Genomic DNA, 142,542 nt, shown 5'->3' with positions numbered 1-142,542 from the left:
GGATGAGTATGTGAAAAGCATTCCTTGATTTTACAATGTCTTTCTCAGGATGCGGATGTATTGTGTGCACATGCATGCCATGTACCATTTGCTTTGAAATTGCTCATACTTTTTCTTCCAGGTCCAGGATTAAAGCTGTTCTTTATGATGGGCGTCTAGACGAGAGAAAGGCATTGAGGGAACAGTTATCAAGAGATGGAAACTTTGATGTGTTGATCACACACTATGATCTAATCATGAGAGATAAAGCATTTTTGAAAAAAATTTACTGGGTTTACATGATTGTTGATGAAGGGCATCGATTAAAGAATCATGAGTGTGCTCTGGCACGAACTCTTCTGTCCGGGTACGTTGCTACATTTACACAAGCTTGTTTTGGCTTGCATTTTAAAATTCGAAGTTGTCATGAAGAGCTCTATTTTTGGCCTTTCAATCTCTTCCTAAGTTCTTTTATTTGCCATGCATAATTGTACAACCTGTCTTTGCTTATTGTAGTTTTTTTTTCCCCTTTAGATGATGGCATGTACTGAACCAGTTAAGTTGTTTCCTCTGTATGTCAATGGTGAAGTTTAATCATGCTACAGGCTGCCCTGCCCTTTTTGGATAGCAAAATGTGTTTGGATTATAACGTGTATTTTGCTAAGAAATTGTGTTGGAGGAGCAATTAAATCTTACTTGCAGACTGCCTGAGGACACACAATCTATTCCAGTTCCACTGTCAGGCATTATTAGGAATATAGGATAGCTGGACTGTTCCCTTTTCTTTTTCTTTTTTATTTCACTTTTTTTTTTTTTTTTTTTTTTTTTTTTGCTTCAACTGCCATTTGTGATCTTTTTTTTTCTTCTCTTGAAAATAAATATAAAAAATATAAATATTCTTGCCTCTCTTTTTTTCCTTTTCACTTGATAACATTCAAATTATGATCTACCTAACATTATGATAATGCTTCCCATTATACTTTGAGATGGTTGTTTTTTTCTTTTACAACTTTAGCTTTAAGATTACTTGTGTCCTTACTTTTTCTCAGGGCCTAATAGTTTTCTGTATTTATTCTTGCACAAATAAGAATAAAGCTTTCTGATTAAATTTTAACTTGTATTCAGCTACCAGATTCAACGTAGACTTCTACTAACTGGAACCCCAATCCAGAATAGCTTACAAGAATTATGGTCTCTGCTTAATTTTCTCCTCCCAAATATTTTTAATTCAGTTCAGAACTTTGAGGAATGGTTCAATGCTCCTTTCGCGGATAGGGGTGATGTTACTCTTACTGATGAGGAGCAGTTGTTGATCATTCGGCGTTTGCATCATGTACGTGTCGCTTGTGTCCTTTTTGAAAGTCTTGTATTCTTTTAGGACATAATTAACCTTATATATCTCCTTGTCTCTCAGGTTATTAGGCCGTTTATACTGAGGAGGAAAAAAGATGAGGTGGAGAAATACCTCCCTGGGAAGTCCCAAGTTATACTGAAATGTGATATGTCAGCATGGCAGAAAGTTTATTACCAACAAGTTACGGAAATGGGCAGAGTTGGCCTACATACTGGTTTGTAGCACATGCGCCTTTTGTCTATTTGTTTTCTTTGTTTTCGCCTTGTTGTATGAAATTAAATTTCACATTTTGTTTGGTTAAAAAAAAGGGGAAAAAAAAAGGGCATGAAGCTTTGCTAATTTATTATTGTCTTAGCACTTGCCAGTTCATGGAACATAACTTGCTATGAAAACAACAATTTACAGGCTCTGGGAAATCAAAAAGTCTACAGAACTTATCCATGCAGCTCAGAAAGTGTTGTAACCACCCATACCTATTTGTTGGAGAATATAATATATGGCGGAGGGAAGAAATCATGAGAGCTTCTGGAAAGTTTGAACTACTTGATCGTTTACTCCCAAAACTTCGAGCAACAGACCATAGAGTGCTGCTTTTCTCACAAATGACCCGTCTTATGGACATTCTTGAAGTTTATTTGCAACTACATGACTATAAGTATCTTAGACTTGATGGGTCAACAAAAACTGAGGAAAGAGGATCTTTACTAAAGCAATTCAATGCTCCAGACTCTCCTTATTTCATGTTTCTCTTAAGCACTCGTGCTGGAGGACTTGGTTTGAATTTACAAACAGCTGATACCGTCATAATATTTGATAGTGATTGGAATCCTCAAATGGACCAACAAGCAGAGGATCGGGCACATCGTATTGGACAAAAGAAGGAAGTTAGGGTCTTTGTGTTGGTTAGTGTTGGATCAATAGAAGAGGTAATCTTGGAGCGTGCAAAACAGAAGATGGGAATCGATGCCAAAGTTATCCAGGCAGGACTTTTTAATACAACATCCACTGGTATGCTAATGTCATTCAATTATATTTATATAGAAATATCCATCATATGTTACATGTTTACGGAATTAATATCTTTCATATGCTAGATGTTGTCAAAACTGTTCTTATCTGTTGCATGCTTGAGATTATAATATCTTACAAAAACTCCCAGCTAGGCTTTTGTCTTTTTCTTTCTTTCTGGGTTAATGGATCACTGGTTCAAGGTGATATGTCATTGCCTGTGCAGCCCAGGACAGAAGAGAGATGTTAGAGGAGATAATGCGAAGAGGAACAAGCTCACTTGGTACAGATGTGCCAAGTGAGAGAGAAATTAACCGCCTTGCAGCTAGATCACCAGAAGAGTTTCGGATCTTTGAGGGTATGGATAAGGAGAGAAGGCAGAAGGAGAATTATAGATCTCGTCTTATGGAAGAGCACGAGGTACCTGAATGGGCATATTCCCACCCTGATAAGGAAGACAAAACCAAAGCATTAGAGCAGAATAATACTGCTGTCTTGGGGAAGCGGAGAAGAAAGGAGGTCACCTATGCTGATACATTAAGCGATTTACAATGGATGAAGGCTGTCGAAAGTGGACAAGACATATCAAAGCTGTCAACTAAAGGAAGGAGACGGGAACATCTTCCAGCCGAAGGCAATGAATCAGCTAGTAATAGTGCTGGAACAGAAAAAAGGGCTTTTGAATTGAGGAATGAAGTCATGACCACGGCAAGTGAGGGAACAAGTGAAGATACTTTTGGTTCAACCCAAAAGAGATTCAAGCCTGATGGAGGAATTCATGAAAATCCTGAATATCAGAGTGTAGAAAAGTCTGAACATCAAGGAGTCAGAGGAAACAATTGGAGTGGGCATGTGTTTACATGGAATGCCCATAAGAAGAAGAGATCTAGCTATATCATTCAGAGTTCATCTTCTGATTCCAGAGGGCAGAATTCCAATGGAAGGGGAAACGGTTGGGCCTGATTTAATCCTACAAAAAAAATTCCAGTGATGGGGGATTCTGAAGGTTCCCTGAGCCTTATTATCTTTTGTTGCTGATGTGTAGCACCCAAGGCTTGAATGGATTGTCAGTTGTCACTGGTGGCCTGTGGAGTAACTGCTTGCCTGTTGATTATGCACAATTAATCTCTGTTTTGGCATCTGCAACTTGGATTGCGCCAACCAGCAAACTAATGTAACATAACCCAAGTTAAGAAATATGACCCCATCTCATCTCCATTGGGACTGCACTAGATTGGATGGGAATGCAAAGCTGTGGCCACTTCTATTTATGGGTACTTGTAATATTACGCATCAGGAAGAACGCTATGCTTCCCTAATTTGTGAAATTTATCTTTTATCTTTATTCTGGCTTTTAAAGAGCCAATTTTTTAAAGTTAGATGCCTATCTGAGACAGCTATGCGTAGTACATTAGACAGGTTTTTGATGGGAATGTTTTATATTTGTGGTCCACAGAGGCTAAATAGGACATGAACATGATAATAAAAGCTTCTGGGTCTGAAATAAATATTCTATGAAGCAAGCTTATGGTCATGACTCGTGATAGCTGTTAAACGCATCTGAGATGAGCCTATTTAATATGGATTAGGATTATACCTACTCTTTTCGGCCGATTCAAACTGAATTTGGAATTTTCACAGCTTAAAATGTCAGGCCTGGTTTTTATTTACAAGACTCAAACAAAAGCTCCTGTTGAACCCTTTATAGTGTGACTGGTCATTAAAGCAAAGTGATAAGAAATTGTGAATTAATTAACCCAAATTTTGACGAGATGAGTTTAAATTTACGCATCTAATGTTTAAAATTTCTGCTTCAAGATTCAAGCGCTTTCTATGGATCCCCAAATTGATTATAATTGACAATCGCTTTGGAGTCGAGGCTGGAAAAATACATAGAACCGTATCAAATCAAATCTTTCATGAACGCATTCAATAGGAGAGGGAGGCATTACAGCAGAAAATGCTCAGCTTTGGAAACCAGGCTTTAGAAGATGATGCAGAAAATGAGATGGAAGTACTCGAAACAGTGACCGCCATTCTAGAAAGTCGGAAGTATGATCATAGCTAACTCTAATTACATCTTTCAGAGTCTCAGATTCTCATTCATCCTTAATCCGTAAGAACAAAGAATCAACATACTACAAGTGATGACTGATGCTCAGTAGAAATGTTTCAAAATCCCGCATTGTCTCTACTGTCAAGCCTCTAACATACCATGAATTTAAAATGTAAAAATCAAGAAACAGTAAATTATATGAAAATATAAATTTTTTTTAAGAAAATGAAGTACTAGCATTATTAAAACCTACTACAGAATCTTGTTGCAGCACTAACCAAAACAAGATAAATGGCTAATGAAAAAAAGATGATGGAAAGATCCTACTAATTTCAATTGCAGCTCACAGCCACTGCTCTGCTCAGCATTCCAAGATTGCACAGAACAGTCGGTCCAAAATTCTGTGAACATGTCCTGCATAATTATCTACCCGGGATTACTACTAGAATAGAACCCCATGAAACTTGTCCAGAATAAGAAAACCTTTAATCCTCTTCATTAACTTCAAGTTTATTCAGTTTGGATTCCAAGTCATGCTGATCACCATCATCCTGATCCTCTCCATATTCTTCTTCATCATCACATCCTTCAGGACTATTCTCATCCAAGGGCCCAAGCATGCCCGGGAATTTCTTAAAAATTTCCTTCACCTCATCAATGCCTTCATCAGAGATGCAATTATCATTTATATTCAGCAATTTAAAGTTGGGCTTCTGCACCACAACTTGTGCCAAGACCAGAGCCCCAACCCTTCCTATGGAGTTGGTGCTCAAATCAACTTCATTCAACTGAAGATGGCCTTCTTCCAAGGCCTTGCTAATCTGGATAGCACCTTCATCCTTCAGCTCATTTTCAGACAAGTTCAACTTTCTCAGATTCTGCTTCACTGCTATGCAAGCAGACACAGTAGGAGCAGCTTCAACTGTTACGTCATTTCCAGCCATTTCCAATACTTCAAGCGCAGGAGCTGTTTCCTTGAGAGAATTTGCTATGGCAACAGCACCCTCATCTTCCAAATTCAGATAACTTAAATAAACCTCAGTCAGACCAGCATGCTTGTAAAGAGCTTTACCCAGAGCAACTCCAGCTTCTGCACCAAACATATTGTCTCGCAGGTCTAGCTTCTTCAAATGAATGCAAGTCTTGAGCGCTTCTGACAAGGCAATTCCTCCTGCTGTGCCTATTCTTGTGGAAGAGCATCGAAAATCTTCCAGTAAGGGAGAACGTTTCAGAACCTCAGAAATGGCAAGAGCCCCTGGATCTCCTGTCATATTATTATGGAAATGAAGGATCCTAAGCTTCTCTGTGGAAGGAATCAATTCACAAACTGCTCGTGCAGCTTCCTCTGAAATGCCATCATTCATTAGATAAAGCTCCTCCAAGCAACTTTGTGATTGAAGTAGTGCCCCAAAGGCCCTCACACCCTTCTCCCCCAAGGCATTGTTTGAGAGGTCTAAGGACTTCAGGATGCTACCTTCCAGAGCAGAAGAAAATATATTCATAACATCAAGAGCTTCTGCTTCTGGTCTTCCAGCAATAAAATCCGACAAATCAACTTCCTTCAATTGATCCTTTATGGAAACTAAAATGGGCTGAGCAACACGGGCAGCTTCTAGACCAAAGCTTCTATTACTGAAGCATATCTTAGTATATGAATTCCCTGGCTCCTTTAATGGCCTAAGTATATCCACAGCCTCTGTTGCATCAATAAAGGCTCTTGCGCCTTTAGATATATCAAAAACTTTATTATGGTATGCAGCAGCTTCTTCAGATACCAGGACTTCTCTGTCCTCCTTTTGCGCAGGACCTCTTTTGAGAACTTCCAAAATTAGCTTACTACACTCCTTTGCATATAGCTGCACAGCAGACCCTCCATCACCATCTGGCTCCATTTCATAATGTTGGTTTGCAGTGACAAAAGCAACATCTTCAATTCTCTTTGCATTCTCCTCAGCCTCCTCTTTATTCAGAGTGCCATACTTCTCGGTGAAAATTGACTTAGTAGTGAGATTTCCTGTAATACGAGTCACAAGCATTTGCCTTGTGTTTTGGCTAGGTGGCCATAATTTAATTGAAAACGGGCGGTGTTGTGACTTCATTGTTGCAGCATCCATTGCAAGATAAACAACCTACAGATTGGGGCTGCAAAACATTAGCACTTGCACTTCAATTAAGTCTTTTTTTTTTTTTTTTTTTAATTTCCAACTAAACCAAGGAAATAGGGAGAACAAGAAAAGGATAAAAACAGCTAGGGAGCCCTAGACAAATAACTCAACTCAACTAAAGTAAGCCTTACTCCTAACCTAATTGGGGTCAGCTTCAGCGATATAGATCCTGGTCCTCAACTGCAGTTATGTGAATCATCAAAGTTAAAAGATTGCCAGAAACACAATAAAGCTCAAAATGGTAGTAAAAGCAACCAGAATAATTCAAAAAGAAGAGTGATGAAAATATTTTAAAAACATAATTAAATGTGCATAAGGGTTGCTGTCGATTGAACTCCACCAACATTAATCCATTTGTCCAAGAAAAAGGAATGCTATATTTTATTTCTTTGATTAAGTGTTTCTTTGAATACAGTTATGTACCACCATTAATTTTATTTCATGGGTAGACCACTGTTTGTCCCTGAGATTAATTCCATCAAAATCTGACGCTCTTAACTAAATCTGCAAACATCAATCTATGCTTAGTGACACATAGAAAGAAAACAATCGAATCTCAACTGCCACAACAAAGTATGGGACATCTCCAGCGTATCAACAGAAAAGTTACCATTGTAAAAAAGTTGCCACCAGAAATACAGCATAAGAAATGAAAGGGAAAACAATAAAAAGCAACAAACCCAAACAAGAGCCAAGAGAGAGAACGCGCACGAAGACCTAATGCACTAAGAAAATACGGAGCTAATATCATGAAAAGATCTCCAAACGAAACAGATCTACAAGTAAAAATTATAAATTTCAAAAAAATTTAATTGTTATCTAAAGGAAACAAGAAGCAAAAGGGAGCTAAACTAACCAAAACCCTAGAGATTTCAGAAATGAAACATTTTAAAATGGGAGAGAGAGTACCTCTGCGAGTCTGTTTGATTTTGAAAACCAAAAAAGTTTACGTATCTGAAATCAGAAAATAGGCGAAACCAGCGATGATAAGCTAAGAAATTTACATAGTGAGACAGAGAGAGGGAGAGAGAGAGAGATTGGAGGTCAAAAGGACTTCACTGAAAATGAAAAGGCAGGAGCAGGGAATAGGATTTTGCCTTTAGGATAATAAAAGCATGCGTCTAGGGGATAGAAACTGTCTCCCTGTTTAAATTTGAATTTGATTAATTCTTATAAAATTTGAATTCCATCTAAAATTTAATTAAAATTTATTTTAAATTTAATTATTATTAATTAATAAATATTTAATTTTATATATTTTAATTAATAATTTAAATAAAAAATTATTTTTATTAATAATTTATATTTTAAAAATTTAATAATTTCTTAAAATATTTTAATTTTATATTATATAAAATAAAATATATAAAAATTTATAAATATTATTATAAAAAATATATATTTTATATTTAATTAAATATTTATAAAAATAAATTAAATAACAAATATTTAATATATAAAATTTAAATTTAATTTAAATTTATTATAAATATTAAATTTTAAATTTAAATTTTCCACCAACTTAATTATATATTACTTAAATTTATATTATCAAAATTTTAACGAATTTAATATCCATAAAAAATTGGACGTCTTTGTCTTATTCCCACAGTCGTAAAACCGACGTTGGGCTTAACTTTTGACACCCATCCGCCCTCCTTTTACTCTGTGGTCTTTCCTAGGCTTAGAGAATATACCATCATTATTATTACTATTTTTTTTTTTTTTGTACTTGAGGATCATGCAAAGTTAGGTAAGCATTGTTAAATAATGATCTTATTATTAGATGTTAGATACCAATTGAATTAGAAAAGGTTGATTACTTTCATCTTCATCATCTAAAATTGTGGGGGAAATGAACAGTTCACACCACCAGACAAGTTAGTCTTAATCAAGTATTCAAAATTTAAACCGACCACGTGAAAAGCTTGTTATCTGCGAGCAGATGTTGGATAACTCTGAAAGTAGGTGGACCACCATCTTTATTCAACCACTAACTATACAAAGCTCTGCCCATGGAACCACCATGTGATATGGTCGTGTCCTGTAATCCGGTAACGTTGGAAATTATGACACAAATTTTTTGTACTCAGTGTCAGTGCTGGTAAAACTACCTATCAATGTTGTGAGACATCGGAACCTGCGGCTTGCTACCAAGATTATGAGCAGCGGAGGCGGTACTGTCAATTTCTCGTGGAAACTATCTCAAGTTCTCAACAACAAATGACACCGTCCAAACAATTTTCAAGGTGAATCGACATGAATAGTGAGCAGTAGTCCTCTCTCCATGGATAAAAGAGAACACCATTTTTCAGAGATTTGGAGGGAAAAAATCAATTTTTAATGATTTTAATTAAAAAAAATATTAAAATTAAATTTAATATATCTTAATTATAAGAATTTTTTTAAAAAAATTATAAATTATTTTTAATATTATTTAAAATAATAATTTTTTCAAAAAATACTTGTAACAACCTGAATTTTTTATTATATAAAAATATAATTTTTAATATTATTCTCATATTATTTTATTATAAGCATATTTTATGAGATTATTATTATTATTATTATTATTATTTTATTTTAAAATTAAATTTAAAAACTTTATTTATTATTATATTAAACTAAATTTTTATTTAATTATTGCTTTGAGCTAAGTATATTAAATAAAACTTATTATATTAGATGTAATATTTTAATTTAATTATTGATTTAATAATTATTATCATTCTTTAAAGTGTATTGAAATTTATTGGCTAGAATAAAAATTTTAATTATGGTGTCATTTATATTGTAAGTATTATATTAATTGAAATTTTTTTATATTTTTTAAGAATAAACTTATAAATGTATTTATTATTATTACCTTATTATATTATATTTTATAATATTTTAATATTAAAATAGATAAGATATTTTAAATTTATATTAATATAATATTCATAGAAATTTAAAAAGAAAAGGACAATGATTTGTCTAGATGGGACGTCTCCAGCAGAGAAGGGAAAGAAAAAACATATTAAAAATTGAAAAACTCAGCAGCTCCGTTCCGCCGGCCCTCCACCATTGGTTTCTCTCTCATCTCTTCCCCCACTCTACTTCTTTCTTTTCTCTGGTGAACTTGGACCATTGCCGACAGCACCCACCAGTGTCCTTCGGCGATATCCAAGGTCTCCCCAATGGCAGTGCACAGCGACAGGAGGCAGGGAGAGAGAGAGGAAAAAGAGAGAAAATTTTCTCCATCCAAAATTCGGCCGTTCTGACCATGGTCCGATAACACCATCAGCCCCAATCAACTCCCCTCCACCTGGTGAAGCTTTTTCAACCAACCTCATCGCCGGCAGCCATCAGATTCATACAAAATGAGAAGAGAGAAAATAAATATTTTTTAAGTTTTTCGATCACTTTTTTAGCGATCCAACCATCTGATTGAAAATCCAAAATGACTGATGAACTCAGCGCGATGAAACATATAAAATGGGACTAACCCCGTTCCAATTAGATATCGTTTGAAAAATGTGATCATCGGACGATCTAGATCGTTTGATAAGATTTTAACTTTTTTATATCCAAAAATTAAATATAATCATATGATAATTATTAATAGTTTTTGAGTTTCATTTAGGTGTGATCGGATCGAAGATAGCTCACAGCACTCTGGATTGAGCTTTCAGTCAGATCTGACTGCCAGACAACCTGTTCCGAAATATAGTCAATATTACAATTGATCCTAGTATTTTCAGACGTTTCGGACGCGTTTTAAGTAGCAAAATTTTCAAAGGTAGTCCTTAGCTTAAGTTGTGTAATTTTTATCTTAGTTAAGCTAGCTGATAAATTTATAAAATATTCATGACTTAGTAAAATTAAATAAAATAATTTTAATAAATACAAAAATGATGTAGAGGAGCTCCAATAATATTTTTATAATTTTTAAAGTGTTAAGAATAATTATTGAACTGTAGAGGAGTTAGGGACTTGAACTAGAGTTTGGAGATTTGAACTAAATTAAGATTCTTGTAGGCTCTGGATGGGCATTATAATTATTGTTGTGGGCTTGAGGCCCTGTATTGTTGTTGTTGGTTAAATTTTCTAACAGAGAGTTAGGTCCAGTTATAAGAAAAACTCTGCCAAAATTTCGACAAGATCTTAGGATTTATTTTGATTTATGGTTTAAATTAATTATTTAATTTTGTTAGTCTTTTGATAGAGGTTAGTGTGTATGTTTAGGTGATCGGTGTTGGCCGTCTTCTCCTTCCAGCTGGATCAGCTGCAATCCAGTCTACCAGTCTGTGAGTTGAATATTGATTATTTTTTTAATTTTAATATTAATTATATATCTAGCATGCTTATGAGTTTTATAAATATTTAATTATGCACGTGTATAGTTAATATATTAGAGGCATTTTGATTGCTGCATATTTAATTATTGTCATTTATTTGTGATTGTCGCCTTGAGGATAATTTGGAGCCGTGTGCGTGTGGTGTGATATTGGGTATGGGGTAAATTTTAATAACTATCCCTTAACTTATATGATTATAACACTACATTCCTTAAACTTTAAAACGTAACATAAAACTCCTTAAACTTTCAAATTTTGCACAGTAAAATCCCTCTAACTTTCAATTACTGATTTTTCAGTTGAAAACTGATGTGAACAGCTCCCACATGACTCTTAGTCAACATTTCTCTCTCCTTTCTTATTCAAATTATAAAATTATTCTCTCTGTACCTTAAAATTATTCTATTTACAGTGAGAAAAAATATTTAATTTACACATAACTTGAGAGAGAAAAGAGAAATATTGATTAAGCTCTACTCTAGAACTGTTCAAGTAAGCGTCTAGCTGAAAAATCGACAATTAGAGGTTAGAGGGATTTTACTGTGCAAAATTTAAAAGTTGAATGGGTTTTATGTTATATTTTTAAGTTAAATGACTATAATGTTATACTAGATAAGTTCAGGGACGGTTGTCAAAATTTATCCACTGGTTATGGATAGGATAGGTAGAGAGGCTAAAGTTTTACTCGTTGTGTAACGCCCTAACATTGGACACTCCTGTATAGTCTACTGTTCCGGCGCCTGATGTCTGCCTGAACAGTCAAGATGTCTGGAGTTATATCTGTGACATCCAGAAAAGTTATAGATAAAAATAAATAGTGATTACCAAAATGTCAAGTATAAATAAGAAAAACAGAGCATAAAAAGTTAAATGAGTCGGGGGTCAAAGCGATGGGTGACCGCACTGGAAAGTGACTGCGAGATTAGTCAAAATCCTAATTTCATACGGGGCATTGTGATACCGCAGTCTTAAAAAATTGCGAAACTAGGGGAAATATGAAAATCACAGAAAAAGGTAGAGAACCAGATCAAATAACTAGGTCAAGGTTCCGAAAGAAATACAGTATTATTGGCAAACCAGATCAGACAGGCGAGGGGCAAATTGGTCAATTCACCCCTAGAGGTGACTCATGACCTAACTGTCCAATAAAATGTGAGAAATTAAAATTGTGAAATATATAATTAAATTGAAGAAGTTATGGAAAAATAAAAGGAAAAGAAAAGAAATTAAAATAAACCTTATGACATCATTCAAGTGACATAAGCAAGATGCAATAAAACTCTAATTTTTATTATTGAAATTTTTGGAGACAATTTAGCCTTATAGGACAAAAGAAAAAAAAATAATAAATGAAAATTTCCTTTCTTCTTCCATTTGCCGTCTCCCACATCTCTCTCTTCTCTCTCACCATTTTCTCTCAACCTCCATTAACACACCCATTCTAAAGCTTTACTAAACCCTAATTTATGCCCAAAACTTCTCATATAAATGATAGAAAGCTTCAAATTGACTCTTAAGAAGAAGATTGAAGGAGGAAGGAGAAGGAAAAATTGAGGAATTAAGGAGCTAGAAAAGCTACACAAAGAGGTTAGTTAAAATCATTAAATTTCTCTTTATATTCATGCATGTACACTTGAACTAACTTAGGAATTGAGGAAAATGAAACAAAAACAACATGTTAGGGACCTAGAGTAAAATTCGGATAGCACGTAAGTAGTTAGGATTTGATGATGTTTATTTAAATTAAACATGGATTCTTGGTGAGTTGAAGTTGTATAGGTGATTTATATGTGTGAATTGCATGAATTGAAGAATTTAGAAAATTAGGGTTCTTGACCCTCCGGGTTTTAGAGGGAAAAAATTTGAGAATTTGGTAAATTGATGTACTTTGACCTAAGTGAGGTTAAAATGGTTAATTGGTGTAATTTAGAATGTGTTTGAATGGTGAGAAGTTAAGTCAAATTCGGATTGGTGAGGGGTCACTACTGGACAGCCTGACCTAGGTCCCTTTCAGGGACCAAAACTGTAATTCTGCCACCCTAATTGGTGTGAGGCCAATTGGATATGAAAGTAGACACATAATTCCACAATTTTTATGCAGAAACCATACTCAGAAAATGATATTAAGATAGTGAACAATTAGGTCAAACCCGGAATTAGCACACTGCCACTGTACAAAAATGACCAATGAATAGTATTTGTTCATTTGGCCATAACTTGGTCTAGGCAAGTCCAAATGACCTGATTTTTAAACTATTAGAAAGTTATGACATAGTACTACAACTTTCATGGAGAACAGCAACCCAAATTCTGCCCATAACCAAGTCATTTTGCTACCCAAATTTGGTTGCCCAAAACTGCTAGAACCAAAAACCTGCCCAGAATTTTAGGTAGATACCAATCCGGCCAGTCTTAGAAAAATAGGCATAACTTGAGCTACAAAACTCCAAATTGAGTGATTCAAAAAGGGAATTAAAGATAAGATATTAAGGAACAATTTTGATGAAGGAAAGTTGGCTAAATTCTCACTGTAGGCAGACCAATGGAATAGTATAACAAATAACCCAAAACTAAAATTTTGAGATTTAACCCTAATAGACTTTGAATTGAATTTGGCAATCAATGCCAACAAAAACATGACTCAAAATGTGGTATGTGAGTGCAATTAGAATTAATAAACCTATTTAGTAGGAAAAAATCAATATTTTGACTTGAATAGTATAATAAATAGTGACCCAAAATGCAAAATTCAAAGGATACCAATTTAAGCAAATTTAAGGCTATAACTAAGTAGGCATGAAATAAATTAATGGATTTATTATGAGATATGGTACTGAAACACTGTAAACTGTGTATTTCAGTTAAAAAAGAGACTAGAAAGGGATCTTCAAGGAAAAATCGAAATTTTGAGTAAACTAGTCAACAAAGAGGTTTATGCACAACTAGTTTTAAATTGCTAATGTTTTGCATATCTTATTAGAGTAAATGATTTTATGTTCTTTATTTATTATGTTATCCAGCATCAAATTTATTTCAATGATTATTGAATATTTTTTATAGTATAAATGAGTTTAGCTTTGGAAAAATGGTTTAGTTATGATTTTATTTTAGATATGGATTGAATGAGTTCAATTTCAGAAATTTGTGATTGAAATGGGATTTGCTTGGAAAAAAATAATTTTATTTTTTAAATTATGATGGGCATAAAAAAAATTATTGAATATTGGAATTGACTTTGAATTGAATTGTGTTGTGATTTATGGTCACAAAAAGGATAAAGAAATTCATGATATTATTTCATATCTCACTATAGATGCTTGACTAGGTTATTACCTATCTCCCTCATTTATTGAGGAGATAATAGAGTTAGCTTTGTTTTGACTACCATGATACGTGCACAAGCTTAGATTTTTCTCTTATTAGAGGTTGGGTCTAAGTTTTTCATTGGCCCTTTCAGAAGTTGCATTATTGTGGTGTGTACTGTGCACGATGATTCGACCTCCTCGACCATAAGGAGTTAGAATCCCGATTTGACCCCCCGACCATAGAGAGTTAGAATCGCCCCGAAGATGGCCCTTACGGATTAGTCTTGTATAATTAGTGAGATAAAGAATGGGTTTTTAATAGTAAGAATTGTTATTTCAAATGGGATTTATGCATAACTGATTTTATTGAAATTAAGATTTGTTTCCATAAATTACTGGAATTACTTTAAATGTTCAGTTATGATTTGATAAATTAAAATTCTTAAGTAGAGTTATTTTAACAAATGATTTTTTTTTTTATTGATAACGAATATTTTGATTTTTGAAATTTTAATTGAATTTCAAGATTTTTAAATTCTTTGCTAAAATTTTGATAAGGTATTGTATATTATGTTTTAAATTATAATTGTGCACCTCTAAACTCACTACTCAGTAATAGTTTTGTATACTATCGCAGGTGAAAGTAAAGATAGAGCAGCCGAGTAAGATTTCCGATAGCTGCGCCTTGAAGACTCATTGGGATGAGCTTCAGGCATATTAGAGGTATACCCTTGTACATTAGATTTTGATGTATGCATGTAATTATATGTATGTAAATTGTTTGAGCAGTTGTACAAGAACTTTTATAATATTATTTTGGATATGAAATTAAAATGTAAATTATTGTAATATTCAAATTTATTTCTGAGTTTTGTAATTAATGTAAATGATTAAATTTTTGTATTTTGTGAATGATAAATTATTTCTTTTTCTGAATTGAGATGTTCAGTGTTGGTTTAAAAATGAGCTGAGTTGATTGCTGCAGATGATTTATTCATTGTTGAGATTGAATTGTGTGGAGAGATGAAATTGAGTTTATTAGAGTTGTGATTGAGAAAACATATTGGAAGTGTTTTAGTTTTTAGGTTTTGAAGAACTGTTTTCTCAAAATACAACCTGCACTCTGCCGAAATTTTGAAAAAAAATTTGTAACACCAGATTTTAATCGAGAATTTGATCCACGAACAAAATTTCAAATAAAGGTTTTTTAATAAATATTTAACATTCCACCACTATAAAAATGATTGAAAATTGTTTGAAAATCTCTTGTAGTATATTTAATAGGTTACCGACAGACGAAGTACGGTAATTCATTAGATGTACTACAGGATCATGTTATACTTTACGAAGGAGTAAGAGGTGTGACATGCTGGGACTCAATTTTTTTTGTGGATAAGTGGGAATGGGTACGATTTTGAGTTCATGTCGCTGACTCCCGCATTTAGATTATTAAGTGAAAGTCTGGCTTGAGTTGACCTCACTGGCTAGTATTGGATTAAGAGAGCTGTATAGAAAGCTCCCATATATATATTGATGTGATACACTAAGTGTGTGAGTAGCTCCAAATTAACTTCTCGTGCGAATATTGGATGAATTACTTATTTTATATGTTGGATGTGCATTTCGTGGTAGGATTACATTAGTCTTAGATAATTATAGAAGCTGCATTTACAATTAATATCTAAACTCTCTGAGTCAAATACTCATTCCTATTCACATGTTTTTCCCAGGTTGCAAGAGGAGCATGTTTATTTCTTCGAGTCTAACCTGCATTTTTCCTTCACAGATTGTGTTTCTTAGTTTAATAATTTCTTGTGTTTGCTTATTTATTTATTGAATTATCTGTTTAATAACTAGAACACTGTTGTGATATTGGGTTATGTACTTATGATATTAATTAATGAAAAATTATTATGATATTAAATAGTTTATATATGATGGGTATTAGATTGAGAGGTTTCTAGTGGTTATCGGGTGAGTTAGTTCGAATAAAAATATAATATTTTATTTTATTTTATTTGCATATTGGGCCTTAATTTTGGCCCTGGTTATGGGTTTGGGAACAATAAGACTTATTAAGGGCCTCGAGAGCTTTATGTTGGCTTAGGTTCTAGTGCCAGTCTAGCCCGTGAAATCAGGTCGTGACAATACTTTTTTAACCCAAAACCTCATTCTATTTAAAAAAAAAAAAAAAAACCTCATGTAAGAAGCTAGTTGATACCATAAAATAAAAGAGCTTCTAAATGAATGACATGTGAATCACACACATAAGAAGTCGGAAGTGTTCCTAGTATGAGAAGAGTGTAAAAGCAAAAGTACCTGTACCTATACAAAGGAGCTCATTTATTGACCCACCTAAACTTTAGAACTAAATATGCAGTATAGGCACCCAAAGTTAGAAAATCCACTAAAGATCTACATTAAACCTGAAAAAAAAATACAATTAGAGACAAATGCAAAATCCATATTTTATTTCTCCGACCCACCAGACCCACCAGTTGGCTAAAAGCCAAATTATCTTCCACTAACAGGTCGACACATACACTTACCTCGAATAAACAGATTGGATAGGCTGTTATGTCAATCCGACAAACCATTCACTGTCACAATTAACTTGTGTATATCAAAACTATCATTACGTTGAGACTCTAAAGCAAATATCATTGATTTAGATGGGTCACTTGTGGGAATTTTACACATGTCAAGTAAACACTGGCCCTCTAACTTTATAAATAGGGGTCCTCTTCAAACTGGGAGGATCAGATTTTACTTAGCTTTCATTAGGTCTCAATAGAGTTCTCACTAAAGAGAGACTACTGTAAAATCATACCGTAGTCGTACTAAGCTAAAGAATACCCATTTGTTCATATTGACCAAAATCTCTTAGCCACGCAATCATCAACCCCTAAATTATCACTAGTTAAATTGTTAAATTAGTGTGTTGCATCCAGGAACAACATACTCCCAAGAACCAATTCTCTTCGCAAGAATACTCATTCATCACATTGCCAAAAAGGGATGCTCAATTAGTAACACATGAACAAGTACCCCAATCCTGAGAAAGATGAACCTTGTCAGACCAAGATTTCATTTTTTTCCCCATAAACCCCACTTCCATAAAACCTCAACGAACAAAATTGTAGAAAATAACATTTCTGTATACCAGGAGTAAAGTGCCAGCTTAACCAGATATACGATTGAAAAGCGATTTATACATCTGTATAATACCAGCAAATGTCTAGTATTGAATTTTTATTAACAAAATTCATAAACAAGAAGAAGATTTATACCAAGTCCAACCCTGAATTCCAGCACTGCTTTACTAGCGCTCAAAGCCAACATATGTGATAGGATCAGCCATCAAAACCAAGCAATAGAAGATCGAGTCAAAAGACATCCGACCAACCAACTGGTGAGATTTTCTGACCGATCAAACAACAAGGCTGTTGAAAGCAGCAAGAAAGGCAGGTGCGGATCTCCAACGCTTCAGTAGGCTGAAATAATGGGGCAATTAAGCATACAACAGGACATTTGGGAAAGTGGCATGATCTGTACCTGATACTTTGCAAAGAAGGATAGGGTACAAGAGGGAAATCACTAGAAAGAAAGGTACACATTCTCATTGCAAGATTCCAATTATTTTATAAAAAGCTCTAAAAAACATGATCGTCAGAGTGGTTGTTGTAAGGCCGCCACACTCACTCTTTTTCATCTTGCAGGATTAATGCACTTAGATCGACCACCGTCTCAAGGACCCGCAGTAGCAACAATATGTTAGAAGCTGGTTGGTTCTGAGCACACACTAGATCCATAGCCAACATAAATGGTCTCTTATTTCTTCTCAAGCGTAAATACTCTTTTTTCCATGCCCAAACCAAGGTATGTCAGCAAAACAACAATTAATGGCAGGCTTTACCTTCGCACAATGGAATTGCTTTGAACCAAACGAAGTCCAATTTGCTTTGAACCCCATAAGTGCTACCTGTGGTTCGCCATGATAAGCGTTATAGATAAGGATACGGAGTACGCTAATATGATAAAGAGACTTAGTTAATACAGTATTTAGGATTATAATTTTCAAAAGAAAATTTTTACCTCAATAGAATTTATCATGAATTCAAAACATAATTTTATAAGACTTATATGTTTAATAAATGAGACTGGCTATATATTTTATTTTTAACGTATTATTTAATTTAATTTTAAATATATGTAAGAAAAATATGTAACTCTAAACGATGAAAAATAAAAAATTCAATAGTTATAATTAACTTTTATAAAGGTAATCACTTTTATTTTCTATATTATTTTTTTCTTTTTTAAATGTTATCTGTTTTTTTATTTATCTTTTATAGAATTCACCGTTTTGGCATGTATATGTATTGCATTTAGGTACGAAGAAAAATGGGAAAGGTAATAGAAGGTGGTAGGTAACACTATCGATGTGATGTGCCTGAAAAACGCCCAAGATTCTTACATTACTCTGCAAGCTCTCAACACTAGCTCCCATAGCTACATTATGAACTACATTGGCACCTCCACTGTCACCCTCCCATGATAAACACTCGATCAAAATCACCATGATCTGAAATCCATGGCTCTAGACCATTTGACGCTGAGTGAGAAGCGACCCATTGAAGAGCGTCCTAGCAATCATCATATGCTGCAGGGAGAGGGTGCTCTGGCAGTAGCCTGTACTCTACAGATGCAGCAAGAACTTGGGATTTAGACAATAAAGATTTGATGTAAAGATGGTGGAAAAAAGAGAAGGCATACTCTATGCAAAAAGCACCGCCATGAAAATAGACTAAAGATCGGTAGGGAGTTTTTGATTGGGTTGTGTTGGTTTTGGGAGATTGAGACTAGCAAAGATATTGAGATTTTGAGAGATGTTTATACGTCATTTGATGCGATCCCAGTCTCTGGGTCAAGGTCGGTTGAACGTGAGGTGAGCCAAGGAGGCGTTCTACTGAGCCATCATTTTTGACACGGAAAAGAGTATGGATGGCTACATCTTTGGCTGTGGAACTGGAAGCCATTATTGAAAAAAAAAAAAAAAAAAAACTTCCAGAAAAATTAAAAATTTCAGAAAGGGAAGAAAATCTGCAAATATTAAATTGGATATCTGTAGTCCATTTGCAATTTTTTTTTAAACAGCAAAGCACGGCAATTTATTTCAAAGGAAAAGTCGATTATTAATTTACAATAAAATATTAAGGATGCGGCAATTTTTGACCTCTCAATTGGAAGCCAGGATCGACCCTTCCATTCCAGGTATTATGGCTTGCTGTTTTGCAGGTAAAGTAAAAAATAAAGAATAATAATATTTAAAGATGCCAAGCAGATTTAAAAAAAAAAAACATGAAGAGGTTTGTACATAAACCTAATCTCATTTTTTTGTGCTTTTTTTTAATATATCTTTCAAAATTACAATCCATTCAGTAATCACAATAAAAAGAGAACATCCTAATTTGATAAGAAAGAAGCTAAGTGTTTGATTAAATTCTCAGAACTGAGTCCCTGAATTCATAATGTGGAAGGCATGATTCTCTCCCTCCACTTCAATCATTTCAATATCTCCTTTCCACCCACTTTTCTTCACTGCTTCATAGTAAGAAACGCCTCTATCCCTTAACATGTCCAAGGAAGCAACAGTCACTAGCAACCTAGAGCACCCAAGTTTAGCCAAGCTTGGAGCTCCTGGAGCAACTGGATTGATCAGTGGACTGTCAATACCACCAATTGCTAATGGATTGACAAAATCCCAACGCATATGGACAATTGTATTCTCACGTTCTACTATAGTCTCCGATCCTATTGGCTTTGAACCCCAAAAATATGGATGTGTAAGAAAAGCTCCTGAGATTTTAACACCACCAGGTAAGCTCTCACTGCCAGCCTGCATCACCATTTTATGCACAATATTGGCTGCTGCACTGTCACCGCCAACAAAAAGACGACCAAAATCACCTTTGTTTGATAGCCATGGCTCTTTGTTAATATCATTATGATCAAAGAGTGATAATGAGGCGACCCACCGGAGGGCATTCCAGCAATCTTCATAGGCAGCAGGAAGAAAGTGTTCAGGGGCTAGCCTGTACTCTATTGATATAGCAACAACTTTGGATTAAGAACCAGGCTGTTGAGGAATTTGGTATGGTCCGAAGAAAAGGCAGACTCGAAGCAAAAGCCCCAAGATGGGAAGTTTTTGTTGGTGGGGTGAAGTGAACATAGGAAGGAATAGTCTTGCTGAGATTGGAGGGTCTTGTGAAATGGTGATGTCTTTGGATGAGACTCCGGTTTCTGGGTCTTGGGGTGATGGGGGCACCAGTGGAGATTCGGCCAGTCTCTGGATTGATCCATCTTGTAAACACGAATGTAAGGGAGAAGCTCCCGGTCTATTTCCTTGCCACTGGAATCCATATGCAGAAGAGGAGATAAGGAAACTAAGAGAGAACAAATTTTAGCTTCAAGCCTATGGTGAAGGTGAACTAAATGCGCATTGCCAATATATATATAGGTTGTAGATGAAATTCTTGGTTGACTCAGTCTATCGTGGGTATTTTTTTTCATAACATAATTTAAACCTTTTAAATAACTTCGCATTATTCATACTTATTGTAAACGGTGTCTTGAATTCTTAACAATTAAGAATTTCTTTTCCTTGGCCTTGAAACGTAAATTCTACGTGTTTTTCAATTTTTATTTTTTTTATGATTTTGTTATCACGCCCATTAGTTTAAATAAATATTTGTTCTGCTGTGACTTATTTTAACATTTATCTATAATTATATAAATAAGAAAAAATAATAAAAAAATTAATTCATTATTTATAAATTATAATGAATTGTTCATTCAAACTGTGTATAATGAAGTCAAAAAAAGGTTTCTGGCGTCTATGAATTTACAAACAAAACTGTTTTGCATAATAAACCAAACAAGTGGGAAATGTTTTACTGTTTCTCCATAAAAAAGTTTTGGACTTATGGAGGCAAGTTCTTGTTCATGTATGTTTTGTGATCAATAACTTGTTGGTTTAGTTGTTGAGAGGAGTTTTGAGAGTTCATAATTGGTCTAGTGGTTTGTTGGTCCTTCTTGGTGGTCTTCCATCCTAAGCACTGCTTCCAGATTAGGCACCAAAATGTCTACATTGTATTTCAACGATTGAACATGAACAATATGCTGTTCAGAGACAGATAGAGATGCATAACAATGCAAAGAGGACTATGGCTATGAAGCCAAAATTGGATCACTATATATGGTCCCAAAACATGAAAACAAATGGATACAGGAGAAGCAAAACACTTAGCCCAGCCATTGACGTTGGGAAAGCGATTGAAAACGAGGCTAAACTCGGATATTATGTTTAAAAAATTAATCAAAAAGAAAAAAGGAATGGAGCTGAAAATGAATTTCAACAAGGATAAAATCAAAGCTTCACATTAACACAACAAAAAAAAATAATTCATTGTTCAAAAATAGGTGACACAAACGTAAGAAAATAGATTTTTCTCTTTCTCTCAACTCTTGGACATGCTTTCTCTCCTCACACAGCACACTCAAGCCTCCAACACCTTAGCTTTTATTTGAGAGGAGATTTTTTTAAAGTAATGAGAGGGTTTTCAAAATTTAAAAATCTTAAATTTGTGTTTAAGATTGTATAAGATTTTAGAAAACCTCCAAAAACTTTCTTTTTTAACCCACCAAATTGGTGAGTTAATAAAATGTTTTCTTTAAAACCTCCAAATACCTTTAAAAAATTTTCCTTCCCTCACTTTAATTTACGCATCTTCAAGTCAACACTTAACACCAAAAAAATTTCCTACATCTTCAAATATGAGAAATCACTTCTTTTCAAGAAATCATATTACATCAAAATTTATGCAGAAAAATACCTCAACTCCAATAAAAAGCATGAACCTTGAACCATCTGTTGGAAACTGCAGCATTCAGCAAGCTGGCACATTTTTTTTTATATAAATTAATAATTAGATCTCATTCTGTCAAGCAGTGGAGAAAGTTGTACTACTTTCAAGGAGATAAAAAAAACTCAAAATGAAAGGAAATGAAAAATCTCGATTCACTTGGGAAGAAAAGAAGCCAAGCGTTTGATCAAGTGCTTGGCATTCTTTGTTTTATAATTGAAAATATGGAAGGTATGATCCTCTCCTTCCACTTCGATCAGCTCCACCGCCCCTTTCCACCCACTTTCCTTCACTGCATTATAATACAAAGTACTCCTCTCCCTCAGTTCATCCTTTTCAGCAACGCTCAACAGCAAACGAGAGCCCCCAAGTCCTGCCAAGCTTGGAGCTCCTTCAACTACAGGATTTATCATTGGATTATCAATTCCACCCGGTGCGGATGGATAAAGAAATGAGCAAACCCTGTATGGAAAATGTTGCTCGCTATCTATGCTAGATTCTGAGCCTACTGGCTTTGAACCCCAGAAGTAAGGATGGGTGAGATAAGTACCCAAAAGCTTAACATCACCGTTCAGGCCTTCACTGCCGACTCGCATTGCCATGTTATGGGAAATATTGGCTCCTGCGCTATCCCCACCAATAAAGAATCGCTTGAAATCTCCATGATTCGATATCAATGGCTCTGCATTGTCCACGCCATTTTTGACAGAGTGCGACGCCACACACTGAAGGGCTAGCCAGCAATCTTCAAAAGCGATAGGGAGAGGATATTCAGGGGCTAACCTGTACTCTACTGAGATAGCAACGACTTTGGCTAGAGAAACCAAGCTGTTCATGTATTTGATTTCGGTTAGGGAGAAGGCTGACTCAATGCAGAAGCCTCCACCATGGAAGTAGACCAAGATGGGAAGTTTCTGGTTGGGTGCAGTGAGCCTGGGGAGACAGTCTAGCTGAGATAGGTGGGTCCTGTGAGATGGTGATTTCTTTCGATGAGACTCCAGTTTCTGGGTCTTCATCCAGTGATGGAGGCACGATTGGAGCTCCCAATAATCGCTCTACTGATCCATCATTGAAGACCCGGAGGAAAGGGAGAAGCTCAGCGGCTACTTCCTTGGCAATGGAACCCATGAAACAGTATCAGAGAAGAAATCGATGAAGCTAAGCAATGGAAGAATTGATGATCTAGATGCACCTCGTTGCCAGGCGTAGCGATATAAATTATAGAGCAGTTTTGAGCAACTAATAGTATACCGTAACCATAAATCTGAAAACTGAGGTGCTTTAATAATCTAATTTTGAAGATTAGATGAAGTCATAAAATCATGGTTAATTGGTTATCCACAATCCGAATTGATTGGCATTGCTAGACAAATTCTTCAATTTATTTAGGTAAATTGAGTTGAATTTGAAAGGTTGTTGAGTCTGTTCTTTTTTTTTTTTTTTTTAATTTTTAATTTGAAAGGATGTTTAATTAAACCCTTAGCAGCATAAGATTGAGCATTTTTATATCATTGTCTGAGACAAAAATTTCAAGGCTCCAGAGGTCTTATTTCCTGGCGCGCCAGAGTTAGCAATACATCAAAGGGTTGAATACTGGATAGTTTTTTTCTTTTGGTACATAGGAAAGAAACATGAGAAGAAGAAAGAAGTACTTGTGTTTCTGAGAGAGAATATTGCACGATTAAAATGAAAAGGAGAATTAAAGATCACAAAGATAAAATGCATCCTAATAACTACCACACTAAATTTCAACCACAATCAGATTCCAAGCAGAAGGAAGGGAATAACAGAAAACAGGCACGTATAATATAAAGAAAACGGGAAATTGTCTAGCGTCTATGCTTATTTGTTGACATACCCTGCCTCCGAATAGCCCAAGAATCTGTTACTTTAGCAGAAAAGAAGCCAAGCGTTTGATCAAATTCTTAGCACTCTCGGTCTCACAATTCAGAATATGGAAAGCATGACCTTCTCCCTCTACATCAATGAGTTCCACTTCTCCTTTCCATCCACTTTCCTTCACTGCTTTATGGTACAAAATACCCCTATCCCTCAACAAATCCTTTTCAGCAACACTGACTAGCAACTGGGAACACCCAAGTCCACCCAAGTTTGGAGCTCCTGAAGCAACCGGATTCATCATTGGATTGTCAATGCCACCGGGAGCCGACGGATATACCATAGCCCAAAGCGTGTATGTTATCTGCTTCTCGCGTTCTACTCTATATTCTGACCCTACTGGTTCTGCGCCCCAGAAGAAAGGGTGGGTGAGATAAGCACCGAAAATCTTGACATCTCCAGGCAAGGCTTCAGTGCTAGCTCGCATGAGTATATTGTGAGCAATATTGGCCCCTGCGCTATCACCACCAATATAAAGTCTCCCAAGATCACCATAATTTGATATCCATGGGTCTTTATTATTGATTCCCTTTTCGATAGAGTGTGATGCAACCCATTGAAGGGCAGCCCAACAGTCTTCATAAGCAATCGGGAGAAGATGTTCGGGGGCTAACCTGTACTCTACTGAGATAGCAACGACTTTGGCTTGAGAAATCAAGCTGTTCATGTATTTGGTTTCGTTTAAGGAGAAGGCAGAATCGATGCAGAAGCCTCCACCATGGAAGTAGACCAAGATAGGGAGTACCTGCTGGGTGGGTTCAGTGAGCTTTGGAAGGTAGAGTCTTGCTGAGATGGGAGGGTTCTGTGAGATGGTGATGTCCTTGGATGAGACACCGGTTTCTGGGTCTTGAGATGACGGAGGCACGATTGGAGCTCCCATTAGTCGTTCCACAGAGCCATCCTTGTAAATTCTGACAAAAGGGGCTATCTCAACCTCTACTTCCTTGTCAATGGAACCCATTAATATGCCTAAGAAAGATCTCAAAGTATAAGGTACAAGAATCGATGATCAATTAGCAAGTGCTGCCGAGAAATTTATAGTCGCTGATCAGCTCGCACTTCTGACCATCTTGAAAATATCAGCGTTTTCAACACCAAGCAAGTCGGTAACCTGTCCGTTAATCAGTTTAACTCGGGTTAAAAATCGATCCAACGAAATTTTAAAAATTAATATTTTTTAAAATAAAAATTAAAATAAAAATTGTAAAAAAATTAAGTAATGAACTAAGCAGAACAAATCAACCCTATTTCTAGACCTAATATAAATATATAATTTATACAATTTTATTATTTATGTTATATTTTAAATTTAATTATTAATTTAGATAAAAAAAATTTTTAATTTAGATGAAAATAAATTTTCATTTTTTCAACTGATTAAATTGAAGATTGAGGAGATTTTATTATTTTACCTTTCATTATTATAGTTTTATTTATTTTATAAAATTTTCTCTAATTCTGTCCAAATATATTCTCAGAAATTAAGAAAATAGTTTATAAAAAATGATTAATTATAACTAGGAGTTAAGAGAAAATTTTGATTAAAATTAATAAAATTATATTATTATTTTTTATTTTTATATTTAATAATTAATTTAATAATTATTTTTATTAAATATTTTCACTTCAAATTATTATATAAATATTTAACTATTAAATGCTAATAAAATAACTAACCACTAGCCTGAGGCGTCACCTTCTTCAATCTCGATCTCCGGTCAAAATAAGGTGCTTTGAGGCAACCACTTTCTTTTTAAAATAAGAGCTTCAGGTGAATGCCCCACCGCCAAACAAATGCAGTTGACATTTCATAATTCATGCCTTAGACAATAATTTAGATGAAACTAAATTTATGATAAACTATAAAAATATTAATACTAGGCAAATTTATATGTTTTGGGTGTTTGTTTTCTGTAGTCGTTAACGGCCCACAAAACGACATGTTAATGAAATTTTCTTACTATCATATATAGGAATAACAAAAACAAATAAGGTATCTAAATTCAAATTAAATTAATAATTATAATATTCAAACCCATATTAAATTTAATTAAAATTCTTTCTAAATTAATCTCAAAAAATACATTCTAAATTTTTTAATACCCATTTCAAATTAATTTTTTATTATCCTAATACATTCTATAATTTTATATATTTTAATTAACAATACATAAAAATATATTTTTATTAACCATCTATATTGTAATTTTTTTTTAATTTTTAAAAATTTTAATTTTATTTATTTAAATATAATATTCAAAAATTTATAATTATTACTATAAATATATATTTTATATTTAATTAATTATTTATATAAATAAATTTAAATAATAAATACTTACTATATAAAATTTAAATTTAATTAAATATTATTTAAAATTCATATAATTATATCTTAAATTTATAATAAATTAAATCAAAATAAAAGTTTTCATTATTTAAATTCAATTCAATTGACTGGTCATCGCGATCCTTAATCGGAGGCAAAGTATTCTCGAGTTGTTGGTTGGATGTAATTTGAAGAGAAATTATTATGTGTATATATTATTTTTTATAATTATATAAAATTTACTTTTTCACGTTATAAGAATAATAAAAAAATGGGCACTGCATCAAAAATATTTTACAGCCTTCCGTGATTTGTGACACGAAATTCGAAGAGTACTACAACGCTTGATCATTGGAGGATATATCCGTTGCCAGGATAATGACTACTATAATTATTCGTAAGATAAGACAATCTGTTCAGACAAAAAAAAAATTACCAATTACCACCCGACACATTCACACAACATATATATATTTTTTTTGAGAACCACTCAATATATTAATTAGTTTTCTTGAAGCAAACGTTCATAGAGATGCGACGTTGCTTGAGTATGACAAGTTTCCCTGCTGTTGTTGAATTTCTCTGAAATGCAAAACTAGCCCACGTTGCCCCCGAGGCAATGGAAACGCATCGGTTTGCAATTCAAAAAAATAAAAAAGCCTACGTTTGGGAATTACGAAAAAAGGAAAGAAAGAAAACTGAGGAAATTTTTGTTTTTATTTGGAAAAATGATGAAAATGAAAGGGAGAAAATGCTGCCATCAGGCTCACTAAAACACCACAAAATTATGCTTTTTCTTTTCTTAACGGAAGAGTTGAATATCATTCTTGAAAAGAAGATCCACACAACCCGTCCTTGATACAAAATTTTGCTTCTGTATTTACGGTAAAGTGTAATGAAAATGATTAACTTTAAACAATTGGTCCTAATTAATTTTCGTATTTAAAGAAATTCTATTGTCCCCCACTCTCAAAGCACCTCTGATTCTTGAAGGACCAAAAACTTCAAACCAAGAAAGAGTGACGGGCGAATAGAAATTAGAAATCCAAGGTCAGATCAGAAAGAATCAACCAGCCAATTTGAAAGAATCTCCAATTTGAAGTACTTAGATGGTGAAGTGAATTGGTAATATTGATGGAACACATTAGCCACGCGTTTCAACAAATCACGTTCGTGTCAAACAAGCATCAACAGAGACGTGAAAAAAATTCATTTGTCTTCATGTCGAACTAATACACATGAACCTTCAATCAACAAGATGGTGCAATAGCATTAAAATATTAATTTCCGGTTCAATCCATGTTTGGAAGTGGGAAGACCTGAAATTCTGCCACAATTTTCCAGAAATCAACTCTTGCTCTCTCTGAACGCCAACTCACTAAAAGAGTTACAGAATACATAACAATACAGGGCAACAATAATGTTGATGGAGAACATACCCCATCAACATCCAAGAAAATGGAAACAATGTTCAATGTATACACATGAAACAGCATTCTGGTATCAGGGAAGATTATGTGCCATATAACCAGCCTATTAGATTTAGAACCTTCAAATGGCTCGACATGAATGAGAAGATCTACTATTTTCTGTACAATGTTATCCAGTTAGACATCAAGAATCCAATACCAGTAATCTACAGCCGCAAGTTGCGTGGGTTAAGTTTGGTAAGTGCTTTGGTAAAGTAATTCCGAATCTCGGGTATGATACGCTGGATCAAATGGGAGTGCCTGCAAATTTCAGCATACAAATAAATTTCCACCACCAAAAACAAATGTTCTTTCTCATTCTACAAAGGGAATAAGATCTCACAGAACTATTGCACTGTTCCATACACAGAGATCTCACAGAAGGATCTTACATAGGGAGGTGAAAGCATATAAAAATTGCGATGTGTAAGGGATGATTGATGATCCTAAATTTTGCCACTTTCCATGTACATATTTGAGGATTGTTTACACTTATCACATGAACCCTAATATGAGGAATACTTATTCACAGACAATGTTCTAAAGAGAATGGGAAAATGGCCTAGTAAGAGGGGCATGTACCTGGGCTTAGCATTCAATTTATCAAACTGCTCCAAGATAAACAAAATGCATGTGTGCCTCAATGAAATAGCATTGAAAGCTTCTGAAAGTTCATACATGCTTGCCACATTTTCTAGTGATATATCCTGAGAGAGAGAGAGAGAGAGAGGAGTAATCAGATTGTCATTTTCAATTTGGAAGCAGAACAAGGATCACATCCACACATGTAAACAAGCCTTCATAGCTCACCTGTGCTATGGTATATTCACAGAGTCGCTTAAGCCCCTCCAAAAGATACTGATCTGCAGCCCTCAGCAGATCTTGTGCAATATCTAATGAAATATCTATTGATCCTGTGTATATGAATCTGCAGCAAACAAAACCTATTAAATAATCAATCTGGAGAGGCTTCTTTAAGAAACTATGAAAATTTGTAATTCATCAAACCTCATCATCAACTCAAAAATCTCCCATCTAATGTTTGGAATTTCAATGTCCCTTGCATCCTTCTCCTGTGGCACATACCAAGAAAAATTAAATAAAATGCACATAGCACATATGATATGAATGTCATCCCAACCATCCTTCTCCTCCTTCCCTACTCTGTACACAAGTACAGCTTAAACTACAAATCCATCAAGACAGACTCTGGATTTCACAACAAATACATGAATGGTAACCCCTGTAATTTTCAGAAGCAAAGGTCAATATGTTATCCCCAGTTGAACAAATTCAGACTCCAGAGTTGGCAGACAAAAAAGCAACCATCTGTTTGACCATTCCTGGGCCTCAATCCACAAAAAAAAAAAAGGCAGGCTCAAGGGGAGTGTTTGATGAATGGCAACTAAACCATGACTGACAAGCATACTCACCAAGTAACCTCCATCAAACATTGCACGAAATGCATCTGAAGAAGCAAGCAAGCAAATTCTATGAGCACAGAACCGTCTACCTGCAGTACACAAAAAATATGAATTTGTAAGAGAGGGTTCAAGCAAACAAATCTTCTATACTAGCAAGAACTGCAAGACAACAATTCTACAAAAGCTAACTATCAGATAATTTTTATTTACAACCTTCGACCAGAAAGGTAACATCAGACAAAGTAGAATTGTTTACATACTGCTCCCCTAGATATACCTGCAGGAAGAAAGGTGTTATCATAAACATGAATTTCTAAATAACATCTAAAAAATTTGAAAGTTTACATCCTTGTCATATTTAAAAGTTAACAAACAACAAGCAAATAATACTAATAAATTGTTAGATGCCAAATCCCCAACTGTTTTTTCTTTCTTAACATTTTCATCCATCTATATCCTAGCCTCGAAACACAAGGACTGGAATGAGTTCAAGGGATGATTATGATCACAAATAATAAATTGGTAAACCAAGGACCTTTTATAATAAATATCTACTATACCGATTGTGACTTCCAAAAACATTAAACTCGAATTTATTATGTCACATCATAAAAAACTGAATAGAATAAGACCTAGCATTTTTAGACAGCAAACTCACCTGTGGTGTTGGAGAAGGGGGAGCTGCATCCACGGGAGAGAGAGACATTGCTTTATTTGCCAACTTGTAGAGAGCTACAGCTCCATCAATTTGTTGCTTTGGGCTTGTAGAGCTGAGAAGGCCAAGAAGTAACTCCAATCCTGCATTAGAAAAATGATGAGGAATCTCTAACCAGCACGATCATTTTAAGTCAATGAACACTATTCCAAACTGATGATTTCTTTTCCCAATTTTAAATATGAAAACGGGCAGAATTAGGGAGAATATGACATGCCATTGTTATCAATGAATATGGTTCTCTGATCATCTGGGGAACAAAGATGTGCAAGAGCCAAAGCAACACGTCGTTGGACAGCCTTCTCTGCTACACGCATTAGATATAACAAATGTTTTAAAACCTACGAAAGAAAAACACTGGTACAGCTTAGCGTTGAACATTACATTTAGAAAAAAAGAAAAACACTAGTACAGTTTCAACAGACTAGATATTGTCAGAGATGATAAAAGGAGGGCGAGAGAGAGAGATCGACAGACTAGATATTGCCAAAGATAATAAAAGGAGAAAGAGAGAGAGCTCACCCGTCCATGAATCTTTTCCTCTAATCTTTTCAAAGTCTTGGATACACAATCTTTTGTTGCCTGCACGTGTAATTATTAATTGTCTATTGATCATGGTAGGCCCAGCAAAAAAGAGCAATGAACTGGTAAACATCTAGGTTCCTAAATGAATTCATTGTTAAGGAGTAGAGCAGTTAGGAGGTTAGTCCAGTAGTTAAATACGAAGATTCTATTGTACTAATATATTGTAATTACTCTCCAGTCAATTGTAATTGTAGAGAGCAGTTATAGGATCCAAAGAAATATAAATAGGAACTTAATTGTAAAGAGGAGACTATCCAAGATCATTAATAATCAAAGATATCTCTAATCTCTTAAATATTCTCTTTCTCTTCTCATCTACTCTCTTCTATTTTCTCATCTACTTCTATTCTTTTCTCATCTATTTCTATCTCTCTCCCTATTCCTCTGTTTTAGTAAGTGTGCAGACTGATATGTAACATTCATGATTTCATGCTACCATGTAGTTAAAGAATATAGAATCGGCAGCATAGGCACATAAAGGAGACTAATCATAACAGCTATGTTAAACAATGAAATGATTAATGAACATACTTGAACAATAAATTCCCCATCTTGCAGCTTCTGGACACCTCCCACCCTAATAAAATCGGACACATTATCCTATAGGAAAAATGAATGAACAATAAGATCGTATCAAGTTAAAAAGTCTCACTCTCAAAAATACTGGGATTTGGGTCCTTGAGTTCATCAGAATTCATAACCTACAGCATACCTCATTATCGGCAAGACCATATAGAGCAAATGCAGCATTATGTTGAAGAGATCCATTTTTTGAATCCAGAAGCTTCAGTAATGGCACCAAACCACCATTATAAGCTATACCAGCTTGATTGTGCGAGTCCTGCAAGCAAAAAAAATAAAAAATAAAAAAATAAAGCCAAAAAGAACCATCCAACAAGAACGCAGCTCAATTGAGCAATTTAGTGAGAAAGTACAGAAATACATGTGTGTTGTGTAAAGACTACATGGTAAGTTAAATTGACAAAAAATATGTTTCTATTTCTTTGCAATGCTAATGACACAAAATATACATTTCTCACATTTTTTACATTTTCAAAAATTAATATCTTTTATAATCATTGCAAAAAATTTAAAGGTAACTCCGCCTAAGTAATTTGTGCTTAGCCGGTCCCAAGCCCGAATAAAGGAGGAGGGTTGCGATAGGTGACAACCAGCGTAAAAATTTTGTCACATCCTATGATATGGATTCAAATGATATAAACGTTGAGGCGTCCTTTACTTACGACGCGCTACATCGGAGCCCGGGTGTAGTGAGAAATATGCAAAGGTGTAGGGCGTTCACCGAAAGCAACGTGCCATGCCGGCGCCCGGGCGTAGTGTTAAATGAGTAAGGGTTCCCACATCATGGACGGGTGTGGGTAAAAAAATTAGTCTATAAGACAAATAGTAGAACAGATAGTGAAACAGAACACAAGATAGGCATAGAAAACAATAGAAGATATCATAGAAAGAGATTAATTAGGAATGAACAAGATAGGAGGAAAATTAAGGTTAGTACTTGAAATGTTAGATCACTTACATAAAAATTAATAGAGCTTATGAATGCCTTGGAAAGAAGAATAGTGAATATTGCTTGCATTCAAAAGACTAAATGGGTAGGAGAGAAAAGCAAGGACTTAAGTAATTCAGAGTACAAACTGTTGTTTATCGGAAAGGAGAGGAACAAGAACAGAGTGGGCATAATCATAGACAGGACATTGAAAGATGTTGTAATAGCTGTGAAAAGAATAGGAGATAGAATTATACTAGTAAAGCTAGTACCAGAAAAAGAAATAATAAATGTAGTTAGGGCTTACGCTTCACAAATAGGACTAGATAGTGAGAGTAAACAAAGATTTTGGGAAGATATGGATGATCTAATACAAAACATACCGAATAAAGAGAATGTTTTCATCGGTGAAGATTTGAATGGACATGTAGGAAGTGATAGGCAAGGTTACGAGAATGTTCATGGAGGTTTTAGTTTTAACAGCCGAAATGAGGAAGGAAAAATCATCCTAAATTTTGCTATAGCATACAACCTAAAACTAGCAAATACCTACTTTATAAAAAGAAAATCACATTTAATGAGTTTTAAAAGTGTGCAACATAAAAGCCAAATTGACTTCCTCTTAATCAGGAAGTCAAATAGAGCTCTATGCAAGGATTGCAAAGTCATTCCAGGACAGACTTTAACAAGTCAACATCAGTTAGTAATCTTGAATGTCAAGTTTAGGAATAATTCAAGTAAGGTTAGAAGAAATAGTGTAGCTCGAACAAAGTAGTGGGAGTTGAAAGGAGTAAAGCAAGTGAAGTTCAAAAATGAGCTTCTCGAGTCCGAAGCATGAAAGCTGGATGTGGAGACCAATGATATGTGGATACAAATGGCATCAAAGATTAGAGAAGTAGCTAGAAAAGTACTTAAAGAGTCTAGAGGACATGGACCACCCTCAAAAGAGAGATGGTGATGGAATGAGAAAGTACAAAAGGCAGTGAAGAAAAAAAGGGAATGATATAAGAAATTACCTAAGTGTAACAATAATGAAACATATGAACAGTACAAGATAGCAAAGAAAGACAAAAAAGGCAGTTAGTCAAGCAAGAGCGCAGGCCTTTGAAAAGTTATATGAGAAACTTGAACTAAAGAAGGGGAGAAAGATATTTATAGATTAGCAAGGAGGAGAAAAGAAATGTCAATATCTCAATCAAATTAGGTGCATTAAGGATAAAGAATGAAAAGTGTTGGTGAAAAATGAGGATATTAAAGAAAGATGGAGAAATTATTTTGATGATCTCTTTAACAATAGTCAAAGTGATAATAGCATGAATATAGACTACAGAGCAATAGAAAAGAATGTGAATTATACTAGAAAGATTGGATCTTTAGAAGTAAAGGAAGCAGATTGGATCTTTAGAAGTAAAGGAAGCACTTAAGAGAATGAAAGTGGGTAAAGCCTGTGGACCCGATGAAATACGAATTGAAGTGTGGAAGTGTTTGGGAGATATGGGAGTGACATGGTTAACTAAATTGTTTAATAAGATTTTAAACTCAAAGAAAATGTTTGATGAATGGAGGAGGAGTATTTTAGTACCTATTTTTAAAAATAAGGGAGACATACAGAGTTGTACAAACTACAGGGGAATTAAACTCATGAGCCATACTATGAAGTTGTGGAAAAAAGTTGTGAAACATCGACTACGTCATGACACTTCTATCTCTCCCAATCAATTAGGCTTCATGCCCGGTCGTTTAACTATGGAAGCGATCTTTCTCATTAGAAGCTTGATGGAGAAATATAGAGATGTGAAGAAAGATCTACACATGATTTTTATCGATTTGGAGAAGGTTTATGATAGTGTTCCAAGAGATGTCTTATGTAGAATATTAGAACAAAAAAGGGTATCTATTAGGTACATATAAGTGTTGAAAGATATGCATGACGGAGCAACTACTATTGTGCGCACAGTGAGAGGGGACACGAGATTTTCCTATCTCAATTGGATTACACCAAAGTTCAGCTGTAAGCCCTTACCTTTTTACATTAGTTTTAGATGAATTAACGAAACATATACAATAGAGTATTACTTGGTGCATGATATTTGCAAATGATATAGTTCTGATAAATGAGATGCGAGAATGAGTCAATAGAAAGTTGAGCTTTTGAGAAGTACTGTAGAGCCAAAGGGTTTTAAGTAAAGTAGAACGAAAACAGAATACATGCATTGCAAGTTCAGTGAAAGCCGAACTGGTGATAGGGAAGGAGTTAGTTTGGATGGAGTGGTACTGCCCCAAAGTAATCATTTTAAATATCTCAGCTCAATCCTTCAAGTAGATGGGGAATGTGAGAAAGATGTTAATCATAAAATTAAAGCTGGATGGTTGAAGTAGATAAGTGCCACGTGAATTTTATGTGATCGCAAAATTTCCAATAAGTTGAAAGAAAAATTTTACCGTACAGCCATACGACCGGCCATATTATATGGTAGTGAGTGTTAGGCACTGAAGGAGTCATATGTGTCTAAGATAAGAGTTGCGGAGATGAGAATGTTAAGGTGGATGAATGGTCATACTAGACTAGATAAAGTCCGTAATGAAAATATTAGAGAAAATGTAGGAGTAGTGCCAAATGAGGACAAGTCGAGAGAAGGAAGATTGAGATGGTTTGGTCATGTGAAGCGTAGACATACAGAGGCTCCAGTTAGACAAATAGAGCACATTAGGTTAGAAGATAGAAAGAAAAGAAGGGATTAACCTAAACTGACTTGGAGAAGAATAGTACAACATGACCTAGAAGCATTACACATTTTCGAGGATTTAACCCAAAATCGTTTAGAATGGAGAAAGAGAATTCATATAGCCGACCGCAAATTCTTGGGATAAACGCTTAGTTGAGTTGAGTTGAGCAAAAAATTTAAAGGTAAATAAATAAATACACCCTGACATGAAAGCAATAGTGATTTCATAATGCCATTAGGATATACTTTGATGTAAATAAAGCATGCATAAGATAGAAAGAATAGTAACCTGTGCCAACCTCCCCAGTGCAAAGGCTGACATTTCCCTCAGCTGTAGATCAGGAGAGTGAAGCATCTCTATCAAAGGTTGAACTGCACCCCTTTGTACAATGTGAACCTAAAAACAAATCATGTTTTTAATCTAAAGTAGGAAAAGGTGGTTGTTTTGTGTGTGTGTGTGTGTGTGTGTGTGTGTTTTGAGGGGCAGGGTGGATTGAGTCTATCTGCTAAAAAAGTCAACTCTTTTGTTTATCTGCTAAATGGACTGCTGGAAACAAAAACTAAGAAACTAGAAAGAGTGGACAGTATTTATTTTCTTGCCTTCCATCTTCTCAACAATTAGCTGTAGAAAGTGGATAATTCTCAAGGAAAGGAAAATGAAGCCAAGCTTGAGTCTACCTTGCAATCCGAGTCGGTTGCAGCAAATTGTCCAAGTAACAAAGCAGCCTCCCTCTGGCTCTCAGAGCAGCAGGAACTGTATCCAAGAAATAAATGATAAGTTGCAAAACTAAATTAAAAAAATCTTCACACGAGGAAAAGAATATAGTGTTAAAAAATAAAATACAATAACAATTAATCCTTAATTCCAAACTAGTTGGGGTCGGCTATATGGATGGACTTATGCATAAACTACCAAAACAAATGGAAAGACATTTCAAGGGTGCCAAAGGATTTAGACAAACCTAAGTAAACCAATAACAGGTTGCAGAGCACCGGCAGCAAGGACTTCTTTCTTTATGTTTGGGGATGAATGCACCAGATTTCCGATCACACCAACCTGTGAGAATGAGAATTTTTTTTTTTCCATGATAAAGCTAATATCAAGTGCAAAAATAAAATTCCACATTAATGAAAAATTCAAAATTGATATCACATGGCATACAGCTTCATAGTGTATAGCAGCATCCTCAGATCGTAGCATTAGAATGAGGGTAGGAAGAGCATTACATTCAACAATCTGCAAAATCAAAGAGTTTGTATCATAATTCATACTATTGTTTACTGATATTAAACTCAAACCTTATACAGTCCAATTTCCAAGTCAAGGTTTATCACCTGCGTTTTATTCTCATCATTCTTAAAAGCCAGTGTTCGTAGTGCCCCAGCAGCAGCTCTTTGCACCTTTGTGTCGACGAATTCAAGCAACTCAACCAGAGGAGGAATTCCACCTTCCATCCTGTAGGACCAATTACAATGAAGATAAGAAGAAAGTAGTGTTCAATTCAGAAATCGAAATAAAATTACCACTAGAATGAGCAAACCTAACGCGAGTCTTAATGCTACTGTTCTCATGAGCTAAATTGGTGATAGCATCAGCTGCCCTTCTAATTACACTATTTACTGCCCGACAACTAGAACCATCCTTGTGCCTCTTCAACAGGTCCACAAGAAGTGACAATGCCCCAGTGTCAACTATGAGTTGCTGATGCTCTGGCTGTTCACAGCAAAGATTTAAAAACAGAAAAAGTGTTTAGGAATGAGGGGAAAGGAAAATTTTAATTCAATCACATTAAGAGCATTTCTCAAAAAAATATGTTTGATCTGCCATCTTTGTTTGCCTTTCTTAGCTTCATTTTTGGAATTACAACGTCATGGTTGTAGGCGTATGTTAATAGTATGATATTCTTGCAAATTTTAAAAACAAGAAATGATCGCATACTCCCGGCAACTAGAACTTTCATGCGATGAAACAAGGGGAAGAATACTAACTGTTTCATTCACTGCAAGGCACATCAGATTTCTTGCCACATCAAAAAAAAAAAAAAAAAGAAAAAGACTTATCCCTAATATATCAATATCATGTCAATATGATAATTTGAAAATTTTCTTTGTAGAAAATTTTCATAACTAACTTCAATTTATAGATAATTAACATCATAACATAAATGTTGAACAGGAGTTAACTTCTTATTATAGTTGAACTTCTCTGGACAGAGAACTGAAACCTCCAAACCAAAGATGCTATAAAAACAAGTATCTAAAACTTAAAAATGAAAAAATAGACACGAAAAGAACATATAACGACCTTCACAGCAAGCAGTCCTAGAGCAAAAGCACTCCCCTTCTCGACCTCGTGCTCAAACGGCTTTGGATTAGGGTCAGCTTCACTTGACTGCGGCGCTTGAAGATGCTTAACCAGAGCTGGAACTGCACCTCCTTCAACAATTACATTCACTAATTCTTCTGAAAACAATGATCACCAAACACAACACTTTCTCAATTTATAAGCAACACATGCAAAAAATCACTTACACATAAAGAGAGATCTTGATTTCTGAAAAAAGCAGAGTCTGTCTATTGAAGAAATGAAAGAGATGGAACGAGAGAGGTGGAGGAATTACCATTTTTGGCTAACTCTGCAAGGACGTGAGTGGCGCGTTTCGCAGCTGCTCGATCGGCCTCGTTCCAAGAGAAGGTCGAGTTAAGGATATTTACCTGGGAAGCCACCTCGTACAAAAGCGCTTGCCGCGCATCGCCGAAAGGGACAGCCGTCGAGATCTCTCGCCGCTCCTCTTCGATCTCTTCCTCCAGTTTCCGCTTATGTCCCTTCCTCTCTGGGAGACCCAGATCTTGGCTGCTCTGCGGCTCCATCAAGTACAGGAACGCACATGGATTGAGACAGAACGACAGAAAGGGAGGCTAAACAGAAATGAAAAAATTTTCGAATAGAAAGAAAGATTGATAGATGAGGGACATTTTGGGGATTTTAGAAAAAAAATTAGCAAGCTTTGTTGTAACTTTAGTGATTTTCCTTCCTTTTCTTTTGTTTTCTCTTCCGGTGGGGAAATTGGATGTGTTGTATTTAAACGGGCCACGTCATTTTCCGGTACGGGAAGGGTGAAAACTACGCCCCTGCTTTTCTTTTTGGGTAAAACGTCTGACTTGCACTCCCGCTGGAGAAACTATGAGATATGCTAACGTGCGCACTCTATAGGTGAGTGGGCGGAATTGGTGGTCCACGCTCAATTTAGGAAGAGCGTATGTACATACGTCTCATCAATATTGTGTATATATATATATATATATATATATATATATATATTTTTTTTTTTTTTCTCAGAGATTATCATATAATATAAAGTTATGGAGAAATAGAATGGAGAAGTAATAATAATAATAATAATTATTATTATTATTATTATTATAATTTTGGGTAATTTGTTCTGGCCATTCTTAAACTCTATGATATTTCATTTTAACTTAATTTTAGTTCATTAAAATAAATTTTTTAAACTTTAATGTTATTTAAAAAAAAAAAGTCACGGTAACTTATAATAATGGATTTTTAAATTGAAAATAAAATTATCCTTTTATTTTTTTTCTTTTATATCTTTATAAAAATTAATTAATAATTATTATAATAAAATTATTTTATGTTAATTAAATTTATAAATAAAATTATTAATTATATATATTAATTTAATTTAATTTAATTTATAACAACTTAGAAAAATAATAATATTATTAATATAAATTTTAAAACAATGTTTTATTAGTATATGATATTTTATTAATATTTTAATTTTATATAAAAATAATAATAATAATAACAATAATAACAAATTTACTTTAATTAAATAATAATTTAATATTTATTAAAAATTAATCGGTTAAAGGAATTTTTTGAAAATAAAATTAAATTTAAGAGATTTTTTAAATAAATTTAAATTAAATAATTAAAATAAAATAATTATTTAAATTAAAAATAATCGGTATAATTTACTCTAATAATATAGTATTGCAGAAAAAAATATATTATTTACTGGTCTAAGTATACAAATAAATATTATTATTTTATTTATGTAAAAGTGCACCTAAACTTTCTAAGGATAATAATCAAGTAATTATTTTTAATTTAATTTAATTAAATAATTTAAAGCATATAACTTTCTATCTCTACTCCCCTTATTTCTTAAAAAAAAAAAACGTTGGGTAATTATGATTTTCACTGAACACAGTAAAAGACTTTAGCTAGATGCCTGAAGGCTTAAGCCGCTTTTGAACCAGGAAATGTCTATGCCAAAATGGCCTCATCGCGTTGCGATTGACGGTTAATATTGTAATTTACTTGTCTTGGTTGGACTTTTTATTTTTTATTTTTTAGTATTTAGTTATATTTTTTATGTGATTATAAAATTCTTAATAAATTGAAATGAAAATTTTAACGTACAACCATACGACCGGCAATGTTATATGGTAGTGAGTGTTGGACACTGAAAGTGTAACACCTCAAAAATTTTAAAATTTATGAGCATTTTTGGTATTTTAATTTTATTTAAATTTTAGGAATTTTTTTTTTAGATTTTTCGGATTTTAAAAATCGGGTTCGATTTTCCGAAAATATAAACTTTGATGATTTTTAAAAATTAATTTAAAGACCACGTGGCAAAACTAAAAATATATTTGGAGTCTACGTATTTTTCTGAGTTTTCTAGATTTTTTTCGAAATTTTTGGACCTCGTTTTCGGTCCCGAGGCAGAGTAAAAATTCAAAATTTTATATCTTGAATCGGACCGGCCGAATCGAACCTGACCGGATCGGACCGGTCGAATCGGACCGGCCTTTTCCTTCTTCTTCTTTCCTTCCCCGCGCGCGTCGACCTCCTCCCCTTCTCTCTCTCTTTTCTCTCTCCTCGCCCCGCCGGCCACCACCTCCCCACTGCCACCCGGTAGGCGGCCGCCACCCAGCCTCCTCAGCTAGCCGGCCGCCGCCTCAAACGGCCAGAAACCGCGCTTGAATTCCCTCCCTCGCGCGCGCGGCGTTTCGGCTTCCCCGGCCAAAATCCGACTGATCCGGCCACCAATTGGACCTGGTCTTGTGTCTAAAATTATCTACTCGGCGAGAGCTTTCCATAGACACCAAGAACGCCGAAATCCATCGAGCGGTTTGTCCAATTTTTGCTCAGGAAGTTTTTAGCCCATTTTGACTTTTAGGCTAGATTTCTCGAAAACCGTGAATCCCACGAGAAAACCGAGGGTACCAGCAAGCTCCACTCGTCGAGAGCTTCGCGGCGACATAAATTTCAAATTTTTCAGACACCGTTTTTCGGTGGGTCCCACGGAACTTCGCAGTATTTTTCCGAGCATTTAATGAGCTTGAAAAATTCTAAAAAATTTATGTACTAACCCCCGTGTTATGGGCTTCGTGTAGGTATCCTCGATTCGCGGAATTCGGCTGATTGGCCAGCGAAATTCGCCGACATGCACTGGAAAAGTCTCCGAATTGCACCGAGGTTTTGGCTAGCCCCCATTGTCAAACGTCCTGAGCGCGTCCCCGAAGTCGGAATCAGCAAAGGTAAACCCGAACCTTGTTTTTTCGTAATTTTCTAGTGCTTAACTAGGATTAAAAATCCATAAAATATTCGTGGTAGCTCAGAAAATTATGATTCTTTTTGCAATAGCCTAGTAATATTGCTAAGGACCGCGGGGCAAAGTTTTAGAATTTTTAGAGCTTTTTTGGGTAGTTTTTGCAAAAATGATTAATTATAAGGACTAAATTGAAATTTTACATATTGTGATGGATGACTGATTTGATGGGCCCAGGAGGGGCTGTGGGATGTGATTGAGTTGTGGATATATGGATTGTGAATATAGAAGTGTGTTTTGAGCCCTTTTTGCAGGTTGGGTAGGTCCTAGGTGTAGGGAGACTCACGGATTTTCTACGACTTAGGACGTATTGGTCTTTTTCTTTGTTTGTATTGAGTCAAATTTATTAAATGATTGTAATAAAATTGTCGGGTGAGATGACCTTCTTCCTCCGCCACCGCCTCAGTGACCATCGTCATGGCGGTGAGTAAAATATTAATTTTAATTGTAATTTCGATATTATTATATGTTCAAGCATGCCCATGCATCACTTATATGCATATATTTATGTAGTTAAACTCTAGGCACGATTTATGTTGCATTCATAACTGTTAGCGTGCCATGGATGTTGTTGTGGTAATTTGGAGCAGTGTGCGTGCGTTGGTGTGCGTGTGATGTGGTGTGGACTATGGATGGGGCCGGGTAGACACGCTTGAGATCTTTCTTTGGGACCGGTCCTTGGGGTAGACACGGCTTGAGTTCTTGGCGGGACCCCGATTTGATTATTAAGTGGAAGTCCGAGCTGAGTTCTTCGCTGGCACCAGGTTGGATTTAAGAGAGCTGTATAGGGGATCAGCTCCCATATATTATGATTGATGTTACAGGGTGCGTGAGTGCTCCAAATTTACCTTTTTGATGTTATGATGTGAAAATGTCATTGATGTTGCATTTCACTCTACAGGGTGCATTAGTTTTAGATAGTTATAGAGATTATGGTTAAAATTGATATTTTACTCTCTGAGTCGAACGCTCACTCCTGTTCAATATTTTTCCAGGCCACAGGAGGATATTTTTGAGGTTAACCTGCTTCCTTTCCTCGCAGGTTGTTTATCAATATTTGTGTAATTTTATTTACTCCTAGAATTTCCGCATGTGTTAGAAATGTTTATTTGATTTGGGTCTGTAAACTAAATTATTATTGTGGACCTGTAAAATTATTATATGCATGTTTGATGGACTGGATGAGGGAGCTGAGCTCCCATTTATCATTATGATGATATGAGTATGTGGAGGGTGAGCTGAGCTCCCCAATGGATTGTTTATTGTGTTTACAGGTCGGGTGAGTCAAAAACTCTCCGTTGGTAGGTCCATTTTATGGCCGGACTCTGTCCGGTTGGTTTCTTGAAATTGGGCCCAAATGGGCCTTAGAGTTGGGTAAATGAATAGTTAAGGCTTACTACGGGCCTCGGGGGCTTTAGGCTGGCCCAGGTCCTAGTGCCGGTCCGGCCCATAGGTTGGGTCGTGACAAATGTGGTATCAGAGCTTAGGCTCCAGATTCTTAGGGAATGTTTGTCTAAAGTGTTGGGAAGAGTCTACTAGGAGTCACATGCGGAAAAATAGGGTCCACATTCGTCTTGCATTGTCGTCTTTGCTTCTAGTTTTTGCTTCATATATTGTGTGTAAATATGAGTCTATAGAGCGGTGTAATGTGCAGTTTTGAATTTTGTGAGCTAATGCTGCTGAATTTCAGGAAAATGCGTAGAAGTAGGAGAGCTACCATGCATTGTGAACCGGATGTGCTCGACGAGGTGTCAAGACAGATGAGGCGCTGCCAGGAGGCGGGTAGGAGGCCTAGAGTCGCTCAAGTAAGAGCACCGCCACGACAGATCGATCTTTTATGGCACAGGGTCCCATGGACCCAATGGCAGCTACTCTAGCTGGGTTGCAGAGAACCATCGACATGATGGCGCAGTATATGGTCCACCCTCCACAGCAGCAGCAGTCCACCGCACCAAGAGGGGAACCTTACAAACAGATAATCAATTTTAAGAAGTTGGTGCCTGGTACTTATGATGTGTCAGACGATGCATATCGGTTTTTGGTTTCCTGCAGACAGGCAGGAACAGAGTTGCAGTTGACTGATAGAAGACTAATAGAGTGTATGCAGCATGTCATGGGGCCTATGCCTAGACAGTGGATGAATGACTACATATTACCTCGGATGGAGGGTTTGTCGTGGACTCAGTTTGTGGAACTGTTCATCAATCGGTTTGTGCCAGAAAGCTTCAGAGATCAGAAACAGTGGGCCTTTGAGGCCTTAAGACAGAATGGCGTGCAGTAGATGAATATGCTCTGCACTCGAATTGAGCAGATATGCCCCTACAGCAGTAGCTATAGAAACTATGAAGGTGAAGAGATTCCTAAAGGGGCTTGACAGGAGGTATGCAAACCTGGCCATGATGTCTGATCAGTCTTTTGATGTGGTAGTTGATCGAGCCAGACAGATAGAGATTAGCTATGCGGTGGATGACAGCGGAAGAGCAAAGAAAAACAAAGCAGAGGGTTCTTCAGGTGTTCCCCACATGGGTACTTCGGATAGTGGGGGCCAGACTAATTACAGAGGAAGAAGCAGGAATAAGAGAAGTGGTTTCAGACACAAATCCCGAGGGTTCAGACCAGGGTACGGATCCAGCAGTGGTCATAGTTCGGGGTACAGCAGTTCTGGGTCTGGATCAGGATCCTCCTTGGCACCTTGTGCATAGTGTGGAAGGGGACATTCAGGACCTTGTTTGATGGGTTCAGGAGTATGCTTCAGGTGTGGCCAACCAGGTCACTTTGCTAGAGAATGCCCCATGTTCAGCGAGCCACAGATGGGGTCACAGGGTTCTGTTGCAAATGTTCCTCGTCAGTTGTATCCGGGTGCTTCGGCATGGCGGTGATCGATGGCCACAGTGGTCGAGGACAAGGGGACATGGATTTGGAGGCGGTCGGGAGGTAGAAGTCGATGTCGTGGTTACGCCACTCAGGGTAGGGGTCAAGCTCGGGTTTTCACCCTGACCCACCAGGATGCTCAGGCTTCAAATGCAGTTGTGGTAGGTATTCTTCTGGTCTGTTCCTATGAGGCTCGTGTTTTGATAGATCCGGGTGTTACGCACTCATTTGTCTCCCCTGTGTTTGTCATGAGGTTGGGTAAAAACCCTACAACTTTAGAATGCCCTTTGTCGGTAACTACCCCACTTAGTGACAACATAGATGTAGATATGGTTTTTCCGGGTAGCCCAGTGGTAGTGGATGGAAAGATCCTCCCAGCAGACTTGGTTCCTCTACCAGTAATGGATTTTGATGTAATCCTGGGGATGGATTGGTTGTCAACTCACTATGCCACTTTAGACTGCAGGAACAAAAAGGTCTATTTCCACATACCTGGTGTGGAAGAGTTTAGCTTTGATGGTAACAGGAGCGTGGCTCCATATAATTTGGTGTCAGCAATTAGTGCTAGAAAAATGTTGAGGCGTGGATGCCAAGGGTATTTGGCATTGGTGAGAGATACATCTGTAGAAGGTGTCAGCATGGAAAATGTTCCTGTTGTCAGAGAATTTATGGATGTCTTCCCAGAGGAGCTTCCAGGGTTGCCACCAGGAAGGGAAATAGAGTTTTGCATTGATATTGTGCCGGGTACAAACCCCATATCCATGCCACCTTACAGGATGGCACCAGCAGAATTGAAAGAGCTGAAGGAGCAACTACAGGAGCTTTTGGACAAGGGTTTCATACGTCCGAGCACTTCACCCTGTGGTGCTCCTGTTCTATTCGTGAGAAAGAAGGATGGGCCATTGAGGTTATGTATTGACTACAGACAGCTGAACAAGGTGACTGTGAAGAACAAGTATCCACTTCCTCGGATCGATGACCTGTTTGATCAGCTCCAAGGGGCTAGATTCTTTTCCAAGATAGACCTGCGATCAGGCTACCATCAGTTGAGAATCAGGGATGAGGACGTGTCCAAAACGGCATTCAAGACAAGATATGGTCATTATGAGTTCTTGGTGATGTCTTTTGGATTCACTAATGCACCAACAGCCTTCATGGACTTGATGGACCGAGTGTTCAAGCCATTTTTGGACCGTTTTGTCATCGTATTCATAGATGACATTATGGTATACTCTCGGACCGAGGAAGAACACGTGTGGCACTTGAGGATGGTGTTGCAGACGTTGAGGGAGCACCAGCTATATGCCAAAATTTCAAAATGTGAATTTTGGCTAGAAAGCATCTCATTCTTGGGACATGTGGTTTCTAGTGACGGTATTCAAGTAGATCCCAAAAAAATTGAAGTCAGAATCGATTGGCTTAGGCCTACAATGATCAACGAGGTGCAGTTTTATGGGTTTAGCCGCTACTATAGGCGTTTTGTACAAGATTTCTCGGGATAGCGGCTTCCTAACTAAGTTGACCAGAAGAATGTTCCATTCATTTGGACAGATGACGTGAGGTGAGTTTCGAAGCTTAAGGAGTGTCTAACCACCGCCTGTGTTGACACTACCTGTGAGTGGTGAAGGATACACCGTGTATTGTGACGCCTCCAGAGTTGGCCTAGGGTGTGTTTTGATGCAGAATGGAAAGGTAGTGGCTTATGCTTCAAGGCAGCTGAAGAAGCATGAGCAGAACTACCCCACCCATGATTTGGAAATGGCAGCTGTAATCTTTGCACTAAAGATCTGGAGACACTATCTGTATGGTGAAGTGTGCGAGATATACACCGACCACAAGAGCTTGAAATACATCTTCCAACAGAGGGATTTAAACTTGAGACAGAGGAGATGGATGGAGCTTCTGAAAGACTATGATTGCACCATCCAATACCACCCTGGAAAGGCCAATGTTGTGGCAGATGCCTTGAGCAGAAAATCTTACAGCGATTTGGCGCACATTTGAGAGAAGAGACCATTGATTCAGGAGGTACATGAGTTGATGGATCAAGGTTTAATCCTAGATCTTTTCAGATGAGGGGGTATTGTTGGCTCACTTTTCAGTGAGGCCAGACTTGAGGGACAGAGTTAGAGTTTCCCAGCATAGAGACCAACAATTGATGAAGATTATAGAAAGAGTACAGCAAGGTGAAGGTGGTGAGTTTGGATTTGCCAATGATGGCGCCCTAGTGCAAGGTTCTAGGATATGTGTGCCCGATGTGGACAATCTCAGGAATGAAATCATGCGAGAGGCACACTACACACTGCATGATGTCCACCTGAGTTCCACCAAGATGTACCATGATGTGAAAGATAGCTATTGGTGGAATGGCATGAAGAGAGACATAGCGGACTTTGTGTCCAAGTGCTTGACTTGTCAAAAGGTGAAGTTTGAACACCGAGAGACCGTCGGGAAGTGCAAGAGCTCCCTATCCCGAGAATGGAAGTCGGAAATGATCACTATGGATTTTGTGGTAGGTTGCCTCGTACCACGCGAGGATATGATTCGATATGGGTAATTGTAGACCGCTTGACCAAATCGGCTCACTTCTTACCTGTAAAGACTACATACTCGTGGCACAATATGCGGCTCTACATTCGAGAAATAGTCGATTGCATGGAGTTCCTGCCCATAATATCCGGCGAGGGCTGATTCACTTCTGGTTTTGGAGAAAGTTGCAGGAGGCACTTGGCACACGATTGAACTTGATGCTTTTCCACCCTCAGATAGACGGACAGTCCGAAAGGACAATCCAAACACTGGAAGACATGCTTCGCATGAGTGTTTTGGATTTTGGAGGTCAATGGGATGAGCAGCTAGCTTTGGTGGAGTTTGCCTATAATAATAGTTACCATTCCAGCATAGGGACGGCACCCTATGAGGCATTATATGGAAGGAAGTGTAGGTCTCCTCTGTGTTGGACGGAAATGGGAGAAGCGAAGGTGCATGATGTAGACCTAGTTCAGTAGACTTCAGAGGTAGTTCCTTTAATCAGGGAACGATTGAAAACAGCTTTCAGTAGGTAGAAGAGTTATGCAGACCCCAGACGGAGGGATGTGGAGTTTGCAGTAGGCGACTATGTATTTTTGAAGGTTTCTCCAATGAAGGGAATCATGAGATTTGGAAAGAAGGGCAAGTTGGCACCTCGGTATATCGGACTTTTTGAGGTTACGGATAGAGTTGGAGCAGTTGCCTACCGGCTAGAGCTACCACCCAACATTTCTCACGTTCATCCCGTGTTTCACATCTCCATGCTCAGGAAATACATTCCAGATCCTTCGCATGTACTACAGCTGGATGTGATAGAGCTAAAAGAGAACTTGACATTTGAGGAGCAGCCTGTAGCCATAGTGGACTACCAAGTGAGGCAGCTGAGATCCAAACAGATCCCTATGGTTAAGGTTTTGTGGAGGAGTCAGTCAGTGGAAGAGTGCACCTGGGAGTCAGAACGGGACATGCGTAGCAAGTACCCTTATTTGTTCAATGTATAATCATGTGCTTTATTCTGCCTTGTGTAAAATTCGAGGACGAATTTTCTGTAAGGGGGGAAGAATGTAACACCTCAAAAATTTTAAATTTTATGAGCATTTTTGGTATTTTAATTTTATTTAAATTTTAGGAATTTTTTTTGAGATTTTTCGGATTTTAAAAATCGGGTTCGATTTTTCGAAAATATAAACTTTGATGATTTTTAAAAATTAATTTAAAGACCACGTGGCAAAACTAAAAATATATTTGGAGTCTACGTATTTTTCTGAGTTTTCTGGAATTTTTTCAGAATTTTTGGACCTCGTTTTCGGTCCCGAGGCAGAGTAAAAATTCAAAATTTTGTATCTTGAATCGGACCGGCCGAATCAAACCGGACCGGATCGGACTGGTCGAATCGGATCGGCCTTTTCCTTCTTCTTCTTTCCTTCCCCGCGCGCGTCGACCTCCTCCCCTTCTCTCTCTCTTTTCTCTCTCCTCCTGCCCCTGCCACGGCCACCACCTCCCCTGCCACCCGGTAGGCCGGCGCAGCCCACCCAGCCTCCCACCAGTCGCCCCAAACGGCCGAAAACCGCGCGCGAATTCCCTCCCTCGCGCGCGCGGCGTTTCGGCTTCCCCGGCCAAAATTCGGCCGATCCGGCCACCAATTGGACCGGGTCTTGTGTCTAAAATCATCTACTCGGCGAGAGCTTTCCATAGACACCAAGAACGCCGAAATCCATCGAGCGGTTTGTCCAATTTTTGCTCGGGAAGTTTTTAGCCCATTTCGACTTTTGGGCTAGATTTCTCGAAAACCGTGAATACCACGAGAAAACCGAAGGTACCAGCACGCTCCACTCGTCTAGAGCTTCACGGCGACATAAATTTCAAATTTTTTCGACACCGTTTTTCGGTGGGTCCCACGAAACTTCGCAGTGTTTTTCCGAGCATTTAATGAGCTTGGAAAATTCTGAAAATTTTATGTACTAACCCCCGTGTTATGGGCTTCGTGTAGGTATCCTCAATTCGCGGAAATTCGACAGTTGACCAGGTCTGCGAAATTCCGGCCAGACAGACCCGTTACCGAAAAAGTCTCCGAATTGCACCGAGGTTTTGGCTAGCCCCCCATTGTCAGATGTCCCGAGCGCGTCCCCGAAGTCAGAATCGGCAAAGGTAAACCCGAACCTTGTTTTTTCGTAATTTTCTAGTGCTTAACTAGGATTAAAAATCCATAAAATATTCGTGGTAGCTCAGAAAATTATGATTCTTTTTGCAATAGCCTAGTAATATTGCTAAGGACCGCGGGGCAAAGTTTTAGAATTTTTAGAGCTTTTTTGGGTAGTTTTTGCAAAAATGATTAATTATAAGGACTAAATTGAAATTTTACATATTGTGATGGATGACTGATTTGATGGGCCCAGGAGGGGCTGTGGGATGTGATTGAGTTGTGGATATATGGATTGTGAATATAGAAGTGTGTTTTGAGCCCTTTTTGCAGGTTGGGTAGGTCCTAGGTGTAGGGGAGACTCTGCCGGATTTTCGGCACGACTTAGGACGTATTGGTCTTTTTCTTTGTTTGTATTGAGTCAAATTTATTAAATGATTGTAATAAAATTGTCAGGTGAGCCGATGACCTTCTTCCTCCATGCCGCCTCAGTGACTATCGTCAAGTCTGTGAGTAAAATATTAATTTTAATTGTAATTTCGATATTATTATATGTTCAAGCATGCCCATGCATCACTTATATGCATATATTTATGTAGTTAAACTCTAGGCACGATTTATGTTGCATTCATAACTGTTAGCGTGCCATGGATGTTGTTGTGGTAATTTGGAGCAGTGTGCGTGCGTTGGCGTGCGTGTGATGTGGTGTGGACTATGGATAGGACGGGTAGACACGGCTTGAGATCTTCGCTGGGACCCGGTCCTTCGGGGTAGACACGGCTTGAGTTCTTCGCTGGGACCCCGATTTGGTTATTAAGTGGAAGTCCGAGCTGAGTTCTTCGCTGGCACCAGGTTGGATTTAAGAGAGCTATATAAGGGATCAGCTCCCATATATTATGATTGATGTTACAGGGTGTGTGAGTGCTCCAAATTTACCTTTTTGATGTTATAATGTGAAAATGTTGTTGATGTTGTATTTCACTCTACAGGGTGCATTAGTTTTAGATAGTTATAGAGATTATGGTTAAAATTGATATTTTACTCTATGAGTCGAACGCTCACTCCTGTTCAATATTTTTCCAGGCCACAGGAGGATATTTTTGAGGTTAACCTGCTTCCTTTCCTCGCAGGTTGTTTATCAATATTTGTGTAATTTTATTTACTCCTAGAATTTCCGCATGTGTTAGAAATGTTTATTTGATTTGGGTCTGTAAACTAAATTATTATTGTGGATCTGTAAAATTATTATATGCATGTTTGATGGACTGGATGAGGGAGCTGAGCTCCCATTTATCATTATGATGATATGAGTATGTGGAGGGTAAGCTGAGCTCCCCAATGGATTGTTTATTGTGTTTTCAGGTCGGTGAGTCAAAAACTCCCCGTTGGTAGGTCCATTTTATGGCCGGACTCTGTCCGGTTGGTTTCTTGAAATTGGGCCCAAATGGGCCTTAGAGTTGGGTAAATGAATAGTTAAGGCTTACTACGGGTCTCGGGGGCTTTAGGCTGGCTCAGGTCCTAGTGCCGGTCAGGCCCATAGGTTGGGTCGTGACAGAAAGAGTCGTATGCATCTAAGATAAGAGTTATAGAGATGAGAATGTTAAGGTGGATGAGTGGCCATACTATATTAGATAAAGTCTATAATGAGAGTATTAAAGAAAAAGTAGGTGTGGTGCCAATTGAAGATAAGTTGAGAGAAGGGAGATTGAAGTGGTTTGGTCATGTGAAGTGTAGACATACGGAGTCTCCAGTTAAATAAGTAGAGCACATTAGGTTAGAGGATGTAAAGAAAAAAAGGGGTAGACCTAAATTGACTTGGAGGAGAGTAGTACAACATGACCTAGAAGCATTATATATTTCTGACCTAGAATCCATATAGCCAACTCCAAATTTTTGGGATAAAGACTTAGTTGAGTTGAGTTGAGTTGTCCTACTGCTAATAGTTTTTTATTTTATTTTATTTTAGTGTGTCCTAAATTTGATAAATTTGAATAAACTTAGCCGGTTGAATCGGGTTAATTAAAAACTAGATCAAAATAAAGTTGGATTTAAGATATTTTTTATATAAAAGGAAAATGTTGCTGAGACAATAATTAAATTTATTTCTATTTTTTATTAAAAAAATTTAAACATAATTTATTTTAAAAAAATAACTTATATATAAAATATTTTTATTAAAATTTATTTTTTAAAAAAATATTTTTCATTAAAATACTTTTTATTATTTAGTTACATTATTAAATTAATGATATGCATTTATATTATGAATATATAATTTTTTATATTTTAATAAAATTATTGTAATTTATAAAATAATTTTCTTTTTTTAAAAATGGCAAGTCATTTTTTTAAAATAACTTAATTATTTCTTTGACTATAAAAATATTTACTGATTTATTCTTTATTTAACCCAAATAATATAAAATGTGAAAAATGTATTTTAAAAAAATATTTTCCTTAAAATAAATAGATACTTAATTAATTTTTAATTATATATATATACATATAAAATAATTTAAAATGTAATTTAATTAAACTAATTTAATAGATATAATTTTTGAGATAAAGGCTTAGTTGAGTTGAGTTGAGTTTTAATATATGTAATTTAATTTTAAAATTATATTTATTTTATTGAATGTATATATAATATTAATTATTTTAATTTTTAGTAATATATAAAAAAATGATTTTTAATTATTTTTATTTAAAATACTTTTCTAATAAAGTCTACCTGTTTAGCATAAGTATTTTTTTATAATTTTTAATAAAATTATAAAATACATGTATTTTTAATATATATTTCATTTTAAAATATTATTTAAAGTTTAATTATTTAAATTCTTTTTCTTAATTTAATTTATAATGTGAAACATAAATCAATTTCGTTTCATTTTATTATGTTATAATATTTTTAATATCTTAAGTTTTATTTCTATTAATAAAGCAAATTTATTATTATGAAATTTTTATTCTAATTACTTTTTCTAGCATAAAATAATTTATTTCAAATCTAAAACATCAATTATTTCGAACTTTTTTAGAAAAAAAATATATTCAATGTTTTAGGTTCATTTTAATCGTTTTATTATAAATATATGTAAGTATTATTTTTAATATAATTTTATGTATTATTATATTAATTTCTAAAATTACTGATTATACATTATTTATTTAACTTCAATTGAATTTTAGACACTTAATTTTTTTAATATAATTTACTTCAAGTGAAATTTGAATTTGAAATCGAGTTAAAATTTATTGATTTAAAACACTTGAACTTTATTCATGTGCTTTAATTTAATTTATTAAAATTATTTTCAGATTATGAATTTTTGAATTTAAATTTTAATTAGAGATAATTTTATTAAAAAAAATAAATCTTCAAAAAAAATTATCATTTTTTTTAACAATCGTACCTCAAACACTTTTTTTAATAAAAATACTATAAACTTTTAACTTGGTTATAATTACCCCCTACCACTTATTTTACCGTTAATTCTAAAGGACTTAATACGTCAGCATAAGAAAATTTAAAAAAAAATCTCAAATTTTGCTTTTTTTTTTATAGTTGTATCTCTAGCCATTATTCTTTTTTAAATAAATATGCTCAAAATTTTTGAACTCCACCACAATTCAACCCAGTAAAAAAGAATCATTTCGGGCAAAATGACATAACTTCCACCAATAATAACATAAAGGCTCATCTTCTACCTCTTAACTCCTTAGCCATTAGCTTTCTTCAAACTCCACATCTCACAAAACCATTTAACACTAATATTTTATACTTATTCACTCTACCATCATTAACTAGCGCGCCTATTCCTCTCATACCACATCAGCGCATATAATATTTATCTCAGTCATTCTTTATCACTTATCGACAAGTTATCACATCTCTCAAACCCAACTCTGCACTTATATAGACTTAACCTCACTCCCAATCAACATCCTCTATCAACACATTTAATTAAATCTATCATGACAACTCAAAGAATGACTTATTAATTCATCAATTAAGGTTTATTTTATTATAAATTTAATTTAATTAGTTTTAATTTAGGAGATTATAAGTGTTGACTTAATATCTATGTTAGAGTTGATATATTCATAAGATAGTTAATAGTCGAGTTCAATTATAGTGAATTTCAAAATTTATAGCATATTCCTTTAAAAAATAATTTGTGATATAATTATAAAAAAAAATGTAAAATTTGGGATTTGTTATAACATTTTCACCTCCAAAAGTAACTGTAAAATAGACAATATGATGTAATTATAAACGAGTTAAAAGTTTAAGATATTTTATTAAAAAAAAGAATTTAAGGTACAATTATAAAAAAAACTCTAAATTTTAGCTTTTTAAAAATTTTGAAAAAAAAAATTAGAGGATGTTTGGTTTAGTTATCAGATAACTGATAATTGATAGACATTAAAATAGCTGAATTAACGTGTTTGATAAATTTATAAAAGTGTAACTAATAATTGATATATGTTTATTGTAATTTATATCAATTCTATAATTAGAGTTATTAATTAACTGTAATATTATTTTTTTATCATTTAATAAAAAATAATTTTAATATTTATCCAAAAACAACTCATCTAAGTTATCTATCTTTTCGTTGTAACTCAAAATTCAATATTAAAACTAATTAAACTAATAGCAGAGCTTAAACTAAATAGTTCCTTAATTTTCACTCATACGGGTTCAAAGATTGGTCCAGATTATGACGTGGTAATCATACGCGAAGTGTGGGCTCCACGATTATTTTTGCAGCAAGCGAGCTACGGACTAGTGCACGTGACAAGCTTGATTTCACCCGAGTGCTGATATGGTCTCTCCTTCTAAGTTCACATGCCCACGATATCGCAGGAAAATCCTAAATTTATTTTTATTTTTTATAATTTATTGAAGAATAATCTTACAAATAGATTCGCTTCGAGGAGCGGAGGCCCTCTACCACAGTATCACCGTCCACGTTCTATCATATTATATCCAACCACTATCAATTAATAATAAAAATTTAATTTAATTTGACTCTCATATTTTAAAAAATAAATTTTTATTTTTTAACTTTTTTATTAATCATAACTTTTTTTCATATGAAATTTTATCATTGTAAATATTTTTATTATTGAATTGTTATTATTGTTAATATTTTTATCCTACACTAATTATCTTTTACTTTATTGGGTAATGAGTAAATTGATAAATAATAAAGAATTAAATTATACATTTTTAAAATAAATAATAAAATTATTAATTTTAACATAATTTTTTAACTTAATTTGCTCTCTAAACAATTTCCAATATTATTGGTAAAAATAAATAAAAATTATAAAATTTGAAAAGATGCAAAATTAAATAATATATTATAACTTTCTTTTTTTTTTTAATTTAAGCGAAAATCGACGTATTCCTCTCCTGGTAAATATTATTAGCATACAAAAGGCAGATATTCTCATGAACTAACAGTGATATCATTTTTCATATTATTACTACATGACATCATCTATGAAAAATTATCTTTCTTAGTAATTAAGGAATTGACAATGTATTTTTACACACAGTTAATAATAATTTTAATATATAAAATATTTTTAATTTATATATTTTTATTTTTAACTCTGCCTAAGTAGTTTGCGTTTAGCCGGTTCCAAACCCGGATAAAGGAGGAGGGTTGAGGTAGGTGACAACCAGCGTAAAAATTTCATCACACCCTGTGATATGGATTCAAATGATATAAACGTTGGGGCGTCCTCTACTAACGACGCGCTACATCAGAGCCCGGGTGTAGTGAGAAATATGTAAGGGTGTAGGGCGTTCACCGAAAGCGACGCGCCATGCTAGCGCCCGAGTGTGGTGTTAAGTGAGCAAGGGTTCCCACATTATGGACGGGTGTGGGTAAAGAAGTTAGTCCATAGAACAGATAGTAGAATAAATAGTGGAACAGAACACAATATAGACATAAAAAACAATAGAAGATATTATAGAAGGAGACCAATTAGGAAGGAGCAGGATAGGAGGAGGATCAGGGTTGGTACTTTGAATGTTGGATCACTTACATGAAAATTAATGGAGCTTGTGGATACCTTGGAAAGGAGAAGGGTGAATATTGCTTGCATTCAGGAAACTAAATGGGTAGGAAAGAAAAGTAAGAAAGTGGGTAATTTATAGTACAAACTGTGGTTTACCGGAAATGAGAGAAACAAGAACGGGTGGGCATAATCATAGACAGTACATTGAAAGACACAGTAATAGCTGTGAAAAGAGTAGGAGATAGAATTATACTAGTAAAGCTAGTACTAGAAGGAGAAACAATAAATATAGTTAGTGCTTATACCCCACAAATAGGACTAGACAGTGAGAGTAAACAAAGGTTTTGGGAAGATATGGATGATTTAATGCAAATCATACCGAATGAAGATAATGTTTTCATTGGTGGAGATTTGAATGGGCATATAGGAAGTGATAGACAAGATTATGAGAATGTTCACGAAGGTTTTAGTTTTGGCAGTCGAAATGAGAAGGAAAAAAGCATCCTGGATTTTGCTAGGGCATACGACCTAATACTAGCAAATACCTACTTTATAAAAAGAGAGTCACATTTAGTGACTTTCAAAAGTAGGCAACATAGAAGCCAAATCGACTTCCTCTTAACTAGAAAGACAAATAGAGCTCTATACAATGATTGCAAGGTCATTCCAGGAGAGGCTTTAACAAGTCAACATCGATTGGTGGTCTTGGATGTCAAGTTTAGGAATAATTCAAGTAAGGTCAGAAGAAATAGTGTAGCTCGAACAAAGTGGTGGGAGTTCAAAGAAGTAAAGCAAGTGAAGTTCAAAAATGAGCTTCTCAAGTCCGAAGTATGGAAGCTGGATATGAAGGCCAATGATATGTGGATACAGATGGCATCAAATATTAGAGAAGTAGCTAGAAAAGTACTTGGAGAGTCTAAAGGACATGGACCACCCTCAAAAGAGAGATGATGGTGGAATGAGGAAGTACAAAAGGCAGTGAAGAGAAAAAGGGAATGGTATAAGAAATTACCTAAATGTGATAATAATGAGGCATATAAACAGTACAATATAGCAAAGAAACAGGCAAAAAATGCAATTAGTCAAGTAAGAGCACAGGCTTTTGAAAAGTTATATGGAACTAAAGAAGGGGAGAAAGATATTTATAGATTAGCAAGGAGGAGAGAAAGAAAATATCAAGATCTCAATCAAGTTAGGTGCATTAAGGATAAATAAGGAAAAGTGTTGGTGAAAGATGAGGACATTAAAGAAAGATGGATAAATTATTTTAATGATCTCTTTAATAATAGTCAAAATGGTAATAGCGTGAATATAGATTAAAGAACAATAGAAAATAATGTGAATTATACTAGAAGGATTAGATCTTTAGAAGTAAAGGAAGCACTTAAGAGAATGAAAGTGGGTAAAGCCTGTGGACCCGATGAAATACCAATTATAGTGTGGAAGTATTTAGGAGATATGGGAGTGGCATGGTTAACTAAATTGTTTAATAAGATTCTAAACTCAAAGAAAATGCCTGATGAATGGAGGAAGAGTATTTTAGTACATATTTTTTAAAATAAGGGAGACATACAGAGTTGCTTAAACTATTAGGGAATTAAACTCATGAGCCATACTATGAAGTTGTGGGAGAGAGTTGTGGAGCATCGACTATGTCATGATACTTCTATCTCTCTCAATCAATTTGGTTTCATGCCCGATCATTCAACTATGGAAGTGATCTTTCTCATTAGAAGCTTGATAGAGAAATATAGAGATGTGAAGAAAGATCTACACATGGTTTTTATTGATTTGGAGAAGGCTTATAATAGTGTTCTAAGAGAGGTCCTATGGAATGTGTTAGAACAAAAGAGAGTATCTATTAGGTACATACAAGTATTGAAAGATGTGTATGAAGGAACAACTACTATTGTGCGCACAGTGGGAGGGGACACAAGAGATTTTCCGATCTCAATTGGATTACACCAAGGATCAGCCATAAGCCCTTACCTTTTTACATTAGTTTTAGATGATCTGACGAAATATATACAAGAGAGTATTCCTTGGTGCATGATGTTTACAAATGATATTGTTCTGATAGACGAGACACGAAAATGAGTCAATAGAAAGCTAGAACTTTGGATAAGTACTCTAGAGTCAAAGTGTTTTAAGTTAAGTAGAACGAAGACAGAATACATGCATTGCAAGTTCAGTGAAGGCCAAACTGGTGATAGGGAAGGAGTTAGTTTGAATGGAGTGATACTGCCCCAAAGTAATCACTTTAAATATCTAGGCTCAGTCCTTCAAGTAGATGGGGGATGTGAGGAGGATGTTAATCATAGGATTAAAGCCGGATGGTTGAAGTAGAGACGTGCTACGGGAATTTTATGTGATCATAAGATTCCCAATAAATTGAAAGGAAAATTTTACCGTACAGCCATACGACCGGCTATATTATATGGTAGTGAGTGTTGGGCACTGAAAGAGTCGCATGCATCTAAGATAAGAGTTGCAAAGATGAGAATGTTAAGGTGGATGAGTGGCCATACCAGACTAGATAAAGTCCGTAATGAGAGTATTAGAGAAAAGGTAGGAGTGGTGCCAATTGAAGATAAGTTGAGAGAAGGGAGATTGATGTGGTTTGGTCATGTGAAGCGTAGACATACGGAGGCTCCAGTTAAACAAGTATAGCACATTAGGTTAGAGGATAGAAAGAAAAAAAAGGGATAGACCTAAATTGACTTGGAGGAGAGTAGTACAACATGACCTATAAGCATTACACATTTCTGAGGATTTAACTCAAAATCGTTTAGAGTGGAGAAAGTGAATCCATATAGCCGACCCCAAATTTTTGGGATAAAGGCTTAGTTGAGTTGAGTTTTTTTATATATTTTTATTTTTAATATATTAAAATAAAATAATGTTTTAAATTTATTATTAATTATTCTATATTTTATTTTATTATTTTGATGTAAATAAAATTTGTTGTCTCACAAATTTTTTAACAAAAGTGTCATAATAAAAATATAATAATATAATATAAATATTAATAAAAAAGTATAAAATAATTTGAGGTTAATTAAATTATATAAATATTTTCATCAATTTAAAATATCAATTTTTTTATATCTTTTTAATATATTAAAGAAATATAATATATTCAAAAATTATATTTATTTGAAAATATTAATATTATTCTAAAAAATAATATTAATAATGTCACGACTCAACCTATGGGCCGGACCGACACTAGGACCTGGGCCAGCCTAAAGCCCCCGAGGCCCGTAGTAAGCCTAACTATTCATTAATTCAACTCTAAGGCCCATTTGGACCCAATTTCAAGAAATCAACCGGACGGAGTCCGGCCATAAAGTAGACCTTTAAACGGGGAGTTTTTGACTCACCCGACCTGTAAACAAAATATATCATTACTTGGGGAGCTCAGCTCACCCTCCACATACTCAAATCAACATAAAGATAAATGGGAGCTTAGCTCCCTCATCCAGTCCATCAAACATGCATAAAATAATTTTACAGGTCCACATAACAATTATATTACAGACCCGAATCATTTAAATATTTATAACACATGCGGAAAATCTAGGAGTAAATAAAATTACACAAATATTGAATAACAATCTGCGAAGAAGAAAAGCAGGTTAACCACAATAAAATCCTCCTGTAGCTTGAAAAAAAATATTGAACAGGAGTGAGCGTTCGACTCAGAGAGTAAAATATCAATTTTAACCATAATCTCTATAACTATCTAGAACTAGTGCACCTCAGAGAGTGAAATGCAAAGATCGAATAAAATTCACATCATAACATCAAAAAGGTAATTTGGAGCACTCACACACCCTGTAATATCAATCATAATACATGGGAGCTGATCCCCTATACAGCTCTCTTAAATCCAACCTGGTGCCAGCGAAGAACTCAAGCCGGACTTTCGCTTAATAAACCAAATCGGGGGTCCCAGCGAAGAACTCAAGCCGTGACTACCCCCCGAAGGATCGGGTCCCAGCGAAGATCTCAAGCCGTGACTACCCGTCTTATCTATAGTCCACACCACATCACACGCACGCCAACGCACGCACACTGCTCCAAATTACCACAGCAACATAGATATATGCATATAAGTGATGCATGGGCATGCTTGAACATATAATAATAGTGAAATTACAATTAAAATTAATATTTTACTCATAGACTTGACAACGTTTACTGTGGCGGCTGGGCGGAAGAAGAAGGCTGTCCCGGCTCACCTGATAATCATATTACAATTATTTAATATAAACGACTTAATACAAATCATGAAAAGACCAAATACGTCTTAAGTTGTGTTGAAAATCCGGCAGAGTCTCCCCTATACCTAGGACCTATCCAACTTGCAAAATGGCTCAAAACACACTTCTATATTCACAATCCATATATCCACAACTCAATCACATCACACAGCCCCTCCTGGGCCCATCAAATCAATCATCCATCACAATATGTAAAATTTCAATTTAGTCCTTATAATTGATCATTTTTGCAAAAACTACCCAAACAAGCTCTAAAAATTCTAAAACTTTGCCCCGCGGTCCTTAGCAATATTACTAGGCTATTGCAAAAAGAATCATAATTTTCTGAGCTACCACGAATATTTTATGGATTTTTAATCTTATTTAAGCACTAGAAAATTACGAAAAAGCAAGGTTCGGGTTTACCTTTGCCGATTCCAACTTCGGGAACGCGCTCAGGATGTCTGATAATGGGGGGGTAGCCAAAACCTCGGTCCAATTCGGAGACTTTTCCAGTAACGGGTCTGTCTAGCCCAAAATTTGCAGACCTATTCAACTGTCGAATTTTCGTGAATTGAGGATACCTACACGAAGCCCACAACACGGGGGTTAGTACATAAATTTTTCAGAATTTTCTAAGCTCATTTGATGCTCGGAAAAACACTGTGAATTTCCGTGGGACCCACCGAAAAACGTTGTCGGAAAAATTTGAAATTTATGTCGTCCCGAAGCTCTCGACGAGTGGAGCGCTCTGGTACTCTCGGTTTTCTCGTGGGATTCACGGTTTGCGAGAAATCTAGCCCGAAAGTCAAAATGGGCTAAAACTTCCCGAGCAAAAATTGGACAAACCGCTCAATGGATTTCGGTGTTCTTGGTGTCTATGGAAAGCTCTCGACGAGTAGATGATTTTAGACACAAGACCCGGTTCAATTAGTGGCCGGATCGGCCGAATTTCGGTCAGAAAGTCGAGGAGTCGCGCTGCGTCGCGCTGGCCGCTTCTGAGCCGTTCCGTGCTCCAGCGGCCACCGTGGGAGGGCTGAGGTGGCGCGCCGGCAAGGTGGGGAGGCAGGGGAGGTGGCGACGCGGCAAGGGGAGGAGGGAGGAGAGAGAAAAGAGAGAGAGAAGGGGAGGAGGTCGGACGCGCGCAGGAGGAAGAAGGAAGAAAAAGAAAAGGTCGATCCGATTCGACCGGTTTGATTCGGTCGGTTCGATTCAGGATACAAAATTTTGAATTTTTACTCTGCCTCGGGACCGAAAACTAGGTCCAAAAATTCTGAAAAAATTCCAGAAAACTCAGAAAAATTCGTAGATTCCTAATATATTTTTAGTTTTGCCACGTGGTCTTTAAATTAATTTTTAAAAATCATCAAAGTTTATATTTTCGGAAAATCAAACCCGATTTTTAAAATTCGAAAAATCTCAAAAAAATTCCTAAAATTTAAATAAAATTAAAATACCAAAAATGCTCATAAAATAATAAAATTTAAAATTTTGGGGTGTTACAAATAATTTGAAAAGCATAAATATAATTTAAAAGGGAAAAATTATATGTGTATACTATATAAACTTATAGATATATAAAATAAATATATATATTAATATATTATAACTTACCTTGACTACTTATTATAGTATTAAAATAGTAATCATTGAATAATTTTTATATATATAATTGGAAAATTAATAAAGTGATAATAATTTAAAGCAATTAATAATTAATTAATAAAAAATAAAATATCAAACACATAATGAAAATTGAATTTTAGTATAAATTTGTTGTGTATCATAACTACTTAAATAAAATTTATTCAATTTTCGCATAACTCGTTATATATATAATTTAACATGTATATACAGTTTAAAATATGCCTCTATTAAATGTATATTAAAATGAAATAGATAAAAGAAAAATAAATATTAAATAAGAAATTTCTAAAATTTTAACAATAAAAATTAAATATTAATTAAATATATATATATATATATATATATATATATATATATATAATACTTTTAATTATTTAGAATTGAAAATTGGGTGACAATAATAATAAGAAGAATAAGAAAATAAAATAAAAAAACATAATTAAACCCTTAACATAAAAAATAATAATTACTATGACGGTAAAACATGATAATCTATATATCATAAATAGGGGTAAGCATTCGATTCAAATCGAACCGAATCAAATCAAATCGAATTAAATTATAAAAATTAAATTGCATATTTTAGAAACTAAACCGAACAAAAATGAATAAAAAATCGAATCGAATCAAACTACTTTATTTCGGTTTGATTCGGTTCAAACCGATCGATTTTGATTTTTAATTGATTTTTTAATTTAGATTTGATTTTTAATTTATTTGATCTAATTTGACTTTGATTTAAACCTAATAAATATTAATCAATAAAGTTAAATAATATATATATAAATTAAATATAATTCATAAATTTCACATAAAACTAAATCAATTCAAAAATCAATTCGGTTCGATTTGAATATATAAAATTACTATTAAGTTCGGTTTGATTCTGTTTAATCGATTTTTTTCTTAAAAATTAAACCGAACTAAAATAATCAAAATGTTTATAATATAAAATCGAATCAAACCGATTAAATTTTAAAATCAAAATGATTGAACCAAATTAACTCGATTCGATTCGATTTTTCAATTTAAATCAAAATCTACTCACCCCTGATCATAAATGCCTTGTGACAATCTAAAGTCAAAATCTATCCCCATGGCAACACCAATAAAAACTTGCCCCTCTCTTTATATATATATATGCCACGTAAGATTATGAAATTATACTAAATAGCAATTTGTTTAATTTCATTAAAAATTTTATTTTTATTAATTATTGAATTACTTTACATTATAATTAAGTTATTAATTCTTCAATTATGTGTATATAAATTGTAAATTATTTAATCATTACTATCTTAATATTGTAATAAATAGTTGTTATTATTATAAGGTAAATTATAATGTATGCATACTTATAATTTGTATGGTACACATATTTTTTTTTTCCTTTTGCACTGTTGATGCATTAAAAAATATTAAGTTTATACAATGATGACACGTGGGCCTCAACGAACTAAGGATCCTATACGTATGTTGGAGCAGTGCTCATATATACGGAAGACGGATCCTACAACCCCTTGGTAAGGTTGTCCAACCTCTCTGATAAATTCGACGAATCATCCAGCCCGCTGCATAGAAGTCCTAAATAGAGCCAATGCCCCATTTCACAGGAAAACTTTTGGAGAAAGAATACTCTCCTAATGAAGAGTCATTTATCATAAAGAGATAAACATATTAATTAGCCAAATAATTGTGATACTATGCCTACCACGGTATCATCATTATTGACGCAATAGCTGTTATGGTAGGAGTAACACGACACCTATTAATAAAGATAAACCTTAAACAGTACACCAAAAAAGCTAGAGTCTACTATAAAGACATTATTTTTCACATTACATTGGCATTCCCCTATTGATTGAACAGTTGATATATAAGGTAACATTTTTTACTGGGTATTTTAACTCATGTATTTCTTCTGAAATGTTCCTACGAACCTCAACTAACTTTACACCCTTTAGTTCTCTTAACAACTTTTTATCTTGCAAACGAAGTTATTACAACCATTATAACAACAATTAATCAGTTGTATAAAGTTAGCCACCCCTCAGTTGAAGATTATGTCATTCGTATTTTTAGCCCATGTTTTATATATTTTTCAGTCATACCCTTTTTAGGCCTCCTATTCTCTGGTCGCTCATCTGTGATACCTCTAGTATAACAAAACATCAATTATATTTATGATAAATTATTAGGTATACCCGGTGTACATATATCATCTCTCACAATCATGTAAAATTTACTCTTTATATTATAGAAAGGTCTCACTTTCTATAAGAGAGGGAGTACTATTTTTTAGTACTCCCATTGCACTTAATAATTAGCCTTATATTTATAGTTTGTTAGGTAATTAATATTAAATAATAATATTAATATTAGTAAATAAAGATAATATTTAAATATATTATATTTTTTTAATATATTAAAAGGATATAACAAAATTTTGATTCTTAAAATGATAAAAATAATTATATGATTGAACTAATTTCAAATAATTTCATATTTTTAATCAATATTTTTATTATTTTTAGTAAGAAATATTTTATTAAAAAATTTGAGAAATAAAAAATTTAGTCTATATAAAAAAATGAAAAATTAATAAAATTAAAATATTATTTTTATTTTTATATGTTAAAATAAAAGAAAAATATATAAATTAATATTATTTATATATTAAAATTACTGATACCCGTATGTATTAGCATAAGCAATTCCTTAATCACAAAACAAATGAAAAAAAAAAAAAAAAAGAGATGGTAACACTACAATGGCATTATAAGGCATATCAAACAAGGGCGAAAAATCTTAAAATTATTATTTTGATGATTTTTAAATGGAATATATGTATATATATATATATATTACGTTGTTGTGTTATTTAATATCTTAATTATAATTAGTTTGCATTGGCACATTGTTTTTAATTTTTAAACACATACAACAGCAACAGCAAGAACAATTAATTGTTGTGGTTAAAACAAAGGAAGAATTAATAAAGAAAAAATAATTTTTATTTATTTGTTATAATGAAAATAGTTTTGAAAAGAAAAAATATATAAATATGAACCAATAATTTTTAATTTGTGTTATTTTAATTTACCGTAAAAAAATCTTCTTTTCATTTCTAACATGTAGTCAATATCAAAAGTTTTCTTAATAATAATAATAATAATAATAATAAAAGAATGATTGAAGTTCATAAGATTTAGATCTCATTAATTTAGAAATGACGTTGAAAGACTATTTTTTTTTTAAATACAAATTCACATGTTGTTAAAAAAATTAATTGAAAAATTATTTAATTATTTTAAAATTTCATAATTAATTTATATCAACAACATAATATCAAAATTTTTAATACAGATCAAATTTACATGATAATCACTAATAATGTCATAAAATAATGCCAAACTCCAGGTTGAAATGAAGTGGTTAATGTAACGTTTGCAAGTTGCAACAACCACAGCAAAAGCATGATAACTGCCCAATTAGTTACCCCTACCAAACGCATATCCAGCGCGGCCAAACGAACACTAAAACTGCCGTCTTTTGACCTGGCCCTTTCCCGCGTCACTAGAAAATTCCTTCCCTCTTTCGCAACTCCTCACTCCTTGTACCTATTCCTTTCTTGCAACACTCTCCAAAGACCCTTTCAAGCCCCCCACTCATCACCACCGCCATTACCACCACCGCTCAACCCTCAAAAACAAAACACCACTGACTCCTTCCCTCCCTGACCCCTGTCTTAATACTCTCAGTTTTCTGCCTCTGTTACCATTATATGCAATTCACCACCATGCCATTTCTTTCTTTCATCTTCATTATAATCCTTTCTCTTTTCTCTCTTTCTGTTTCTCAATTCCCTCCTCCCAGAGGTATTATTAATTTACATTCATTTTTCAATTCTCTTTGTAATGAATTTTTTTTCTTATTTTTCTGTAAAATTTTCAGGAACTCTAATTAATTGCGGTGGCACCGCCCCTTCAATAATCGCCGGCCGTCAATGGCTTCCGGACACCGGATTCATCTCCGAAGGGACTCCCAAGAACCTTACTATCCCAGTACTTTCCCCTATCCTCTCCACCGTCCGATCATTCTCTATGAAGAACAATATTCATCACAAGTCCTGCTACGTGGTTCCGGTTTTCCGCGGCGCCAAGTACATGATCAGGACAACGTACTTCTATGGAGGGATCAACGGCAACGCTGCGCCGCCAGTGTTCGATCAGATTGTAGACGGAACTTTCTGGAGCGTGGTGAATACAACGGAGGATTATGCCAACGGCATGTCGTCGTATTATGAAGGGGTTTTTCTGGCTCAGGGGAAGACTATGAGTTTGTGTATCGGGGCAAATTCGTACACGGATTCAGACCCGTTTATTTCGGCATTGGAGTTCGTGATTTTGGGGGGTTCATTGTATAATTCCACTGATTTTAAGCGATATGGCCTTAGCTTGGTTGCCAGGCACAGTTTTGGATACAGTGGATCCATAATTCGGTGAGTTAAAAAATAGCTTCGCTAACAGAAAATTGGATATTGAAGAAGTTATGATTTCAATTCATATGCTCAGACCTAATGGTTTTGATTGCTACCAGATATCCTGATGATCGGTTTGATCGGTTTTGGGAGCCATTTGGGGACAAAGATCCCACCACATCGGAAAACAAAAATCTATCCATTTCCGGTATCTGGAATCTTCCTCCGTCGAAGGTATTTGAAACGGAGTTGACAGCAAGTCAATCTGGTCCCCTGGAGTTGAGGTGGCCTCTGGTTCCCCTTCAGAATTCCATGTACTACATTGCTTTATACTTTGCAGATGATCGTAATTCATCTTTTGGGCCTTCAAGAGGGTTCAATGTCAGCATAAATGGGATAACATATTACAAAAATTTTAGCGTGACACAAACAGGCGCTGCTATCTTTGCAACGCAGTGGCCCCTTGGCGGCCTTACAAATATAACTTTGACTCCTTCTGCTGGTTCTAGCTTTCCTCCATTGATCAATGCTGGAGAGGTTTTTCAGGTGATGGTGCTTGGAGGAAGAACTCTTACAAGAGATGGTATGGTTCAATTTAATATTTTAAGATTGGTGGAGTGGGAGTTGGATTTCATTATGTCTCCTGTAATAAATTGTTGTGGAACATTCTTTCAAGTTTCTCCCGTGTTTCTTTTTTGTCATTCTCAAGGATTGTACTGGTTAAATGGGTTTCATATTTCTAATTTCTTGTTCCAGTAATCGCTTTGGAAAAACTTAAAAGCAGTCTCCAGAACCCTCCATTTGACTGGAGCGGTGATCCCTGTATGCCTCGTCAGTATTCATGGACTGGAATTACATGCTCTGAGGGCCCCCGGATTCGTGTGATTTCATTGTTAGTCAAACTTAGTCATCACTCATGACAGAGATCTTTTTTTTTTTTTGCCCTTTCAGTACAATAATTATTATTGCTTCACCTTCCATCTCGTTTCCAGGAATCTGACAAGCATGGGCCTTTCAGGATCAGTGTCACCAAGTCTTGCGAGATTGACTGCATTGACGGACATGTAGGTTGTCTAAACTAAATTCATGTATAAATGGAAATTGAATAGGAATTAATATATTGATGATACGTCACTTGGACAGCTGGCTTGGAAATAACAGTTTGTCAGGTTCAATACCTGATCTCGGTTCATTAAAGATGCTGCAAACATTGTAAGATTTCCCCCTTTTCCCTTTTTTTCTTTTTGGGTGCTCGAAATGAGATAATTTGTCCCACATGGAATATAAGCACATCAAACGCCACTTCAATTGCATTACGGTTTCCAAATTGAACTATTTCCCTTGTGATTTTTAGTGTAATAGGGTAATTTACTTATCCTTTAGGGGATTAATTATAATGTACCATGCTTTGCGTGGTATGTACCATCGAATTTGTTGGAACATGGGGGACAAATTATTTGAATGCTGCTTGTGTGCATTTTGTTTTGGTCTTCTTATCTGACATTACTTTCCTTTGGAAGGCATTTGGAAAACAATCAATTCACTGGAGAGATCCCCTTATCAATTGGAAGTATTAAGAATCTGCGTGAACTGTAAGTTTTACATGAGAATTGAGAAAATATGCAAACTTCTTTTTCTCTACTTATCATTGTATCCATTGCTTACTTTTTTTTTTAGTTAGTGTATCCATTGTTTTCTTGCCTCTACTATCGGTTGCATATATGTTGCAGTTAATATGGTTGGCATCTGTCATATGGCATGCAATATGCTTTTAATTGTTTCCTGTTTATAATTGTTATGCTAAATAAACATAATCAAAGTTCTTTAGGAATCATATACTAATTAATGATAGCTCTAAATTCAGGTCTTTTAAAGAGTAGGAATGCTGGCTAAACCATATAACTTAAGAGAGGAATGCTTATTCTGATGCCATTAGGTTTATCTCTTGGACTGGGAAGTGTGTCAAATTTAGGTTTTGTTGGTGTATATCTGGTTTTATCTGACATAAGTTGGGTGCAAAAAATATGTTGATTACATCTTGTAGCTCTGTCAAATCTTATGATCTCTTTTATGGTTAGGTCAATTGGGCCGTAAAATAAGGGCTTTCTGTTTGTTTTCACGCATACTTTAGGACCTTTGTCATAAGCTCTGACCACTTTACAGTAATCCATAGAATCCTCAAGTCTAGGTGAAATAGGATTATGAATTTTTCTTGTCAAAACTTGATTATTGGGCTACTAATCCAATGGAATTATTTACAATTTGCTTGTGCATGTTTACATACCATCACTTGTCTCGTGCTTCTGGTTATTGTTGTTCCACATTGGTTTGGGATAAGGTATTTGAACTAAATATAAATATAAGACTTGGGTAACCTCTTCTCCTTGAGCTAACTTTTAGAGTGGAGTTAAACCCGATTCATTTTCTCTACATGGTATCAGAGCCTACCTTGCTTCAATGTTGAGCCGATGTATTTGCATGTAAACTTTATGCTTTATATGTTCATACCTAGATGTGAGGGGGTATTGTCCTATATTGGTTTGGGATAAGGTATTTATTTGAGCAAAATACAAGATTTGGGCAAACTTCCTTTCCTTGAGCTAACTTTTGGGGTGGAGTTAAGCCTGATCCATTTTCTCTATAGTTCTAAACACCAACTATTTGTAAAATGGTTCCATGATTGATAAAGCACTGGAAATGATATTTGAACTTGAAAGTTTTTATATTATTTTAGACAAGGTGTTCACTGAATTAAAGTCAGGGCTGCCCCATTGAGGGGCATTTATATAATGTACTTCTAATAATTTACATGCCCAGGTGTTCATTGGAAATCAAACAGATATCTTGTCATAATGAGGTTCCCTTGCAATTGCCCACAGAATTAAGATAGGCAATGGTATTTGTGAACCAGCTGAAGGGTAATATATTTGTAAACCTAATTTCAGGCCTAAAATTGAGTACTAGGAAAAAAGTAGAGTTATTAAGTGGAGATAAAAATGGACTCTTAGATGTTGTTTTTCTATTGGTATAAATCTTTGCAAGATCTCAGATTTTTGTTTTACTCTTCTGGCATAAGAAAAAAAAAACATTCAATGTCCTGAAAGCATATAAAGGAAGCAATACCAGAAAATTTGGTGGTATTGTAAGCAAGTTAAGAAATTCTTTATCTTTAACTGAATCTTAGCCTGATCTTTAGACTTCTGCATTTAAGCAAGCCAACCATCTAGAAAACTAGAATGGAGAATTCCTGCTTCTTTTTCAAGTCTTTGGAGAAATATTGTCTTAGATTCAATTATTGCATTTTTACCCCATGATCATGGTAACATACATGGATACCATATCAGTATTTTTTATCAATTAAAGATGCATTTCTTGCACTGTATTTATTGTGGAGTAAGGGGTTAAGGATTTGTGACATATGAGTGCTACTTAGGTTGCTACTTCAGGGAATAAATTAAGATGCAAGCATGGCAGCAACCGTTCTTTGAGATTGGTATATTGCCAATTGCTGACTTTAGATATACCCATTAGGTGTGTGTGGTTCTTATTCTGTTCAGGCTCTGCCTAGGAACAAGAACCAAACCTAAATTTCGGTAGGATTCCGATTTTATTCTTAATTATTTTAGTTCCAGTTTGGTACAATTCTTGGTTCTTTGATTTTGACTCAGTTCTGTACGGTTCCGGTTCGATTCTCTTCTTGGTTCTTGAAACAATTTTATGTGATTATGTCCTAGATCTATTGCACATGGTTCTTTGCCTATAGAAAGAATATCTCAGCTAAAATTATGCTTGCTTATAGAGTCTTCGTAGGTTTGTAACAAAACTACAGGATTGCCATGTGATCTGCCTTTTTTGTTGGTGGGAATTGGAAAGAAGTACTATGTGATACATTTCATTGTCCTTTCCATTTTTATTTGGCTGACTGGTTTGATCAATTATGGATACTAAAGTTGCATTGCATTTTGCTCTTTGTTAGCTTTCAGTCATTTAGCTTGCTGTATTTCAATTACTCTACTGACTAGATCTCTTTTTTCTAAAGATCAGATATTTCTTTGAATATTGTGATAAAAATGCCATTGAGTAACAGTAAATTTACACTTTTAGTTTTGTTTGTATGCGCATGTTCTCCTTGTGTAATTTTTTTTTAATTGGAGTGGTAATATGATAATTCAGACTCCAGTAACTATACCTGACTTGGTTCTTGAATCGTACAGATTTTTACAGAACAATAATCTGACTGGTCAAATTCCGAAAAGTCTTACTGGAAAATCTGGGCTGGACCTTAGGTAAAATTTGAACACACAACTCTTGCTACGCGCATTATCAGTTTTTATTAATCTTTAGATAAGTTTCAGTAGTTGCCAATTTAATCTGAATGTCTAAATTGTTTTCATTATCAGGACCTCTCCCGGAAATCAGTTATCATCTCCAACACCTTCTTGAGCAAAAACAATCATTGCACCCAAGGCAAAGTTGACAAGGATGCTTTTATCATCAAGCTGGATTTCAATCATTTGATTGTGATTATATATTTTGTCTAGAAATCTAGAGTTTTGAAAATTTTGCTGTTGAAAGCTTTCTCTGATTTGCTGGAAGTTCTGCGGCATCAGCTATCTGTGGTTTGACCTTATAGAAGCTCCTCAATTCAAGTTGGGGCATTCACAACTGTATACTTAAAGGTGGTTGTTCATGTCAAGTCAATCTGATTCTTTTTAAACACAGCGTAACTAAATCATGCTCTCAACCTGTATGTAAATTACAAGTCCATATGCAGTCATTCTTTAATGTGTATTTTTTCTTTCTTTGTTTTTTTTAAAATTTTTTTTTCTTTTATGTAATATGAAACAGCTGTTTCCTAGAATTTATAAAGTGACAGACTGACAGGTTTTGATCATTTGCTGTGGCTTAATTTCTTGTATCATTCAGTTGCACTTGCTATACAACGGTGAAGTCCCAAGCCTTCTGTTTGTTTATAGGCCAGGAGGAATTTTTTTTTTTTTTTTTAATTCGAAATGTCATCTTGTTCTTCATCATCATCATATTTTCTTTTAGGGTCTAAAAGGCTACTAATTAAGAATCTTTTAATATCAGTGGGTGAATCGTTTCATCAATTTTCCTTCAAATATGATCGTCTTCCAATTTTGCTTTTGAGCTGTGAGAATTGAGAAGGGTAGCATAAGTACTGTGAACGTAAGCAAGAAATAACAGCTCATAGATATTCAATGATGGGTGGTAAGAATTACGCCACATGATACTCCATTTAGTTCAATTCAAGACCATTGATCACATTCCTGTGGCCGATCCTCACATGTGGGCCATCCTAATTCTCAGGCTCTGCCTACTGCATGTGCCCTGAATGCTCACCTACTAGTTCTGATCCACAATTCATAGAATCCTTACTAATACAAAGAAGCAGCAGCTAAATTAATTTGTAATTTCATTTCAGGTCCTTATGTGCTTGCCTAGTTCCCTTTGCTTAGTATATTTTTGGAAAGAATGAAACCAGCTATCTTATCTCCCACAGAGATAAAACAAAATGCAGCTAAAATAATATTATCCAGTCAATAACATATATAATCATCATTTACATTATAATTTATCAGATCCATTGTAATTAAAAATAATCTAGACATAAAACTAGAGGGCGAAAAAATCTGAAGTTGAAATGAAACAAAAGAACTGCTAAGAAATCAACATATTAGACAATCCTGCAGAACAGAGACAAGCTTGAGCTACCCACATTCTCCTCCTCACCTTTCTAATCTCCCCTTCTTAAGGGGAAACAAAGGTGGCAAGGCGCTGCTCTTCACCTGCGTGCAAATGGGCACATTTATCATTGGCCTTATCCTAATAGTAGCTGATCTTGTTCTCTCCAGTCCTTTCTTCATCCTTTTCCCTTGCTTCTGTCTATTGCCAGACCCTTGCTTCCCTTCTTCTGTGGCAACGATATCGGCTAAGGAGCTGGAAGAAGATGACGTTGAGGAGGAAGATGATGATGGTGACAGAGAAGAAGCACGTTGCTTCTTTAACCTTAGCAATTCTTTCCAGAGAACAGTGCATTTTGGAGGTCTTGGAGATGGGTCATCATCAACAAACCAACTTACCCTAGACTCCTCCTTGTTCACCTCCTCTTCCCCTTCTTCTTCTTCTTCTTCTTCTTCTTCACTTTCTTTACTCTTGATACTGATTTTATGAAGTTTCTCAGACTGCTGCATTTGCCAGAAGGGAAGTAACTTCCCATCAAAAAAGAGCTCGTCCGCAGTTAACATGGCATGGCTACTCATGTTGCTTGATAGGAACTCAAATTCTGCATTTCTTGCCTTTTCTCTTTCCAATTCTTGGTCTTTTTCAGCCTGTGGATTTGGACTAATGGAAATGAAGTTGTTTTCATCAAGAAATTCTGCAGAGAAAGAAATTCGAGGACTCGAAGTTTGATCAATGGATCTAGAGGTTGCTTGAACCATTTCTATGGAGACCATATTTTTTTCCTAGAAAAGAAGAAGAAATAAAGAAAGTTTATGGAGTTGGCGCAGTAGTAAGAGTGCATGGGATTTGTGATATATAAAGGGAAGAAAATGTTTTATCGTGTGATGTCCAATTTTAATCTGCTTTCCTTAGTTTTGTAATTGCTAGTAATTGTTTTTGAACGGTGAGATTATAAAAATGACTATGGTCTAGTGAAACCCAAACAAGCAATCTAAGAGCTTGTTTACAACATGGGGACATCACATGGACACCTTGCGAACTAAAGACAACAATTGATTGTAATGAAGTTGGATCAGTCAAAGAAAAGGTCTGTTGGATTGACTCTAACAAGAGAAAGAAAAAGAGTCACAGCATGTGGTCACGTGAGAGTAATTTATTGCCATGTGGCAGCAGAATCAAAGATATATGATATGCATCTAAATGACCAAGTTAGCCTTCAAAAGGGTTTGGCCATTGGAGGTATAACATGCAAATTTTCATTCAATTCAAGGGTTTTCTTGACCTATGCTTGAAAAGCTTCCAATAAGATTTGGACAGATAGGTGTAAATAAATACAGACAGCTAATTATAAGCATGGGAGCAATCTTTTGGTTAATCTCCTGTTCTATTAATGAGGAAGACAATAATGTTAAAGCTTTAACAGACCTAATAAAAAACAAACCAGACATGTGATAAACAAACGAAATTAACAATAATTATTAATTTTCTTCTATTATAAAATAGTTTTCTCTTTTTCCCTAAAATTTAATTTTTCTTTGTTGGAAAAGATAAGGCAATTGACTTGCATTCAAAAAGTAAGTAAGAGATGAAAAATGAGTTACCATTCTCAAAGAGCTCTAGTTGTAGTAAACAAATTTAATATTTATTAGATTAAATTAATATTTATATAAAATTAATTAAAAAAAATATAAATATAAATTTAAATATTTAATTTAATAATTTTTAAATTCATTTTCATATTAGCTCAAATTTTTCGTAGACACACCCAATTGGTTATGAAGGAAAGAGGGATTGTAGTGTTAAATACTCCAAAGGCAAAAGCAAGAAATGGGGGAGCTATATATCACTGCATTATTAAAGATTAAATTAATGCATGGTATTAGTCTGTTTTCATGCAAAGCCTAGCTGTAAACATTAAACAAACACCTTGGTTTTAGATGCTATTTCATATAATATTCAACCCTCTCTATCATATATAGCTGTTAGACAGAGAGAGAAGGATATTATATTTTTGTTTAATTGTTTTGACTTTGTCCAATTAGAATATGTACCAACTCTCCATTAATTTTTTTTTTATTTACTACCAGTAATATTTTGAATCAGTTCTGTTGAGACTTGTACAAAACCAGTCCATATCATGCTTATTATTATGAAATATTTTCTTTGATGATGGATTGTCTTTATGTTTTTAGCATCGTTTTATCAGACTGCTATGCTTTGCGCCATGTGACTTGTTTTTATCAGGGAGTAAAGGCTAAAGGTGATGATCACCTGCTGCTTTGAGCCTCCATTCATTGTGCGTCAAGCTAGCTAGAAATGCAATTACCATATATATGGGATCATCAAAGATCAAAAACAGCATTAATTATGCATATTATTGCCTGCTTCTGCGCATGTTTTACTATGATAATGAACCATATGAGCTCTACCATTGGGAGACACATGTCAGGAACATCTTTAGACCTCAGCAGCCATGCATCCATTCTCTCAACTCTGAACAAGAGTTCAATCCAGGACAATAATTATGCTTGTGGGCTGCTTAATTACTACTTAATTAATTAATAGTTTAGGCAGGAATTTTCATGGTTACGGCGGGCTGTTGTCATGGTAGGGTTTGCATTGTCTGAACATATCCATTATTGTGCCAAACAATATTGTGGGTAGCTAGACCAGAAGTAGTAAATTTTTGGAGAAATTATAAGAGAAAGTAAATTTTTAAAAAATTTGTAATTTCATCCGAAATCCTGAATCATTGAAGATTGTGCAATTTTTTTCTAAAAAAAAAAATTATGAAATCCAGAGAAGAATTAATTTTCACCTGAAAAAAAAAAACTTAAAAAAAAAAAAATAAAAAAAAATTTTTTTTTTTTTTTTAACCCTAAAAAAGAGTTTTTTTTTTTTTTTTTATTTTTTTTTTTTTTATTATATATATATATACAAACAAACAACTTTCTTCTTTCTTTTTTTTAAAGTTCAAAAAAAAAAAAAAAAATGTCTGTGATGTGTGTCTGTCTCCTCTTGTGTCAAAGTGACATCTAAAAATTTTGTCTTTCTGTTCTTTGCAGATGTAATAACCTAATATATATATATATAGACAATGGAAAATCAATATGTCATTATTTCTCATGGAATAAATATAATAATTTTTGTTTACAATTTTTTTGATGGGTTTTGATTGTTCATATGATTAAGGGGTGATTGCGTAATTTTTAATAGTATAGCATTTAATTGGTAATTTTTTTTAGTTGAATGGAATTGCACAATCTTTAATAGTTACAGATTTAATTAACATTTTTTTAAATTTAGGGTGGAATTGCAAAGATTCAAAAAATTCAGGTTATTTTATTTTATTTTATTTCCCCTAAACTTTTTACTGAATTTGGCACATTTGTTTTCTACTCGATCGGTACCACCAATTAATACCTACACGTGCCTTAATTATTATAAGATATGCTTCTGGCAATTTGAAATTCAGTCATCTAACCAAGTCAAACTTATTTATCACTACTATAGTAATGGCAACATGAAATTTTATCAATTAGCTGTCACATTTTTTTTTAAATGTTGATATTTGTGATGCGGAATATTTAGGAATAAAAGTTAATTTATTATTTGTAACTTGATCACTCTCTTCATGTGCTATTTCTCTCCTTTTACCCTCTCGATGGCTGGCAAATTATTAGTTACATATAGTGTATGTGTACCTTCACTCACAAAATAATTGATTCACATCCTCATTTCCATGTTATAACAGTTTTCATGTGAGTATGCAATGCACTATTTTTTAGTATACCAGTTATAGTCTAATAATTTACCCTCTCCAGTCCCTCCTCTTTCTCTCTCCACCAAATCAATGCAACTCAACTCAACTCAATTAAGTCTTTATCTCAAAAATTTAGAGTCGGCTATATGGATTCACTTTCTCCACTCTAAACAATTTTAGATTAAATCCTCATAAATGTGTAATGCTTCTAGGTCATGTTGTACTACTCCCCTCTAAGTCAATTTAGGTCTACCCATTTTTTTCTTTCTATCCTCTAACCTAATGTGCTCTACTTGTCTAACTGGAGTCTCCGTATGTTTACGCTTCACATGACCAAACCACCTCAATCTTCCTTCTCTCAACTTATCCTCAATTGGCACCACTCCTACCTTTTCTCTAATACTCTCATTGCGGACTTTATCTAGTTTAGTATGGTCACTCATCCCCCTTAACATTCTCATCTCTACAACTCTTATCTTAGATGTATACGACTCCTTCAATGCCCAACACTCACTACCATATAACATAGCCGGTCGTATGGTTGTATGGTAAAATTTTTCTTTCAACTTATTGAGTGCAATCACATAAAACTCCCGTGGTACATCTCTACTTCAACCATCCGGCTTTAATCCTATGACTAACATCCTCCTCACATCCCTCATCTACTTAAAGGACTGAACTAAGATATTTAAAGTGATTACTTTGGGATAGTACCACTCCATCCAAACTAATTCCTTCTCTATCACCAGTTTGGCCTTCATTGAACTTGCAATGCATGTATTATGTCTTCGTTCTACTTAACTTAAAGCCCTTTGACTCTAGAGTACTTCTCTAAAGATCTAACTTTCTATTGACTCCTTCTCGCGTCTAATCTATCAGAACAATATCATCTGCAAACATCATGCACTAAGGAATACTTTCTTGTATATGTTTCATCAATTCATCTAAAACTAGTGTAAAAAAAGGTAAGGGCTTATAGCTGATCCTTGGTGTAATCCAAATGAGATTAGAAAATCTTGTGTCCCCTCCTACTGTGCGCACAATAGTGTTGCTCCTTCATACATATCTTTCAACACTTGTATGTACCTAATAGATACCCATACTCCATAAGACATCTCTTGGAACACTATCATAAGCCTTCTCCAAATCAATAAAATGATACCACTAAACCAATGCAATGACATAAAATGATACCACCAATTTTGCCCCATCCTCAATAAAAACCTTAACACTAATCCCAACCCTGCTTTGAGACCCTCAACCTCTAGTCCTCTACTTTGCTGACCCAACCCTAATTTTAATTTAATTAGCCCCATATCGACGTTAGTCCCGATATCATGGCATCCCATATCACATCACCATCTTCTTGCAGGTGTCGAAGCGTTGGCACAAACAAAAGAGCTGAGTTATAGGAGAGACAAAGTGAGCAAGAGTGGGTTTCATTGAAGTCGGGACTTAGAAGTGATTCTGGTTTGGGAAGATGAGAAATGTGGGGAGTGAGAAGGAGAGACGAAGCGATTAGAGGGAGTGGGAGAGAAAAAAGTGATGAGCCCTGATCGTGAAGATCATATCATGTTATTCCTTTTCTTCTCTTTTGAAATTTTGATAATGCTTTCAAAATACCTAACAAATAAAAAACACAAATAAAAAAAGAAGGAAAAAAAAGTCTTGTTTATTAAGTGTCCACTGCTTCTCAAGTATTGAAACCATATGAATGGAAGATAGAGATAGAAAAAGTGAGAGGGAAACGGGGTAAAACGAGACAAAAATTGATAAGATAAGAAACCATTTAGTAAATTTGATCAATTATATAAACTAATAATATTTTTTTTTCTTAATAATTTAGGTTATTTTCATGCTTATTAAACACATATTTTTCAACTAATAATATTCTCTAAGAGAATGTGCTGAAATTAACTTCAGTCTAAAAATTAGCTCAAATCAAGGCAAATTTTAAAGAAGAGTATAATGGTCATAGCCCCTTAAATATGAGAATTAAGGTTATAATACCCCTATTTGCATAGCCTGGTATATTTCACTATTCCGATGACCGGTGTTGGTCCGGACAATTAAGGGGATTAGAACCACATCTAAGACAACTAGATAAGCCCTAAACACAAATAATTAGTAATTGTTAAATAGTTAAGTATAAATAAGAAAAATAGAACACAAAAAGTTAAATGAGCCAAGAGTCACAGTGATGGGTGACCTTCTCGGGAAGGATTGCGAAGTCGATTTAAACTCAAATTTCGAACCATAAAATATGACGCTGCGGTCCTTAGGACTATTACGAACATAGTAGAAAAGAGAAAATCACGAAAAAGAATTGTTAAGCCGATCAAATAATTAGGTCAGGGATCCGGAAGAAATATTGAATTATTTGCAAACCGGATCAAACTGGTGAGGGCCAATTTGGTCAATTGACCCTTAGAGCTGACTCCTGACCTGACTATCCAATAAAATTGAAGAAAAGAACATTTCGGGATCAATAATTAAATTAAAGAAGTAAATGGAAAAGAAATGAAAAATCTAAAAAAATAAAAAAGTTTATAACATCATGCATGACATAAGCATGATGCAATAAATTCTAATATTTAAAAATTAAAATTTTGGGATAATTATGAATTAATAAAGTTGAAAATTCAAAAGAAATAAAATTATTTCCTTTCTTCTTCCTTTGGACATCCACCTTCACCTTCTCTCCCTTCACTCACTAAACCTCAATGGAAGCTTGATTAAAGCTTCTCAAAACCCTCACTTTGGCCATAATTTTCTCAATCCATTAAACTAAACCTTGTACTAGCACTTTAGTTCAACTATTGAGCAAGAAAGAAAGAAGGAAAAAGAGAAGAAATTGGAGGAGTGAACTTCAAAGTGGAGGTAAGCAATCTAATTTGAAAAATTTAGTTTATTAGTTGTGTTTGTAGCTTAACTAACCTAGAACTCAACTTAAAAATTAAAACAAAACATCTTTGGAGGACCAAATAGAAATTCAGCAAGCTAGGGTTTAGATTTGAGAATGGATAATTTTGATGTAAATTATGAATTAGTTAAGTGTGATTGAGTGTATGAGAACTAAATATGCATTTATAATTCAACAAATGAACTAAACATGGAAGTTAGGGTTTTGGGCCTAGGGTTTGGGAGATAAAATTTTGAGAATTAGTCAAATGGTATGTTTAACCTTGTTTGAGCTGAAAAATGGTCATGTATGACAAATTGTAGTATGTTGGAAGTGTTAGAATTAAGTTTAAATTTAGAGTGATTAGGGTCATGCTGCAAATAGCATGACCAAGGTCCTTTTTAGGGACCAAAACTAAAAATTTACAAGCCCAATTGGTGTGAGGCCAATTAGAAATGAAACTAGACACAAAATGACACATTTTTCATTTAGGAATCATGCTCAAAAAGTGACTAAAACCTAGTGAACAAATTGACCAAATCCAGATTAGGCAATCTAACCTGTACAAAAATGACCAAATGAACAGTGTGTTTGTTTATTTGGCCATAACTTGGGCTAGGCAGGTCTAGATGACCTGAAATTTTACCAGTAGAAAGCTGAGATATAGATCTAAAACTTTCATGAAGAATACAAACCCAAATTTTTCCCTTAACCAAGTCACTTAGCCACCCAAAATTGGTGACCTAAAACTGCCAGAACCAATTTGGTGCCCAGAAAATCTGGGTAAGTCCAATCCGGCAGCTATGATTCAAATGGCTATAACTTGAGCTACAAAACTCCAATTGGAGTGATTTAAAAAGGAGAATAAAGTTAAGACAATAAGGAACAATTTCTATGAAGAAAACTTAGCCAAATTCTAACAGCCAAATGATCAATGGAATAGTGCAACATAAGACACCAAAACTGAAAATTTAAAATTTTGCCTAAAAGACTTAAGTTTTGAGTAAACAACCAAAACCAATAAATTAGGTAATCAAAATGTGGTATGTGGGTGAAATTAGAATTCCCATACCTATTAAACCTTAGAAAGTCAATAAATTGACTTGAATAGTATAGTGAATAGTAACCCCGAAACACAAAAGTTAAAGAACACCAAGTTTAGCATATTAAAGCTAGGTATAAGTGAATTTGAATTTATTTTTTGATTTATAATGAGTTATGATACTAAAACACTGTGAAACTATGTATTTCAGTGGAAAAGAATACCGGGAAAGAACCCGAGGGATCGAGTCAAGGCTAAAAGGCGACTCGTATAAGGTTTGTGCACAACATCAATATGCTTTAAAATTTATTTACAAAGTGCATGAAATATGTATTATGCTTTTGCTTTGAATTGTTGAAAGTTTATTTGTGTATGTTTGAAATGGCAATAAATATTTAGTAAATTATTAAGATAAGTTTTGAAACCACAGTGTCATGACCATATATTTGAACACCTCACTAGCATGACTAGTGGAGGAAATTAGTTTCAAATTTTGATTTCTTCTCTGGCTGAAGTGTTGAGGTGTGTGCCAGTAGAAGAAGAAAAAGAATAGGTTCCTATATATTTGAGTTAGCTAGCCTTGTGTTGTGGCTTCTCCTTAGCCTCTGGCTATTGAGATGATATTTGTTTTGAATGGCATGATATAACTGTGTGTTTTTATGAAATTTGTTTTGAGACTTTCAAAATGAAATTGTTTGGATTAAAATTTTATAAATCATGTTTTGAATGTATTGCTCATGTTCAATTTAATTTTTGAATAAATATTATTAAAATTCCGCATAAAGATTATTTTAGTATGTTGTGCACCACTGAGTCCTAGTACTCAGCGATAACTGTTATTATTGTCGCAAATATAGAGACTAGAGGAGCAACAGAGTGAGCTGCTGAGAATTGAGGAGCTACCTACTTTGAAGTTATCGGATATATTTTATACCCTGAATGTAAAAACTATTTTGATATATGTAAATGTACGTAACTATATGGACATGTAAAATTGGTTATGAGCAGTTGTACAAAGTTGTATAGAGTTGTATAAAATTTGTAATTAATTTTGTTTTGGATTTTTCCTAATGTAAATTTTTAGAATGATGTATATAAATTGTTTTATCTTTTATGAAATATGAATAAAAGTATTTTGTTTTAATTTGAATGAAATTAATTGGTAGTATTTTGATTATTATTGAATTTTGAAAATTAAGAAATGATATTGAAATTGGTTGGAATGATTATGAAATTGGAAGTTGTTGAGATAAATCATTGGAATTGCTTTTTACAGGTATTTGAAGAACTGTTTTCTCAAAATACTGACGGCACTCTGCCGAAATTTTTGTAAAATTTGCGAAAAAATAAAATGGAATAAAATTTTTTACTAGTTTTAGAACTTTGAATAAATGATTTTAATATCTATTAGAAAATGCTCACCGTTTATAAAAGTAAGAAAATTGTCTTAAAATCACTTGTAGGGTACTTAATGAGTTATCGGTAGGTGAGGTTCGATAGTTCATTAGGTATTCTACGAGATCATGTTATATCTTATAGAGGGGTAAGGTGTGACAAAGGTCGTCGGTTCACATCTTCGATTTAATTCAATCCTAGGTACTCAATGAGATGAACCATTGAATAACTCGCTACCGACTCTTTTTATACTCCTAAGTAGAGACAATATTTGGTCATTATGTCGGTTTGGGGAGTTGAACTAGGGTGAGACAAAACCATCTCACTAAGTTAAAGACTGGATTACTATGCCCAATTGTTTCAAAGAAATATATTGCCTCTATCTCAAACTGACATGGAATATTAACACACGCCCCTTATACTTGAAATATGAGAGCCAACATTGATTGGGTTCTATGCTATCTTAAGAAAATAATTTGAGTTTAACTCATCTCTGAAAATTAATTCAAAAAGATTGGAGCACTTAAAACTTTATAAAAAACACGTTACCCCTAATTCAAATCAAATTGTCATAGGATATTAATAGATATAAAAGATAAAATTTAACTAAATTGATCTCAACTTTTATATATAAAAGATTGAGTTAATTTCAGGATGCAAATTATTCAATTAAGTTTTACAGATATTTTGATTAATTTATTTCTTCAATAAATCCAATAATATTTATTTGACACCTTAAACAATTTCATTCATATTGGTTAAAGCATATATATGTGTAGTGGAAGAGCATGAGATCTATGTCTTGAGAAGATTTTTTTCCCCAGCAGATAATTATATGAATGAATGTTAGCTATCATACATGTATATATCAGGATTCGGAAGGGAAAATGACACCCATTAAGAGGTATACCCTTAAAAAAATCCTTTATATGGCTTATACCTCAGAGACGTGGAAATGAAAGGTCGCCATGAGCGAGGGAAAGAGGACCTCGTAGATTGGTGTGAGGGAGAGACGACATGTGAGCTGTCTCTGCATACATGTGAAACTTGGTATTAAATGACAACAAGGTGATCATAATATTGATGTTAACCTTAGATTTCAACTCATTTCCAATACCACACATTCAATCTCTATCACTCTGCTACTTCAGGTGCAGCTGCATGCCCTTCTAAGCCTACTTGATTTGTTCTTTCCAATTTTCATCACACGTACTTGATTTTTGAGCTGACTTTCTCATGCCTACCTTTCAATTTCACAGCTACCTCCATTACCACTGTATGTCGTTAGCAATAATGTTGTCACATATATCCACACCAATATAACATACGGACAATAAAAAAAAAAAAGAAATTTACGTAATTTAATGATACTCGGACTTATCATCTCTCATGACCTTTTGACTATATTGATCTTCTAACTGTGTTGATCTTCTTACTAAATATTTGACTGTTTAATTACTATTCTAACTATTGAATTGAGTGCTGACTTTTTCACTTGATTTTAAACAAGCTGTATTAAGGGTGAGCAGATTTTGATTTAAGTAAAAAAATTAAATTGAACCGAGTTAATTTAGTTTAATAAGTTTTGTTTTAAAATTTAATCAGTTCGGTTCGATTTTATGTTATAAAAATTTCGATTATTTCAGTTCAGTTTGATTTTAAAGAGAAAAAATCGATTAAACCGAACTAAATAGTAATTTTATATATTCAAATCGAACTGAATCGATTTTTGAATTAATTTAATTTTATGGAAAATTTATGAATTATATTTAATTATATATATATATAAATTGTTTAATTTCATTGATTAATATTTATTAGGTTTAAACCAAAGTCAAAATTAGACCAAATAACTTGAAAATCAAGTCTAAATTAAAAAATCAATAGAAAATCAAAACCGATCAGTTTGAACCGAATCGAACCGAAATAGAGCGGTTCGATTTGATTTGATTTTTCATCAATTTCGGTTCGATTCAGTTTCCAAAATAAGTAATTCGATTTTTATAATTTAATTTTATTCGGTTCGATTCGATTCGATTTGAACCCAATACTCACCCCTAAGCTATATCATTTAATTACAGAATTTATGTTCACAAAACAAAACACAATAAAAAAAATTTATTATAATTAAAAAAATAATTAAAGTTACAATAGCTCATAGCTTTTCGAAGCTTAATTAATTTCAATAAATTTATTTAAATTCTCAAAATTACTATCACTATATACCTCATAAAATATTTTTACTTAAACCACACTATACATTATTCTGAGTTAAGCCGTTCTTCTGATATATTCATAAAAGTATATTCAAAATTCAAATCATTGCATGACACAAATTAAAGTTAATTTTCTTAAGGCATCCAGATTTTCATTTATCAGTATGATTTGCCAAGGATGATAACCCAAAACCTAGTTATATACAAACGTGGAATGATAAGTTGGTCTTAAATGCAGTGGCAAGTTAAAAATTTCTTTAAATAGGATAAGAAATAGAAAAATATATAGTTGCTTATTTTACATTAAAACAGACAAACACGTTTACAAGTAATTCATCTTATTCTGATACGATATAAAAATAGATTAAACTTAATTTTAATTTAAAAATAAACTCAATAAGAAGAGATTTGTCCCAATGTAATACTTAGCCTCAATACCTTATTTCTTTCACCTTTATAATTGTAAAGATTCATCAATAATTTTATTTTCTTGAAAAAAGGGCAGATTTTTCAATGGAATAAATCAATTTTTTGTGAACCCAAAAGGAAAAGAAATGAAAATATTTTATGTGACTTCATAAAAAGGTAGTGTGATAAGCCACTTAGATTTTGTTTGGGAATATGGCATGAAAGGTTACAATTTATTTGAAATGATCTATTTTAGAGAAAAAAGTATATTTTTAAATATTACTGAAAAATAATTTAAAAAGTTATTTTATTATTTAAAAATTTTATAATTAAAAAAATAAAAAATTATTTATATTTTACATGTGTTAAAAAAATAATATTAAATTGAGATATTGTAATGCTCCTTATAAATATCTCTATGGAAGAGATTTTTTTGTTTATATTAAATTTATTTTAAATTTAAAATATAAAATATATAATAATATTTATTTATTAAATATTTAAATTTTATATATTTATATTTTAAATTTATATAAAATTAAATTTGGATAAAAATTTCGTCGATAATTAGAACCATATGTTTAAGAAAAGAAAATGGAAAGTACAATCCATAGGTGGCGCACCCTGTCCAATAATAATTAAAATTGTGATGATTGATGGGTCCCACTCTTTCTGGCCAATTACATCCAAAACATTTCCAGATTATCTCTCCGTGATTGGTCCTATTCTTCATTTCTTGCCTTACACAAGCTACGCTAAACGACACCACTATGCCAAGTATTCCTCCGTGCATACCCTTTACCAGCACTAATAAAATGCCTATTAAGAGACTAAATTATTATACATATTAAGATTATATATAGAGCTAAATTATTATAAAAAAAAATAATCAACTAAATTGTTGTAATTTTCAATTTATTAACAGTAAATTTTAATAAAATAATTATTTTATTAATAAAAATATATCTTATAAATAAATTTGAAATTTGAAAAGATGACAAAGAGAAACTGCTATGCTGCTTCTTATAATACAGCTAGTATATTTTAATAAATGCACCGTCTTATCCCATTTCAGAGATTCCGGAGAGCGAGCCTGAACCTTCGTTTACTCTTGCGCACATGGACCCAGAAATAGTTTTTCTTTCTTAAACGACAAAATCATATGCAGCCCCGATTCAAACCTCTGAAGAAAATCCAAAAAAAAAAAAAAATTAATTAATCTGAATGGCAGTAGGTTCATTCCCATTTCCAAAACAAAGCAACGGGCACCCAGGCTCTACCTGAGAATACCCTCAGTTTATATGTTTATGCATCTAGCTCTCACAAAGAAAAAAAACTAGAAATGACGAATTGAAGCTTAGGTATTGGAATTTGGAAACAGGTTATTGATTAAACCGTAATGTTATCGAACTTGAAGAAACACGATTAATTAATTAATTACTACTCCGTATGCATGTCACTACAACAGATTGAATTGAAATTAGCTTAATTTGATACATTAATTAACAATATTTAATTAAATTTCATTGCTCATCATAGTCTTGCTTTTCATCATGGAGTTCTTGCAATGAGCGATTGCACCTTGAATGGCACTCTGCAACTCCTCCATTGATGAATTATCTGCATAGCACATACCACCACCGACTCTGCTACCTGTGCCTGAACCCACGAAACCGTTTCTACATAGCACGCCAGAGTGGCTAGGGGATGACCGCATGGACGATGGGCAGCTTGAAATGCAGCTTCTCCTTCTTGGGTACCTCAGGTTTCCTGAGAAAGAGTGGGCAAATCCTCGGTTGCTTTCCTTGCTTGCGTTCTTGTTAGAGTCATCAGATCTCTCTGATTTCATGGAGAATGAGACGCTGCTTATTGGTGCTGTAGGCATTGGATTTACACCGGCCATTTTTTGCTGTTGTTTCTGGGAAAGTTTCTCGTACAATGGCTTCACTTTCTTCAAGTACTTCCTTATTACCTCCTTTGCTGTGGCGCTCATTCTTTTCACTGAAGAACCAGACACGGCATCATTTTCGCGGTTCTTGGGCTCTTTCTTGAACACAGAAGAGAATCTCGATAGAGAGAAGTATTTATTGCTCTTCTTGATCTGGGAATTCAAGTGAACATGGCTTTGAATGTGAGGGTAGGCGTTGTTAAGCCGCTTGAACTCATCTTCTTCGGTGACAGAACTGGGTCTTGAAGAGTCACACTCTCCAAGCGAGACAAGATCGCTACTGAAGGACGAGGTGGATTCATTAGAGCTGCCAGTAGAGTCGCGAGAGGCGGTGGTGGTCGTGTCGGAAGAGGAGGAAGTGCTTGAAGAGGCTAAGAGGATTGTGCGGACCATAGAAATGCGAGGGGAGAGATGTAGAGGCAAAAGCTGGCCCTTATAGAAGAGCTCGTCTGCTGGACATATAGCTGTGGATGATTTGCGCGGAGACAGAGAGATTGTGAACTCAAAATCTGAGGAAGAAGAGGAAGAGAAAGAATGAGAAGGTGATGAGGGTAGAGTTTGGGACGATCTTAAGTCTTTCTCTCTTCTCTTCCCCATCTTTGCTGCTACATTATCTGCATAACAAGATCAACAAAGACGGATAGAGTGAGAGAGAGAGAGAGAGAGAGAGAGAGATAGAGAGTTTTGAGAAGTAAAATTGATTGAGAGGTAAGATGGAATTGATTATATAGATGGAAGCTTTGTTTGACCTCACTCTCTACTGTGGAGAGGGGAAAGCAAGCGCCACCACCCACCACCAGTAATTGTGGTCCATATTTTTTTAGTGCACTACGTTATTTAGCTGGTATTGCATGCAATTCCTGGATATGTATATTGGGTAACGGTGGGAGGTGTCACATGGGAGCTTGTTACGTCTCTCTCTCTCCCTCTCTCTCGTGTTTGTGTGATTGCATGCAGTGGGAGCCTCACGTGCCCTGCACGTGAAAGGTGGGGTTGGATCGTGGGTGAAAAATAACATTTTTTTCTCTCTCTCTCTCTCTGGGACAGAATCCTTCAAGAAGAATGCTGTGGCTAGTGTGATGAGTGTGGGTGATCATCATCATCAGTACCCTACTGCCTCATATCACAGTTGTATAGTCCACCTTCAATATATATGTATATATAATTAATTTTTACCTGTTTTAATATTCTACAATTGTTCAGGTTCTGAAGCCTCTGGATTTGGTGGTGATTATTACTGATTATATACTCATTAATTTGGGACAACTATTAAAATCTATATTGGGTCAGCAGATCACCATCCTAGCTAATTAATATTGATTTTCTTTACTCCTTTTTTTTCTAGATTATTGTCCAGAACTCTTTCAGCTTATAAAACATGGATTGTGATCAAAGTTAATGGAGATTATTTTTAATTTTTGCTTGCATGTCGATCTTGGTTTTTCAATCATATGCGTATAGATACTGGAATTGTCGCTTATTAAATGAAGGCAGCGATAATGAAGATCTCAACCCCTACAGAGAAGCAATGATTTAAGGTTAATCACATTTTCCAAAACACTGCCTAATAGTAACAATTAACTATTCATCCAAGGGTACGGATATTGAATTAAAACATGGAGTAGATCAGATTCTTAAACCAATGCATGCATTGGCCCCCCACCTTACACACACACACACACACACAAGCAACAAGCAAATCGAGTCCATTTCTAGTTTTCTACTGTGTCGACTTGAAGGAGATCATGATTAAGCATTTGATAACAGCTTCATGTGTCTAAGATATTGATACATTACTTAATTGTCAACTGAAGTACACAGAAATAACAAGAGCTCAAATCGAGAAACATTTGAGCCGTTCTAAGCACCGAAAAATTTTATTAGACCTAATAAACTATGAAGAGAGAATAATTTATAAATTGTTAACGCAAATTTGTGAAGTTTTACCAGGCTAATTGACTTAGTCTACAGGCTTTTAAGGATTTTTTTTAATATAGGGATTCTCATATTAAAAAATTTAGAATTTCAATATGATTCTGTTAAATAATTAATTATATATTTTGACTCATCTTATCAAATCATAATAGACTTTTAAAAACTATTAGTTACCCTAATTAGAGTGACTATCAGATGAATTTTAGATTATAATTATATTATATATAAATTTTTTCTTTTAGTTTTATCTAAATTTTAATTTAATTTTGATTAAATTCAACAATTGATTTTTTTCTTAAGATTAATTTTAAAAATAAAAAATTTGACTTCATTTAAATCTAAACTGACAGTTTATAATTCAATTTAATTTCAATTAATTTAATCAATTTTAATTTAATTCCGATTTCAAATTAAGCCTGGTGATTTTAGCTATAATCCAAGCAATATAGGAAGAGTGACCACCATTGTATCTCCCTCTTCCTCTTCCATTATGCACCCTTGTGGGTGGTACTAAGGAGAGTTACTTTCATCGTGGAAGCCGAAAAAGCACCACCTATAATTGAAATCCTGCAGGACCCAAAACAACTAAGCATAGATCATTAGTAAATCTCTAAGCATACACATTCAATCATGCTTTCTCTTCTACGCACACATTTGTATATTATATGCATACAACTTTAACATGTGGGGTTGCTCAAGTTCTTGCCTTTTCCTTTTGAATTGTTTAACATGGGTTATTCTTTTTTATTTAATTAACTGAAACTATATGATCAATTAGGAATTTTCAGGAAGAGGTTCCACAATCTTGTATAGGTTGATCCAAAAAATTAAAGATTTCTAGACATATTTAGTAAGCTTGTTTGGATACCCATTATTTAATCATCCCTTACTCAACTATGCAACATAACACTTTTTGATATGCTATTTTAGAATTATTTTCAGTCAAATATATTTAATTTTTAAAAGGGTATTCAATATATGTTTAAATTCATATTAGAACAAATTTAATAACCTTTAAATTAAATATATGCATTGAGATCCATACAGAATTAAGTGTATAAATTTATATATAAATATTTAATATAATAATTAATAAATTAATATTTATATGAGTTTGAGTTCTGTATGGCCACACCTAATTTAAAATAGTGGTATCATTAACGCTAATACCTTAAATTCATATCTCCCAAGAAATCCATGACCATGCTGCTTGCATTTAAATCCAGTGGAACTCACAGACAAATCCATTGGGAGATAATGGGCCTGCCATTCTCCCGAGCCACTCCACCTGTGATCCTAGGACACCCGTTTTAATAGCAGCTTGGAAGGAAAAAAATCAGTGGTTAAATGCCGCTAATGATGGTTTCTGATGAATGACTCGTCGTTTCCCTTAATTATTCATTGTCGTGGAACTTTGGCTATGTTTGGATGTGTGGAAAATTAGAGAAAGGAAAATAATTTAAAGAAAATAAAGAAAAATAAGTGATGAAAATAAAAAAAGGATAAATTAAAAAAAATAAAAAATTAGCATACAAAATAAAATTTAAAACTTGTTATTTATTTCACCATTATTAATGGTTATGTTGAATTTATTATTAATATAGAATTTATTAAATAAAATTTCACTTTTATTTTTAATTTTTTTAAAAAATATAAAGAATAAAATTATAATTTTATCAAACATAACTGCCGTGCACGTTAAAAATGGTGTTAATTCATGATTAGAACTCTAAAACCATTTTTAATAAAAAAATTATTTAGTTATTTCATTTTAATAAAATAATGATTTAATTTTTTTATTTTAAAAATATTATATTTTTATTTACTTTTTAATTTCTTTAATCATTTAAATATTATTTTAAATTTTATTTAATTTTTACAATTTTAAAAAAATAATTATATAATCTATTTATTTTTTAAAATTTAAATTATTTGATTTTCATAAAGATAATTATTTTTTAATATATTAATTAATAAAAATAAACTCACCGAACTGAAAAAGAAACAAGCGAATTTGCCTTGGATAAAAAAAGGGGGGAAAAATCAAATATTTTATCGTCTTTCGCGTGTCTCTCTCTCTCTATCTCTCTCTTGCTCTCTCTTTGTCTCTGTTATTTTCTTTGAACTTCCTTTTTACTCTCTTCTTTTAATCCGCAATAACAATCCTATCAGCTTCACATCCAGTTCCAAAGGGAAAAAATTGGGAAATTTTTCATCCTGAATTTTGATCTTAACCACAGTCACGGAGCTTAGATCTAAATTTCTAACTAATCAGGTATTTTTTGATCTTTTCTTTGGTAATTGGATCATTTACAAGGATTTTATTCTCCATTTTTGTTATTCGTGTGTTTATATGTTTAAATTATGAATGCATGCTTGGTTTTGTCGATTTTCTTCGTAAAATTTGCTGTTTGTGCTGAAATAGTCTGATTGGTATGTGTATGTGTGTGTTTATTGTATGGTTTGTCGAAGGATTTTAGTTTGGCATTCGAGCTAACTAGGTTCTTTGTCACACCTTACCCCTCTGTAAGGCATAACATGATCCCGTAGAATACTTAATGAACTATCGAACTTCACCTACCGATAACTCATTAAATACCCTACAAGGGATTTTAAAACAATTTTCTTACATTTTGAAAGTGGTGAGCATTTTGATAAGAATTTAAAATCATTTATTCAAGTTTAATACTAGTAAAAATTTTTGTCCATTTTACTTTTGTCGTAATTTTTATAAAAATTTTGATAGAGTTCTCTCTGTATTTTGAGAAACCAGTTCTTCAAACACCTGAGAAAAACACTCCAAAAAATGTTTCATAACTCCCAACCTCCAATAATTCACAATTCAACTCAAATCAATTCATTCCAAAACAGTTCCACAATCCAAATCAAATTTGTCAACTCATAATATTTAATGATTCAATTCACAAAACATAAAGCAGGAAATTCATATGTACAAATATTAAATTTACAGAAGAAAATCCAAAATAATATTATTACAATTTATTTACAACTGCTCGACTTTATATTGATACATACAACATTTCCATATTTACATCAAAATTTATCTACAAGGGCATAAAATAATACCCGTACAAAAGATCAATGTAATCCTCGATTTAATCGCAGCTCACTCTGCTTTTTCCTTGCTCTTATCTAATAAGCCATCGCTGAGTATAAAAATACTCAGTGGTGCACAATAAAAATTTAAAATGCAATAAATAAATCATTCATTGCCAAACACAATTCAAATGTTTCTCAATCACATTTCAATAATGATCAAAGTTCATAATAACACCATTTTGTCAAATAATCTATTAAACACAGTTTAGTCAAACAATTTCATAAACACAGTGTTGCCAAAGTCATACACAACTTAAGCCATGACATAAAATTTTCGATCAATGCCGCGTTGCACACCACGACAAAGCAATCTCAACCCTATTAATTGAAACCAATGAAGGAGTTGGCTAGCTAGCTAATGAGTACTCATCCGATCTACAACCTCAACTGGCAAGTCAGAGAGGGAGGAAAATAAACGATCTCAACCCCATAAATGAAGGAGGAATAATAAGTAACTGTCATGCTAAGTGTGAATCAAGAATCCATTTCAAACATTTCATTCAAATATTGCATACGAAAATCAAATCAATTTCCAAAGTTACAATTTGATCACAAGGTGGCAACACAAAATTTCATAAATTCATAATGCGTACTAAATCAAATTTTCAAGGATAAAATGCTTAAATAGGGTTTATTGTGCAAAAACCTCAAGCGAGTCGTCCCTTAGCCTCGACTCGGTTCCTCGGGTTCCTTCCCGATATTCTTTTCAACTGAAACACACAGTTTTACAATGTTTCAGTACTAGAACTCAACATAAATCCAAAATAAATTTAGCTTCACAATTACCTAGCTCTAACGTGCTAAATTCGACGTTCTTTAAATTTTGTGTGTCAGGTTACTATTCACTGCACTATTCAAGTCAAATAGTTGACTTTCTAAGGCTTAATAGGTATGGGAATTCCAACTTCACCCACATACCACATTTTGGTCACTAAACTTGTTGATTTTGGCCATTTTCTCAAAACTTAGGTCATTTTGACAAAATTGCCAATTTTCGGTTTTGGTGCTCCGGAGTTGCACTGTTCCATTGGTCAATCTACTATTGGAATTTGGAAAAACTTCCTTCATAGAAAATGTTCCTTATTGTCTTAAGTGTATTCTCATTTTTGGATCACCCCAATTGGAGTTTTGTAGCTCAAGTTATAGCCAAAATACAATAATTTGACTAGGTTAATGGCATAATTTAGGATGGTGTTCTTCATGAAAGTTTTAGGTCTATATCTTATCTAATTGCTGGTAAAATTTCAGGTCAATTTGACCTGTCTAGCTCGAATTATGACCAAATGAATAGTTCAGTTTGGTGCAGTGGCAGCCTGCTCTCATTTCATTTTGGTCAATTGTTTCACCAAGTTTTAGTCAGTTTTTGTCCATGATTCCTTAATGAAAATTGTGCTATTTTATGTCTATTTTCATCTACAATTGGTGGCATATCAATTGGGCTTGTAAAATTCCCGTTTTGGTCCTTCAAAGTAGGTTTGGTCATGCTGCCAGCAGCATGACCAATTGACCCACGAATTTGTCTTCCATTCTAACACTTCCCATTCTAACACTTCCATTCTAACACTTTGGTCATTATTGACCATTTTTCAGTCCACAATTCGTCAAAGATATCAAGTATGCATTTCTCCAAAATTTGGTTCACAAACCCTAACTCACTCATTCAATCACAATTGGTGCATTTCCATCTTAACACCATACTAATGTAAGTTTATTAACATCTTTAATTCCCTTTAAACACATCAAACCATACCAATCATACTCTCATCAACTAGGCCAAAATTTCAATTTATTCCTCTTCACATATTTTTATTTTATTTTAAGGTTATTTACAAGCTCTTAATGCCATATAAACACTAATTAAGCAAGAAAAATTGAGGTTTGTATTACCAACCTTGAGCAGAATTTTCTTCCTCCTTTTCTTCAAATTTTCCTTCTTTCTTCCTTGCCCAATCCTCTTCACAAGTTGCCTAGATAAGCTTTAACTATGGTGGCTAATTTTTCTATGGTGAAATTTTATGATATACAAGCTCAAAATTGAGCTTTAATGGAGTTTCTGGAGAGGGAGAGTTGAGAGAGGGAGTGAGGCGGCACCATATGAAAAAGAAGACCAAAATTGATTTTTTTTTTTCATTTCTTTTCTTAATTTATTTTAGTTGATGGAAGACCACAAAATCCCATTTAATAAATAACTTAATTAATTCTTTATGACATCATTCATGATGTCATCATCTTTGACTTTTACATCTTTTTCTTTTTTTTTTCTATTTATTTTTTTTCTATTAGTTCTTTAATTTAATTCTCGATCCCGAAGTTTTCTTTTCTCTGATTTTATTTGACAGTTAGGTCAGGAGTTAGCTCTCGGGGTCAATTGACCAAATTGCCCCTCGCCGGTTCATCCCGATTTGCAAATAATTCCATATTTCTTCCGGCTCCCTGACCTAATTATTTGACTGGCTTAACAGTTCTTTTTTGTGATTTTCTCTTTTCCACTATGTTCATAAGGGTCCTAAGGACCGCAGCGTCACTTTTTACGGTTCGAAATTTGAGTTTAAAATGACTTCGCAGTCGTTCCCGATGAGGTCACTCATCGCTGTGACTCTCGGCTCGTTTAACCTCTTATGTTCTATTTTTCTTATTTATACTTAACTAGTTAAACATTACTAATTATTTGTGTTTATGACTTCTCAAGTTGTCTTAAGTGTGGCCCTAATTCCATTAATTGTCCGACACCGGGCCCCGGAATAGTGAAATATACCAGGCTATACCAATAGGGGTGTTACATTCTTCGATTGCTCATGGTTGCTGACATGAATGGTAGGGATTGGAACGTGAAAAAAGAGCCCAGCTTTGTCTGAATTCTTTGTTAGCCAAACTTAAAATTTTAACTATTTTGATTTTTAATTTGGCCCTCTAATTGCTTGTTTGTAGGCCAATTTTACAATTGAGGTCTTAATTACTAAAAATAATTATCCTAGTTGTGCATAGAAAAAGATGAAATTGTAAAAGTTTTTATAAGAAACAGAGATATGAAGTTCAGGACTTGGAGACTGAACAGCAGCTTGCCTTCACACATCATTGTGTACTACTTTCAACTTGATGGAGAAGTTTAAAATTTTGGTCTTATAATCTTGTTTAAATTTCTTCTTCTTTTGGGTAATTTTTCAGCAACAATGTCCTTTGCTTGGGATTACCATTTGCAAGGTGGCACTCTCCATGATGATCGGTGGTTCTCATTCAATAGGAACAACCACAATAAAAGGAGCAGGAGTATGAACACAAATAGGGACAACGATTACATTGCACCCTTAGTTATTCGAATGCCAATGATAAGGTACGTAATGTGTGAGCCGAGAGTCCTCCTCACTCGTTATGAATATTTAGGAATCGACTAACACCTCTTCGGAATTAGAGTCCTAATTCGAGGAGTGAGGAACCTAACAAATACATAACAAGTTAAACAAACATAACATCAATTCACTGTAGAGTCATCCCATCTACTTATGTCCTTGGAAAATCCAAGATGGTGAAATATTAAACGTTCATTTTATCAATAATAGGAACTAGCATCATGATTTTAACCCCAAAATTATCAATCTCAAATTATGAAGAGTACATCGTTAAATCTGTTTATCCTTATTGAGGGACGAGGTGGGGTGTCTAACACCTTCCTCATCCGTGCATGGATCCCGAACTTTAAATCTCTGTTTTTCGAAGTGGTTCTCATAAATTTTTACAAATGATTTTCTTTGATTTCCCTTAAAATTAAAGTGGCGACTCCTCACTTTTTCCACCTCGGTGAGAATCGTCTGGCGACTGCAAAACCTTTGTGACAATGTTAGTGTAATAAAATGATTTTGTAAAAGTTGTATCCATTTATCACTGAATGTTGAATTATATAAGTGTTGAAATAAAAGTTTTATAGCTTTGATGTTGTATTATGCCTACTGAAGAAACGCAGGGAGGCAATAGTTGTGATTTGAGAAATTATAGGGACTAAATAGGTATGTATTTTAAAATTATAGGGGCTAAATAATTGTCTTATTCAAATTATGAGGACTAAATAATTGTCTTATTCAAATTATGGGAACTAAATAGTTATATTATTCAAATTACAGGGACTAAATAGTTGAGTTGGCAACATATATTTTGAGATGGTAACCCCTGTTTTTGATGAATTAGTAACCTGTAAAATGAAAAACCTGTCTATAATATATAATTTATAACCTGTAAAATGCAACAATTATCAAAGACAAATTTTTCTATCAATAGTATATATTGGAATAGATACAAAAATCAACTGTTTACAACCAAAATACTTGATCAATTAAATAACAGTAAAGATAGCCATCATTCTAGTGATCAAGTCCATTACATTACTATAAATCAAAATTATTAAATAACTTATCTAATATCATCTCCAATAAGCACTAAATTTCTCAATATTTACACGCACAAAGTTCCAACTATGCACATTGCAACCACAAAATATAAGACTACAGGGCATATTTCACCAATAAAATTGAACTAACAACAAAATATGACTAATGTTCCATTTCCAATGACCATCCTAATGCAATGACTATCTCCCCATATCTTGAGCAATGTTACTGTTCACATACATGGCTTGTTGCACATGCCCCCCTTGAGATTGTGGCTTAAATTCTTGGTGGGCTACAGAACTGTTTTTTTTTCTTCCTTCCACCTCTAGAACTTGTGTTGGACCGCATGAAGAAATAGCTCATGTCATAATAAAATATTAACATAAAAATCAATAAATATATATATAATTGAGATCTTTGTATGCATAAAATTTTTAATTGATAGATGGTAAAATAGTTTAATATGACAAAACTTACCCCAACTAGGGCATATTGGCAAGTCCTCTTATTATGTCCCAATTGCTTGCACCTGGCACAAAACACCATTGCATTCCTTCTTCTCTTTACTGTAGGCCCTAGCTCTCTCTCTTCCCTTTTCCTCGATTTTCGAGGCCTGCTTAGTTGCCTTTTCAATGGGTGTGGTTTTATTGGTGGGTGTTCAGCATTTGGTTCCATATTCATTTCTGGGATTGGATGAATTGCACATTCATAGACCTTCAAATAGGTATCAACATCTTAGTAATTATGACAGTACTTCTCTATATCTCCTCTCTGATGCCCAATGGCTTTGGCTGCATATTTACATGGCAATCTAGATATGTCCCACCATCCACAGGAGCAAGTCTTTTTCACCAAAGAAACAACAAATTTACAGGGACCCTCATGAACCTCGAACTCTTCATTCTTTCCAGGTATTAGCTTAACACATCTACTCTGACTTGTAATCTTGTTCAATATCTTCTTTGTTCTAGGTGTGACCTTCCCATCCCAAGTACAGCCCTTTGCATACATGCTATGGAATCTTAACATGAGTTTCTATCTAATGCTCTCAATTATGTTGATCAATGGCATTCCTCTTAGCTTGCCTATCCAGCTTTTAAAAGATTCTGTCATGTTGTTTGTGTAGTTTTCACATTTTGTCTGTCCAAAATGAATGCCTTGTCCATTGTGACAAAGGTATCTTTAACAACTGTTATGGAAAGTCAATCACAATATTATTTCTCTGTATATTCTGATTCTGTATTCTGTATTCCTATTTAGGATTTCTTCCTAATTAGTATAACACAATTATAGGAATCAATTGTATATATATACCCAGAATCATCTCTTTCTACAACAACCAATCATATGGCTTCTGCTGCCTCTTAGGCTTAAACACCTTCATATGAAGCCAAAATTCATAACTATTTGTAGCTTTTGCACAATTTCAAAAGTTATCTTTTAGTTGCATTCCTGGAAATTGTTTCTTGGAATTTGAGAATAAATGCCTACAGCAGAATCTATGGCAAGCAGTTGGAAAAACCTCCTTTACTGCTTCCACTAAACCCTACACAAAATTCATTTTGTCAAAACATACTATTGGACAATGGATATTAAATAATATATTGGATAATGTAATAAAGTAAAGCAAACTAGTTAGATAGGTTACCTTTTGTCTATCAGACATGAATGTCCATGGCCTGTTGTCTCCAGTGCAATGATACAGGTTCTCTAAGAAAAAATTCCAACTCTCCAAACATTCTGACTCTCCAAATGCAAATGCTAAGGGTAGTGCTCCTCTATTACCATCTAATACAACAGCAGATAAAAAGATCCCTCCATATAGACCCTTTAAGTGACAGCCGTCAAGGCCAATCAAAGGCCTACATCCCTTTGTGAACCCATCCTTGGTTGCTTCGAATGATATGAACAATCTTTTGAAAACCATGTCATCCTCTTCCTTGACTCTAGTTTCTAGTTCAATCTTAACCACTACTCCAGGATTATACTTTTGCAAGTAGTACAAATATTTTTTGAACTTTTTGTAGCTATCAGCATGCTCCCCAATATTTTGTGATTTAGCTATAATCTTGGCCCTATACAAATGCCACATAGGTGCATCCACTTCGCATTTCTCAAGTAAGTGATGTTGCATTAGCTCATAAGACATATTTGGATCAGCTCTAAAACTCATCAATTTCTCTAAAATCCATCTAGTGGTGCCATTGGGGTTCTTATCGTCTAGTGGTCTCATACAACTATGAACATTAATAAGAGTCTTCAGCATAAATGCCATGTCATTTGCTAAAGTACTTGCATTAAATCTCCAATCACATCCTTCAACACCCCAAGTAGTTGTTACCCTCCTATTATCATTCTTCTTTTTATGTATTTCATACCCTCATTTCACTGCATAGTCTCTTAAAGCCTCTTTAATAGCTGTGACATCTTTAAAAACCTGACCAACTTGGAAAGCAATATCTTCACCCTTTTTATAATGAAAAGGGTTTGCATACACCCCCTTAAATGGATCTTTATATGGTTTTTGTTTAATAGGATCATCATTTTCATCATCCTTGTCACTGCAAATGTCAGACAATCCATCATCATCTTCCTCTATATCCCCAATGTCATCATCTAATTCATCCTCATTATCACTACTCATTTCATAACCATGTTCCAGCCTGTCTTCATCATCATTGTCAGTAAATTCAATCTCACTATCACTGACAGGGGGTGCATCATCATTAGGTGCAGCCCTAGCTCCTTTTACCCCTCACAGAACCCTTGCGCACATTAGAAGACCCTCTGCCCACAGTAGAAGATCCTCTGCCCACAGTAGCAGACCCCCTGCCCATTTTAACAGAACCCCCTCCACTAGACACACCAACATAGTGAACAGGGGCAGTATTCCTTCGACCACCTATCACACTGCCCACAGAAGCCATTCTGACATCAACAAAACTCATGTTTACATTTTTAGCCTCTCTTCCAATACGAAAATAAGGTCCAAATCTACCCATATCCTTATCCCCAATTTCAATTTCACCAACAATCTTCTTACCCTTTTCGGCCAAATCACCAGAATTGCCCCGTGTTACCGGGGCCAACCCTACACGCCTTGGACTTCCTATTATCACCTGGCATCTCAACACTCAGAGCAACGTGTTTTGTTCTAATTGTAAAAGGAATCACTGGGTTATCCTTGCACATTTCAAACATGAAAAGTAGGTCCCAATCAGTTTCAACAGCCAGTCCATTTCCAGTCATTACACTAATAAAATCAGATTGTATTTCAAACATTTTATACACATCAGCTAGCAACTCAATGTATGAATACTTATCTGCTGGGACATTCCCAAGTTCACTCTCTTTTTCTTCATACTTAAAAACACGAGTATAATACTCTGCATAATTCATTTTCCCCCTGACATAAAAAATACAAAAGTAATCAATCACAACATTGTTAAGTTAACTTTACTTACTTTAATAAAATACATGCTTTTACTGTGAACATTCCAAGAAACTAAAACAATATTTTATTTCAACACATCACATATTAAATTGCACAAGTATTACAATTGGTAATACGCGCACACACACACACACTTTTAGACTATCCAAAAAAATTATATTTTATTTCTTTGCTCTGTCCACAAGTATTACATGGTTGATTGACTACAAGTATATATAAGTCCCATATGTGCACAGTGGTAGAAAATTTTTCAATATGAAAATAATTACATATCAGTGTTAGACAAAATTCTTAATTAGAATAATCTTGCAGTCTTACTGCAATGTTTTTTTAATCTTGCAATCTTACTGCAATGTTTTTTTCTATCAAAATAATTTTCGTTTAAAAGAAGTTATCACTGGTTATTGTTTATTTTGGTGGTTGTAAAGTAGAAAAAATAAAATTGAAAATTGCTTGCCAAAGGAAGGGATCACTAATTTGTATTTGTTCTGGTGGTTATAGAATAGCAAAAGAAACAAGTGGAGTGGGTGATGGGAGACCACAATTGTGGTATTAGTGGTAATCCAAGTATGAATCTCTAAATATATCCATAAAATTTTATTTTTAGCATACTTGTGTATCTGGATTGGTGTATACATAACTTTCCACATCATTGTCACCAGTAAAAACTATCAAATCAGTTGAATGGATGATGGATGCAATGAATATGTTTGATGTGCAGATGCTATTTGAAAGTCTGTGGTCTTGTAAAGTGTGCAATAATCATTTTAAGGATATTTAGAAGATCATAATGATTTAATTATTTATTTATTATTTTTGTAATATAAGAATTGCAGAGACAAGTTTAACGTTAGTTTTTTACTCTAAATAAATTTTTTAGTCTACATATAGAACCTTTTAACAGTTCCTGCAGGGTAAGAGGAACATACAATACATCAAAATTCCCAGTTATAGAAGCTAGTACTTTTTTATTTTTTCCCCATTTTCACTTCCCTTTAAATTCTCTTGCGGGTGATTTATTTCGATTCTGGATTTGTTTCAATATAGGAGTTGTGAGAAGCTTGATTGACAATGCTTCACTCTACATCTTTATTCATTATGATAATCTTGAGTTTGGGAAAGGTTGATCTTATGATTCTTCTTGCATATTTTCACAAGGCTCAATGAATCTAAATTTCATTTTTCCCTTTTTTAATTCTCTGTCAATAAGAAGAGATGCACAAACAAATGCTCAGAAACTCCCTCCCAGGCCCGAGCATCTGTTCAACTCCAAAAAATTATATTATATTTTTCCCTTTTTTATGTCAAATTTTAAGAATCCAAGTATGCATTACCACATTACAGTACATGCACGCACAGTAAACAATCAATTTGCACTAACAACATATTCAAACCAATATATAATATTTAAAGCAACACATGTAAAGGAACCCACAAATAACCACACCAAAAAGAGAGCAGAAGGACCACAACAATGAAGTAGGAAAAAACTCACCTTTACTGCTATCTCCCACAGGACCACAAACTGAAAACTAAACTAGACCGAACGATCCCACCAAAAAGATCAACTGAAGGATCAAACCAATGAAGTGAACCGAACCTAAAGAACCAACAGATTTGCGACAGTGAGAGGAAGGGAGAATCGTGAAAGTGAGAGGGAGAGAGAATCGTGAAAGTGAAAGGGAGAGAGAAATTTATTATTAGGGATTTCAATTTCTAATATCTAATTCTATTTTTCTCTTTTCTGTAATTAATTTTCACTTTAAGAAGTGGGGCATTTTAGCCTTTCCACCTTTTAATAACGTTTGATTTTGACGGGAGAAATAATAAAGTTAAACAAATTCAAAACGAAGGGATTAAAAATATATTTTTTAAAATTGAGGGATCAAGTGATTATTTTTATTAAAATATAAAAATTAAATTAAATTTTTTCTTTTAAAAAAGCTCACAAATTTCACAGAAAGATAAAGGATCTAATATAAGATGATAAATCATTCATACTGATGTACACAAATAATAATCAACGGGACCAGGATCAAGGATGACCCAAGAAGGATATGTTAGTCACACTCTCAAGTTGTAGCAGTAGGCAATCGCAACGAGATGTGATGATTAACCATGTCTATTGTGAAGCCAATTAGGCAATTAGTGGCTTGTGAGTTCTCTTGTAAGTTTTTGTCAAGCTCTCGTAAGAGATTCATGCCAGGTAACCCTCCCTTTTGTTTTGATGTTGGCCTCTTGTCTCATGTAAAGATGGGAGAAAAAGTTGATACGAACAAACAATCAAGTGGGCAGTTAATGGTTGAACAAATAATTTGTTGATATTTGGTTCCTATTTATCGATGTAACGCCAAAATTCAAACCTATAAAGTTCACCTCTCCCCGGAGCACCAGTTAGGTTGAGTGTCTGTCAATTTCGTCTTAAATGTTAATAAATTAAATTAATGATTTTTTAAAATTAGAGAGAAAATTAAAATAAATTTGATTTTTCAATTTAAATTTCATTTTAAACCTTTCTTTTACTTATGTTGAATTTATTTCAGCCTTAATTTCAATTATTATATTTTCTCATTTTAAACTCAAAAGAATTATTTTTTTTTCAAAAAAAAAAAACTAATCAAATAACCCAAATTCATTAAAACTAAAAACCAAATCAAATTAATTATCAAAAAATAAAAATAAAATTTTAAATTAAATTAATTCAATCATTTTTCTGATTTAAATTAAATTCTCTTCACCTCCATTCTCCATTGCTTTCCTTCAATTCAAACCATACATCTTAAAAATATTACGTTGCTTGAACACTATCAAAATAAAATAATAATTTAATGATAACTTTACATTTGTGTAAATTTAAATGATAGATGCTTTCCTTATTAATAATCAAAGGGATAGGATGGGAGGGCCCCTTTTGCCATTAAAGTTGCAGAGCTTTTAGATTCTGACCTTTTCTGCGTCACCTTCTTTCGCTTTCCCACGTTCTTTTTAGGGCCAATTATTAGATTAATAATAATTTAATTATATAATTAAATTTTATATATTGTAATTTATTATTTTTAGTGTTACTTTTTTTTTTGTAGACACATAATTTTAAAATACATAAATTAAAAAAAAATATTTTTGACACATTAAATAAACAAATTAATTAAAAAATTATATAAAATTATCATTTTTTTTTTGTAAGTAGAGACATGTGATATGTACTTCACCAGTTATTTTTAAAAATATTTTTATTAGAAAAAATAATTGAAAAATACTTGTAATTAAAAATCACTAAAATTCCATAATATTTTTATAATTTTTCAAAAAGAGAAAAAATGATTTGGGAGGCAACTAGTCATGTATGGACCCAAGTATCGGATGCTGCAGGCAGTTGGAATTTCACATCGGCCAAAACTTTGAAGGCAATCACATATTCATATTAGAAAGGAAAGATTTTTTTTTTTTTCTTTTTTTAATCGTCTCAACAGCTTGATGTGTTGATCGTAGGAAACCCAATCTTCATCCTAAAAAAGCGTGCCCCTTTTGCCTTTTCTTTCTTCTTTATCTCTTATCATTGTTATTCTCACTATTGATTCCCGCGAAACAACAAAAAACTGATAATTTTGCTGGAGGTCTGTTGTTGCTGCTGCTAACAGTATCAAGTTACTGATACATCCAAGTAGTATGGACTCAGCTCAACGTCGCATTCAAGCCATTAATGCTCATATTATTGCCGCCGATGACTCTCCTTCTCAGCTCCGTCTCAACCACACGGCTGGCGAGTTCTTCTCCGGTAACCCTCTATTTCTCTATTCAAATACAATATATATTTTTTTTCAATGCGTATATATAGCATGGCCTTTCACTTTTGAAAAAGATCCATCCTTTTAGGCGGTGGTTTATGTGCTTCTCGTATGAATTGCACTTTTTGTGCCCTTCTTTTAATTTTATTGATTGGACGGCTAACCTTAAAAATGTAAGATCTTTTGTTATTTTGGTGGCCTATTGTATGTTATCTTCTATTTTGTGTCGGATCAGTTGTGGGATGTGGAAAGCAGAGTTTCCTTTGTTTGAAGAAAGCGTTCTCTACAATCATTATTAATAGTACACTGTTCACTGTTTATAACTTATTTTGGTTCGAGTTAGAAGTATATTATTTTGTTTATTTTTACAGCTTGTTTGGATGATGGTTTCCATGGTTTTATAATGTAAATGGTATGGTAATGCTATTTGTTTGTTTGTGAAGATTGTTTCTGGAATGGTGGTTTTGGGTTGTAATCATGATTTTACAGTGGTTTTAGATGGTTTATAATTTTTGCATTCTAATTTTATACTTACCCAATTTATAAATTCCAATTATACTATATTCTTTCCTTAGTCCTCATCTTCAATCTCTCCTTTTGATAAGAAAATCTTCAATCTCTCACATATGTCGGTCCTCTCACATTACAGGTTCTTTTTATTTCTTACCATTCATATATATATATATATATATATATATATATATATATATATATATATATATATATATATATATATTTATGACGAATTTTATTCTTTAAAGTTTTTAATAATAGATACGCAGTTCATAATATTATTAGATTAATTAAAAAATATTTTAAATGAATTTTTCATCTAAGAATATTTTTTTATTGATTTTGATAATGCCACTGTTTCTATTAATAATTTTAAATAAAGTTTTGCACCTATATTAGAAGGTAAATTATGTAATAGGCAAATGATTAAGAACTTGTAGATGCATTTTCAATAATTTAAACGAAATTATACGTGCTGCAGTGCAAGTAACGTTTAAAACAACTCTTTATATATTTAAAACGGCAATTATGGTATTTTAGTAATTTTATATTTATTATACAATACCATGCCATTTAATCAAAAGGTTATTAAATCATCTTGTATCATACCATCTGTCCAAACATGTTAACAATGAAAACCATACAATACAATACGATATGATACATTAATAAACCATGCTGCATTCAATCCAAAGAGGGGTTAAGATCGATAACTATTTTTTTATTGAATAGATCACTTTTATTTGGAGTTTGTGTTCTTTGCATCATATCTTTTTTTTTTCCCCTCTTAATAATTTGACAATATTAATTTCTGGGTTTGTTTTGGGCTTTTATTTTGAGATGCCTTAGGATGTGGGCAGCAGCTCAATCATTTGATCAAGTAGATATTATAAAGTCATCTGTTAGATTTTGAAGTCTGTGGTTGTGGGATATGTGTGCAGTTTTTGTTTGGGATTTCTGTCACTCTTTGTTTTAATAGAAATGTGTGTGTGTTGAGAGAGGAGGAAAATCTAGTACAATTGAGAGGAAAGCTATCCTTGTGACAAAATGAGAAAAGAAAATATTAAAAGGAGAATAAAGGGCTCTTCAATCCCATTAAATATCAGTTCAGGTACCTCTCTGACAGAACAAGAAGGAACATTACAAGAACGCCAAAAGATATACTATTCCTGATCATTGGTATTGGAAAGTATTTATCATTAAAATTTTTTCATTCTTCCATCACAATACAAGAAATCACTGTCAACACGCCGCACAAAATATTTCTCACACCTTTCCTAAATCTCTGAGGTGAGCATGATCAATGCCTTCAAAATTTTCTTTGAATATTTTAACAGCCTCTTTCAAATACTTTGTATAGCAGAACGTCGTAAAAATAGTTGACCATGGTCCAACAACTATGATATAGCATAAAGCACATGTCAACAGTAATAGTCTAAGCGTTTCTTCCTAGTTGACTGCATATTTTTGGTTTGTGTATATATCTTTTTGAATGTCATGTTATCGTTGTGTATATATACATTAATACTGTCAATGCTGGTGTTGCACTCTGAGCAGAGCAAGGTTACAGTGTTGTGCTTCCGGAGAAGTTACAGACAGGAAAATGGAACGTATACAGGTATATATTTACCAAACTTCTTGACTTCATCTGCATTGGCCCTGAGATTTTATTAGGTGCTATTTATTTAACTTTTTTCCCTGGCAGGTCTATCCGTTCTCCTTTGAAGCTTGTGAGCAGATTTCCCGATCATCCTGATATTGGTACAATGCATGATAATTTTGTGTAAGAATCCTTTCTTTTCTTGACTTATTTATGCTTGAAGTTCCTTAAGTTCCACTTGACTTGCCTGTGTCAAATGTAGAGCGTTCATTTACCTCTGTTTAAAAGCTTAATGTTTTCTCCAACTTTGCAACTGTAGGCGATCTGTTGATGCTTTCCGAGATTACAATTACCTGGGCACACGAATTCGGGTTGATGGAACAAGTGGAGAGTAAGTCCCATATGAAGCTAAATTAAGTTTACTATTTTGAGGTTATCTCATCTGTTTTGATTAATTTATCCTAGGTATAAATGGATGACATATGGAGAAGCAGGTACTGCACGGACAGCAATAGGTTCTGGCCTAGTGTATCATGGAATGCCAAATGTGAGTATCCAAACAGCAATTATGTGCTAAAAAAATAAAAATAAGCTTGATCTGTCCTTTTGGTGCTGATTTAGCTTCTCAATTACATTTGCATGCTCCATGCAAATGTCTAACTGGAATTCTTTGATCGGTCCTTTTCAGTACCTGATTATTATTGGTTTCAATGTGACAGGGATCTTGTATCGGATTATATTTTATCAACAGACCAGAATGGATCATTGTTGATCATGCCTGCTCTGCATATTCCTATATATCAGTTCCTTTATATGACACTCTGGGTCCGTCAATTGTTAAGAATAGACTTTGATTTGTTCCTTGCCTGCTCCTTTGGATCTTAAAATCAACTCTTGTTTTCTCTATAGGTCCAGATGCTGTCAAGTATATTGTAAATCATGCTGATGTACGGGCTATATTTTGTATGCCCCAAACTTTGACCCCTGTGAGTTAAATTTATGCTCTTCTTAGGCGGTCTTGAAGTAATCTTTTCATGCTTTAGCGTGCAAAAAGTTCCGCATAGCAAGCCAATAATTAGTTTCCCCAACTCAATTGAGAACCAACAAGAATAATGGTTAATAGGATGAATAAAAGGAAATGGTGTGCATGCCTTGACTTGTAACCAAGAAAGGAAAGAAAAATGCAACTCAATAGTACAAAAGCATTATGAAGAGCAATTCATATACTTAACAGTTTGGCTTTTTGTGGTATCACATTTTCTGTTAAATAAATGGGTTTATTGTGTTCCATGATGTACTCTTGGTGCCTTCAACTAGGGGTAAAGTTCTCCTCTTTAAGGAATGAGTTTATGAAACCAAAGATATAAATTTCTTGTGACTGTTCTTCGATGGAAAGATTAAGGGCAAAAAGTAAAAGAACAAACTTTTTGAAAGTGTTCTTTTCTTAAAAATTGAAATTAAATGTTTGATTGTCTATATATATATATATATATATATATATATATATATATATATATACACTTGTTTGCTTTAGTAGCTTTAGAGTGCAAATTTAAGCTTCATTGGAAAATTTACACCATTTTTTTTCTTCTGTTCTTTACTTATTTATCTTTGTGTTTGTGGGCATGTTTTTGGTGGGGGAGTCTTTATGCTTCTTGTTTTGATTATAGAAAATTCACATAATATAGTTTGTATATTTTAACCTTTCCACCTCTTAGCATTATTATCCCTTTAATGCTCAAAATGGCAGCCTAATTTTTTGAATTAGTTCTATGCACTGCTCATAGCTTACTTCACTAATTATTTTTGTGTATCATCTTTTTATGCTATTTATGAAACGAATTATTGTGAGTTTCCTCCTGCACTATTTTTCACCTGTATCCCTTCAATTTTGCAGTTGTTGAGTTTCTTATCTGAAATTTCAACTGTATGTCTGATTGTGGTAAGAAAACCTGCCTGATCTTTCTTGATTTTGAACAGAATGCTAGTAAATCTGATGGTTTATTTTCCATACAGATACCAAGTTTGGTCTTGAGTGTTTTAATTTGCTTTTCCTCTTAAACAGGTTGTTGGAGGGATGGATGATCAAATGCCATCTCTTCCATCATCAAATGGAGTTCAAGTTATAACATATTCAAAACTTCTTAGCCAGGTAATTGCATATCCCTTCTTGTCGTGATGCCCTTGATTATTTTAAATGACATGAACAAAATGAAGCTTATTGTTGAATAACTTCTACTCCAAACCTATTAGCTATCAAAGTATGTGCTTTCCTTCTCCCTCTCTCTCTGGAAGAGCCCATTAAGTGCTGTGTATGATTTTCTTTCAAGACAACTTTGATGGGTATATAAAAGGAACCTTGACCTGTTAGGTCCCACAAAAAAGTGCAGGAAGGTGGAAGTATAGGTTAAAGCACATGGTTAGTTGATCCTAAGGGGAGCTGAGATTATTTATTCCAACGATTTATTCCAAAAGTTTAATATGAACCTAACATGACACTTAAAAATCCATTTTGATGTCATTCTGAATATATTTCTTTAGCATTTATGAAGAACTTGAACTGAGATGGAATACTGCATAATTTGATTTATATTTATTAAAAGTTTCTTTGAAGGTTAAGGGAAACATCACCCTGTATGATTTTTTTCCAAGTCTTCCCTGCATTTTCATGTTCTCTGTTTTAACTGCTGCCCCTTGATTTTTTCCTTTGCAATAATAGCGGTAACATGTGTTTTCATGTAGCAATATTTTCATCAGTTTTCGTGTTGAATTTATAATACCTGTCATATATGGAATATAAGCCACTAAATGGATCTATGGATGAATTCTTATTGTTCCCTTTAATGCATTGTGTATGCACTTAGAGCTTACCTCTTGAAATTCAAAGATACTTAAATTTTCCTCTTCCATAACACATGATTTCTTGTGGACTTATTCATATTTCTGTATCTGGATTTTGGTGAATAACTTCACTTGTAAATCAAGTGCTGTTTATTATTTATCAAGTTGCTTCCAGGATTGTTTCGTGATATTGCGGTTAGTTTTTCCTTATCACTAAAATAACCACTTTCTCATATGAATGGCTGCCTTTTAGGGCTGCAGTAATCCTCAGCCTTTTTGCCCACCAAAACCTGAAGATGTTGCTACAATTTGCTACACAAGTGGTACAACAGGGACACCAAAGGTATTAATATGAGTTCTCCAAGAATTTCAGGTTTCTGATTTTCAAGCTAGAGTTTGCTGGCATTGGTTTAACTGAGTGTTGCAACTGGAACACAATTTTATTATAATAATAAACTTTTTCAAGGGAGCAGCATTGACCCATGGAAACTTGATTGCAAATGTTGCTGGGGCCAGTATTACTACTAAATTTTACCCCTCAGATGTGTGAGTACCACTAGCTTTATCTATCATGTAGTATATTGCGACTGAAGTGCCAAACTAACTGCTTTGTCTTGGCTGAATTGCTTGTGATTTTGCCAGTTACATATCATATCTTCCTTTGGCACACATTTATGAACGGGCAAACCAGGTCATGACAGTATATTATGGAGTTGCTGTTGGATTCTACCAGGGAGTATGATATTTAACTAAACATTTCTCTTCATTAGATCTTGAATTTGTACTATTGTATTATGCTTTGCATAATGGCCGTCTTGATAAAGCAGATCATGTTTTCACATAGTCATTCTGATACAAGTTAAGTAGTCTGTGCATTATTAACATATCTATGGAGCAGCAAACTTAGTTTTCAGCAATATTGTTGCTTGTGATATTAGATTGTAAAGTTTGATTTCTATAGAACAATAAATATTATGTGGTAACCTATGTGTGCAGGATAATATGAAACTAATAGACGATATGGCTGCTCTAAGACCCACAATCTTTTGCAGTGTTCCTCGACTGTATAATAGAATATATGCTGGGTGAAGTTACTGAACATTACTGCTGAATTAATCTATTTTATTGCTACTACTGTCTTTGAATGATTATTGAGTCAAATACCTTTATTTGCAGTATTACTAATGCTGTAAAGACATCTGGTGCATTAAGGGAAAGGTTGTTCAGTGTTGCCTACAATGCTAAGAAGCAAGCAATTCTGAATGGTAGAGAATAGTATTTAATAAGATCTCTTTTGCTTTAAGCTTTTCCTATTGTATTCAAGACCTAGATTGTGAAATTTCATTTTTCACTATACTGAGTACAATATGATTTCTGGTAGGTGATAGCAAATTTTGGAAGGTAGAAATATTATGTAGACCTCTTATGAGGATAAGCATTACAGTTAATGAATTTAAGGCTGATCTTGCAACGCAGTCATATTCATTTCATTGTATGAAAGGTGGATTTTGAAGGTTGAGAATACAGCTCTGGTTGAATCGTTGCTCAAGAAGATTAAATTTTATTTGTGCTTGAAACAATTAAGCTGTGTAAGTAGATATCTAATTTGCATGTGTATGCATCACAATTGGCTAAGCTAGAAGTTCAAATGTGTAGGTAAGTCTATAAATAGGTTTTATATATCCGCCACTAACAATAAAGGGTAATCTCCACTACCCTTAATTATATATATAGAGCAGGAGACTTTATTAACTGAGCTGTTACACACTAAAATAAGCAACATCTTTGACATGACCAATACCTCAAAGTTTTGGGGCATGCTGTGTCCCAAGTAACTTCAAATGCAACAAGGGATGGACCTCAAAAGTGATAATCTTTAGCATTAAATTATGATCAATCAAAAGTAAAGTTCTGTTTGTTGCTTAGATGTTTATCAGTGTGCCATATGTAATACTGTTGCAGGCAAGAATCCATCTCCAATGTGGGACAGATTGGTGTTCAATAAGATAAGGGAGCGACTTGGTGGACGAGTTCGTTTCATGGCATCAGGTGCTTCACCCTTGTCTCCTGATGTCATGGAGTTCTTGAAGATGTAAGATAATTAATTTTAGCATATTAACCATTATTGGGATGTGCCTTTTTTTTTTTTTTGCCTTTTTCATTTTGTGATAGTGTCTGTTTTGCTTTGCAGCTGCTTTGGTGGCCGTGTAGCTGAAGGATATGGAATGACTGAGACTTCTTGTGTTATAAGTTCCATGGATGAGGGTGACAACCTAATTGGCCATGTTGGCTCTCCTAATCCAGCCTGTGGTGAGTTCTGTGTATTATTGCAGCCTAACAAGTTACCTTTCTTGTGATTTCATGACGCGTTCTTTTGCATTTGGATAAGGTCATTATAATTTGTTTTTCTGTTTCAGAAATAAAGCTTGTGGATGTTCCAGAGATGAACTACACATCTGAGGATCAACCCTATCCTCGTGGAGAAATCTGTGTAAGGGGTCCCATTGTTTTCCAAGGCTATCATAAAGATGAAGCACAGACGTACTCCCCTTACCTATGGTCTGATCTTTTGGTATTAAGTAGGTCATGGACTGTAAGTCTCTTAACAAAATGATGTCATGCAGGAGAGAAGTAATTGATGAAGATGGATGGCTACATACTGGAGATATAGGACTATGGTTACCTGGGGGTCGTCTGAAGATCATTGATAGGTGAAATTGTCTCTAAGATAGCATTTGGTTTGAATTAATGATGATTATTGAATCAAAGGCATATTTCATAGATTCCCATATACATTAGAACCACTGTACTTGAGCTTTACTATAAAACTTTAATTATGTAGAATTAGGCGGCTCAGAGATCACTTGCTGTCTCACTATAAATTGAGCCATTTAACTTTTGCTTATGGAAAAGACAAGTTCAACTTGACTGGGCTTTTAGTTGCCATACACACCATCAGAAAGTATTTCTAAGATGCCAAATATTTTTAAATTGTGGTAATCATGGAAGCTTAGGTGATTTTTCTCCTTCCAATGAAGTATGAATTCATGAAAAAACTCATATTATATATTCAGGGTTTTTCTGATTGGACCTTGGCACTTATGTTTTGGAGCATGTGTAGCTTTCAGCAATTTTAATAGAAACACTTGTATGTTGGTGCAGAAAGAAGAACATTTTTAAGCTGGCACAGGGAGAGTACATCGCTCCAGAGAAAATTGAGAATGTATATGCTAAATGCAAATTTGTTGCCCAGTGCTTTGTGTATGGTAGGCAGATGAAGTTCAATTATGGGTCTCTCTCTCTCTCTTTATATATATATACTCTGCCAGCTAACTCTAAATATTTATATTGGCAGGGGACAGCCTGAACTCCTCTCTGGTAGCAATTGTCTCAGTGGACCAAGATATTATGAAAGCATGGGCTGCTTCTGAAGGCATTAAGGTGATACATTTGTTTAGAAATTTGAGTCTCATAGGAAAAATTGAATTGTTGACATTTTGACTTGCTGCCAATTGCACTCAAATTTTGCATTTTCTTCATTAAAAAATGTAAAATTTAAACTTTATTTTCACTGATACATTTTCAATATTTTTATCCTAAAGAAACTGTTGGATTCAGATTAATGTTCTATCTTTATATTTGCATGAGAAGGGGCTTCTTGGTTCTTTACTGAAAAAAGACACAGGTTGACTACAGGTAATGGTATAGTGGAGTAGTGGTCTCAGAAGTGTGGTAATATAAGTACCTGTAAATTATTATTATTTTTATTTTAATATATATCACTTAAGTTAATTTCTTGTTGTAAAACCACTACTATTTTCAATGATTTCATTATCTCTTACCACAACTTGTACATAAATGGTCCTTGTAGATCATGCACCCTGCCACTTTTATTCTTCCTCTCGACAATCTTTAATTTTTCTGCCTTTAAGAATTATCTGAGGGTGAAATTTTATTTTATGTTTTTTTTTTTAAGTAACATTTACAAGCATGGTTGACGCATATGGGGAATGTGCACATGCCTGTAACTATATGCTAATTGTTTCTGCCAATTTGCGAGTGTAGTATGACAATTTGGAGCAACTTTGCAATAATCCAAGAGCGAGGGCTGCTGTCCTTGCAGACATGGATGCTGTTGGAAGAGAAGCTCAGGTAACGCAATGAATGAAATTATAAGGCAATCTGTTGTAGTTACGCCTTGGAATTCAGCTTACCCTTCTATTGATTGGCCAAAATTCTGGCAGCTCCGAGGTTTTGAATTTGCAAAAGCTGTGACTCTAGTGTCAGAACCATTTTCAATGGAAAATAGTCTTCTGACCCCAACAATGAAGGCAAGTGCTCATCCATAAATCTGTAAACAGATAAAAACTGTAGAGAAAATAACTTGGCAGCTTCTTATTGAACCTATTTACTTTCAGATTAAGAGACCTCAGGCAAAGGCATACTTTGAGAACGAAATATCGAAGATGTACGCAGAGCTTGCTACATCTGATCTCTCCCCTAAAGGGAAGTTGTGAAGTTGACAAGGAAAGCACAGAAACATAGAAGCAGGGCCAAAAATTTCGCAGCCTCCTTCCCATGGCAATAAGATCAACATCTCCAGATGTGACATAGCGAAAGGCTTGGAGCTGTGCTCACTGTCGAAGCATTCTGTAATATGTTATTGTTCCCCATTTGCATTTTTTTTATGTCCTCGTGCTCTCTGGAATAGAGTCATAGGAAATATGATTATTTTGTCTTGTTCCTCAGTCCATGGAAGCTTTTAGCATAATTTGTTTCCAAAAAATAAAATGGGAAAAAGCCATTAGTGGGCAGATATGAGTTTGGCAGTGGTAACGCATTGCCATTGACCATTGCATTCTTCTAACTTCTCTGTGGGTACAATTTCATCAGTAAATGGGTACGCCTACCAATCGGTTTCCTAGTGATGGCTCTGTATCTAAATTTATTTTATTTCCCATAAGTCTACTTAAGGCTTTTTTCAGATGAGAACAAATTAGTTTCCTGTACGAAAATTACTGGTAGACGTGACCAAATTTGTTAGGTAAAGGGTCCTGGTGGTTGTTGGTTCGAACTTCAGAGGAACCTCAGTTGGACGGCTCTACATTGCGAGAATAGTCATAATTCAGTAAGTGATTTAAATGACTAATTAAATAAACTCAATTAAATAGATAAAAGGGAAGGAAATGCTTTCTGAATATTACATTAAAGTTAGTAGTTTTCTTGAGAGAATTTTATATTAAAATAAGTAAAGCAATTCGTTTGTTAAATTTGTATATCCAGCAATTTAAGATATGTTATTGAACATTGGCAGATTGATTAGAACATGACCCCCACTTTGGTTGGCTCTGTAGTGGAAGTGGAATCAGCAAGTGCCGAGATGTTTACCATTATTATGGTCTCCAACTAATAAAAGCTTTATTTGGTGGATCTCTATTAAAATATATTAAAATCAAATTAAATTAGGACTTTAGACTTGTAAGATTGCTGTCTGGTCCAAAACGCACAAATAATTTATATTATATTATATTATTTTTATTCAATTCACAACGCCAAACGAAATACATTCCTTAATCGCGTCTGACTTCACACGCTCCCTTGAGGTTTACACGTGGATGGGAATCTAACCGTAGACCTGAAGATTCACATAGAGCTCGCTGTAGGAGAACATAATCCCTCAGCGCATCTTTGTTGTTTGCAACCTTGCATATAGCTTCAGGGAAAAAAAAAAAAAGAAAACTGGAAGGAGAGTCCAATTTTAACAGAAAACTTAAGACCTGAAACAATAGAGCAAACGCGAAGTCACTGAAGGTTCCACGCCATAGTCAGCCTTTTATCTCTCTGGCGCGATTTCTCCTCTCTAGGCACCTCTGGATTTAATTTCCTTCTCCTGTTTTTACACAACAATTTTATTAAGAGGCTGACTTTTTCGTTAATCGATACCTGATCTGTGTCTGTTGATTCTTAATTGCTGCACAGGCCCCGATTCTTTGATTTCCTATTTGGTGCCAATTAGGGCTTAGGTTAGGTTTGATTTTGAGAGAGAGAGAGAGAGAGAGAGAGAGAGAGAGAGAGATAATGTTATCGAATCATCTACAGGATGGAATCGAGACCGCTAAGCTGATGTGGTCTCGGATTCCGAGTTCAGAGGACGGTCTGTTCGAGGGGGTTGGTCTCTTAAGTACCGGCGATGGGAGCAGTGTCGAGAGCCTTGACTATGAAGTTATAGAGAATTACGCGTATCGAGAAGAACAGGTTTGTGTTTACTTGTATATGTATTGGATTCAATATATTTTTTTTATTAAAATTGTTTACTGATCTTGGTTTTTGGTTTGGGGATTTGCAGGCGCAGAGAGGGAAGCTTTATGTTGGATCTTACGTGGCCGTGAAGTGGTTATTTGCTTTGCTCATTGGCATTGGTAAGTGCTTTTTAAATTTTGGGCTTGGATTCATGTTTATTGATCAGGGAAACTCGCCTGATTTTATTGCTATTATTACTTGTTTGGGTCTGCACTTTTGCTGTTATACTATGTTACAGCCTGTTATATATTCGATCATCATTGGCGTAGATTATTCACTTGGTTTAGTTTTCCTTATCAGCTGTGTGCCTTGTATGTTTTATTCATATTACAACTGAATATTGATAATGGAAGCCTAAATTTCGTGAAACCTTTCTCTTACACAGTGGATAGGGATATCTTTGGGATTAGTGGATTAGTTTTCTCAGAAATGGCTGTATCATGATATTCTCTACTTGAGCTTGTAATTGTAAATTAGAAATAAATGATCTTGGATTATAAAAGTTGGGTGTAATTTTCATGTGCTGTTCCCATGATTTTTTTTGTTTTAGAAAACTAGAGCAATGATGTATACTATCCAATAAGACCTCCCCAAAAATATTGCACGATTTTGGCTGAAAAAGTTGGATTTTCTATTTTGAATAATGACAGTGATGGTAAGTTTTAATGGATTAAATTAGTCTGTCTTTAAGTGATTTTTATTGGATAATACATTAATTTATGGAAAAAAAATTTTAGAGTTAAAAGATCATTTAGCAATATATCTGACATCTTTTTTTTTTTTTTGCTTTCAGGTACAGGATTAGCTGCAGTTTTCATCAACATATCTGTTGAGAACTTTGCTGGCTGGAAATTTTCTCTCACTTTTTCTATAATACAAAAATCATATTTTGCTGGCTTTGTAGTATATGTATTAATTAACTTGGTTTTAGTCTATTCGTCTGTATATATCATCACGCAATTTGCACCTGCGGCAGCAGGATCTGGTATTCCTGAAATTAAGGGTTATCTGAATGGTAAGCTGCACATCTCACTCAGCTTGTCTTACTGTCACTAGTCTTTGAGTTGTTCCAATTGTCTTCCATAAAGGTGCTGATTGTTACTACATATGCAGGACTTGATATTCATGGCATTCTACTTTTCAGAACCTTGATTGGAAAGGTTTAATGGCACTCCTTACTTCTTGGTTGAGATTTTTAGTTTATCTGGATTTTAATTTTATTTTTTCTTTTAGATATTTGGAAGCATTGGTTCTGTGGGAGGTGGTCTTGCTTTAGGCAAAGAAGGTCCTCTTGTTCACACAGGTGCTTGTATTGCTTCATTGCTTGGACAAGTAAGAATTAATTGCTTGGAGTTTACTGTGTTGTATGGTTAAAATATAATGTTTGTGGAAATTTTTAGTTTTTGCCCTACAAGCTAAGTTTATCTTTGTCCATTTAGGGTGGATCCACCAAATATCATCTAAGTTCCAGGTGGCTGCAAGTTTTCAAGAGTGACCGGGATCGTCGTGATCTTGTGAGTAATGCCTTCCGTGAGACTTAAGCTTTAGCTTTTTGCAGCAGTAGATTGCACTTTTTGGATTTGTTTGCTTGGTATTAGATATCCTCGGCAACCCTTCTACATGCCTGCACACTAGTAGTTGTGTATTATGTTAACTTGGATAGCATCTTTCTGTTTCCATGATCATGTAATTCTGATCTCTCCATTTCTCTAGGAATAGAGGTGGCACACCTCTTTATTATGCTCATTTTTCATTTGTTTCATGTTTTGAAAAGGTGACCTGTGGATGTGCAGCTGGAGTTGCTGCCGCTTTTAGAGCTCCAGTTGGTGGTGTATTGTTTGCATTGGAAGAAGTTACATCATGGTAAGTCATTTTTATTCTTGATCATATGGTTAATAACTTAACATATGCTTTTATGACAAGTATCAGCGGGGAAAAAATTTTTTTATTGGTGTTGGATGGCATCAAAAATTTAGTGTCCTCGCTTTTTAATTTTTTAATTTTTATTTTTGTGTATGTATTTTTACTGTCTGTCAGTGTGCTATAAACATTTACAGATTTTGCCTTAATTTTTGATAGCTTGGTCATTCTACGTCTATTTGTGTGTGAGAAATTTGAATGCTTCTTATATTTATTTCTGTTTTGCTCTTGAAGGTGGAAGAGTCAACTTATGTGGCGAGTCTTCTTTACTTCTGCTATTGTGGCAGTTGTCGTGCGTACTGCAATGGGATGGTGCAAGAGTGGAAAGTGTGGGCATTTTGGCTCAGGTGGCTTTGTAATATGGGACATATCAGAGTTGAGATCTCTCTCTCTCTCTCTCTCTCTCTCTCTCTCTCTCTCTCACACACACACACACACACACACACACACACACATATATATATATATATATATATATATATATATATATATATATATATATATATATATAATGTTATCCCTGCTGTGAGCTTTACTGGTTATCTAAGTTCTACCTGTTATTATTTTTTTCTGGACAGCGGTCAAGAGGACTACTCTTTTGCAGAGTTACTTCCAATGGCAGTCATTGGGGTTATTGGTGGTCTACTTGGTGAGTAACCATACGCTAACATTGCTCTCTTCCTTTTTTTTTTAAATACAAATGCATACAGTTTTTTTATTGTTTTAATTTCTTCTCTTTTTAATTTTCAGGAGCTTTATTTAACCAGCTAACACTTTACATAACTCGCTGGCGCCGAAATTATTTACATAAGAAATCTGTCCGAGTAAAGGTAAAATTTAGGATAATCATGGGAATGTGCATGTTGTTTCCTGCACCTACTTGCGTTGGTTCTTTTGAATTTTGATCAAGCACTGTTATCTCTCATTTTACCTCATATACTTAAATGTAATTATAATATTGTTACAGGTTGTGGAAGCATGCCTCATCTCTGTGATAACATCAGTTATTTCTTTTGGACTACCACTTCTAAGAAAATGCAGTCCATGCCCTGAAGTAGATGCTGACTCTGGTATTGAGTGCCCAAGGCCTCCAGGAATGTATGGGAATTATGTAAATGTAAGATATGACCTTAGAATTCACTCTCTCTTTTTTTGGTGATTTTATTTATTTATTTATTTATTTTAACACTTGGCACACTTGTCTCGGAAAATCTCATGATCATGTTATGCTGTTACTGGAGTATAATAGTTCGTTACAGTATTTTATAATTTATGGATATAGCTTTGAAGCATTCTTGTCTATTTTATGGCATGCAGTTCTACTGTGACAAGAACAAAGAATACAACGATCTTGCGACGATTTTCTTTAATACTCAGGTTTCATTAGGATCCTAAAAGCCTTTTTCTTGCTTTAGATTCTACTTTCTCACACTGTTTCCACGGTGTTCGTTACATTTATATGTTGTTGCAGGATGACGCCATAAGGAATCTGTTTAGTGCAAAGACGATCCATGAGTTCAGTGCCCAAAGTTTATTGACATTTCTGGTAGTAATTTTTCTTCTTAATTTTTACTCAAGAAGATTTGTCTCATCTTATTTGTGATCTTTGTTAAACCAGTGCAATCGATTCTCAAGCACTGAGATTTCTGCCCTTCTAGTTATTATGCTATTCAACTTTTACTTCAATATCAGTCTATTTATGGATAAAGTAACCAAGGAGGGTTTGTGATCATATTTTAACACATATAAGGTTACTCCAACCCAGGTTGTTTTAGGTGATGCATAACATATATTTTAATTAAATGACATGTAATTGAATGAGTTGTTGTCGATTCTTTATGATGTTTGCAGGTAATGTTTTATACCTTGGCAGTGGTGACATTTGGCACGGCAGTTCCTGCTGGTCAGTTTGTTCCTGGAATAATGATAGGGTCAACATATGGACGCCTTGTCGGCATGTTTGTTGTTAAATTTTACAACAAACCCAACATTGAGGAGGGAACGTGAGTCTCTTGCTTTGGTTCTGTGAAATTTTCGACTGTAAGACATGTTTTTCGTTGGTGTTTTTTAGCAATCATTTTCAATGCACTCTCAGAAGCTTTGCTTTTTGAATTGCAAATAAACAATGACTGAAAAAGGTGGTTTCTGTTGTTTACAATTTTGTGGGTATAAAAAATTGTGCATCTTAATTTTTGCCCCTTTATTATTATTATTATTATTATTATTATTATTATTATTATTATTATTATTATTATTATGTGTGTGTTTACTTGGTTAATATGTCTATTGGACCTCTCTGCCTTCTTTTTATGAGGAACTATTCCTCCAGTACTTTTATCTTCTTTCTGAAGTGTTTTATGTTCATCCTGGTGGATTTGTAGATATGCTCTGCTCGGTGCTGCTTCTTTCCTTGGAGGTTCAATGCGGATGACAGTCTCATTATGTGTGATCATGGTTGAGATCACAAACAACTTGAAACTTTTACCTCTAATCATGCTTGTTCTCCTTATATCAAAGGTATGCTTTTGAATTGCTTTGCATATTTATTGATGGATGCTATGCTATGTGAAATTACACTGGTCTTTCTTCACTGCAGGCTGTTGGTGATGCTTTTAACGAAGGTCTATATGAAGTACAGGCCCAATTGAGAGGCATTCCATTACTGGATACCAGACCTAAGTACCAGATGAGAAAAATTACTGCAAGGGAAGCTTGTGGATATCAGAAGGTCATTTTCAGTCATATGCGTCTCATTTTTGTCTGCTGTTCTTAGGGTTTCTGTTTCAGATAAAATCATGAGTGTTCAAACATAAACTTAATTAAAATCATTCTCTGTGTATATTCTATGACTGCTATTTACCTGAGGAAATGAAATTTGAACACTTCAAGCCAATCCATGCTTGTCGTAGCTTTCTTGATGCTTTCCATTGTTTCCTCCTTTTTGTACTGCATACTTGTTTCAACTCTTTGATCGGTTTGATCCCTTCTTTTGAAGGTTATCTCCTTTCCTCGTGTTGCTAAGGTTGCAGACGTAGTTTCTATTTTACGGAGCAATAAACATAATGGTTTTCCTGTAAGCTTTGCTCCCATCTATGTCATATATTGTTTATACTTGGGATTTCAAAGTATATGCTAATATTTTACCACATAGGTGATTGATCACACGAGAAATGGAGAAACCCTTGTGAATGGACTTGTACTTCGCAGGTAGAACTCTCAATTCACTTTTGGTGTATGTTATTCATTTGTTAGAAGCAGAGGCTGTACGTTGTACTAGATGAACAAGCTAATTTTAATATTTTGTTTACATGGAAGCCATTTGCTAGTGCTTCTCCAGTCTAAGGTAGACTTTCAGCATAGTCCTTTGCCCTGTGATCCTAGTGGTGGATCCAGGTCAATCAGGTAACTGGAGACTCAATGATAGCTCTTTTCATTTTTAGCATTATTTGATTTTGTGCTTCACTTGCTCAACAGTGGTTTCTGTTCACTCAGGCACAATTTCAGTGAATTTGTGAAACCTGTTTCCAGTAAAGGAATTTCTATAGAGGATATTCATCTTAGTTCAGATGACTTGGAAATGTACATAGATCTTGCTCCATTTTTGAATCCTTCTCCATATGTTGTCCCTGAGGATATGTCTTTAACAAAGGTGAATGGCATTTTCTTATCCTTTTATCACATTGCAACCTGCAAGTGTGGTTTGTGTATCTTCCATTTTAAATGATAAATTATGTATTTTTGCCAATGGAACAGGTGTATAATCTTTTCCGCGAACTGGGATTAAGACACATATTTGTTGTCCCTCGTGCTTCACGTGTGATTGGCTTGATTACCAGGAAGGATTTGCTTATTGAGGTATGCTAATGGCATTGGCTTTTTGTATGTTTTTAACTTGACCATGTAACAATTGCCTCTGATGGTATGAATTGTAGGATAATGAGGATTCAGGAAGTAGGGAGCTCCAATCAACTAGTGTAAGGTCTCTATGCTGCTTTACTCATGTTTATTTCTTCTACACATCAGAGAAATTCTGAATTTTATTGAGTTTATTGCTTGGGCACCATGTCCGATGCATATAACAATCAAATTTCTTTAGATGTCCTTGGACTTTGTTGATAATGTTGGTGCCAATAAGCACTTTGTGTATGAGGCCCAAAATTCATAGATGAATAATGGTGCCATCATTAGAAGTTTGCATGGTAGACAGCAATGAAGAGTTGTTTCTTTCTTGTGTCCATGAATTGGACTTATGGAAGTGTGGCACAATTGGGTATGGATTGTTTTTTGATGCTTTTTCTAAATCCTATATGCCAGTAACTGCTGTAGCCTGCTTAAAGTTACTATAGAAAAAGTTCAGTATTTTGACATGTTAAACCTTAATTTTTCTTGTGTTTTATAATGTAAAATCAATTTATTTACTTATTGGTCAACTATCTGTGCCCTTGTTCAAGTTAAATTTTAGTGTAGACATGGTGATAATGCTATATAAATGTGTAGCTCTGTTTTCCATGTCTCACTAGCTGAATTTACTGTCATAAACATTGTTTGCATAAATATGCTGGTGGAGTGCTGCATTGCTTGGTTTAGTTTCCACGTCTTGATTTTGTTTATCTGGTGGCAGAGCTCATCATTTAGATAAAAGAACGTTCACTAGGAATACGGATATGGAGCACCCCCTTCTCAACGGTCTTCTGGTCCAAAATCATGTGCCTGATTGAAAATGCTGTGCAGTCTTTCTCTTGGGATCACATTCCTGGCTGATTCTGCAGACCAGTCATATCCTTTTTGCACGTTCCATTATTTTTACCTTGACATCGAATTATTTTTCAGTATCATCTCCAAAAATCGTCCTAGGTTTTAGGGTCATTACTTGCTAATCCCTTCCATGCAGGGGGTCATGAACCACACCCATCAAATGTGAAGTTAAGGAAGCTTGACATTATATATATTTTTTTAATTATGACGGAGAGGTGGTTGTGCATTGTGAAGTCCTTATCAATGAAAAATGCTATGGAGTTGTCGCTTTGGTTTAGCGCATGCAATTCAATTATTACTATTATATATTTGATAAACCTCAACGTGTGAATAATGATGTGACAGTAAAATTTTTATCTAACCATATGCTCTCTGTTTTCTCCACACTAGTTGACCTAACTTGAAAGAATTTAACAAGGGCTCTTAAAAATAAAAGTGTGTATATATATAAGTGAAATGGAAAGGGAAAATAAAGGGCTAAAAATACTCTTCATTCTTTATATTATACGTAAAATACTACTAAATATTATTAAAATAATATTTTTAGCGAATTGGTTGCTAATAATATGAATTAGCAACAGTGCTCTGTCGTCAAAATTTTTATTAACTCATTGTTAAAAACTTTTAGTCATAAATAACTCGTTGCTAATATAACTATAATTAATATATATTAAAAATTTATAAATATTATATACCATTCACAATTCTTTCTAAGCTTATCACTTTACCTATTAAAGTATTAAAATTAAAAATATTATTATTAAGAGCATTTTTAATGTCTAAATTCAAAATTCTGCCTAAGCTTATCGCTTTGTATGATAAAATATTAAAATTGAAAATATTATTATTAAGAGCATTTTTTATGTTTAAATTCAAAATTCTTCCTAAGCTTATCACTTTGTATGATAAAATATTAAAATTAAAAATATTATGATTAAGAGCATTTTTATGTTTAATAATATAAAAAAAATTATAATTAATGAATGCGAAAGTATTCAAATTTAAATAGCCTCATTTTTTCCCTACTAGATTAACTTATTAATTTAAAAATTTTACTATATAAAAAATAGATGTTTTGTGATTTTAACTCAATTAAATTTTTTCAATTAACTTTTCTATTTTGACATTACCATTAATGAAAGCTTTGTAAAATATAATTATTTTTTCATGTTAATAAAATAAAGTAAAAATAACTATTTAAAATTTTAATAAAAAAATTGTGTATTACAAATTATTAATTTAATATTTGTAAAGTAATTAAAAATAATTTGTATGTGCTTTAACAATTAGTCTATAGTATCTATTATAATTCTATAATAATTTATGATCTATAATATGTAAAAGTATAGTTTTGAAGAACTTCTGAAGTAATTAAAATATTTTTAATATAATATATTATTTATTAAAAAGAAAGGCCACAAATAACTTTAAAAAAAAAGTATTTACCTATAAATATTATTTATAATTAAAAATAAAATAATTGAGAAATAAAGATAATTACATGTGCTTTAAAAATTAGTCAATGGTATCTATTATAATTCTATAATAATTTATGATCTATAATATATAAAAGTATGGTTTTGAAGAACTTGTGAAGTAATAAAAATATTTTTAATATATTATATTATTTATTAAAAAGAAAGGCCACAAATAACTTTTTTTCAAAAAAAGTCTTTACCTATAAATATTATTTAATTTTAACTTAATAAATAGTTTCATTCTAATAAAATAATATAAATATATTTGGAAGGATAGTATAAAAATATTATTAGAAAATATAATCCCATTCTAATTTAAATAATAACTGCATGAATTTCTTTTATTAATTAAGAAATTTTAATAACTCTTGTTTATTTTTCTATAATATTAAAAAATATTAAATCTGATTTATAATAGATTTAATGGAATCTTAAGATCAATAAAAACATATTATTTAAAAATAATATTTTACTTCTTAAAGAAAAATGAATTAAAACTTGAAAATGATATAAAATTACTTAACAATAATAATAATAATAATAATAATAATAATAATAATAATAAGTATTTGATTCCTTAAGATTTCCTGAAATCAATAATTAGATGAATGGTACGAATTAAATGATGAGTGAACAACATAGGCAGGAAGAAGCCTGATGACAGCAATTTCTACAAATCAAATGAGGCAATAGATACAGCCAGGAATCTATAACCCTTACTAGCAATTACAGGCAAACTATGAATCAGCTAACTAAACTAACTTAATTGGTTACTAATTAGTTATCAAATTAATCCAGACATTTTCCCCTAAATTTGAGATCGAAGAAGTTGCAAAACAGAGAAGATATAGTCAAGTGGCTCTCCTAAGCATACGGGATGTCTAGTATTCTTCCAATCTTTTTATTGTTGCCATGTCTTAAAGTTTCTAATTTTGACAATTCCTGCATTGTATATAAGCTCATTTACAAGTGTTGAAGCAAACACCGAGCACTTTCTTTCTTTGTTTATCTCATGCCTAATCCTCGCCTTGTTTTAGTTATCTCCTTCTCCTGAAAAAGGTTTTCTGGGGGTAGTTTTATTTTAGGGAGGCAAACATGCCGGCCATAGCAATTGCTAGCGATGGCGATGTGCCGGAGTTTGAAGGCAAGATAACATTTAAGGTAATCATATGTGTGATGATTGCAGCTTGTGGAGGCCTGATGTTTGGCTATGATGTTGGAGTTTCAGGTTTAGTTCTTTATCTCTAGCTAATACATTTTTTTTCCCCTTTAGTACGTATTTACTTGCAACCAATTATTAGTGGTTATTTTTGTTGTCTGGAATTTGCAGGCGGGGTTACAGCCATGGATGACTTCCTGGAAAAATTTTTTCCTTCTGTTTATGAAAGAAAGAAACATGCCCACGAAAACAACTACTGCAAATATGATAATCAATATCTCCAATTGTTCACGTCTTCCTTGTATATTGCGGCTCTAGTAGCCAGCTTTTTCGCTTCAAGGACTTGCACAAAATATGGCAGGAAGCCGACCATGCTGCTTGCTTCTTTTTTCTTCACAGTAGGAGTTGCTTTAAGTGCCTTGGGAGTAAATATCGGAATGGTAATCATTGGGAGGGTTCTTCTCGGCTTGGGAGTTGGATTTGCCAATCAAGTAAGCTGGAATTACATCATCTTTTTCTTGTTTTTTTTCCCCTGTTCCTGAAAAATGGTATGGATACTAATGAAACAAGCAATAAAAATAATTTCTACAGGCAGTGCCACTGTTTCTTTCAGAGCTAGCTCCAGTCAAGATCCGTGGAGCACTAAACATTTGCTTCCAACTCTTCGTAACAATTGGAATCTTGGTTGCCAATGTCGTTAACTACTTCACTGGAAAAGTTCATCCATACGGTTTCAGAATTTCTCTTGGAATTGCAGGCGTACCAGCTTTAATGCTAGGATTAGGTTCGTTAACCATCGTGGAGACTCCAACAAGTCTTGTGGAGCGCAAAAGAACAGAACAAGGAAGGGCAGTGCTTAAAAAGATCAGGGGCGTAGACAATGTTGATCTTGAGTTTGATTCCATAGTGCACGCCTGTGAGAAGGCTAGGCAAGTGACCGACCCATATCGCAGACTCATGAAAAGGCCAAGCAGGCCACCTCTAGTGATAGCCATCTTACTGCAAATTTTCCAGCAATTCACAGGGATCAATGCCATTATGTTTTATGCACCTGTTCTCTTCCAGACTGTAGGATTTGGAAATGACGCTTCTTTGCTTTCATCTGTTATAACCGGCGGTGTCAATGTTCTATGCACTATAGTTTCAGTCGTCCTTGTAGATAGGGCTGGCAGGAGGATTCTGCTGCTTGAATCTTGCGTACAGATGCTTATTACCCAGGTTAATTAATTTCCAAATCACCTCTCTCTCTCTCTCTCTCTCTCTCTCTCTCTCGTGATCATTTCTAGTTCTCAGACATTTATATACTCAAAATTTTTTCACCTTGATCCTATATTCAGACTATCATTGGAATTATCCTGATGAAGGATTTGAAAGCCACAGGCGATCTACCAAGTGGAGAAGCGTTAGTTGTGGTGGTCATGGTGTGTGTGTTCGTTGCTGGGTTCTCATGGTCATGGGGGCCTCTGGGTTGGTTAATTCCAAGCGAGACTTTCCCTCTTGAGACAAGAACAGCTGGGTTTTCCTTTGCCGTGAGCACCAACATGCTCTTCACCTTCATCATCGCACAAGCTTTCTTGTCGATGCTATGCAAAATGCAAGCCGGGATTTTCTTTTTCTTCGCAGCTTGGATCTTTGTAATGATGTCCTTTGCCTTATTTTTCATCCCGGAGACAAAAGGCGTTCCTGTAGATGCCATGGTTGATAAAGTTTGGAAGCAACACTGGTTCTGGCGTAGATATTTTGATGAAGATAAAGAAGAATCCGTCAAGAAAGGCCCAGAACTCATTCATCCACACATGACTTGAACGAAAAAACAAGTAGGAAATGAAGGATCCACAATTGAGAGACCAATTGAAGGTGGTGCATCGTTGTAAATTTCAAAATTACACCAATTTGTTGATGTCATTGAATCACAATTCCCCTTTTTGAGAGTCAAAAATAATCAAAGACCCTTCTGTTGGTTTTTCACATTTTCGAAAAACTAATCAGAAGGGATTCCTTAGTTTTGCTTTGCCATTCAATAAGGCAAAACAATTGGTAAATGTACATATTGCTCTCCAGCTTTCATCTACTCTCGAGAGTGTGTACCTTATTAATTCATTAGACCATGTATGTTTCTTTACCATATACATAGAAGGCACAAAATTTTGAAAAATAAATTAAAATTTCTTAAGATTTGGTTTTATTTATAAAATGGTCACTCTGTTACTTTTTTATTTTTATTATCTGATCACCCAGTTACTTTAATAATTTTAAATCAACTAAATTACTATTTTGTCACTAAATTTTATCATTATTAGTACTTTTATCGCCTCTTCCTCTCTTTCTCATGTTTCTGTCTCTCTCTTAATTTCCTTTTGATAATCCAACCAATGGCAGCAAGGAAGACAAAAACTCCATTGATTTTAATTTAAAGATTAATGAATTAGAGTTTGTGAATAGCAAAAAGAGATAGAAATAGAGAAAGAGAAATGGAAAGAAGGGGAAAAGAGAGAGGAGAAGAGGGGCAAAAATATTAATAATGGAAACATTAGGGATAAAATTGTCAAGACCCAACCTATGGGTCGGACCGGCACTAGGACCTGAGCCAGCTTAAAGCCCCCAAGGCCTGTAGTAAGCCTAACTATTCCTCAAATCCATAACCAGGCACACAATTTAGGCCCAATATGCATATAAAATAATTTAAATTAAACTGTTATAATAATATTTTGAGCCAACTTAACCCAGAAATTATGATTGATTTCAGAAACTAAAATCAGGGGAGCCCAGCTCAACCCTGTTACCTCATTTACAAACCGTTTAAGTACCGTACAAATCTTCATTTATTAATTTCAAAAATTTAAATTAACACAATTTCTAACAAGGTCCACACTATTACTAACACATGCGGAGTTCTAGATTTTAAATTTAGAAAAAATAATAAAACAATTAAATAATCGACGTTAAACCTGCGAGGAAGAAAACAGGTTGCTCTGTAAAATAACTCATCCTGTGGCCTGGAAAAATATTGAATAGGAGTGAGCGTTCGACTCAGAGAGTAAAATATCAATTTTAACCATAATCTCTATAACTATCTAAAGCTAATGCACCCTGTAGAGTGAAATGCAACATCAGCAATAAATTCACATCATAACAGCAAAAAGGTAATTTGGAGCACTCACACACCCAGTAATATCAATCATAATATATGGGAGTTGATCCCCTATACAGCTCTCTTAAATCCAACCTGGTGCCAGCGAAGAACTCAAGCCGGACTTTCGCTTAATAAACCAAATCGGGGTCCCAGCGAAGAACTCAAGCTGTGACTACCCCGAAGGACCGGGTCCCAGCGAAGATCTCAAGCCGTGTCTACCCGTCCTATCCATAGTCCACACCACATCACACGCATGCCAACACACGCACACTGCTCCAAATTACCATAACAACATCCATGGCACTTTAACAGTTATGAATGCAACATAAATCGTGCCTAGAGTTTAACTACATAAATATATGCATATAAGTGATGCATAGGCATGCTTGAACATATAATAATAGTGATATTACAATTAAAATTAATATTTTACTCACAGTACACCGATGACTATTATGGCTGCTGGATGTAGAAAAATAGCTGACCTCGATCACCTAATAATTAAATTATAAATTTATTATACTAAGTTAAGATAAAACTCTAAAGAGGCAATAGACAGCCTAATTCACATCGGAAATCCGGCAGAATTTCCCCTATACTTGGGACCTACCCAACTTGCAAAAAAAGGCTCGAATAACACTTCTAAATTCTCATTTTCGACAACCACCACTCATCAATATCACATGGCCCCTCCTGGGCCCTCCAAATCAGACAATACTCAAAATCTTAAAAATTACGTTTTAGTCCCTATAATTGACATTTTTCAGAAATCCACTCAAACAAGCTCTAAAAATTTTAAAATTTTGCCCCATGGTTCTTAATAATATTATAAGGCTATTGCAAAATGAATTGTAATTTTCTAGTCACCCATGAATATTTTATTCAAGAATTTTACTCAATTCCATAAGTTTCCAACAGCTAATATATTCTTAATTCAACCTAATTTAATATTCACATATTTAAACCTCCATCCTCAAGCTTCAACCAATTATATAAAATTTAAACATCTTAATTTCAAACAATCTTATATGCCCATATGCTAAAAATCTAATTAAAATCCATCCATATTTCTTAAAAATATTCTGCAATCACTCAAAAATTCAACTAACACCATAGAATATCTCCAAATAATTTTACTTTCATCATATATTTTTCTTAGAATTTTTTTTCAATTTTTCCTGTTTAAGAAATACTGTATTTATGCTCCACAGACAACGAAATAATGAAAATAGTCTTACTCGAAGTTTATCTGTGTCTCAAAAATTTCAAAAATTTACGAGAAAGCCTCTGGAAGTTGAATCATCTCCATAGCCCACCGGAGCCACCGCCGAAACCACCGCGCACGGTGGCCGGCCGCCGGTCGCCGGCGACATTTGCGGGATCTGATCATACCACCATGTTCCTCTTCCTCTTCCTCAGTCCATAGGTGGTCTCGGATCGTCGATCCAAAGGTCGGATCGTCATAGATCTGACGAAAAAGCTTGAAAAACCCGAAACTTCTCTCCTCCATATCTCACTCATCCGACCTCCATTTGCTGCAAAATGGGTATCAAAAGAAAGCTCTCGGAACAAGCTTTCCAACGCCACCTGAATCGCCTCGATCGGACGTCGGATGAAGCCGGAATCACGCCGGAAAGCCGCTGCCCACTGTGCACGCGTTTTCTCTCTCTCCTCCCTCTCTTGCCGCCGTTTCTGGTGGCTCTTGCCGTCATCGGAGAGTCGCCGGCCAGGTGGGGAGATGCTCGGAACCAGAAAAAGAAAGAAGAAGAGAGGGAAGGAGAGGGAGAGAAGAGAAAATTGGGGGGGGGGGGGGTTCCCTCCCGTTTTTTATTTGATTTTTTTTATTTTTTTAATAAAATGGGTGGTTGTGACAGTGGAAACCCACTGTCACACGCCAAAATCACATCATCAATTTTTTTTTAATTTCTTGGTTGTTAAAAAAATAATAATTTAATTTATTTAAAATTATAAAATAAATAAAAAATCATCTTGTAAATAAAATCAAATAAATAATAAAAAATTATTCTAGAGGCCAATGAATTTTAACTCAAGAATATTGTAATTATCTCTAAAATTATAAAGTCTCAAATTCAAATTTCTTTTATATAACAATATATAAAACATACATGGAAATCCCTTTAGCAGGACTGATCAATACAATTAATCAAGATTTCTAATACAATTATTGTATTACTAATTGACCCATCTCATTCCCTCGAAAAAAAGAAGACCCATCTCCTAAATCCCCTACACCCCCCACCCGCAACCCAACACACACCACACACCACCACCCCGCCCAACCCCCACCCACCCCCCCAACCAATAAAGTTTCCCGAAACACTCTCCTAGTTAAACAAAATTGAACAGAAAAGTTCCCAAAACAGCAACTGCGAAAGCAAGATTACCATAAGGCTTGAATGAAATAGCATTACTGGGGGAAGGGCCCGGTACTTTGGCTGAAGGAACTGGAGGAGAGAGCGTAGAAGTAGAAGTGGAAGCAGCAGGAGTTGGAGCCTTATCTTCTTCATTGCGAGGCACATTAATGTCAACCTTCTGCCCAGCATGGCAATGGCCAGGGACACCGCAGAAAAAGAAGTGGTGGCCACGAGTTTTTATGGTGATTGAATCATTGCCTGTGGTAAAGGTGGCCAAAGGGGCTGAGGCGTTGCATGACTTGTACATGGCGTGTGTTACTCTCATAACGTTGTGAAATTGAGAATTATACTCAAAAACTGATCATAAGCAAAGCAAAGATTAATAAATAGTGGAATTATTATTTTTTTTTTTAAGATAATACAACCCTCGATTAAAATTAAATCCTAACCAAATTAAACCTACACAAACATAGTATTATAATTAATTAGTGCCAAAATTTAAATTTTATCTTCTCTTCGATCAATAAAAGTAAAAATATAATAATTTATTAATTAACTCAACAAATTATAAAAATAAAATTTATTATAGCAAATGGTTTTTAATTTGAATTTTTTAAAAATAAATGATGTTGAGCAATTTAAGTATATCTCAGGGTGATTATTGCAATTTAACCTATCTATACCAATATTTTTGAAAGAAATTGTTTAAAAAAAAACTTTAAATATATGGTGTAATGTTAATATAGACCAAAACTAAGCATATTAAAATTACTTGTCTTTGATATATATATATATATATATATATATATATATCAAAGACAAGTAATTTTAGTATGCTTAGTTTTGGTCTATATTAACATTACACCATATATTTAAAGTTTTTTTTTTAACATTAATTTTTTTTTTTAGGGAAATATTAGAGTGGAGACTAAATATGATTTTATTATTTAAATAATTTAACTTTAACAACTTGAGTAAATCAGGCTAGGGATTTTAAATCTAATTTTTTTTAGCCCTTTAAATAACTATTTGGCATTAAAATTAAAGGATAAAAATCATTTTTTTTCAAAAAAAAAAACATAAATTTAAATTAAAAAAAATAATCAAAAAATAATTTTATTATTTTAATATTTTGATAATTAAAATTTATTAAATTTAATTTTAAATTATTTTTTAATATTTTTTAATTAATATATTTTCAACATCAATATCAAACATATTCTAATTGTTTCCATTAAGAAACATCCGCATGATTGTTTTCCTAGCGAACCGGCGATGGATGTGACACTCTACCGAAATCCCAGCAATTATCAAATGTCTCCAAAGAAAGGGGGACACTATCATCGAATGCACGGAATAAAAGAACATGCTTGCAGTTTGCAACAGTAGAATGCTACCAGTCTATTGAGTATTGATTTGGTGGGATGTGGGCTTTTTAGTGAAAGTTATCATTAACTGAAGCATGCCAAAACAGGTGGAGAGCTACCTTGGGCATTATTTAGAAGCACTGTGCCCCACCGTACCATCATGAGACCCTAAAGAATCGGGTACCTAGGCTAAGACACTATGCCGATCAACACATCAACTGTGTGAGTCATATTATAAGTGTCATCCACGCTGTCTCCCACCTTTCTATAAGGGTTGGTGGATTTCCCAAGCCAGGATTCAAGGGGACAACCTACCATGGAAATTGCTGTCATCTCAAGCACTAGTGAAAAAACAGTAGCAGAATCCTTTTTTTTTTTTTTTTCCTTGCCTTTTGGAGCAAATGCATGAGACTATTGGGAATTTGGGATGAAAGAACTATGTGAATATTCAACTGCAGCTGATCATCCACTGAACAAAATCTTGAATGAAGTCAGTTTATTAAAAAGCAAGCATGAATAAATCAGGTTTTGATGGAGGTGGAAAAGAGAACTATATATTGGATCAAGACAAACCAAAAACAAGAAAAACTGGAACCCAATTCCCAATAACAAGCAAAAGATGATCCAAAAGAATTAAAGAATGTCAAAATTCGAAGGAATTACCTATAGTGTCACCAACTTGAAAGGTCTTAGTAGCAGCCCACTGTTTGTAGTCAACATTACCAATGATGGTCCAACCAGCTGAATCCCCAACCTTGTATACAGCTGCATCCATCACCTGAAACAATGCCATCATCAACAGCAATACCACAGCTCTCTTGACCAAAGCCATGGCTTCAAACTATGATTTGAAGCTTCCTGGAGGGTTTCGTTCGTGTTGAGGTGTGAGAAGTTGAGAGGTTTTTTCCGATTGAGTCGTTTATAAATCTTTTGGACTTACATGGGTTCGGTCGTTGGAACATCATTCTTTATTGAATTTAGTGGAATGAGACTTTGGTCCCCCTACTTTTTCTCATACGTAATTGAGGAACCCATTTTATGGTAATTTACAAAAATGGTCCCATTGACAGTACTAGACAATCAACCTCCCAAATCCCCATCCCATACCTCTAAAATAATTAAAGGAAAAAAAAATACTCTCAATCCCATAGCCCATAGCTAGTAAATATTATATGCCTATATAATATTTTTTAAAAAAATTCTTTGTAATTTTGGTACATATGAACAAAGAGGAAGATCGGTGTCCAAATATATGTTTCAAATTATTTTTTTTCAAAATTTTTAATTATTACAAGTATTTTTCTTTTTTTTTTTTTGAAATAAGTATTTTTTTCTATTATTAAGCACTAAAGATATGTTGTTGACATCGACGAATTAAATTATATCGGTTGCCTTAACAATTCTTGCTGCTGCTGCTTTTTATTTTTAGGACTGTAGTTTGAAAAACTTGAAAGGAAAGAATGTTGGGAGTAGTGGGATGGGCAGTGCAAAGTATAACTGTGGGCTGGTATGCATGCATTTTTAATTGGGTGGTGCCATAATGACCATGCCTACCATATTATTTTTCCCTTCCTGTTGAGCAATAATATCGTTGCTTTGTACATGGGTGAAAGTAGAGTCTTGCAAGCTACACAATCCCATTGCACGTTATATGCATATACCTCGTTTCTTGATTATGAGCACCCATGTTTTTCTTTAAAAAATTATTTATGTTTATATAATCAATTTAATTAATTTCTGTTTGTGTCTCAACCAGTTCAATAAGTTTTCGCAATTAAGCAATTTATACATTGTTGGCAAATGATTAAGAATAGTCAATTTAAAGGATAAAATGTAAGTGTAAGGTTGGTTTTAAAAGCGACCATTAGATAGAAAGGCGACCCGTCAATTAGGTCAAATATTACCTCGCTTCTCTATAGCTTCCCAAGCACATACTGCACCAGAATGCTGGGCAATTTGCCAAGAAAGATGGGCTGATTGGGATGCCCAATTCACCTTGAAGGCAAGAGCCCAATGAGGCCTTTAGAGACATTTGTATGCCAAATTGAAATTCCCTATAAAAGATTTTTTTTTTCAATGATTAATATTCTTTATTCCTTTAAAAACTTAAACCAGACAACATGGCATTTACAAAGTTATATGTTACTCATATTCTAATATTCTTGTAAGTTATAACTTTAAAACCTCTCTCAAATTTACAGCTGGGTAACAGGATCAAATCCATTTGCATGGCCATTTTTCTGTGGTTTGTGAACACTAATTTCAAATGCTCCCTCCTCATTGTCATCCATAAATCTCTTCCAGAACCAATGCTGCTTCCACACTCTCTCTGTCATCTCTTCAATAGGTATATTTTTGGTCTCTGGTACCAGGAAAAATACGAAGAATGACATGATAAACACCCAACCAGAGAAGAACAAGAAGATGCCATATTTGAAGTGGCACAGCATGGAGAGGAAGGCCTGTGCTATAACAAAAGTGAAGAGCAAGTTGATACAAACTGTCACACTCTGACCAGCTGAGCGGGTCTCCAGTGGGAAAGTCTCACTGGGGATTAGCCATCCAAGAGGTCCCCAAGACCAGGCAAAGGCAGAAACAAAAGTGCACACCATAATAACGACTAATACTGCAAATCCACGATGAATGTTATCAGAGTGGTCTGTAACGTTGATTCCTAGGATTACTGCTATTATCACTTGAGAGACAAACATTTGGATGCCAGCCTCCAATAACAACATTCGACGGCCTATTTTGTCCACCGAGTAGATGGATACAACAGTAGAAATAACATTGACAGCACCTGTTATAACAGCTGAATACAGGGAAGCATCGTTGCCGAATCCTACTGTATCGAATAGGACAGGAGCATAGAACATGATTGCATTGATGCCTGTGCACTGCTGGAAGATCTGTTGCAACCATTCAAATAAAATTATAATCAACACCATTGTCTGACAGGTATATTAGAGAATTGCTCTATTGTTTGGCCATAACCAAATTTGGCTAATTAAATTTTTGGCTTTGTTAACCAGTGTCTCACTGAGAAAGAACTGACCTGCAAGGCTACTGCTATAACCAACTGGGGGCGGTTCCTCCTCCTCATGAGATTCCTGAAGGGATGCTTCACTTCTTTTGCCACACGGCTTGCCTCAACAAGCTCCAGGAACTCAGGTTCAATATTATCTGTGCCCCGAATCTTTTTGAGAACTGATTTTCCTTCTTCCAGACGGCCACGCTCAATGAGGCTGTTAGGAGTTTCTGACACCAGGAGAGACCCAAAAGTCAAGAGAAATGCTGGAATGCCTGCCAATCCCAACGATAGTCTCCAACCCCATCCCCCTTTAATTCTGTTTACGAACACCAGCAACAAAATCAGAATTTAGCTCAAAACTTGTACCGATAACTTCAAATTAATTAAACCCCTCCAAGTAGACAAATTAGAAATATGTTGTTCAATATTCAAATTAAATTAAATCACTCTTCAGTGACATCTCAAAATTAAATTTAGATAGATGTCGTGTTTTCTCTATAAATTAATATGACCTTTGCTCAGTGGAACAACCTGAGCATCACTTGATTAAACAGAGAATCACAATAATTATATCCTAATTTCAGAGAGTAAATATTTATTGACTTTTAAAGCAGATACATAGCCTTTATCGTCATTAGTGGGGCAGAGATGGATAGAAATAAGCAAAAGAGGAGTCGTCAGCAGAAACTTAATGAACATGAAGAAAAAACAAATTGTTCATTTATTGACAATGCCCACAAAGTGATACGTGTATTGTGATTGTTTGACGACCTATTTAATTATATTATGGGCACAAAGAGACTAAAGGCCGTTAATTATTCGAAGGTTAACTTGTTCATTTGTTTCCTCGTTTGAATTCATGTTCTTTTCGATATAAAATAAATTAAGAGAAAGAACTGAGCTTACTTTGCAGTCCCGTAATTGACAAGGTTGGCAAAAAGAATGCCGATGGTGACGTTAAGCTGGAACAGTATGTTTAAGCCTCCACGTATTCTTGTGGGTGCTATCTCTGATAGGAACAGAGGCACAGCCTGTTCAAATTGAAATTTTAATCATCAAATAAACAACTCAACATATTTGTCGTTCCTTAACAAGCACATGCCTATGCATTTTAATATAAGATTTTCAATATCTTTCTGAATAAAATCAGATTTCACACTCAAAAGTCAGACATGTGTTTGAAACTCAATTGATAACTTATTTTAAATCATTTAATTTATATCTAACATTATTGATGAGGTATATGAACATTATACTAACCACCACCAGAAAAACAAATCCCCCAAAATCCCATTCATTCATTTTTAAATTGAAGGCAACTATTGTGTGGTCTATGTTTACTTCAGGCAGTTGAATAATTAAAATAACAAAAAGGATAAGATAAAAAAAATAAATTAAAAAATGTGTTCAGCACAAGCAATAACTAGAAGATGGAATCAAATGGTCTACAGCCATAGCAATTAGCAATCACATTATTTAAAAAGAAAGAAGAATTTTCAGGGGAAAATGATTCTTGAAAGCAAAAAGGAAGATACAAAGAAACAGGTGGATTTTGCCGGCTACTTTTTTCTGGATAAATCTAAGCGAAACTTCTTTTTCATATGATTTGTTCATAAATCAAGCCAAAAGAAAAAAAAAAAAAAAGGGTTCTCTGTCACATGTAAAAAGCGTTAAGAAGTAGTATTTAAATTCAGGAAGTCCATGTATCCATATCCGGTGGATGAAGCTAGCATCCTCCACACAGTTTGTATTTGGGTGGATGAGTGAAAAAGCCATCGCTAAACAGAAAACAGAATCAAATTAATAAAATTTGACGATCATCTCATCCACGTATATGGGAACACAAGTTACGAACTTTAACGATGTGGGTAATTAAGACCGGCAGAATTAATTAACAGCAGACGACATAACAGGGTTAGGGTATGGCCTTGAGTAATTTAGCCTTCCTCAGAAAGCGCCTATGCATACCAATTCCCACGTTCCACTGTTGACTTGAATGCGAGAAAAATGACAAACGAGCATAATTTTCCAATTTTTGAGTAGCTAGCTGGCTAGCTAGGTGTCCATCATTTTTTGACAATTAACAGAAAAGAAAACCATACAATTGTGTAATAAACAAACCTGATTAGCAAAACCGACTCCACAGCCCAGCAAAATCCTGCCAATTATAAGCATGGCAAGGTCTTGAGCTGCAGAATTAAGCACCACACCAATAATGAAGAACATCCCAGCAATCAACATGGTTGGTCTCCTGCCTAACTTTCTAGTGGTGTAGGACGCAAAGAAAGTAGCTATTAAGCCAGCCAAGTACAGTGACGACGTGAACAACTGCAATCCTTGGTTATCGTACTTGCAATAGTTGCTATTGATAGTGGGATCCTGCGTCTTGTTATACACAGTGGGGAAGAACTTTTTCAAGAAATCAGGCATCGACGTAACGCCCCCTGGATCATATCAACACATAAACTGAATTAAACTCATTAAATCTTTAAATAATGCTTCTAAGTTTTTTTAATGCTTCTAAGTTTTTTTTTTTTTTTTTTTCAATTGCTTTGAAGTTTAATTGACAGCTGTCGTGATAACGAGCTTCAATTTTGGCTTAAATAATTCATCAAATTCAGACCAAAACCAGCAGTTACAGGGAGTTTTGTCGGTCAGTTGTAACGGAGTAGCCGTTACCAACCGTATACTCCAATACCAACCGCAAAGAAGTCTCTCGTCAAACAATTAATGGTCACTGAATTTCCGAGACTACCCATATGCCATGCCGCTAAGACCAGGGATTGTATAGTAATTTTGAAGGCAACATGAACCCTGTCGGTTTCATGGAACTCCACTTTATCGGGAGATATACGTTACTTCTTCCCCTGTTCTACTATCTTTCAATAAAACTTCAAAAAAATTAAAAATTAAAATAAAAAAAATAATTGTAACAATAATAACCTGAAACTCCAACGTCGTAACCAAACATGAGGCCACCGGTGGCAGCCATTATGCAGGAAATGATGACGATAGGCGTTATCTTAGCCTCAAACTCCACTCCTCCGGCAGGCACGGCCGTGAAACCTCCCGCAGGCATGATTGTGGATCAAAATCTAGACACCAAAAACAAAAAGGGAAGAGAAAATCTCTTATATGTGAGCTTTAGAAACTAAAGGCACGACTTGTATCGTGATGAATGGTGCAATGAGATGCAGATTGCAGGGTTTATATAGATGCGAAAAGAGTTAAAATGACATTTTACGATTTATGAAATGAATAATATCGGTGGGCGACGCTACCTTCAGATTTTTCCACGTGGCGAATCCGATTGCTAGTGTTTTTCTTCGTTTTTTTTTAAGTCAACCAACGGCTTTTTCTTTTTTTCTTCGAACTTCTTGGAGTCTTAACTCTGAGCTCATATCTAGCCATGGATTTTGAATTTCTTTTACAGTGGATGTGATTGTGCCGCGTTGTGAGAACATGCAGTTTAATTAAGGATAAAATTAATTGACGATTAAAAATTAATTATAGGATAGGGAATGATAAAGTTGAAAAAACGTGTGGATTAAATGGTGAGTTGAAAAGTAAACGCCGCTGTTCTGATTTTGGATTTTAGTCGATGGAGATTTGGAAATGGAAATCAATTTGTAACTTTATCAGTTCTCAGCAAGTAACTTTAGAACGTCTGCCACCTTGCCAGTATGTCTGTGTCAGTGTCTCCCTTCCCTTAAAGGCTTTTCATCCGGCGGTTTTTCCAAATTTGATGGAGTTTTAATCCACAAAATTTAAACAAGAAAAGAGATCGTGTTCATCAAAAGGGTTAATAATTTAAGGGTGAAATTTTGAACATAAGTGCCTTATGCAATTGCATATTTAAAGAAGGCATCGATACTCCAACAGGAAAACAAAAAGGGGGAAGAAAACGTTTGCAATGCTTAAGTAATCACTGAATTAAAGACTCTTCCCTTGCAGCCACTCAGCTACTGACATAACTCAGTGATAACTATATATATATATATATATAAATTCCCTTAGTTTTCACATTTTTGCAAATTCTTCCTTAGATGTTACGAAATCTTTAATAGAAAAAAAAAATGTGTTTTTGGTTTGGATTAAAATTCTTCAGAATTTTTGGAGCCGACATATGGATTTGGGATGTTGGGGGGATGTATGCATCTGATTATGTTATGTATTTTATTTATCCTTATTTTAATCACAATAATGGTGGATACTTATTTTCCTACTAATAATTAATTACAAAAGGTGATGTGAAGTGAACCATATTATTCAAGAGGGATTGAATGATAAGTGTCTATGTCTGTGCAATTTGGAGGCACCAATTTTGACCAAGTTTTCAGCAGTCCAAAACCGTGGAAAAGGAGTTATAGGTGTTAATAGGAAATTGTTATGTTATTTTTGAACAATTATAAAACATTTCTATATGACTAATGCGTCAATCATTCCCTCACAAAATTATCTTTTATCCCATTTAAATTAAGTGCAATGTAATTTATTAATATATCATATTGTTTTGAATACATAAATGGTTATCATATAAAATGAGAATACAAAAACTTAAAACTATTTCAAAATATTGATTTTATGTTTGAAAAACTATGATAAAATATTAGTTATAAAACCCTTATTTTATAAGAACCATCGTTCTTCAGAAATAATTTAAATAAACAGAAAGAATAATTATATTATATAATATAAAATTATGATAAACCATCTAAACAAGGGGTTAGATGGAGTTAAATTCTCTCCATTTTATTAACAGTGTATCAGAATTAATTTCAAGTTTGATATTATATTTTTGTAGATGTTTAATTTTGTAAATTTTAGGCCTAAAAATTTAGTCTTGAATATGGGTAGAGTGTGTTAAATCTCACATCGACTTATTATTCTTAAGCAAAAACAGTTATATATAAATTGAGTAATCCTTCTTTTATAAAGTATCTATTAATATAGAGTTAAGTTGGATATGTATATATATATTGAAAGCACGTAAATTGATTTTGGATAAAAAGACGTACACGGATGCTGGAAAGAAGAAAACGTGGTGCAAAGCAAAACCATCGAGCAGTCACCACCAGATACTTTGCAACTTGCAAGTAAAGCTTTCAATAGGGCTTCTGAAATTTCACGCAAGTGTACCTTTTCCTTTTGTAAAATGTGATAAGAAAACCTAACTGAGAAAGCCACAAAAAATAAAAATCATGTATAGGTTGACTCTCTGTCAGAGCACTTGATGATGAACATGTTTCTTTTTGAAACAAATTAAAGGTTCATCTTCATCTTCATCTTCATCCATAACTAATCACACAAAGATTAAATGGTAGTTAAATATGGGAATCGATTCAGAAAAGTAAGTGCCATCTCCACTTCATTTTGAAGAATTGTACATCCGAATTCATTTGGCATTCTAGCATTGGTATTTGGTGCTCTGTTTCTTTGTCTTCCATTCATTCATCATCACTCTTTGTCAACTCATTACACTAGCACTTGGACAATAATCCCAGGAAGAATCGACATTGCCTAATTAGCCAATAATTAGTTAAGAATAATTTGGTACTTAAAGAGTTTTAAATTTTCAAATTATTATCATTCTGAACCTAAAATTAGTTTTTATTTGTCTTGGGCTCAAGATCTGATCAGTGATGGTTGGCCACTTACTTGCATAAATTAAGAATATGTATATTTCCACATGATTAATTTACATGAATGTCGCATCAGCTGCGATTGGATGGACCTATTTGATATTCAAAATTAAATGAATTAAAAAATATTTTTTTTGTTATAAAAATTGAGTAACAACAGGTAAATTAATAATATAATTAATCTCTTTTTTTTTTTAAGAAATTTTGCCAAGTATTATTATTATTTTTTTTCCTTCGTTTGCAATTTACTCTTTCTAAAATCCATGTAAATATAGATTGATGGGCAGTGATTATCATGTGCTGTTTATTCACCTGAGAAGCAATTGCACCTGAATTTATGTCGGAAACAATAAGGAAGCTACCCCACTTTAAAATGGCCTTGTGAAACCTGTCACCATCCCTTAAAAAAAATCAGCATCAAGCTCAAAATTCAACATCATAGTTACCATGTTCTGGTGGTGTTAGCTATCCAATTGCACCATATTTTCACTAAAATGGAGCAAAGAAACAGGTTTTTAATGAGAATGATATATTGTCCTGCACAAAAACCAACTAGTTGCAGATCACATATAGAAATATATATCTCAGAACCTCTACTATCTACTTGCATTGGCTACCCACGATGGACCATTTTCTGGCTAGTCACATGCACATCTCTCTCAATCAAATATACCATCGACTGATCCAATATTTCAACAGGTGATATATTTTACTTTGTAACTCAGTGTAGATGTAGTGGTGTTTTTTTTTTTTTTAAGTATTTATGATTATGGGTATTTTGAGTTAGTTTTGGCATATTGATATTAAGTCTTTTTTTTGGCGAATTTTAAAGATGTACTCTTGCATTTTGGTTTAGTAAATTTATAAAAAAATAATAATAGTAATAATAATAATAATTTTAGAATGTTTCTTGATGGGTTGGATTTTGATTGACCATGAAGGAACTAGGGGAAAAACTATAAATTTACCTTTGTAGGCTAAAAATAAATATTAATAAGAAACTAAATGATATCTTCATAAAATTATAGAGAGTAAAATAAAAATATAAAATATTAAGATATTATAATTAAATAATATAAAAAAAAATTAAATTAAATTTATATAAAGATGTAAATGTTAGAGAGAAAAAAAAACTTTTAAAAAAGTGATTAAAATTTATAAGTAAAATTTTAATTTTAATAATTTTAAGGGATAAACAGTAATTTTTAAAAAAAAAATATTAAAATCATGATTAATTTTTAACTTTAAAAACTTGACGGCTCCATAGAGTTCTACCAAAAAGCTTCCAATCCTACCCACTGAGCTAACTCGATTAAGTTATGATAAAGGCAATTTAAAATTAGATAAATCCGATATAAGTGTAATATTTATTATCTAAAGTATGTTTTTATTTTTTATTTTTTAAAATTATATATATATATATATTGCACAATGTAGAATAATTAGACAAAAGGAATATGAGATATATTTATTAATTTACTCGTAAACAACCACCTCACCTTTCCCCTCTCCCCAGTTCCCTCCCTCCCCATCTGTGATAATGAATTTATGGAGCACCTAGGATAGTGGCAATATTTACATGGCCCACCTCAATAAAGTAAAGAGACCCATTACCTTTCACTGCATGACGCTTGGAATCTTGTGCGATCTCAATAAAAATAAATGGGGAAGGTGGGTTTTGAATTGAATTTATTTTATTGGTTAATTTGTTTTTTCTTAAAAGATAGAGATGTGTTTCATTAAAATCGTTAAGAGGCCAAAATCTAGGAGCAAGACCTTGATCATAAAACAAACTAGGATCTCAGTTAAAAGCTTATTCTCCACCAAAAAAATTCAAGCCCAACACAATCTAAACCCTAATAAATAATGGATCCTAGCCCGAAACTCATTACCCAATGAAAAAATCATTGCGCTGCAAGAACCAATCAATGGAAGCTCGACGAGATCCACAGTGATCCTATCTCAATTGTTTGGCTATTACTAGAGGGAGGATAGAAGACCAATTGTAACATCGCTAGGGAATCATTTATGACTAATGATGCCTGAAGTGATCCCCCAATTGACATCAACCCAAGGTATCAGAACAATACATTGGAGACCCAAAACAAAAAGAACTGCCACGGAATAAGTTTCAACAAGGAGCTATTGGAGCAAGAAGCGGAAGATCTTTATTTGAAAAGAAACTCCAACAACAAAAGGATCTATATTTGGTGTTGATGGTGGAGAAGGAAGCAGAGTTCCTGTTCTTGGCTCGGCAAGCACAAATATGTGTTAGTAGACCCCGAGAATATTGCTTTCATGGACAACCCACACCACAAAACAGATCCGGACAAACTAATGCCACAACCCTCTAAACATCATCTCCTTGAAAATACCTACATGCAATCCAAGCACATGAACACATAAAACTACAACTACCGGAGATACAACAACCACCAAGTAATCTCTCTTCTTTGATTCCGCCGGCTGCACTCCAAGAACCAAAATACTATTTACATACCCACTGAGGATGGAAAGGGAATCTATAAACCAAGCGAGACAAATAACAGTCATCTCCTACCCAGAGGGATAAAGGAAGTGTTAGATTTATGACTCAAAATTTTATTTGGATTTGGAGATAACTATTCTTAATTTGAATAAGAGAAATATTATGATTATTTCTTATATTATGTAAAATTTCTATTTTAGAGTTATTACTAAATTTAGTGGATTTTTAATTAAATTAAATTTGGATGATTAACGCTATAAATAGGAGTATTGTACAGAGATTAATTTAACTTTGCTTATAAAGAGTAGCTTTTACCTATGTAGTGAATGACTTTGCTAATTGCTGAGAATTTAGTTTTGCCTATTGATGAGGGATTATTGCCCATTGCAGTCCTATGAAAGAAGAAATGCCTCGGTCTAAGGAGGAGAAGAGCATTGTAACAACCCTAATTTTTAAATTAATTATTTTATGGGTAGATATTAATATTTTATTTTATTTAAATTTTGGAAAATCATTTGAAATTTTTAGAATTTTTGAAATTGGGTTCGATTTTCCGAAAATATAAAACTTTGATATTTTTAAAATTTTATTTAAAGATCACTTGGCAAAACTAAAAATATATTTAGACTCTACAAATTTTTCTGAGTTTTTTGAAATTTTTTTAGGAATTTTTAGACCTCGTTTTTTGTCCCAAGGCAGAGTAAAAATTCAATTTCGGGTATCTTGAATCGAACTGGACCAGATCGGATAGGTCGAATCGGATCGGCCCATTTCCTTTTCTCCTTCCTCTTCCACGTACCCCCAACACTCTCCTTCTCACTCTCGTTTTCTCTCTCCTCTCTCCTCCTCTCGTCGCTCCACCATCGCCCAAGCCTTCCCAGCTCACCGGCGCACCTCTAGCACCCCTCCCCTCCGCCGATCGGCGCTTCAGGAGGTCAGAAAATCCCCCCAAAAAACTCCTTCACGTGCACACACAGTTTCGACTTTCCAAGCCGATTCTGGTCAATCGGGGTAGATTTATCTAATTTTTGCTCGAAAAGTTTTAGCCCATTTTGACTTTCGAGCTAGATCTCACCAAAAATTTGAGAGTACTGGAGTGCTCCACTTGTCGAGAGTTTCGCGGAAATTCCCATTTCAAATTTTTCAAATACTATTTTTTGGTGGGTCTCGCTAGACTTCGCAGTGTTTTTTCGAGCATTAAATGAATTTAGAAAATTTTGTAAAAATTATATACTAACCCATGTGTTATGGGCTTCGCTTAGGTACAATCAATTCATGGAAATTTGACGGTTACTCGGGTCTGCAATTTTAGGCCAAGCAGACAGACTACCGAGAAAGCTTCAGAACCGAGCTGAGAGTATAGGCTACTCCACCATTTTCAGACGTCCCAGACACGTCTCCAGGGTCAGAATTAGCATAGGTAAACCCAAACCCTCATTTTTCTTAATTATCTAGTGTCTGATTTCGATTAAAAATCTATAAAATATTCGTGGTAGGTTAGAAAAATATAATTCCTGTTGCGTTAGCTCTATAATATTTCTAAGGACCGCGGGGCAAAGTTTTAGAGCTCATTTAGGTAGTTTTTTTCAAAAGGAGTAATTGTAAGGATTAAATTATAATTTTTTAAATTGTGATTGTTGACTGTTTGGGTAGGCCCAGGAGAGGCCATGTGATGTGATTGAGTTGTGAATGTGTGACTTGTGGATATGGAAGTGCATTTTGAATCCTTTTGCAAGTTGGATGTCTTTGGCCGATCTAAGGTGTCTTTGGTCTTTTCCAAGCTTGTATCAAGTCAAATATATTAAATAATTATAATGAAATTTGTTAGGTGAGTCAGGACAGTCTTCCTCCTCCGCCCAGCCGCCGTAGTGACCGCAGTTAAGTCTGTAAGTAAAATATTAATTTTAATTATAATTTCGATATTATTATATGTTCAAGCATGCCCATGTATCACTTATAAATATGTATCTATGTACTTAAACACTAGGCACATTTTATATTACATTCATAATTGATGAAGTGCCATGGATGTTGTTTATGGTAATTTGGAGTAGTGTGCGTGCGTTGGCGTGCGTGTGGTATGGTATTGGATATGAACAAGACGGGTAGACACAGCTTGAGAGACACTCTCTGGGACCCGGTCCTTTATGGATAAGTTGGGGTAGACACGATTTGAAAGACACTCGCTGGGACCTCGCATTTAGTTTATTAAGCGAAAGTCCAGCTTGAGAGATACTCGCTGGCAGAGGTTAGATTAAGAGAGCTGTATAGGGGATCAATTCCCATATATGTACTATTTGTACATTGTTGAATGGGTGAGTGCTCCAAATTGCTTTTTTACTGCTATGATGTAGTTTGTATGAAAATTATGATAATGTTACATTTCATGCCTTAGGATGCATTAGTTTTAGTTAGCTATAGAAATTGTGATTACAATTAGTATTTTACTCTTTGAGTCGAACGTTTATTCATGTTCATCTATTTTTCCAGGCTACAGGAGGATTACTTCGCAGGTCAATTAGTAGCATTTGATGTATTTTGCAAAATTAAGTTAAATTTTAGACTCCGCATGTATTAAGAGTATTTTAATTAATTTGAGCCTGTAATATAATATGGTATTAAATTTATAAGATTATTAATTGCATGTATGACTAGATTGGATGAGGGAGTTGAGTTTCCATTAGATTTTTTATATTATAAGTATGTGAAGGGTGAGTTGAGCTCCCCAATTTATTTTATATTGTATTTACAGGTCGAGCGAGTCAAAAACTCTCCGTTAAATGTTACATTTTATGACCGGACTCTGTTCGATTGAATTCTTGAAATTGGGCCCAAATGGGCTTTAGGATTGGGTTGAGGAATAGTTAAGCTTACTATGGGCCTCGGGGTTTAAGCTGGTCCAAATCCTAGTAACGGTCCAGATAGGAAGAATGCTGCAAAAGAGAGGGTATGAAACCCTAGAGAGAAGAACAGAAGAAAAACAGAGAACTCTCGCGCACGTCGGGTTAGACCCCTTTTGTCACGACCCAACCTATGGGCCGGACCGGCACTAGGACCTGGGCCAGCCTAAAGCCCCCGAGGCCCGTAGTAAGCCTTAACTATTCATTTACCCAACTCTAAAGCCCATTTGGGCCCAATTTCAAGAAAACAAACGGACAGAGTCCGGCCATAAAATGACTTACCAACGGGGAGTTTTCGACTCACCCGACCTGTAAACACAATATATAGTCAATTGGGGAGCTCAGCTCACCCTCCACATACTCATCAACATAATAATAAATGGGAGCTCAGCTCCCTCATCCAATCCATCAAACATGCATATCATTATACGTTTACAGGTCCAACATGATAATAATATTACAGACCATAATCAAATAAATACTTCTAACACATGCGGAAATTCTAGGAGTAAATAAAATTACACAAATATTGATAAACAACCTGCGAAGGAGAAAAGCAGGTTAACCAAAATAAAATCCTCC

General features: G+C 34.3%; 12 protein-coding genes, 2 long non-coding RNA genes and 3 pseudogenes across 20 annotated transcripts in view; 6 read left to right on the top strand and 11 right to left on the bottom strand.

Moving 5' to 3' along the window:
• Positions 1 to 3,716, top strand: part of LOC110673179 (probable ATP-dependent DNA helicase CHR12) — a 9,034-nt gene extending 5,318 nt beyond the window's left edge. For both annotated transcript variants that reach the window (XM_058137236.1, XM_058137235.1), the window contains exons 7-12: positions 1 to 6; positions 122 to 346; positions 1,105 to 1,312; positions 1,394 to 1,547; positions 1,739 to 2,341; positions 2,568 to 3,716. The exon at positions 1 to 6 is cut by the window's left edge and continues 260 nt beyond it. In XM_058137236.1, coding sequence (XP_057993219.1) covers positions 1 to 6; positions 122 to 346; positions 1,105 to 1,312; positions 1,394 to 1,547; positions 1,739 to 2,341; positions 2,568 to 3,304 — 1,933 coding nt within the window. In that variant the 3' untranslated portion in view covers positions 3,305 to 3,716. The remainder of the gene's footprint in view (positions 7 to 121; positions 347 to 1,104; positions 1,313 to 1,393; positions 1,548 to 1,738; positions 2,342 to 2,567) is intronic.
• An 875-nt stretch (positions 3,717 to 4,591) lies between these two features.
• Positions 4,592 to 7,679, bottom strand: LOC110673181 (RAN GTPase-activating protein 2). Of its 2 annotated transcripts, XM_021836231.2 has the most exons (3): positions 7,472 to 7,671; positions 6,701 to 6,742; positions 4,592 to 6,526 (listed from the first exon to the last, which is right to left on the bottom strand). In XM_021836231.2, exon 3 carries the CDS (start codon positions 6,509 to 6,511, stop codon positions 4,883 to 4,885), a length of 1,629 nt encoding a protein of 542 aa, XP_021691923.2. In that variant the 5' UTR covers positions 6,512 to 6,526; positions 6,701 to 6,742; positions 7,472 to 7,671; the 3' UTR covers positions 4,592 to 4,882. The 2 variants fall into 2 exon arrangements, with proteins under 2 accessions (XP_021691923.2, XP_021691922.2); XM_021836230.2 differs by lacking the exon at positions 6,701 to 6,742 and having other exon boundaries at positions 7,472 to 7,679.
• A 9,702-nt stretch (positions 7,680 to 17,381) lies between these two features.
• On the bottom strand, positions 17,382 to 19,246 carry LOC131174128 (2-hydroxyisoflavanone dehydratase-like; annotated as a pseudogene).
• Positions 19,247 to 19,528: 282 nt separating this feature from the next.
• Positions 19,529 to 20,711, bottom strand: LOC110673171 (2-hydroxyisoflavanone dehydratase-like; annotated as a pseudogene).
• A 425-nt stretch (positions 20,712 to 21,136) lies between these two features.
• Positions 21,137 to 23,741, bottom strand: LOC110673196 (2-hydroxyisoflavanone dehydratase-like; annotated as a pseudogene).
• A 23-nt stretch (positions 23,742 to 23,764) lies between these two features.
• LOC110673195 (2-hydroxyisoflavanone dehydratase) lies at positions 23,765 to 25,139 on the bottom strand. The gene has a single exon (XM_021836252.2). It carries the CDS (start codon positions 24,990 to 24,992, stop codon positions 24,018 to 24,020), a length of 975 nt encoding a protein of 324 aa, XP_021691944.1. The 5' UTR covers positions 24,993 to 25,139; the 3' UTR covers positions 23,765 to 24,017.
• Positions 25,140 to 27,605: 2,466 nt separating this feature from the next.
• LOC110673182 (ARM REPEAT PROTEIN INTERACTING WITH ABF2) lies at positions 27,606 to 38,035 on the bottom strand. Of its 2 annotated transcripts, XM_021836232.2 has the most exons (19): positions 37,411 to 38,035; positions 37,095 to 37,252; positions 36,331 to 36,503; positions 36,125 to 36,245; positions 35,952 to 36,026; positions 35,752 to 35,846; positions 35,468 to 35,543; positions 35,079 to 35,186; positions 31,266 to 31,394; positions 31,085 to 31,153; positions 30,491 to 30,550; positions 30,186 to 30,309; positions 29,912 to 30,051; positions 29,467 to 29,530; positions 29,263 to 29,342; positions 28,838 to 28,902; positions 28,640 to 28,757; positions 28,412 to 28,536; positions 27,606 to 28,090 (listed from the first exon to the last, which is right to left on the bottom strand). In XM_021836232.2, the coding sequence occupies exons 1-19, from the start codon at positions 37,658 to 37,660 to the stop codon at positions 27,997 to 27,999; spliced, it is 2,124 nt and encodes a 707-aa protein (XP_021691924.2). In that variant the 5' UTR covers positions 37,661 to 38,035; the 3' UTR covers positions 27,606 to 27,996. The 2 variants fall into 2 exon arrangements, 1 of the variants encoding a protein (XP_021691924.2); XR_009144101.1 differs by lacking the exons at positions 27,606 to 28,090; positions 29,467 to 29,530 and having other exon boundaries at positions 28,508 to 28,536.
• Positions 38,036 to 63,430: 25,395 nt separating this feature from the next.
• Positions 63,431 to 69,378, top strand: LOC110673194 (leucine-rich repeat receptor-like serine/threonine-protein kinase At2g14510). Its single transcript, XM_021836251.2, has 9 exons — positions 63,431 to 63,803; positions 63,880 to 64,426; positions 64,525 to 64,988; positions 65,162 to 65,297; positions 65,398 to 65,469; positions 65,549 to 65,617; positions 65,926 to 65,997; positions 68,620 to 68,691; positions 68,806 to 69,378. Exons 1-9 carry the CDS (start codon positions 63,710 to 63,712, stop codon positions 68,846 to 68,848), a joined length of 1,569 nt encoding a protein of 522 aa, XP_021691943.2. The 5' UTR covers positions 63,431 to 63,709; the 3' UTR covers positions 68,849 to 69,378.
• A 591-nt stretch (positions 69,379 to 69,969) lies between these two features.
• Positions 69,970 to 70,926, bottom strand: LOC110673191 (uncharacterized). The gene has a single exon (XM_021836248.2). It carries the CDS (start codon positions 70,882 to 70,884, stop codon positions 70,156 to 70,158), a length of 729 nt encoding a protein of 242 aa, XP_021691940.2. The 5' UTR covers positions 70,885 to 70,926; the 3' UTR covers positions 69,970 to 70,155.
• A 12,409-nt stretch (positions 70,927 to 83,335) lies between these two features.
• Positions 83,336 to 84,592, bottom strand: LOC110673190 (probable membrane-associated kinase regulator 1). The gene has a single exon (XM_021836247.2). It carries the CDS (start codon positions 84,380 to 84,382, stop codon positions 83,354 to 83,356), a length of 1,029 nt encoding a protein of 342 aa, XP_021691939.2. The 5' UTR covers positions 84,383 to 84,592; the 3' UTR covers positions 83,336 to 83,353.
• A 3,203-nt stretch (positions 84,593 to 87,795) lies between these two features.
• LOC131173790 (uncharacterized) lies at positions 87,796 to 97,805 on the top strand. Its single transcript, XR_009144129.1, has 2 exons — positions 87,796 to 87,995; positions 92,006 to 97,805. It is a non-coding gene; the product is annotated as an uncharacterized LOC131173790 (long non-coding RNA).
• Positions 97,806 to 99,989: 2,184 nt separating this feature from the next.
• LOC110673174 (long chain acyl-CoA synthetase 6, peroxisomal) lies at positions 99,990 to 110,270 on the top strand. Of its 3 annotated transcripts, none has more exons than XM_058136403.1 (23): positions 99,990 to 100,448; positions 102,529 to 102,589; positions 102,677 to 102,754; positions 102,891 to 102,962; positions 103,037 to 103,118; positions 103,291 to 103,396; positions 103,481 to 103,557; positions 104,469 to 104,513; positions 104,637 to 104,723; positions 105,666 to 105,755; positions 105,879 to 105,958; positions 106,055 to 106,148; positions 106,409 to 106,497; positions 106,589 to 106,677; positions 107,375 to 107,504; positions 107,604 to 107,722; positions 107,830 to 107,953; positions 108,037 to 108,123; positions 108,575 to 108,678; positions 108,768 to 108,853; positions 109,478 to 109,564; positions 109,657 to 109,743; positions 109,831 to 110,270. In XM_058136403.1, exons 1-23 carry the CDS (start codon positions 100,340 to 100,342, stop codon positions 109,927 to 109,929), a joined length of 2,082 nt encoding a protein of 693 aa, XP_057992386.1. In that variant the 5' UTR covers positions 99,990 to 100,339; the 3' UTR covers positions 109,930 to 110,270. The 3 variants fall into 3 exon arrangements, with proteins under 3 accessions (XP_057992386.1, XP_057992387.1, XP_021691909.2); XM_021836217.2 differs by lacking the exon at positions 99,990 to 100,448 and adding an exon at positions 100,552 to 100,631; XM_058136404.1 differs by lacking the exon at positions 104,469 to 104,513.
• Positions 110,271 to 111,136: 866 nt separating this feature from the next.
• Positions 111,137 to 118,664, top strand: LOC110673178 (chloride channel protein CLC-d). Of its 2 annotated transcripts, none has more exons than XM_058136058.1 (23): positions 111,137 to 111,667; positions 111,759 to 111,831; positions 112,506 to 112,727; positions 112,826 to 112,872; positions 112,946 to 113,044; positions 113,152 to 113,226; positions 113,487 to 113,575; positions 113,867 to 114,007; positions 114,211 to 114,281; positions 114,383 to 114,462; positions 114,600 to 114,749; positions 114,950 to 115,009; positions 115,104 to 115,178; positions 115,484 to 115,635; positions 116,014 to 116,149; positions 116,229 to 116,360; positions 116,628 to 116,705; positions 116,784 to 116,839; positions 116,948 to 117,034; positions 117,125 to 117,281; positions 117,386 to 117,487; positions 117,565 to 117,606; positions 118,254 to 118,664. In XM_058136058.1, the coding sequence occupies exons 1-23, from the start codon at positions 111,491 to 111,493 to the stop codon at positions 118,269 to 118,271; spliced, it is 2,319 nt and encodes a 772-aa protein (XP_057992041.1). In that variant the 5' UTR covers positions 111,137 to 111,490; the 3' UTR covers positions 118,272 to 118,664. The 2 variants fall into 2 exon arrangements, with proteins under 2 accessions (XP_057992041.1, XP_057992040.1); XM_058136057.1 differs by having other exon boundaries at positions 117,565 to 117,611.
• Positions 118,665 to 120,447: 1,783 nt separating this feature from the next.
• Positions 120,448 to 123,220, top strand: LOC110673188 (sugar transport protein 8). Its single transcript, XM_021836244.2, has 4 exons — positions 120,448 to 121,093; positions 121,196 to 121,515; positions 121,616 to 122,242; positions 122,362 to 123,220. Exons 1-4 carry the CDS (start codon positions 120,961 to 120,963, stop codon positions 122,827 to 122,829), a joined length of 1,548 nt encoding a protein of 515 aa, XP_021691936.2. The 5' UTR covers positions 120,448 to 120,960; the 3' UTR covers positions 122,830 to 123,220.
• Positions 123,221 to 123,828: 608 nt separating this feature from the next.
• On the bottom strand, positions 123,829 to 126,005 carry LOC131173848 (uncharacterized). Its single transcript, XR_009144157.1, has 2 exons — positions 125,396 to 126,005; positions 123,829 to 124,020 (listed from the first exon to the last, which is right to left on the bottom strand). It is a non-coding gene; the product is annotated as an uncharacterized LOC131173848 (long non-coding RNA).
• Positions 126,006 to 126,449: 444 nt separating this feature from the next.
• LOC110673189 (mavicyanin) lies at positions 126,450 to 128,855 on the bottom strand. The gene is made up of 2 exons (XM_021836246.2): positions 128,563 to 128,855; positions 126,450 to 126,889 (listed from the first exon to the last, which is right to left on the bottom strand). The coding sequence occupies exons 1-2, from the start codon at positions 128,729 to 128,731 to the stop codon at positions 126,507 to 126,509; spliced, it is 552 nt and encodes a 183-aa protein (XP_021691938.2). The 5' UTR covers positions 128,732 to 128,855; the 3' UTR covers positions 126,450 to 126,506.
• Positions 128,856 to 129,949: 1,094 nt separating this feature from the next.
• LOC110673186 (sugar transport protein 13) lies at positions 129,950 to 134,125 on the bottom strand. Its single transcript, XM_021836243.2, has 5 exons — positions 133,874 to 134,125; positions 133,052 to 133,374; positions 131,837 to 131,961; positions 130,955 to 131,246; positions 129,950 to 130,808 (listed from the first exon to the last, which is right to left on the bottom strand). Exons 1-5 carry the CDS (start codon positions 134,007 to 134,009, stop codon positions 130,095 to 130,097), a joined length of 1,590 nt encoding a protein of 529 aa, XP_021691935.2. The 5' UTR covers positions 134,010 to 134,125; the 3' UTR covers positions 129,950 to 130,094.
• Positions 134,126 to 142,542: the final 8,417 nt, after the last annotated feature.

The sequence above is a fragment of the Hevea brasiliensis genome, chromosome 15, assembly GCF_030052815.1.
Source record: "Hevea brasiliensis isolate MT/VB/25A 57/8 chromosome 15, ASM3005281v1, whole genome shotgun sequence".
Lineage (NCBI taxonomy): Eukaryota > Viridiplantae > Streptophyta > Magnoliopsida > Malpighiales > Euphorbiaceae > Hevea > Hevea brasiliensis.
The sequence above is the reverse complement of the archived record's forward strand: the minus strand, read 5'-3'. Positions and strand labels throughout refer to the sequence as shown.

What these genes read in the sequence shown, in the direction of transcription:
- LOC110673181 (XM_021836230.2), bottom strand. Translation starts at nt 6,511, where the DNA reads ATGGATGCTGCAACAATGAAGTCACAACACCGCCCGTTTTCAATTAAA.
- LOC110673195 (XM_021836252.2), bottom strand. Translation starts at nt 24,992, where the DNA reads ATGGGTTCCATTGACAAGGAAGTAGAGGTTGAGATAGCCCCTTTTGTC.
- LOC110673182 (XM_021836232.2), bottom strand. Translation starts at nt 37,660, where the DNA reads ATGGAGCCGCAGAGCAGCCAAGATCTGGGTCTCCCAGAGAGGAAGGGA. An exon ending in CACTGGGGAGGTTGGCACAG is followed by an intron (nt 31,395 to 35,078) that starts GTTACTATTCTT and finishes TTTTGCTTGCAG; the next exon opens with GACTCGCACAATCAAGCTGG. An exon ending in ATTTTTGAGTTGATGATGAG is followed by an intron (nt 28,758 to 28,837) that starts GTTTGATGAATT and finishes TGTTTGCTGCAG; the next exon opens with ATTCATATACACAGGATCAA.
- LOC110673194 (XM_021836251.2), top strand. Translation starts at nt 63,710, where the DNA reads ATGCAATTCACCACCATGCCATTTCTTTCTTTCATCTTCATTATAATC. An exon ending in TCAATTCCCTCCTCCCAGAG is followed by an intron (nt 63,804 to 63,879) that starts GTATTATTAATT and finishes TAAAATTTTCAG; the next exon opens with GAACTCTAATTAATTGCGGT. An exon ending in AAGAACTCTTACAAGAGATG is followed by an intron (nt 64,989 to 65,161) that starts GTATGGTTCAAT and finishes TTCTTGTTCCAG; the next exon opens with TAATCGCTTTGGAAAAACTT.
- LOC110673191 (XM_021836248.2), bottom strand. Translation starts at nt 70,884, where the DNA reads ATGGTCTCCATAGAAATGGTTCAAGCAACCTCTAGATCCATTGATCAA.
- LOC110673190 (XM_021836247.2), bottom strand. Translation starts at nt 84,382, where the DNA reads ATGGGGAAGAGAAGAGAGAAAGACTTAAGATCGTCCCAAACTCTACCC.
- LOC110673174 (XM_058136403.1), top strand. Translation starts at nt 100,340, where the DNA reads ATGGACTCAGCTCAACGTCGCATTCAAGCCATTAATGCTCATATTATT. An exon ending in CTCTCCTAATCCAGCCTGTG is followed by an intron (nt 107,723 to 107,829) that starts GTGAGTTCTGTG and finishes TTTCTGTTTCAG; the next exon opens with AAATAAAGCTTGTGGATGTT. An exon ending in CGTCTGAAGATCATTGATAG is followed by an intron (nt 108,124 to 108,574) that starts GTGAAATTGTCT and finishes ATGTTGGTGCAG; the next exon opens with AAAGAAGAACATTTTTAAGC.
- LOC110673178 (XM_058136057.1), top strand. Translation starts at nt 111,491, where the DNA reads ATGTTATCGAATCATCTACAGGATGGAATCGAGACCGCTAAGCTGATG. An exon ending in TTGCTTCATTGCTTGGACAA is followed by an intron (nt 113,045 to 113,151) that starts GTAAGAATTAAT and finishes TTGTCCATTTAG; the next exon opens with GGTGGATCCACCAAATATCA. An exon ending in AGAAATCTGTCCGAGTAAAG is followed by an intron (nt 114,463 to 114,599) that starts GTAAAATTTAGG and finishes ATATTGTTACAG; the next exon opens with GTTGTGGAAGCATGCCTCAT.
- LOC110673188 (XM_021836244.2), top strand. Translation starts at nt 120,961, where the DNA reads ATGCCGGCCATAGCAATTGCTAGCGATGGCGATGTGCCGGAGTTTGAA. An exon ending in CTATGATGTTGGAGTTTCAG is followed by an intron (nt 121,094 to 121,195) that starts GTTTAGTTCTTT and finishes TGGAATTTGCAG; the next exon opens with GCGGGGTTACAGCCATGGAT. An exon ending in GAGTTGGATTTGCCAATCAA is followed by an intron (nt 121,516 to 121,615) that starts GTAAGCTGGAAT and finishes TAATTTCTACAG; the next exon opens with GCAGTGCCACTGTTTCTTTC.
- LOC110673189 (XM_021836246.2), bottom strand. Translation starts at nt 128,731, where the DNA reads ATGGCTTTGGTCAAGAGAGCTGTGGTATTGCTGTTGATGATGGCATTG. An exon ending in TCAAGTTGGTGACACTATAG is followed by an intron (nt 126,890 to 128,562) that starts GTAATTCCTTCG and finishes GCTTATGATCAG; the next exon opens with TTTTTGAGTATAATTCTCAA.
- LOC110673186 (XM_021836243.2), bottom strand. Translation starts at nt 134,009, where the DNA reads ATGCCTGCGGGAGGTTTCACGGCCGTGCCTGCCGGAGGAGTGGAGTTT. An exon ending in GTCAATTACGGGACTGCAAA is followed by an intron (nt 131,247 to 131,836) that starts GTAAGCTCAGTT and finishes GTTCGTAAACAG; the next exon opens with AATTAAAGGGGGATGGGGTT. An exon ending in TTATAGCAGTAGCCTTGCAG is followed by an intron (nt 130,809 to 130,954) that starts GTCAGTTCTTTC and finishes TGGTTGCAACAG; the next exon opens with ATCTTCCAGCAGTGCACAGG.